At 40.1% G+C, this 118,190-nt stretch overlaps 3 protein-coding genes across 3 annotated transcripts; 2 read left to right on the plus strand and 1 right to left on the minus strand.

Annotated features, from left to right (window-relative positions):
- Positions 1–10,778: 10,778 nt before the first annotated feature.
- On the plus strand, positions 10,779–28,285 carry pdia3.L (protein disulfide isomerase family A member 3 L homeolog). Its single transcript, XM_018253164.2, has 13 exons — positions 10,779–11,092; positions 13,690–13,768; positions 17,741–17,858; positions 19,701–19,808; positions 21,318–21,447; positions 21,670–21,789; positions 22,123–22,248; positions 23,791–23,973; positions 25,945–26,053; positions 26,141–26,269; positions 26,379–26,458; positions 27,184–27,241; positions 27,789–28,285. Exons 1-13 carry the CDS (start codon positions 10,941–10,943, stop codon positions 27,897–27,899), a joined length of 1,503 nt encoding a protein of 500 aa, XP_018108653.1. The 5' UTR covers positions 10,779–10,940; the 3' UTR covers positions 27,900–28,285.
- Positions 28,286–28,560: 275 nt separating this feature from the next.
- On the minus strand, positions 28,561–81,114 carry ell3.L (elongation factor RNA polymerase II-like 3 L homeolog). Its single transcript, XM_018253162.2, has 12 exons — positions 80,908–81,114; positions 74,480–74,533; positions 63,175–63,302; positions 61,378–61,541; positions 50,341–50,600; positions 47,259–47,383; positions 44,491–44,611; positions 41,734–42,163; positions 38,986–39,043; positions 33,549–33,720; positions 32,128–32,172; positions 28,561–29,796 (listed from the first exon to the last, which is right to left on the minus strand). The coding sequence occupies exons 1-12, from the start codon at positions 81,043–81,045 to the stop codon at positions 29,689–29,691; spliced, it is 1,803 nt and encodes a 600-aa protein (XP_018108651.1). The 5' UTR covers positions 81,046–81,114; the 3' UTR covers positions 28,561–29,688.
- A 12,654-nt stretch (positions 81,115–93,768) lies between these two features.
- LOC108710304 (peptidyl-prolyl cis-trans isomerase FKBP8) lies at positions 93,769–112,142 on the plus strand. The gene is made up of 8 exons (XM_018251443.2): positions 93,769–94,445; positions 98,478–98,647; positions 99,468–99,556; positions 100,522–100,739; positions 103,328–103,500; positions 105,513–105,590; positions 110,550–110,696; positions 111,809–112,142. Exons 1-8 carry the CDS (start codon positions 94,049–94,051, stop codon positions 111,893–111,895), a joined length of 1,359 nt encoding a protein of 452 aa, XP_018106932.2. The 5' UTR covers positions 93,769–94,048; the 3' UTR covers positions 111,896–112,142.
- Positions 112,143–118,190: the final 6,048 nt, after the last annotated feature.

Below are 118,190 nucleotides of genomic sequence, written 5' to 3' on the forward strand. Positions count from 1 at the left end.
CATGGTGCCAAAAAGTTATACAGCACTTTCCAAAAATTTTATAACAATCCAGGAGCTTACCCATAAACTAACAAGGAGCAGAGAATTAATCGGTAAGATTGGGGGACCTGATCATTACAATTTACACACTAAAGGGATGGGGGGACAATTAAAACAGATTGTTGAAAATAATTAGAAATTATTTTTATGGTAAGTTGTCTTTTGTTAATTCAGGGTAAATTGAGGCTTCTTAAACCAGATAGGTCTTTGAAGAGCATTTAAATCTGTATTTAACCTCATAGGAAATGAAAGACCATTGAACAGGAAGGCATAGTAGATGTGTCTGGCATGATATCAAACAGGTTATGATAGATGGAAAATTGGAACACCTGTAGGGATTATAACTGACTGTGGGCAGATTTTTTACTGCCACCCTGCAGATGATCTTATCTGCTAACTGATCATTTAATGAATGATTGATCCATCAATGATTAATAGTAAGTGAGGAGACTTTCCTCATATCTTTGTCATGTTGGCTGCAAGGTCTAACATCTATTACCTGGTACCTTTGTTTACGAAACACAGAAAGAAATTGCCAGCGCTGCAGTGCTGACCAGCTGTTAGAAGCACCATTGTGCTACCACTCAGTCTAACCAACATTCTGGAGTTGACCAGCAGCTAGAAACTATAAAAAGTCATTATTTGTATACAAAAAGAAGGAGGAAGATTGCCAGCACATGGTTTGCTTTTAAAAATAATTATTATAATGCACTTTGGCCAAAATATGTAAGCTCACATGCCACTTCAAAGTCCCTTATTGTACGTGAGTCCTACACTATCTATTAGTCTGTAGTGCATTTAAAATCAAGTCCCCATCAACGTGACTTAATAGTAAGACCATGTTGCATTTACCCTTTTCTCACTAGAACTCCTGAGTTTTCTGTTTGCTGGGGGACTTGATTTTAAATGCGTTACAGGGGTCTGTTTACTAAAGTGAGTTAAAAATATTCGCACAATATATAGACAGAATTTTCGCCAAAAATTTTATTGCCAGTTTACTAACCTGCAGTAAATATAAATTTGTGAAATTGTTCGCCAGTTATCGCATTCGCTGAAAATAACGCTACGTACACATTAACAGGCAGTTTACTAAACAGCAAAATGTGCTAAAGACAAAATTAACACCAGAATATTCGCAAAATTTTACCGCCACCTATGTAGTGGCGTAAAAGTATTTTTTTCGCCAGAAAATTCTCAAGGGGCAGGAAATATCCCATAATACTGTCTTTGCTGACAGGAGAGAGATCTGTAGCTATTGCTGACAGGATGTTTTGGCTTCTGCTTCTATCTGTTGCAACAGCAGCAGTTTCAGTTCAGAGTCGTATTATTGGCAGCGGGCATCACAGTCCTAGGATTCGTCGGCCTCTACGCTTTGTTGGTTTCATTGTGAAATTAAACTGTGCATTTCTATGAAGCAAACAGATTGACTGGTATGATTTCTTGTTCATATGATTCTATTGGCAGAAGGGTTTATATGATGCAGACGTGTTTGATTGGTGTTACTCTGGTGATGTTGTTGGATGGTATAATCATCAGTCAATAAAGTTTGAGTTTTGAAGTTGCATTTCTGGTCATAAATGTCACAGTAAAAATTTCCATAATAACCGCCATAAAACAAGACTATTTTATAGCATAAATATTCTCAAAAACGTAATTTTTCGCCAGAAAATTCGCAACTCGCTAAAATTACCGCTAACATAAGCTGGTTAGTTAATGTAGTTACCGCAAGTGATCGCAATGACTTCTGAGCGCATCGCTGTTTAGTAAACTTAGTCGCTGCGAATATTCTGCCGTAAAAATATTCTCAGAGATAACATGCGGAAACTTAAACGCTCAACCAGGATTACTTCAGCGCACAGCCCAGTAGTATATGCAGCGGTGCTTCTTTCCTCATAGACATTACCGCAAGTCTACGACATAAATCCAAGTAGAATAGTGAGGAGAGCGACCCAGGGCAGAAGATCTGCAACAATGTGATTTATTAGCTGCTACAAACACACAACATGTTTCGGGCCTCAAACGCCCTTTATCAAGTGTACACTTGATAAAGGGCGTTTGAGGCCCGAAACATGTTGTGTGTTTGTAGCAGCTAATAAATCACATTGTTGCAGATCTTCTGCCCTGGGTCGCTCTCCTCACTATTCTACTTGGATTTATGCGGAAACTTAAAGTCAGATTTAGCGCACTTTAGTAAACGGACCCCTTAGAATGCTAATAGGCAGTGTAGGACTCATGTAGAATGAGGGGCCTTGACATGGCATGTGAGCTTACATGTTGTGGCCAAAGTGTGGTACTAACACCTCATTTTTTATAATTATTTTTAAAGGCAACCTGTGTGCTTGCAATCTTTCTTCTGTTCCTTTGCTTACTTTCACATATAACCCAACCCTGCCATGCGAAGAGAATGTTTGTATAATGATGACTATCGGACTGTACCGTCCACTGACTGATTTCATCATTTCATGACGACAATTTTTAATCGATTTTTCAAACTTATGTCGGTAAGTAAAGTTCGTTAGTTAGTAAATTTTACGACCCTCTACAACCGATCAAAGTAATAAGTAGACGATTTTATTGGGTCATCTTAAAATGAGTTAGGCACCCCCAAGTGATTGTATACTGTATACTTACCTGACAGCCCGGGCCCCTATCAGAAGAAAACTGCACTGGTCCGGGGGTTCTTCCAGCGAGCACCAAGGAGAGATCTCCTTCCTCTTTCTTCGTGCGGGGGCGCATGCACAGTAGAATGAAAAACCGAACTTTAACGAAGAAGTCGGCTATTTTGTTCTACTGTATATGCGTCTGCCCTGGGAAACTTGAAGAAAGAAGAAGGAAGGCGATCGCTACTTGGTGCTCACTGGTAGAACCCCCGGACCGGTGCAGTTTTTTTCTGATAGGGGCACTGACCCGGGGTGTGAGGTAAGTATAAACAATCAATTTGGGTGCCTAACATTGGCACCCTCAAGTAAATAAAGCTTTTCTTCTCCTTCAACTTAAATTGTAAATTATTTATTTACCATCACCCAGCAATAGTTTATTGAGTAGCACAGTTTTGTAGCCATGGGGGCTGCAAAAGGTAAACTTGTACTTTAGAGCAAGACTCAACAGTTGTTTAACAGCAATTCCTCCAACAGAAATTAGCTTTTATTAGGCTGCTTGGTTACTAGAGAGCCACGTGTTTACCTGTCTTGCTTTCAAATTGGTGGATGATAATTTAAATGATAGCATGGTGCACTCGCTGTATGAGCAGGTCACAGGTGATACATACCAAGAAACATGCAGGATTCCCTAGGGAAAGCATCACTTAGACGCACATTTGTCAAATTTTGAATTCATGTGAGTTTTTAAAAACTACCCTAACAACCCATAAATTCAAAATTCGACCAATCGAAATTGATTAAAAAGGTCTAATTTTTAAAACTCGGATGAATAAAATTGACCTGAAAACTGGAATCGATTTCAATAAAAATTAAAAAATTTGATCTGATTTTCGGAATGTCAGGAAGGCTGCAAACAACTCCAAATTGATCTCTGGACCTCTCCCGTTGACTTAAACAGCAATTCGGTAGGTTTTAGCTGGCGAACAGTCGAATTTGAGTTCTTAAAGGGCCAGAGTATGATAAATCTCAAAAACCAAATTAAAAATTTTTAACTTGAAAAAAACTTGAATCTAATTTGAATTTTCAATTTGACCATTGATAAATCTGTCCCTTAGTATCTATACTATGCAATACAATACGAGGACATAACTTCTTGTTTATTTCTGTATATATGCAATTCTACATAATCTATAGTTGCCATACTGCTTGTGTAGCAGAAGGTGCACTAGAGCAATAGCACCCTCTGTGATGTACATCTAATTCTGTATTAGGTATATTTTATGGCCCAAAAATGGATTATATAGTTGCTTTTAACATTTGTATGTAATCCTTGAGTTAAACAATGTTTCAACTGTTTTATTTACAAATCTATAATTTATATATTTAGTATCAGATAATGCACATATTCAAAGAGCCTGTTTACACATATTCCCACCTTCTAAATTGTATAAGTCTATTTATTTGTATAATTTGTATAATCAACTTACTTATGCTAGATGTAACAGAGGAACAACAAGCCCCCAATTACTATAAAGAACAGAAAGAATTCTTGATTTTCCCTCTTTTATTAAAAAAAATATATATATTTATTAGACACTAATATAAAACCTTTGGTTGTGAGTAGACTATATGCATGAAGCACTGCAGGAAAATAAATCAGATGTTGGTATGGACTCGGCATCTTGACAGAGATTAAGCAGAGGTTCATGTTTCAACAGGGGTTTACTATTTCTTTGAAAGGTTTGATATGCCATGTGCTGCCTTATTAAACAGTCAACATGCAGTCCCTGTGGGAGGAGAGAAAGACATTGCGTCCCACGCTCCTTTGTCATTTATAGTAGAGCATAATTATGTCCTTTAAATACATTATGCCTAAAACCCAGGCAGCACAAAGTGTGAGAAGTGAGCATATTCACCCTTCTATAAAACGAAACAAGACAAAATATTTAGTTTTCTTAGTGAATGAGTGGGAAAGATATATAATGGAACATAATTTGCAGTGTTAAGTAAAATAAACATTAAAAATAATGTATTTATTTTGTAATTAAAGGTTGCTCAGAATAAGTTCAATACGAGCAAAGAATCTTGCTGAATAAATATTTATATTCCCCCTTTTTATTTGTGAACCTTGTTGTAAAAGGTTCACAAAAAAAAGTATATATTTATCAAAGGATGTGCCAAATGTATATGTGGGTATCCTGGAAACAAGATGGTTAACTAGTTTCAAGTCATAGATCATTACTACCTGAAGTGAATTAACCATAATTTAGGGCTGAGAAGTGAGTGTTCTGTGGATTTGTGATTTTTAGATGGGGTAGCCATATACTTTAAAGGGGTGTTTCAGCTTCAGGTTAACTTTTAATATGTCATAGAATAGCAAATTCTTAGCAGCTTTTCAACTGGTCTTCACTTTTTTCTTTGAATAGTTATTTGCTTTCTTCTTCTGACTCTTTCCAGGTTTCAAAACGGGGGGGGGGGGGGGTCACTGGCCCCATCTAAAAAATAAATGCTCTGTAAGGCACATTTTATTGTTATTGATACTTTTTATCAATTATCTTTCTATTCAGGCCTCTCCTATTCATATTCCAGACTCTCAAATCAATGCATTGTTGCCAAGGGTATTTTGGACCCTAGCAACCAGATTGCTAAAATTGCAAACTTGAGAGCTGCTGAATACAAAGCTAAATAATTAAAAGAAAACACCACTCTCTACATCATATTAAAAGTTAGTATAAAGATGAACAACCCCTTTACGCCGTTTAGTGTGTTCAGATGTTTGTTTGCCAGTGTGTAGATATGACATTGTTACATGATTTAAAAAATGATTCTCAATACCAATGTTACTAATAGAGAATAAATAAAAATAGCTGCTGGTATTTTGTTTCAGAAAAGTTGGCAAACCTAGTAGGAAATATACAAGAAGGAAAGTCATTATAGCTTTTTAAGATTGTTCCACCTCTACCCTTACTCACTGTGCCATGTACTGTGTTTTCAATGATTTAATATATTCTAACAATACGGAATGACATAGGAGCATTTGGTTGGATCAAACCATTATGACAATGCTATTCTTGTAAGTGGAATGCAAAGTACCCACATTCACCTCGAACAAGAAGCTACTTTTGCAGCAAAGAAAGGGAACTTTGTTTAAGACAGGATCCCACTGGTGTATTATTACTTAGAGTGCAATAGTTCAATTATATAGAGGTTTACCACTTAATGGTATGGTGACTGGACCTCCACTTGTGGACTAGTGGACCTTTAAAACATTTGTAAATGACTAGGTTGTAGCTATGTCTACTTTCTATGTTTCCACATCAGTCCTGAGTATCTGGTTACACTAAAGTAGCATTCTAACCCTTTTAATGGCATTGCTTACAATGAAAAGCTTACCTACAGACCTGTATTCAAACACACTGGGATCATATACTGTAAGCTTTCAGTCTTTAGCTGAACCCGTGAGGTGTGGAGAAGAACTTTCATGCATGGAAACTCCCCTTTTTTTTGTGTAAAGTGAGCACTAAATGTTTTGGTAATTTTTTTTTTTTTTTTTTTTTTATTTGCAAAAGCTATTCAGCTATAATTGGCTTTAACCCTCCTATTAAATTAACAAACCTCTAGTAAGCAAAAGGGGTTTGTAAAAATAAAACAAAACTGTCAAAATGTACTGGTTTTTATACAGATCCATACTTAAGGGTTTCAGATGGGTCCTTTATATCTGTGCTGTTATAAAGTCCACACAGACAGATAAAACATTGAGTGTGACAGCAGAATTGAAGAAGAAATATATGTTGAACAGACAGGATGGCAGTATAGTTCATTGATGGAATACAAACACTCGGGCACAGTGATGTACTCTGATAGCCTGTCCGAATGTAGCAACAAATGTAGATGATTTGCAGTTTTTTTTGGTTATTCAAGAAGATAGCCTCCATCTCATCAAGGGGTGTTTTATAAGGGATGTTGTGCATTCAGGCCAATATCAAAGGGCATCACATGTTGTGGCAGCACATCTCTGCAGTCACCTTTCACTATGTGGTGGAATCATTGAAGTAAACCAAAAGCTTGTGGATTAGGTTTAGACCAAACCATAAAGGTATAATAAACAGTAGAAAGAGAAATCAATGGAAAAGCAGTGGCAGACAGCTGGAAAATTGAGGTGGTTAATATTGCTATGGGAATCTGATAAGTAGGCCTGAGAGACTAGGCCTGCAGTCATGGTTTTGCACATGGCCTCATGGGGTTTCAAAGCAAGTTGCTGGTGTGCATGTATGTGTGTGAGTTAGTCTTAATGCAGGTGTGTGCCCAATCTGGTGCAACAGATATATCACATTAAAGGGGGGAGCACCCCTTCGATCTGCATACAATATCTATCGGATCATTAAAGAGCATAACAGTTAACTTTTCATTTTTTCTATGTATTACTTTGTTTTCTTCTATATGTTTCTATGCTTATTCCTTACTGTGATCTCACTATAACCAGAATAATGATACATGACTCTGTTGTAATTTGCACTTTTATACTTTATTGAACTCGGAGAATTGTGTACCAGTTATACAGCTTTTCTTATTATCGCTGTCTGTGACATTCAATAAAGCATTTCTCTGGTTAAAAAAAATGCAGGTGTGTGCTAAGAAAGTCATACGTGGACTGATAACACTTGATATCCGACTGACTAGTCTGTGGGCCACATTGACCGATACCATCAGCCCAAATTATCGAAAAATCAGGAAGTGGAGACACAGATGACCCTGTCCAATGCTACGCAGTAGTGAGAGGAAAATGTATGCAGCAGTCGTTGACTGTGCTTATTGGGTTAGTGGATAGTGGAATTATCCATAACCCAATAAACACTCGTAGTTAAAGGTTGCATTGGATCAGTTCTATTTTGAAAATCAGCGCAGGAGAAGACTAGACCTTTATTGAATTGAGTGCTACAGTTGACCAATATTACGTTTTAAGATGCAGAATGACATTGTACAAGTGAAACTTCCAAACCACACATGCAGGTCTGGACAGGGATTCAAAATAGTAACAAACAACCCCCCACCAGCCTACTAAATAGTGACTGTCTATAGCATTTTACAGCAGACCTTCTGGCATTTACCAGAATCCACAGATTGCCAGTTTGGGTCTGTACATGTCAGTACATGTATGAACAACTAAGAGGGTTAGGTTGCCACTTTTTTTTTTCTTCATATTTTGACATAGGTGTATTATTTTTATTCCCTCACGAAAGTATTGCTATCCTGCAAAGCATTTACCAACCAGGTTCTGTCAAATGGCTGCTGTAAGATGCCAGTGACTATTTATTTAGCTTATGGGGGCCTCTGTCTTTTAAGGAGAAGGAAAGTTGTTAACGACTTGGGGGTGCCAAATGTTAAAAATTTATTTATTTACTGGAAACCCCGGGCCAGTGCTCCTTGCAGAAAACTGCACCGGCCCGGGGTTATTCCAGCAAGCGCCACAAAGTGATCCTCTTCTGTCTTCAAATTTCCCGGGCAGACACATGCACAGTAGAATGAAAAAGCCAAATTTTTAGTTAAAGTTCTGTTTTTCACTCTAATGTGCATGCGCACAGAAGAAGCTGCAAGAGAATCGATCTGTGGTGCTTGCTGGAATAACCCCGGGCCGGTGCACTTTTCTGCTGAGAGGAACACCGACCTGGGGTGCCTAACATTTAGCACCCCCAAGTGGTTAACGACTTTCCTTCTCCTTTAAAATGCTATGGTACTATTTCAGGCCTGGACTGGCAATCTATGGATTCTGGCATATGCCAGAGGGGCTACTGTAAGATGCCATACACCAGAGCTGCCCAACCGGCGGCCGCATGCCCTGTCTTTGTTAACTTCTGTGTTGCCCTGCAGTAGAAAAACAGGCCACAGATAGGGTTGCCACCTGGCCGGTATTTTACCGGCCTGGCCCGTAAAAATGATGGTTTATCCCCAGAGCCGGGCCAACCCAGCCAGGCGCCCTATGCTCTGGTGCGCATGTGCGTAGTATGCGCGAAACTGCGCTATGGCGCGCATGCGCAAAACTACCTGCGCGCAATTAAGAAAAAATATCCTGGCAGTCGGGGAGAGACAGGACCGGACAATGGGGTGGGCGACACAGCAGGTACGTGCCTGGCGCCCCCCCAGCTTTGCGCCCTAGGCACGTGCCTACTTTGCCTACCCCTAGTTCCGGCCCTGTTTATCCCAATGTTATTAATAGTGAAAAAAGATAAATATATAGGAAGGATGGTGTTTTTTTCACCACGAGCAGTATCCTCATCTTCTTTAGCTTCTAGAACCCTTGTGTTGGCTCCGGTGCAAAGAAAGTCTTGCGTTTCTTTGCTGAAATCCGCAGAGTGTGTTCACACTGGAGCTGACACAGGGTTTCCGGACAGGCCCAGATCTGCACAAAGGCCCGGGCCTAGGGCGGCACAAATTAAGGTGCAGCATGTCGGGTTGCCACCTTTTCTGTAAACATTCCAGCCTTGCTATATATATTTTTCCCCTACTAATAACATTGGGATTAACCATGATTTTTACCAGCCAAGCTAAAATACCGGCCAGGTGGCAACACTAGGGGGCAGATTTACTAAGGGTCGAATATCGAGGGTTAATTAACCCTCGATATTCGACTAGGAACTAAAATCGTTCGACTTCGAATATCGAAGTCGAACGATTTAGCGCTAATCGTACGATCGAAGGATTATTCGTTCGATCGAACGATTAAATCCTTCGAATCGAACGATTCGAAGGATTTTAATCCAACGATCGAAGGAATATCCTTCGATCAAAAAAACACAGGCAAGCCTATGGGGACCTTCCCCATAGGCTAACATTGAGTTCGGTAGCTTTTAGCTGCCGAACTAGGGGGTCGAAGTTTTTCTTAAAGAGACAGTACTTCGATTATCGAATGGTCGAATAGTCGAACGATTTTTAGTTCGAATCGTTCCATTCGTAGTCGAAGTCGTAGTCGAAGGTCGAACTAGCCCATTCGATGGTCGAAGTAGCCAAAAAAACACTTCGAATTTCGAAGTTTTTTTAATTCGAATCCTTCACTCGAGCTTTGTAAATCTGCCCCTAGGAGTATGCAGCCCATCCGCTTCTAAATTCTATCTAGTTTTTAAAATTGAGTGTGCAGGAGAATTCTATATTGAATTCTCCTGCACGCTAAATCCCAAGAATAGAAATTGGCGCATATGCAAGAGAGCAGGGAGGGAGGAGCAGAAGCGACAAAGTGCAAGTGTGCCCAGACGGCAAATCTGGACTTGGGGCGCCCATCTGGCAAATCCGGGTCTGGCTGTAGACGTTTAAAGGCTAAATTTGCAACCCTTTCTGGCCATAGCCTTAAAGAAGCGCATACTTGTTCTTCTATTATCTCAGAGATTCTCAGAAGAGTAAATTTATCAGCTGTTGTTGCTACTGGTCTCAAATTCTTTGCTTTGCCTCCTAGGCCATGGGGTGAGCCATTTGAAAATGTATTTGGGTGGATTAGTTTATTTTTTACATGCTGTGGGTGATTCCCAAGTTACAATCATGGTTATGGCCTGAGTCTGCCCAAGGGTTTCCTAGACTGTGTATTTAGTCATCTCTTTATACTGTGTATAGTGTGCTCACTCGCTGCTTGTAATGGAAGACGCTGCGCTGCGCCAGAGACATCAACTAACCGTGTCATCATCATGACATAGAAAAAAATCTATTTCCGCTTCACAACATGAAATCAGCTCTTAACTAAGCCCAGGTAGGTGGATCAGTATCGTCATTCACCGCTGCGCAGACATGGGCCGGAACTATATAATAACAATCCCTATTGTGTCACGTTATTCCCGCGTGTATATGGACTCCCCTACTTTCTAGGATCCCACTCTAGGCCCGCTGACAAGAAACACGTGAATGCGATTATCCCTTTGACTAGAATTTGATCTTGGCCTAGAGATTTCGAGGGAGTAAGAAGAAAAAAAAAAGTTCCTAGGCAACCGTAACCTGCAGTCACGTGATACGCGTGTCTGGATTTGATTGGTGCTTTGCTCGCCTGCCATTGGTTTCTCCCTCGGCGAGGTCTGGTTGTACCCGGCCGACCGCCTTCCAGTTGAGAAAGTCCCCTCCCTTTTGGTGACGTATGTTCCCAACAGCCAATAGTGGCCTGCCACACTGCGGCTCCGGGTCCGGCAGCAGCTACTTCCGGCTGTGGGATTTTTTTTTCCTCTCTCGGCTCGCCTCAGCTTCCCTCCTTGTCTTGGTCCTGCAGTGCTGCAAGAAAGCGCTGAGGTAGAGGCGAGTCCTTCTGCTCCGTGACAGTAACTCTCCACCATGAACCGGCAACTCCTCGGCGCCTTCTTACTCCTGGCTGTCACCGCCGGCACTCAGGCCGCAGGCTCAGATGTCTTGGATCTCACCGACGATAACTTTGAAAGCGTAGTAGCCCAGCACAGCGTCTTGCTTGTGGAGTTCTTCGCTCCCTGGTGGGTATGAGAGTCTGGCCCGTATCCTTAGAGTTGCCTTTCTTCCATCATCCCTCCCACATATGCGCTTAATCCCCAGTGCTTTGTGCATGGGACTGTCACAGCCTTTGCTAAATGACAAACTCCCCACTCCTGTCACTTTAGCAATGATCACTGTCTCTGCCATCACTTGGCCGACATTTACTAACATCTCAGAGTCCCTAGTATGGAAATGTCGTGACACATTTAGTGTGTGTGTGTGTGTATATGTGTGTGTATGTATATATATATATATATATCCTCCAAGGGACTCTGATTCATATAGATATATATATATATATATATATATATATATATATATAATATACATTTATTTGCCTTAGCATGTTTGCTAAAACTGGAGAGATTTCTGGAGATGTTGCCCATAGCAACCAATCAGATCTTTATTTTGTTTTCTAACTTATGCTGTTTTAAATTTAATTGCTGATTGATTGCCACGGGCAATATCTCCAGAAATCTCTCCAGATATTTATCTCCAATGTTAGTAAACATGCCTTATAGAGCCCACCTGTGTGCATGTAGCCATACTACTGGTGCCCATTGACTTCTCATTTAGAATAACCCACAAACACTGTACTAGTATTGACTGGACTCTTCAAGTCACGCTCATTCGTATGAGCTCCCACATTTGCTCAGGGCCCCCCATAACGGGGTTCCAGCTGTAGGCATACATTGCTGTAAGAATAGTCACCCCCAATTTCACCCCTAGTTTGTCTTCTAGAAAAATCTAGGAGCCACCAAGATACTTCTGAAAACCAGCCTCAATTTGGGGGGCACTCAACTTAACTAAAAAAAGCCTCTAGTACAGGGAACCTGTGAGCAACATTCAGAAATAAAAATAGTTGGTGAGCAACACAAGCATGAAAAATGTTCCTGGGGTGTCAAATAAGGGCTGTGATTGGCCATTTAGTAGTCCCTACGTAACTTGTCAACCTACATTGAATTCAAAAATAAGCGCTTGCTTTGAGCTCACTGGGAGCAACATCCAAGGGGTTGGAGAGAAACATGTTGTGCACAAACTACTGGTTGGGGATCACTGCTCTAGTAGTTACAGTTGAAACTAGGGATGCACCGAATCCAGGATTCGGCTGAATCCTTCTGCCCAGCTGAACCGAATCGTAATTTGCATATGCAAATTAGGGACAGGGAGGGAAATCGCGTGACTTTTTGTCAGAAAACAAGGAAGTAAAAAATGTTTTCTCCTTCCCATCCCTAATTTGCATATGCAAATTCGTGTTCGGTATTCGGCTGAATCTTTCGCAAAGGATTTGGTGCATCCCTAGTTGAAACAAAGCTCCTGCTGATATCTTGGCAACTCGTATACTGACTGAACCAAATATGCAATGAGAAGTCTCTGCCTGCGCTGCTGTGCAACCTTCTGCCATTTAGATCTTGTACTGCTGCTCCCAGGAGTGTAGATCATTGTAGCTGTATTCTGATGGCTTCCAATGTGCCTGTGTGTGTGTGTGCTACTCATGGGGCATTGTCTATTGCTGTGTGTAGCATCTACTCATGCCTAAATTATGGAGAGCTGCATTGGCTGGAAACCCACAAGTTAAGCAACTTATTTGATTTTGTGATATGTTGCCTTAAGTGGGTTAGGCACTGGCTGCCAAAACTGATCAACTATACTTATTTCCCTTTTAGTAAATTCATGCCAGTGTTAAATATTACCAGCACCACCATACCTTTGCTTTTTTTTTTTTTTTTAATGGCACTGAGAGGAAGGTGAGTGGGAATATGCTAATAAACAAATTCAGTGGAGAATACGATTTGTTTAAATCTGCTGATTTGCCTGTATATAATTAACCACAGAAAAGCATTCTCTATTGTAATGGCCTTCAAGGGCCTTGATAGTACATGAAACGGTGACATTTCTTCACTGTTGCTTATTCCTAGAGCTTGTATAGTTTTAACTATATCGCCTTTCCTTCAAATTTTATTTTGGTCTCACTGTGCATCTCTGTGCCGTTTTTACACTTCTTTTTTTTTTTTTTTTTTGGGACTTTTTTTTTAACTAAAGTCTGCAAAACAATTGTGATTTTGCTTTTCCCATTCTTACCCTGCACATTTCTACTTGGAAGTGATGGGTGTGTCCTTGTTGTGGTGTCTGCTTCTCATTTGCTGCCAGAGATCTTGTGGCCTCTTCTGACTGGCTGGTCTGGGCCTCGTCCCTTTTTTTTTTCTTACGCTGCCAAGTTCTGTTGAGTTCTCTTTTGTGGGTGTTGCACACTTAGGTGCTAAGCTAGAATTTCTCACATGTATTAAACTTGTATAGTATCTATCTATCTCTATAAGCTGAATGCTTGATTTGTGTTTTTGGGGATACATTCACCTTTTCATTATTGGGTGTTAAACCTGCACACAGGTATGAATGGTCCCATCTGAAATACATTTGCCACTGATCATGCCTTTATTATGTCATTATTTGTTGGAAAATGTTTACTGAATCAAAGTTTATTCTTCATCTAGGCATGTGCAGTGGTATAAACGTACCACTCGCCTAACATGGTGGCAAAATGCTAAAATAGTATACATTTTTACATTTTTTTTTATAGGTGTGGACATTGTAAGAAACTAGCTCCAGAATTTGAAACTGCGGCCACCAAGCTTAAAGGGACACTTTCCTTGGCTAAGGTGAGTTTCCCACTTACTACTTGCATTTCTGAAGTAGAAATTTTTTCAGTGGTTTACAGGTCTTTAACTCTTTCAGTTCTCAAGCATAGATCTCAATATGTTTGTGTGTATTCACACACACACACACACACGCACTCGCACTTAGTGCATTTTAAAAAAAGACGGGTCAACGTTTCGGTCTGTGCCTAAGACCATTCTCAAGACCATACATGCAACAGTAAAAATGTTCTGTGAATAAACAGCTAAAACCAATTACACTCACCCAACCCCATGCTCCCACATGACCCATATGATTAAAAAACCCTCCCCTCTCACGGGGGTTAAAAACCACATGAAGCATATCAATCAATGGACTATATTGTTACTTACGAAATCTTTACCTAAAGGCAATTAAGTAACTAAACTGTTCCAGTGTCAAACACTTATCAGAAAAAATATCAAATTATCAGGTAATGTATCCAAATATCGTATCTAAATCATAGCTTAAATAGTTACACTAGATAACAAATAACTTTCATGTCCAGATTACATCAGTGTTGTTCCAAGAAACATAGGAGGGAACAGTGCTCATTTAACCCTGCCAGTGCCAGAGTATTTCACTTCCAAATCCAGAACACTTCCCTCTGAAGTAAAATTTTTGATCTATCACCCCCTCTCCTGAGTGGGGGGATGTGATCAATGGCTATATACCGGAACGTGGGCAATCTATGGCCAGCTGCCAGAAAGTGGTTCGCCACCAGTTTATTTGTGTAGCCATCATGGAATGCCGTTCTAATGGCTGAACGATGTCCATCCATATGTAATGTCTGATCAGTTTTGCCACATGGGCATGTTATTAGATATATTATGTGGGTAGTTGTACAGGTTATGTGATGTTTAATCAAAAAGCATTTACCAGTTTGTGGATGCAAAAACTGTTGCCCAGTGTCATGAATCTGCAAGAAGTGCAGTTCGGACACCTAATGTGGGAATCCTTTCAAATTGGTCTCATGTGTATGGAGCCCTCACCACTTCTGTCCGTTATCTGTGCTGGTCAGTTTGGAGGGCAGCATTTGCGAGGTCTATGCAGATTTTTTGACAGCTGCTGCAGACCCAGTGATCTGAGAGAAACCTTAAACTTAAAAAAAAAATGGTAGCTTCTAAAATGCACTTTTTGCCAAGTGCGTTGAGTAAAGTTCCACTCTCATATCGTAGTACAGAAGTTGCTGGAGTCAAAATATGGTCTGGGACTTGGGCTGCTCGGTTCCCTCCAGAGTCCAGTGCAGTGGGATGGAGGGCTCCATATGCATTTATCTGAGAGTGCTGCATAGGTCATTTATCCTTTTTGAACCTTCCTCTTTATATAGAGCAAAGAATGGTGCTGTCAGTGTCAAGTGTTAATGAATAATTGCTCACTTTTTATCTTGCATTTTTCTTGTTGCCTTGTGCACTTTCCTCAACGATGGGAGGGGTTTATTTTCCATTGAACACTGAAAAAAATAGTTACATAGTTAGTTACATAGTTAAATTGGGTTGAAAAAAGACAAAGTCCATCAAGTTCAACCCCTCCAAATGAAAACCCAGCATCCATACACACACCCCTCCCTACTTTTAATTAAAATTCTATATACCCATACCTATATTAACTATAGAGTTTAGTATCACAATAGCCTTTAATATTATGTCTGTCCAAAAAATCATCCAAGCCATTCTTAAAGGCATTAACTGAATCAGCCATCACAACATCACCCGGCAGTGCATTCCACAACCTCACTGTCCTAACTGTGAAGAACCCTCTACGTTGCTTCAAATGAAAGTTCTTTTCTTCTAGTCTAAAGGGGTGGCCTCTGGTACGGTGATCCACTTTATGGGTAAAAAGGTCCCCTGCCATTTGTCTATAATGTCCTCTAATGTACTTGTAAAGTGTAATCATGTCCCCTCGCAAGCGCCTTTTTTCCAGAGAAAACAACCCCAACCTTGACAGTCTACCCTCATAATTTAAGTCTTCCGTCCCTCTAACCAATTTAGTTGCACGTCTCTGCACTCTCTCCAGCTCATTTATATCCCTCTTAAGGACTGGAGTCCAAAACTGAACTGCATACTCCAGATGAGGCCTTACCAGGGACCTATAAAGAGGCATAATTATGTTTTCATCCCTTGAGTTAATGCCCTTTTTTATGCAAGACAGAACTTTATTTGCTTTAGTAGCCACAGAATGACACTAAATAGGTTGGTGTTTTTATGTATACAGGTATGTAATCCGTTATCCGGAAACTCATTACCCAGAAAGCTCTGAATTACGGAATGGCAGTCTTCCCATAGACTACATTTTATCCAAATTTTTATTTCCTTTTTATCTGTAATAAAAGTATTTTGCAGTTGATCCCAGCTAAGATATCGTTAATCTTTATTGAAGCAAAACCAGCCTATTGGGTTTATTTCATGTCTTCATTATTTTTTGGACTTAAGGTATGAAGATCCAAATTACAGAAAGATCTGTTATCCGGAAAACCCCAGGTCCTGAGCATTCTGTATCACAGGTCCCATACCTGTAATCGCATTGGACACAATTCTTAGAAGGCCAATATTTGTGACTATAACTATTTATATATAAAATGGACATCTATTACAGGCATAGGATCTGTTATCTGGAAACCCATTGTCCAGAAAGCTCAGAATTATGTCAAGGCAATCTTCCATAGACTCTTTTAATAAAAAAATGTTTTTTAAAATTTTTACTGTAAGAGTACCTTTTGTACTTTACCCCAACAAAGCTGAAATGAGTCCTTACTGGAGACACCACAGACAAGTTGGGTATAAATGATTATGTTTACATTTTTTTTTTTTTTTTTTAATTTTGTAGACTTCTGGTATAGTGAGCCAAATTACAGAAAGACTCCTAATGCAAAAAGCCTTGGGTCCCGAGCTTTCTGTATAATACATCCCATACCTTTACTAATAAAGGTATGGGATGTATTACAGTAATGTGGATTGAGTTTCTGCCCAAGCAGGTTAAAATTGTCCATACATGTCAACTAAATCGATCTGGCCCAGTTGTTCAGCTCTTCGGGAATGACTGTACTATTTGCAAGGACTCTAACGTATTTACCATGTTGTTACATCAACTTCCTAGTGTGATCCTTTACCACCAGGATTTTTTCTCTTCCTGAACAGTATCTGAAATAGCTTTGTTCAGATATTGTGTGGGGAGGGACATCATTGTGTGCTGGCAATTGTGTTGTGCGAGTCCGAAGCCAATACCTGTACATCTTGCTGTCCCCTAAACTGGCGGGTTTAAGTGTTAATAGGGAAATTGTTAGTAAGATTGTTTGCAGACCAATATTTTTGTTGTGCCTTTAGCTCCCTTTGCATACATTGTAATTAGATTGCTCCCCCTCAGTACATTTGAAATAAATCCATTTCAGTATTCTATTTGAGTAGCATTTCATTATCCCACCAACTGCATAGCATATTTAAGGGAATTGGGGGTTACAATGTGCATGTTAATATGTGATTTCTTTTAGATCAATTATATAATACTAAGCATTTTTAGCAAGGAGGCATTAAGTGTTTTTAAATGGGGTTATCTCTTCATACACTCATACATAATTCATAATTTCAGCAAGATGCTTTGTTCAGATGTTGTTCTTTAAATAGCAGCAAAAGTATAGCAGCTAGTTTCTCTGCAAATGTGTGCTACTGGTTAATAGATTGAGCAGAAAACCCATTAAATACTGAACAAATTTAGCTCAAAAGTCTCTATAGGATATAAAGAATCATAATCTTTCTTAATTTCTCCTTGTATTTATAACATTTCTTAATTCCTCCTTGTGTTTAAAAAATTTAACTATTATGTGAAGAGCTGGGACTGACTTCTATAACATTCTTTGTTTTTTAATTCCTTCCCTGAAGTCTTGTCAATTGTTTAGTATTTAATTATAATGTGTGTCAGTTTTATTGCTGAAGAATCACTGGACCTTTATGCCTTGCCAGGTTGACTGCACAGCCAATTCCAACACTTGCAACAAATATGGAGTCAGTGGATACCCTACCCTAAAAATATTCCGAGATGGAGAGGAGTCTGGATCTTATGATGGGCCAAGAACTGCTGGTAAGCTGAATGAGGAACAATACTTCTCATAGTTGCTTTTGCTCTCAATTGTTTAAAAAGCCACCAATCCTTCTGACTGTTACAGAGTACTTTCATCTATTCTGTGACTGACTGCAGATTTTTTTTTTCTTGCGCATAAACGGTTATTCCTCTGGCTCCTTGCCACATCCCTTTATCTTGATAGTCCTCTTATCAAGGGCAAATAAAGTGCTGCCATATGCCCAAAGAGATGGAGTCAGCCAAGGTTGCCATGTTTAGGATATAAAGTTTCTCTTACGGCCTTGGGGGATACGGGAGCCATGGGGGGGTTAAGCTCCTCCCTCCAGGAGGCAGGACACTGATACCAAAAAAAAAGCTTGACTCCTCCTCCCTCTATATCCCCTCTTGCTTAACCCCCCCCCCCCACATCAGTTTTTTTCAGTGTCCTGCCAAGGAGGTAGGATGGCCTCTAGGAGGCCCTGCAAAAGTTTTATCGTTTTGATAAACTCTTTTGCTGAAGTGAGTTTTGGCAGAAAAGTCCTGCAATCAGTCGTTGGTTTAGACTGAAACAGGCACTGGTCTCCATTTCGTCCCTCCCTAAATATGGGATAATGGGACTTCTTTGGTAAGTCCCCGTGGTTCCTGTGTCCCCAAGGCCATAAGAGAAAAGGAGATTTTTAGTAGAATTTACCATTAAATCTCTTTCTCTCTAGGCACTTGGGGGACACAGGAACACCCTCCCTGATACGTACCCCTGTTTTTTGGTTTACATGGGAAACTGTTCCTCTGGTTCCTTTGTTCTTCTAGTTTGTGTATATATACATATAGTTCCTTGTTATTGGCTTGTTATCAAAACTGATGTGGGGGAGTTAAGCAAGAGGGGATATAGAGGGAGAAGGAGGAGTCCAGTTTTTTTTTTGGTATCGTGTCCTGCCTCCTGGAGGGAGGAGCTGAACCCCACGGTTCCTGTGTGCCCCAAGTGCCGAGAGAGATTTAACGGTAAATTCTACTAAAAATCTCCATTTTTTGCCGATAATTGTCTCGCTGCACCCAGTGCATTTTAACATGGCCACAAAACCCCAGAAAATACCTTGCCATTGAAGATACTGGGGCTCATTTTTAAACACTGGGCATTTTGGACCTGGGCAGTAATCCATGGCAACCAGTCAATTTTTTTACTTTCATTGTTTAACCTGCAGCTGGCTTAAAAAAGCTGATTGTTGCTATGGGTAACTGTCCATGTGCAAATTTGCCCTGTGTCCAATAATGTTTGCCTCTGCTAAAACTCTAAAAACACGTAATTGCTCAAAATGACCTTTGTACACAGGACTTTTGCAGTTTTAAATGTATTAACCAAGGCAATTCTCCGTATCCCTGCGGCAAAACGCAATTGTCATGTCCCTTAAGTGGCTTATATGGGTATTCTCTCTTAGTTGCCACCGTTCAGCTGGGACTGTTGATACGGTTTTGTCTTATCTTGGATCTCCTGTCTTGTTATATATGCCAACATCACAAAAAACTACTTTTAAAAATTTTGATGATCTGCAGAATGGCAAAGGAACAGATGCCAGCGTTAATGCCTTTGCAGACTGTGTCCTATATGGGTCTGTACCAGAGGTTGTATTTGATGTGTGCCAAATCTTGTTCTTTGATTTTCTTTTTTTAGGGTATGCAATAATCGTTTAAATGCCAGTGGCTATAAGAGTTAGTCACAAGAAAAAGCTCATTTGATTGGTGGAATAAGCTTTTCCGTTCTCTATTGTTTCGCTTTATGGTATATCTGCTGCTATACAGGATGACCTTTGGTGCTTTTGAAATGTATATTCTAAAATTATTGCCTCCCTTATTTATTTTTGTCCTTAGATGGAATCGTTAGTACTATGAAGAAACAAGCCGGACCAGCATCAGTAGATCTCCGTTCTCTAGAGGAATTTGAAAAATTCATTGCCGATAAAGATGCTTCTGTGGTCGGTAAGTAATCGATCTCCTGGGTAACATGTAAAGGAGGTACTTTGCCCTAGAGTTGTATGGCTGTTACTGTCTGATTTGGTTGTTTGATTTTACTGTCAAATGATGGAATTTCAGAATTTCTTTGTGTGAGCTCTTTTGGTGGCAGCTTAGACCAGTTACAATATGATGTGATTGTTTAGTTTTGTCGGAGACTGTAGATTTGGGCATATGGAAGGTCATTGGCCTACCTGGAGATGGCATGGTGGGGTCCCTGAACTGACTGAAATCACAAATAGGAGGGGTGCCACAAATAACTGCTGTAAATATACTTACCAAAGTATCGTAGTGGTTCAAAACACAGCCTCAGACCCTCAGCTTGGGAGGTGGGATAAACCTATAGCAATAGCCACTCAGAAAAAAAAACACGGCCTCAAAAATATAGTACAGGTATGGGATCCATTATCTGGAAAGCTCCGAATTACGGAATGGCTCCCGTTGACTCCATTTTATGCAAATAATCCAAATTTTTAAAAACTGTTTTCCTGTGTTATAATAAAACAGTACTTTGTACATGACCCAAACTAAGATATCAGTAATCCTTATTGGAAGCATAACCAGCCTATGTGGGTTTATTTCATGTTTGCATGATTTTCTAGTAGATAATGTATGAAGATCCAAATTATGGAAAGATCTGTTATCCAGAAAGCCCCAGGTCCCAAGCATTCTGGATAACGGTCCCATACCTGTATTTACTTATTTTTTTTGAACAATTCCCAGAGCACTAAGCTTTTAGTGCCGTTAAGGCATTTAGTCATGGTCTATGGGTATGTCTAAGTGTCTTAAAGGAAAACTATACCCCTGAACTATGTAGGTCTCTCTAAAAATATATTGAATAAAACTGCTCATATGTAAAACCCTGCTTCATGTAAATAAGCCATTTTCATAATATACTTTTTTTTTTTAGTAGTATGTGTCATTGGGTAATCATAAATAGACAATTGCCATTTAAAAATAAATAAATAAATAAATAATGGCCATCCCTGGGATCCTAGTATTCCCGGTGCACACAAACATACCAAACAAACCATACATGTTAGGTCACATGAGCGAATTAACAGACAGAGTTCTGTCTTTTACTTCAACACTTCTTCCTGTAATAGTTCTAGTATGTAGTAGTACAGTTGTAGTATTTCTGGTCAGGGGATCTCTGGCAGTACACAGACCATCACAAAATGGTGGTTCAAGGTAAGCGACATAAAAGGGCAATGTTTGCTTAAATATATATGCCAGTTTGGTAAGATTCTTTAATATGCCACTTGGTTTTATATAAACTCTGTTGCTTAAAAGAAAACTTGTAGGGCCTGTGGGACATGTTCACTTTTTAAATGTAAAAAAAATTGATGTTTTACTATATTTTTGAGGCCCCGAGTTCCTGCAACCCCCTAACAACTGTGTTGCTATCAGTGAACTGACTGCCATGTGCTGTCTGGTTAAACATTTTGAAGTAATGTACTATGTCTTCTGTTCTAGGATTTTTTCGGGACTTGTATAGTGGCCCTCACTCCGAGTTTCTTAAAGCTGCAAACACCCTTAGAGAGAACTATCGCTTTGCTCACACAGATGAGAACGAGCTTGTGGACAAATATGATTCAAACGGAGAGTAAGTGTGTACATTGGTTAATTCTTCTGAAACAATGATACATTCACACACATCATTAATGTCCTTCAACTACTGCATAATGAAGCATTTCCTAGAAATAATTCTGCTGCCGCTGATATGCTCATTACCTACCCTAATATATTTATGTACCAATGGCAGCTCTGGGAACAGCTTGTTGCTCTTTCTTCCTTTCATTTAAATAGGTTTGCTTTTCTTTTACAGGGGTGTTGTTCTGTTCCGTCCACCACACCTGGCAAACAAATTTGAAGATGGCTCTGTGACATTCCCTGCTGATGAGAAAATAACCAGTGGCAAAATTAAAAAGTTCATTCAAGATAACCTGTGAGTTCTGATTGCAATTTTTTCCGTTTTGCTCTGAAATCAGATATTGGATTCTTGCCTCCAAATCCTTAGTTGTAGGAACATCTAATCCTTCCATTAAGTGCAGGTAAATGGCTATTTAACATGTCATGAGCCAATGAAGGTTTGTTGAGTGCTGAAAGGTGAATGAGTTGATGGCATGTATTTGTTAAACAGCACAGACACCCTCCGTATAATGTCATCACATGCCGGTTAGCTTGTCAGAACTTTCATATTAAACAGCTAGTCAAATCGTGACATAAAACATATATAGACCTGGATTTAGTAGTCATGGCTTTATTATTCTTTCTACAGTTTCGGTCTCTGCCCTCATTTGACAGAAGACAACAAAGATTTGATTCAAGGAAAGGACTTGCTTGTGGCTTATTATGATGTTGACTATGAAAAGAACGCCAAGGGTACTAATTACTGGAGAAACAGGTAAATTGTTTTTGTTTTGTTTTTTTTAGGGCGAAAGCTAGGGCAGTTGCACACCTGGGAAGAATAAAATACATTTATAGTGCTTAACTTAAATCTGGTGTGGGCCATCACTCGGGTGAAGTACACAAATTCCTGGTCTTTTTAAAGGGGTTGTGCACCTTTTAACTTTATGTTATAGAATGCCCATTTATAAACAACTTTGCAATTGTTCTTCATTATTTTTATTTTTAATAGTTTTTTAATTATTTGCACTCTTCTGACACTTTCCAGCTTTCAAATAGGCGTCCCTGACCCCTTTCTAAAAAGCAAATGCTCTGTAAGGCTACAAATGTATTGTTATTGCTATGTTTTTATTACTCCTTTCTATTCAGGTCTCTCCTATTTACATTCCAGTCTCTTATTCAAATCAATGCATGGTTGCTAAGGTACTTTAGACAAAAGCAACCAGATTGCTTAAAATGCAAATTGAAGAGCTGCTCAATATAAAGCTAAATAACGCAAAAACCTTTAAATAATAAAAAAAATTAAAACCAATTGCTAATTCTCAGGATATCTCTCTCTACATCATACTAAAATTTCTCAAAGGTGAACACCTTTAAGGCCCTTGGTTACTGTAGTGGGGAATGCACAGTACTAGTCTGTTTAAAGGGGTTGTTCACCTTTGAATTCAATTTTAGTATAATGTGGAGAGTGACAGTTTGCATTTATTTGTGTTTTTTGAGTTATTTAGCTTTCATTCAGCAGCTCTTCAGTTTGCAATTTCAGGATTCTGATTGATAGGGTTCAAATTACCAAAGCAACCATGCATTGATTTAAATGAGAGACTGATATATGAACTGGAGAGGACCTAATTAGAAACATGAGTAATAATGTAGCAATAACGATAAATGTGTAGCTTTACAGAGCATTTTGTTTTTTTAGATGGGTCAGTGACCCCTATTTGAAAGCTGGAAAGAGTCAAAAGAAAAAGGCAAATCATTCAAAAACTATAAAAAGTAAATTAATGAAAACAATTTGGAAAGTTGCTTAGAATTTGCCGTTCTAAAACATACTAAAAGTTAACTTTAAGGCGAACCACCCCTTTAAAGTTTATATGAAGAAGACTAGCCACTATCTATTTGTATGCATAAACCCAGGAACACAACACTGGGAGGAAATGTTAGTCTCCATTCATTGTTTACAACCTGATGAAAGAGGCAACCACCACCCAATGACTTAATTTAATATTTGAACCTTCCACAACCTTTAAAATGCCAGCTGAGTGGTCTTTTACAGATTTAAACCCCACAATGCAGGTTCCCACATCCTTTGAGTTCCATAAATTGGGGTGAAGCCATGTTTGCTGTCTTGGAAAACTGGGAGATTTTGCATGGTGGTACTTACAAAAAATAAATTTTCCTTTAATCTGTATCCCTGTTATGAACTTTCGGCAGTGATCAAATGTTTGCTCACAAAAGAAGCACTACATGAATAACCGTGTGAATTGGGTTACATAACACTAAATAACTAACTAGTATCCCTCTTTTCTTTACCCCTAACCAGAGTAATGAAGGTTGCAAAGTCATTTGTTGATGCTGGCAAAAAGCTAAATTTTGCCGTTGCTAACCGCAAATCCTTTGGACATGAAGTGACAGAATTTGGTTTGGATGCCAGTACTGGGGAACTTCCTGTTGTTGGAATCAAAACTGCTAAAGGCGAGAAATATGCCATGCAAGAAGAATTCTCGTAAGTGTTAAAGACTTGAACTCCCCTACTATCTCCAAATATGTAGATGACATTAGACTATATTAGCAGATCTTCATAACGGCCCACATTACATATATTTATATGATTCAGTAAAATTGCAAATACCTTGGCTTAAACTTCAAAGAAGAACTAACCCCCACGTTAATCAAAAATCCCCATCCCCTTCCATCCATTGGGGCCCCTCACTGCTTTCTCCCTCCTTCGTAACTCAGTGGAAAGTGTCCCTGTCATGTACCTTGACATCATTATACAGAGTATCGCAGCTGAGCTCTTCGGCGCCATCTTCTGGTTCCTCGTGGAAGTGAGCGCCGGCACAGAACTTTTTCGTGTATGTGCAGTCGGGACCATTCGGGTGGGGATTTTTGATTAACAGGGGTTTTAGTTCTCCTTTAAGAGGGCAATTCACATTTTATCAGGACACAGACAGTGTTCAAAGAATTTTACAATGCGTCTTTTATTTTTCTTTATGGTCTTTGAATTGTTTCCTTTTTTTCCTCTGGTTTCTACCATCACACACCTTAGTAATTTGTTACACAAGGATATTAATGAGGGGTCTAAAGCCAAAGACAGGTTTAAATAAATCAATAACAAACAAGAGAAACTTGTGCTCACCACTAATTTTTAAAAACATTAAGTGAGGGTGCAATGAGGGTGTGACCACAAAATTCTCATAGACAAATACAAGAGTCCTCTACACTCAACCCATTATCAATATATTAAGGACATTGAGACATTTTGTGCATACAGCTATTAAAAAATGCCTTACCCTTTAAACAAAACAGGGATTGTTTGTCCATATATTGCAATATATTTAAGCTGGAAAACTACGTCCGAGTCATGACTTTGATGTGCAGAGGACTTCTTGTACTGTATTTGTCTAAATAATTATCTTGTTGCTTTTAATAGTAAGGTAAACTGCCCCTTTAAATTATATTTTTCTTTCAATCATTTGAGCCATGAACCCAGAATCAATGGCAGTGTCATAGCTTTCATAGTTTGAGAATAAAAGGCTATGTACTCTCTCTACCTAAGGTATTCTTTATGTACTCTCTCTACCTAAGGTATTCTTTTTGGCAACAAAACTTAGATCAGGCATGGCCAAAGTCAGGCCCGCGAGCCAATTACAGCCCCTTTTTAAATTCACACCGGCCCTCCATCATGAAATTAATAATAATGTGGCCCTCCAGCAAAGTGTGATCAGGAATCACGAAGCCGTAACAAGGTGTTAGCAATAGACACGTACTGGAACATAGAGACGCGCTGTTTTCACATACTTCTTTAGGGCTGAAGGTGTCAATAGATGTACTGACGTGCCGGTACAGTAAACTAAAGAAGTATGGCGTCACTATGTTCCAGTACTTGTGTATTGCTAACACCTTCAGCACACAGGCAGCAGTATAGACCAAGTAGCAGATCATTTCACTAATGTGCCCAAACATTACTGTTACAGCTACACGATTTCTTGTTTTAATGAGCATGGAGACTCCTTCTCCACCTCCTAAAGCCGTGTATGCTTCCATCTCCAGGAGTGAATGATCCTGATCACAAGCTCGTTACCTCGGAATTGATGTCCGGCTGAATGGTCGGCCCTCACACATTTTCACCTCACTAAATCTGGCCCTTGTTTCAAAAAATTTGGACACCCCTGACTTAGATGAACCTGGGAGAATTGTGTGTGTGTGTTTTTTTTTTTTTTTTAAATAGCCCTTCTGGCATCCTTCACAAATACAATGATTCAGTCCCAGACCAAGCTACTGATCCATGATACTAGGGTATCTTTACTTTTAATATGGAATTAAAATAAGTGTTGGTACTTGAGTATCAGAGCATGGTGCTGGTGATGGCAGTTCTGACCCCTTTAGTTTTAAACAGGAATACAATTGTATAGCTGGCATAGAGTGTGCAAAGATTATTTTTGTTTAATAACAAACCTGTACCCATCATTGGCAGCCGTGATGGCAAAGCTTTGGAAAGGTTCCTTCAGGATTATTTTGATGGAAAACTGAAGAGATACATGAAATCTGAATCCATCCCTGAAAGTAACGACGGCCCTGTTAAGGTAAGTTGTGTGTATGTGTGTAGTTCAGGGGGTGGCTGTAGGAGAGTAAGAAATTAATAGCAATGGATGCTGTTTCTAATCCACTAGGTGGTGGTGGCTGAAAACTTTGATGAACTTGTTAACGATGAAAGCAAAGATGTACTGATTGAGTTCTATGCTCCATGGTGTGGCCATTGTAAGACCTTGGAGCCTAAATACAAAGAACTTGGAGAGAAGGTAAATCACTTGGTTTAGCAGAGATCTGCTTTATATTGCAGTACCTAACCTTTTCTATAAGCTCTGTTGTTGGACTTAATATTTAACAAGCGTGTATCTTTTAAACTAGCTTGCTGATGATCCAAACATTGTGATTGCCAAGATGGACGCCACAGCAAATGACGTGCCTTCTCAATATGAAGTTCGAGGGTAAGTTGGGAGCTGTATATTCTGTTTATACAGAGAAAAGAACATTGTTCCTGGCGCGTCTGCATTTAAAAAAAAAAAAAAAAAATAGGTACCCACTGTTACTTTAATTAAGAGCATGAGCAAACTTAGGCTTGCTGAATTCTCACCAGTCTAAAATGTAGTTTTAGTTTATCTGGGGGCAGTGATTTCATCTCTTCATTACTATGATACTTTTGGCCAATAGTTTCATGGGTTATGCAGGGTTTTGATTGCTGCTACATATACATACATCACACTACTGCACATACATCACACTGTCACACTAATATCGCACATGCATCACACTATCACACTGACTATTTCAGTTCCAATTTGCTAATGCATTAATTTAATGTACCTGGTATAAAATCCTGATGCAAGCACGCCCACAGAAGGCTTTGGTTGTAAGATTCATTTAACAGCCTGTAGAATTGGACACTCTGCTCCACATGGCGGTGTCAAGAACCATAGTGCCTAGAATACTCCCTGGCCTGCTCTATAGGGGGCTCTAATGTCAGCAGTGCTGCATAGCAATAATCATGAACCAAGCATAATAAACCTGCTTAAACCTTAAAAGGGCTGCTAAATACTACACCTGGCTACTAGCAGGAATCAGTCAAAGCAGTCAATTCCATATGTGCTTATAGCCCTTCAGGTTGCTCATATAATTCTGATTTTGTTCAACTTTTTTCCCCCTCTCCTTCTAGGTTCCCCACACTTTACTTTGCTCCTGTAGGAAGTAAGCAAAAACCAAAGAGATATGAGGTAGGTATTTGTATGCCGTATACTCAACATAGCTTACACAAGACTCAAAAATAGATGAAATGTGCCTGTTGTGCTATGGGTCACAGCCACTGCTTTAGGCTTTCAGATGTACAAGCTTGAAATTACTCTGGAAATGTGTATTGTACAATGACTTTGCATGGGTGGGTGGCTAGAACTGACCAAAGAGTCTCTGAAGCTTCCCCGTTACTTTAGATTCTCACACCTGGCCTGACAAAACTTCTGTTGCAAATTCATGATATTAATAGTGTATAACTGCTTATGTCAAGAAAATGAAAATTGTTGTCCACTCTGTTGGGTGTATAGTTACTCTCTAACAAAGCTGACACATTTTCAGGGTTTTCCATCACATTGAAAATTAATAAGGGTTAATTGTAACTTCTGGTAGTATTTAAAAGACCCAAAGAAAGTTTTCACAAGAATGAGCAGTGCATGAACTACACAGGCCTATAACCAAGCGCCAGTAATCAGGCAGTTTGTTTGCACAGAAGCCTCATGTCTAATTCTGGGCTGTCGTTTCTTCCTAAAGGGCGGGCGAGAGGTGAGCGACTTCCTTAGCTACCTGAAGAAGGAGGCAACAAATCCTCCAGTCATCAAGGAAGATGAGAAACCCAAAAAGAAGAAGAAGGAAGAGTTGTAATTGCTAATGTTGAGATGCAGCATTTTAGATCAACCACACGGCGCTGCAGGGTGGGATTGTCATCTTGACATCACTGGTATTCAAGTGGGAACAAATGGTGTGGTGGACTCATTGTGCAACAAAATTCAAATCCCCCCCTTTTTTTTTTTTTTTTTTTGACAAGGACAATGTCACATGACTAGATCCTTTATTTTTATTTTTTTCTTAGATGCACTGTCAAACATCCAAGGACCTATTACAATTTGTGGCTTGTGAAGGGAGGGGGGGCACACCACTTTTCCATCTAGATTGGGAGATTATTGGGGGTCTTTGTTATTATTTTTTTTTTAATTTTATTTTTTGTACATTTGGAACAATCAATAAATGCCCCCTACCTTTAAACCCAACATGTTTATGTATTCTGTGCTGTAGGAATGCTTTGCCAGTAGCTACCCAATGCATGGCGCTAGTATGACCTTGCCTTACCCAGAGATCAAGTAACTGCAAGAAATGAATTTTATTGCACTTTTCTCTGCTTTATGTAACTCAGCCATTGGTGTGCTACTTAACGACAGGCGTTGTTTACTATTGGCAGACATGCGCTATAACATACCTCTGATATGCACAGACTTCACTCTTAAGTTTCCCCTTCACCAATATAAAAGTAGAACCGCTAGTAGAATTCTGTACAACCAACAGCTTTATTTTACAGTTTCATGTTTATCCAGGGTGGGTAACAAAACTGCTTCATGCAACAGGTCGTTCAATATTTGTCTCCTGCTTCTGTTTTAACGCAGTCACAATGTAAAATCCAAGTGATTTCTGCTTGGAAGTGAATATTTTAATTTCTTTTTATCTCTTAATCAGTAGTTGGAGGATTAGTCTTGCTGCTTCTAGTGATATTGTAGGCAGTGTGTATTATTATTATTATTATTATTATTATTATTATTATTATTATTATTATAAGGCCAGTTGGTAAAGTCATTTAGTTACAGGACAGTTTGCATACAGATACACAGTACAACATTTTATTTTCTTCCTATAAGGTTATACAATCATTCAATGGACTCCTGATTCAGAAGCTATACAACATAATTATCCAGATACTACAGTGCAGCGATTTCATTGGAGAATACCTGGAATACAGGCTTTTGATTCATCTAATTGGGAAAGGGGGGAATAGTCACATGACATTGGGAAGTGGTGGTTTGTGTGCAATAGTTTATTGATGAGAGACCGAGCAGCCAGGTCTTCTGGATTTCACATGCACCTTCTCACACCTAATATGATCCTCGTTATTCTAATGAGCCACAGAGTAACCAGCACAATGAAACCATATTTACTCTGGATTAGAAAGTTCTAATTGAATGGCAGAGCTGTTGGATAGGTGTGTGGGATGCAGTGGGATCAATCTGGCTCCTGAACCTGCTGTTATTTTGATACAATAGGAACCCCAATATTCTGCCAGACTGGATATTCCACTGCTTTGAAGAAAAATGCTGGGAAGTGCGGGTTTCCAGTATTCTTATTTGAAATCAAAATATTGACCTTAAGATTCTCCCCCCACCATCCTCTATTTTTTTAATAGCTGTACAAAAGACAGAGATAAGGCAGTATATGTCGGTTCTAAGGCAGAGCTGCAACATTTTTTTTCACTTTTACATTAGTTTGAATAGTGGCACATTATTCATTGCTGTCGCCAGTCAGTGGAGCCTCGTTTTCACCTTGGGCTTCTCATGACACTTCAGGATTGGTTGAGTTCCTTGCTATGCGGTACGATATTCCTTTCCGTTTCCATGCAGCGAGTGAGCTAGGTTGGGGGATTTTTTTCATATTCCAAGATCAGTTCCTTAATGTGTGATAACTTGTGATGTAAGTATTCACATTTGGCTTTTTCTTCTCGATATGCAGGGTAGGTCTGTTAAAAGAAAAGCCAATCACTGATCATGTTCTTTTTGTTAAAGCGATACCTACTATCCTGGGGGTGGCACCTTGTTCCCCCAAGATAAAGCAGCCTCAAAAATACAGCCCGACTCATTGAAAGCTATTATTTTCTATAGGAGTAATGCAAGGTGCTCCATTAATGTCTAGGACTGTATTTTTAGGCTGCTGTACTAACATCTGGCCTGAGAGGCACAATATCACTTTAAAGGAACAGTAACGTCAAAAAATAAAAGTGTTTTAAAGTAATGAAAATATAATGCAGTGTTGCCCTGCACTGGTAAAACTGGTGAGTTTGCATCAGAAACACTACTATTGTTTATATAAATAAGCTGCTGTGTAGCAATGGGGGCAGCCATTTAAAGGATAAAAGGCTCAAGTTACACAGCAGATAAGCTCTGTCTGTCTAATGGTGTTATCTGTTATCCACTATTTAACCTGTGCCATATAGCCGTCTTTCAATTTCCGCCATTGCTACACAGCAGCTTGTTTATATGAACTATAGTAGTGTTTCTGAAGCAAACACATCAGTTTTACCAGTGCAGGGCAACACTACATGATATTTTCATTACTTTAAAACAATTAAATTTTTTGGAGTTACTGTTCCTTTAAGATCATCATACAACTTGATTTGTCAATTGTGCTCTTTTCTGAGACCAGCTTACACATTACAATCCAAACCTGATCAGATCATACAAGTGTTGTCTAAAAAGACCAGATCTGATGGAAATTCTGTTTCTCTGCGTTCAGTGTGTCTTTTACCTTTTGTTTGCACTAGTTAGTTGTTTTAATTAACTCTTAAAAGCATCTGCTAAAAAAGAAGCCTCCCTAAAAGATGTATTAGGGCAGAGACACGCAGCAATTCGGGGAGATTAGTCGCCCGGCAACAAGTCTCCTTCTTCGGGGAGACTAATCTCCCCAAACTGCCTCCCTCCCGGCTAGAATGTAAATCGCCGGCGGGATGGCACTCCGAGTGCTTCGTTTTCCGAAGTCGTCCAAAGTTTCCTCATGAGGCGACTTCGGAAAACTAAGAGATCCGAGTGGGGAGATTAGTCGCCCCGAGGAAGAAGATTTGTCAACCGGGCGACTAATCTCCCCAAATTGCAGCGTCTCTGCCCTAAGATGTATGTATCTTACCCAGACCTCTGCATGAAGAGTGACAGGTTGTGCAGAGTGAGATACTGAAGACTAACTTGATTATTACTGAAATGATACAGAATATTTAATTGATTATATTTAGGGGCAGATTTATCAAGTGTCGAATAATAAATTCAAATTTCTGAGTGTCAAAAGTCACACATTCGAATTGTAATCCCTCTATTTGATTGTAAATTTGAGATTTTTCACATATCGACCATGGAAACCGTCCTAATTCAAATATTCGCCAAGTCAATGGCAGAGGTCCGTTGAGCCATTTGGAGATGTTAATAGCCTTTCTGACTTGAGGTTTTTTTTCGGGGAGAAAAACAACTTTTCGGGTCGGAACCATTTCAATGGAATATTATACATTCAATTTTTTTCTTAAATAACCTCCCAGTCGAATTGTGAGTATATTCAAATTAAAAAAAAAAAAAATTCACATGAATTTGAAATTTGACCTTTGATAAACGGGGAGGTTATTTATCAAAGTCCGATTTTTATCTCAACACTGATACAAACTCCAATCAAGTCCACTTTTTTTTACACTTATTGTTAAATTTTACCAAAAACGATTTTTGCGGGGGGGGTTTTTTTCCCGATTTTTCACCTGAAAACTCAGACTTCTTATGCTCTTTTGCCTGAAAACTTCAGGGGACTTCTCCCATTGACTTATATGCAACCTCGACAGGTCTGAGATACCAGATTTTCTAATTCAGACTTTTCCATCCCCGGGGTTTAATAAATTCTGAAAAATTTGTGATTTTTTTTAAAAGTCCAAAATCACATTTGTCAGGATTTTTGCATTCGGAGTTTAGTAAATAACCCCCAAAGTGTTTTATTTCAGTGAGAGGAAGCTTATATTACAGTATAATTTTCACCTGAGTGACCAATGCTTCCAATTTTGAGTTAGTGGATCACTTGTTGATTCCTTATTCCAGAGTGATGTGACCAGGCTTCCTACTGATTAGTGGCAAAACTCTATGATCTGCTCAGTGTTTGGGCCTATGATGATCTCATGACTTATTTGATGTGAGTATCTGCCCAGCAATCTGTATACAGTCTAAACTGCTGTATCATAGAAATAATATGCAAAAATATATACAGAATTGCAATGCCAGCCCTTCCTATGGAGACCCAGCTGCTTCTATTAACCATTTGGTGTACTTACCAATTTGAACTTCTTGTATTCTGCAAGTATTTTCTTTCCAGCCATCTGAAAGAGATGCAAAGTAGGAGCACTTTTATGCATCTACTGATCCTTTCCTTTATAAATGTGCAGGTATTACAGCGGCTTTCCTATTATGTGCCTTTGTCTGCTGATCAAAGTATAGGAAAGTAGACGCAGGAATGTTTACTTCTGTAGCGACTAAACTTACTATAAATGGGTAGTTCAGCTTAAGTTAACTTTTAGTATATACAGGTGTGGGGACCTGTTAACCACAATGCTCCAGACCTGGGTTTTTTTTTCAGATCAGGTATCTTTATAACTTGGATCTTCATATCTTAAGTCTACTAAAAAATATATTTTAAATATGAATTAAACCCAATAGGATTGTTTTGCTTTTGGTAAAGATGAATTCTATATTAGTCAAGTACAAGGTACTGTTTTAGTATTCCACATAAAAAGGAAATGTATATATAAAAAACAAAAAAGTCTGAGGGATGGCCTTCCAGTAATTCGGAGCTTTCTGGACAATTGGTTTCCAGATAACACAGCCGATACCTGTATTACAGAATATCATCTATTTAGAAATTTTTTAGATGGTCTTTTTTTATTTTTTAATTCTAGTTTTTGAATGATATGCCAAAAAACACTTTTGCTCTGTAAGGCTACCATTTTACTTTCTATTCTAGCCCTTGTCTATTTCTCTTCCAGTCACTGACTGGTTGCTAAAGTAAATTGGACCCTAGCAACCAGGTCGCTGCTCAAATTCCTAACTGGAGAGTTGCTGAGCTAAAAGCTTAATAAGTCCACGATTTGGTTTTATTGATGCAAGGGAAGTTGCTGATACTTGGCTGTTCTCTTCTTACAGTCCAGCTTCATAGATCACCAAGAAGTTACTCCTACCTACTGCAAGGACATGGCGTGTGTATATATGTTATAGACTGGCTAATCCTAAACTACTTTTCAACTGGCCTTCATTTTTTCTTTTATTTTTGTAGTTTTTGAGTTATTTGCCTTCTTCTTCGGACTCTTCCCAGCTTTCAAATGTTGGTCACTGACCCCAATTAAAAACAAATGCTCTTTAAGGCTTTTGAGTGTATTGTTATTGCTACTTTTTATTGCTCATCTTTCTATTCCGGCCTCTCCTATTCCAGTCTCTTATTCAAATCAATGTACGGTTGCTAGGATAATTTGGACCTTAGCAACCGGATTGCTGAAACCGCCAACTGAAGAACTGCTGAATAAATAACTAAATAACTCACAAAAATAAAACCAATTGCACATTTTCTCTGAATATCGCTCACATCATACTAAAAGTGTATTTAAAGGTGAACAACCCCTTTAATGGACAATTCAGAGCTGTCTGTGCCTGGCATTGACATTTTACCCAGGATCCTCAACCGTTTAAATGTCATTGAACCTACCTTGTGCTCTACTGTGCCTTCCTGAAGCTTCTTCATTTTGGATCCGAGCCGTACAAAGTGATCCAGCACTTTGCCGATCTTGGCATGGAGCTCGAGATACTCTGTATAATCTGTGGTGAAGTCCTTCTCATACACTTGCTTCTGATCTGCACATGTAATTGGTCTGTACTTCCTAGCCAGGTACAAGAAACCCCCCGTCAGATTCCCACACAATTGCACCTATTCGCTAGACACATTTACTACAGGCGCAGGATAGAGGGAAGGATATGGCACAGTGTTATGGGAGACTGCTCCATGCTGGAAGATTTAAAAGGGTGGTTCACCTTTAGGTTAACTTTAAGGGGCAGATTTATCAAGGGTCGAAATTTGAATTTTCAAATTTTTTTTATGGCCAAAACTGTCAAATTAGACGAGGGAATTCAAATTCAAGTTATATTTAAAAAAAAATTTGATTTCCAAGATTTATCATACTCTGGCCCTTTAAGAACTCAAATTCGACTATTTGCCACCTAAAACCTGCTGAATTGCAAAGTCAATGGGAGACATCCTGGGATCAATTTGGAGTTGTTTGCAGCCTTCCTGACATTCAAGTTTTTTTCAGAGAAAAAACTTGAATCGGGTTTTTAAAATTTGAATTTGATTTGAGTTTTCAGGTCGATCCTATTTACCCGTGTTTAACTCATTTGATTTTTTAAATAAATCTCGATTGGTCGAATTACGAGTTCATGGGAGTTTATAAAAACTCGCATTAATTCGAAATTCGACCTTTGATACATCTGCCCCCTTTAAGTATGTTCTAGAATGTCCTTTTCCTAGCAACTTTGCAATTATTAACTAATTATTTGCCTTCCTTTTGTGCCTCTTCCCAGCTGTCAGATGGAGGCAACTGTTTTGTTGTTATTACTTTTGTATTACTTATCTTCCTATTCAGTGCTTTGCCTATTTATATTCCAGTCTTCCATTTGAATGGCTGCCATGTTGTTATGGTAAATAAGACCCTAGCAACCAGACAGCTGCTGAAATATCACGCTGGAGAGCTGCTGGACAAAAAGCTTAATGACTCAAAAACCACAAATAATAAAAAAAATGAAAACCAGTTGCAACTTGGCTCAAAATATCGATATCTACATCATACTGAAAGTTAATTCAAAGGTGAAGCACCTGTTTAACAAACTTTACCGACAGACTCATTTTCATAATGAAAAACAATCTCCACGTAGGAAAACAGAAATCATTCAAGTATAATTGCTGCTGGTTTCAAGCAAAAGGGACATTTTCATGCTGCAGATTGAGTATATTGAGTAACTGGCTTTTTCCACAGAACCACTGGAAGCGGCTACATGGGAATGAATGAAACTGTTTATTATAGGATTTATTATAACATTTTAGCCACAAAGACAGTAGGTGGCACTGATCCCCTGTAGCCCTATCATTCTCTCCTGTGACATACTGTATCACTGTATCAGCAACTGATTGGTTTATATGTGACATTATTATTATTGTTTTATAAATGCACACATCATCCATACAAATACAGGACTTAAGGGCCTTGCTCATTAGAGCTTACAATCCCTTTTCTGGTTTTGATTTGAGGCAGTTTTATGTCTATGTAAAAAGTATTTATATTCTGCAGCTGCCCATATTGATTTTTTTAAATTTAGACATTAATGGGGTTATGTAATATAAGACACCAAGTTTGCCCCGGAGCAGAAACCCATAGCAACCGATCAGCAGGTAGAATTTACTGGTCACCTGTTTTAAAGAAAATATCTTATTGGTTGCTATTGGTAACTGCTACTAGGCAAACTTAGTGTCTTGTATTACATATGGTTTTAGACTACTGTCTGGTTGTGAGATAACATTTTACAGCAGGGGTTTTCTCCCACTTGCAGATGCTCAGTTGTGACAATATTTGTTTTCTATTGGAGGGTATTGGGAGGGTGCCGACCCTCTACATTGAGCACCAGGCTAGTGGCAGAAAGAGTGAGGGAATACTGATGATTCTCTACTACAAGATTAACTGGCCATAACAACCAGACAAGTTAAGGCACACTGCAAAGAAGAAAAACTAAGGCAGAAGTGAAAATGATAATAGAAACCTAGCCTACTCACTTTCAGGTTACTGTGATCACTGCCTATTTTGCATTTCCAGTATGCCCACTCCCTGGGATGAATTGCACCTGGGCATCCTGAATATGAGGGTGAGTTCACTTTATAGCAGTGATCCCCAACCAGTAGCTCGTGAGCAACATGTTGTTCTCCAACCCCTTGGATGTTGCTCTCAGTGGCCTCAAAGCAGGAGCTTATTTTTGAATTCCAGGCTTAGAGGCAAGTTTTGGTTGTATAAAAACCAGGTGCACTGCCAAACAGAGTCTCCTGTAGGCTACCAGTCCACATAGGGGCTACCAAATGGCCAATCACAGCCCTTATTTTGCACCACCCAGGCACATTTTTCATGCCTGCATTAATCTCCAACTCTTTTTTTTACATCTGAAGGTTGCTCACAGGTAAAAAAAAAGGTTGGGGACCCCTGCTTTATAGCATCCTCATTTTGATTCCCCACTGTTAGATCACTGATCCTATCAACCAGACAGCATTTTACATTCCAGGTTTGATAAAAAGAGATAATATTTCTTATGTTGTTTGAAAACTAAATGGTACAAATGTGTTCTCCTCAGGCAAGTGAACTTTGCCTTTTAAGGAACAGTTCAGTGTAAATATAAAAACTGGGTAAATAGATAGGCTGTGCAAAATAAAACATGTTTCTAATAGAGTTAGTTAGGCACAAATGTAATGTTTAAAGGCTAGAGTGACTGGATGTCTAACATAATAGCCAGAACACACGTTTTTTTACCGATTGATTACCAGACAGTAACCAATCAGTGACTTGAGGGGGGGGGGGCATATGGATCATAACTGCTGCTTTTGAATCTGAGCTGAATGCTAAGGATCAATTGCAAACTCACTGAACAGTTATGTCCCATGCGGCCACCCTTAAAGAAGAATTCAACCCTTGGCTGCGGTGAGCTCAGATGCCTGAATCTGCACCGAGGGGTAAGTAAAAAGTTAGGGGCATTTCCCCGGGGCTGGGGGGGTCTATGTGGGGTGGAGGATACAGGTTTTTTTTGCTAAAGGGTTGAATTCTACTTTAAAGTCACTGACTAACTCAAGAGTTAGAAAGCTGAAAAGCAGGAAGTAGTGTTCTGTTCTATGTAACACATCCAGTCACTCCAGCCTTTATACATTACATTTTTAACTAACTTTCTATATTAGAAACATTTTTTATTTTGCACAGCCTATCTATTTACCCAGTTTTTATTTTTACACTGAACTGTTCCTTTAACGGATGAGTTTAGTTCCCAAGCAGCCCCATCAGCTGAATTCCCTTGGTGGATGACAAAGGGGCTTTGCAAAAGGGCTTTTCCGATTGTATCCCAAATGTTGGGAAGTTACATGTTTTTGCACATCGCTCATCTGTTATCAGAGACTTGGGATTTCAGCTTGAAAACTGTGAGGACTACATCATGTGTTAATGTGTTAATGTGGTCCTATCCCAAAGGGTCTCCTCATGCCCCCCATTCTGAGTCAATAGTTTGCACAGGGGCTGAATAAATAGATAATCCAGATCTGACTCACCGTGTTGGTGGTCAGATCAGGTAAAGATCCAGTCACTTGGTCAGTTTGCCAAACAAAAATATTAAATATTTAATAACCCCAATAGGCTGGTTTTGCTTCCAATAAGGATTAATTATATCTTAGTTGGGATCAAGTACAAGCTACTGTTTTATTATTACTGAGAAAAGGGAAATCATTTTTAAAAATTTGGCTTATTTGATTAAAATGGAGTCTATGGGAGACAGCCTTTGCCGTAATTTGGATCTTTCTGGATAATGGGTTTCCGGATCCCAGATCCCATACCATGTATGGCCAGATATAATAAGCACAGATATTCCTCCAATCCTGAACCCCAATAAGTTACTTATAACAACACAATATCAACAGTGGAGCTGACATGCACACAGTAAATTGTAGAAACAGTATTCAGCACGACTGCTACATGTGTCAGACCATCTTGGACCTCTGAAAAGCAGCCACCTGGACTGGCAAATGCCAGAGGGGCTGCTGTAAGATTCCATAGACAGTCACAATTTATTTGGCTTGTGGGGGCTGTTTGGGCCTCTGTGTACTTGAAATGCCAATGACTATTTTGATTCCCAGTTCAGACCAGATAGCCAAATGTATTCATTCTGTAACTGTAATTTCTGGAATTGACTGTATGCCTACAATTTATTGTATATACTGTATGTGACTGATGCATGAATGTTTATTTTCAGCTGCTTGTACTCACACATCAATGTGGGCTGTACACACCATTTCCTCTCTCACTTGCTAATACGTTGTGCAGCAGAGCCCTGGTACTGAGGGAGTTAAGCTGCTGGGAGGGTGGATGTGCCAAGAGACTTATCTCCACATATAGACTGTATTTAACCTTGCAAATGACTTCTTGTCACCTGCTAAGGGGGTCTCTTAGCTAGCTAGAGAACACAACCGACAAGGGACATGTAAGATGCTGTTTGGAGAGATGCCTGCATAATGGTGCCTTCCTATCAGCAAAATGGGAGAAGCAAAGTACACATCAGTGCAAGCAAACTACACTTCATTTACCCTGACCTCACATGTCGGAGATTTATTATTATTATCTGTTATTGATATAGCACCAACACATTTCTGCAGCGGCTTTATGGGGGAGGAATTGGAATACCTACAGGAAGCCCACACATGGGGAGGACATACAAACTCCTTGCAGACAGTGCCCAAGTTGCAATCAAACTCAGTTCCCCAGTGCTGCAAGGCATTAGTGCAGTGTCGGACTGGGACACCAGGGGCCCACCAAAAAACCTTAGACCAGGTGCCCACTCTCAGTACTATTATTTTTCCTCTCCTCACTCAACCTCTATTCTCCTAGTCTCTTTCTTTTTCATACTATTATCTATTATTCCATCTATTTAGTCTCTTTGTTCTCATAGAAATAGGGAATGGCCATGAAATAGGCCAAATGTTTAGCAGCATATGGGCCCACTGACACCTTGGCCCACCGGGACTTTTCCAGGTATCCGGGTGGGCCAGTCCAACACTGCATTAGTGCTACCTTAGCATAGATTATTGGCAACCAATAGTATTAATCGTATGCAAGTAAGCAAGGAAAGGAGTAGCAATTGAAACCAGAGCTGTCCTTGGGCCCCTGGTTCACAGGGCATTTAGTTTGCCGCTGCCCTTAGACAGACAACAGCAGTGAACCATAATGTACCCATATTGGAATGACTCTATTCATGGTGAATGTCCCCAATACAAATTATATATTCCCTCTTATAGATTCCTATATTTACTTTTTTAAGACCTAATCTGAATGCCAACTCAGAGCAATTCTGATACTTACTTGCAATAATCCGGAATCTCGTCAGAGGGAGAAGCAGGTTCTGCTAGCGGGGGCTTTTCTGGAACAGAAAAAAAAAATGATTAGTGAAATATCAAATTAGGTATATTACGCTACATAATCAATAACGCTCAAACCATTGTCACAATTAAGATCAGAAGAGGCTTCCCATAAAAATATATAGGCACCAGGCCACAGGTCAAACAGCGACAAGTGGCATTAGTGGGCACATCATGCAAATCAGTTATTGGCTGACTTGCAGAAGGTGGAAGACTTCAAGCACAGGAGAGAGGCCACACCGACAGTGAATTCATGTCCTAACAAATCAGTGGTTCATGTGTGTATCTCTGGAACTTACGGCTAAGTATGCAGAGTATATAATTCGTCAGCTGTTCTTTTGCATGTGACTCAATAAAGTTTCTTCAACTTTGATCTGGCCTTCTGCTTTTTTGTGCTTCTGGAGTTAGCACAAGCTTTGGCTTCAGAACGGTTGCATTCGGACCATCTAGGAAGTCGCAGTTACTCATTTTCGAAGAACTGTGAAATTTTGGAAGAACTTGACCCCAAATCGCATGTGTGCCTCATAATTGCAAAGGAAACATTGGCCATAGAATTAACTGGGTGAACATGGGGTTTTATGACCATTTTTTTTAAAATGCAGTTGGTTGAATGAAATCTGGTGATACCTACTGAGCTGCAAAATGTGGTTGTTTCAAGTGGATTATTGCAATAGGCCATGTGCCAACTAGGGTGTGGTGCAGCCACGGACACCTTCCTGATATAGAAGGAAAGGAACCGACTGCACCAGGAACGCAGGCAAAAGGATTATATTTCAGAATTATACCCTGCTACTGGGAAACATGAGAGGCTGGGAAAGAAATGCATTCATTTGAAAACATATATTTTAGAAACAACATATTAAAAATAAAAAGCGATATAAACAAGTCATTATTTGGGGTGTAAAGGGGAACTGCCCTTTACACATATTAACTGAGACAGTATTGTAACATAACATAATATATGACTGTGTTATACTGAGTCATTTTCTGCATACTTCTGTATGTGTTGTGGAGTCACCCTACCATAATGTTTCGGGCAGTCTCTTGGACTTCCCATTGGTCAGTAGGTGCCACACTCTTGTTGGCCATCTTGCTTACCTAATAATTAGCTAGGGACCAATAAACTAAAGGTTGGAAGTCCCACGGAAGGCTGTGAAACTCCAAAAGTTTGAGGCAAGCAGCCAATGAAAGTGTTACAAGCACTGCAATATTTCTGTTTCTGCAATTAATGTGTTATACAAAACGCTGCTTAGAATGAAATCTTCATTATGAAATATTTTATATTTGGGTTTATTCCATATTAGGTACTCTAAGAAACATGGGCAGAGGTAGAAATACATATGAAGTGAACCAACACTTAGGGGGATATGATAACTATGTATAAATACGTATATAAGGGATCATATAATAATCTCTCTAATGCTTTATTTATCAGTATGTCCTTCCAGCTGACACAAGACCACCCATTCCGATTAGAATAAAAGAGGTTCTGCCTAAATATTCGGGATAAGGGTTTTTTTTTACAGTGAGAGCTGTAAAGATATGGAATTCTCTCCCTGAATCAGTTGTATAGGCTGATACATTAGATAGCTTTAAAAAGGGTTTGGATGGCTTTTTAGCAAGTGAGGGAATACAGGGTTATGGGAAATAGCTCATAGTACAAGTTGATCCAGGGACTGATACGATTAATATTTTTCCCCCCTCTGAGGCAAATTGGAAAGGCTTTAAATGGGGGGGGGGGGGTTTGCCTTCCTCTGGATCAGCTAGCAGTTAGGCAGGGTATATATACGCTAAAAATGTTGAACTTGATGGGTGTGTCTTTTTTCAACCTAACTTACTTTGTTGCTATGTAACACTTGGTACCCTGCAAAGGCCTGATGATCTGTTGGAACATGCTGAGGAGGAGATACCACTCCACCAGTGGCTGCATAATTGTCCTTTACCCAGGTAATAATGTGTTGTTGGACTGGACCAGGACTGTAGATCCAAAAAGTAATAATATCCATAGCCAACCAAACTCCTCAGTAGCTTGGTATCTTGCTATCCCAAGTACAATACTGTACTAGAAAAGATAAAGCTATACAGCTGAATATACAATATCATCGAAACTGGCACTTTGTCATACGATGATGACCCTATTGGAGAATGGGTGGGAACATTGTCCAGGGTGATACCACAACATATCCACTTGTTAATATGAGATGTGAGGATTGCAATGCATGTATTGAGTGGGGTGTTATTTTCTCTTTCTGCTCCCCACAATTAAATAAAACACTGCAGGTGGGGCTTGTGCAGAACAATTCAGCAATCTCCCCCCTTACAGTGGGGTTTGAAGGTACAGAGCTCAGTCCAGTGACACCGGTACAAGGGCTCCAAATATGGGCTCTAAAGGGTGCAATTTTACACACTTTATTACTTGGACCGGTAGCAGTGGGAAATCAGCCCTAAAGACCAGTTGCTTTAGAATTCCATGGTCAACATCATAATAGTTTTTTTACAGAATACACAGATATATTCAGACATTAAGCTCACTGCAAAACAAATTGTTTTACCAAAATAACATATAATATATATATATATATATATATATATATATATATACACACAAAAATTAGATGAGCCTTTAAATAATCAAAAGAGAATGTAAATGATGTCACAGACAGTACAAAACTCCAATAGGTGATGTCTGTACCTTCTGGAGAGCATAGGCATCGTTCCAGTTGAAGAGCTCCTTCTTCCCAGTCGTCGTCCTCCTCTTCTCCCTCACTGGAGTCCTGCTGCTTCTTTTCTTCTTTTTTCCACTCAGTTTGTTTGTGCCCTTGAGAACACTGGGATGTGCCCCCCCGAGGCTTGGCTTTTCCAGAGTTCTGGGCTTCACATGGAATTTTCTCCTTGTGATGTTCCCTGTGTTGACTCTTTGGCACTGATTGATGGTTACTCTGATTTTTGTGAGTGTGTAGAGAGTAAACACTATGATTTTCAGGCACTGGGCTAGTCTTATGTCTAGAGTTTGAGTTCAGAGCTGGGGGGGAATTTGAATCTCGTTGACGACTGTCAAAATGTGATGTCTTCATTTTTTTACAACTGCCATTATCTGTGCTTTCTGCAGCAGGTGGACGTTTCTAGAAGCACAGGCAAAATGCAGTGTTAAAATAATGGTATTCACTAGTATGAAGCCTACAAAATCATGTGTAACATTATAATAGAAAAGACGAATCAACTTCGCTCCACGATGAGCATGCAACATGGATCACCACCCATGTGTGTGTGTGTGTATAGACAATGATCAGCAGTTATAGCACAAAGACGCAAACATAACACAGAGCATATATATATAGTGAATAAAGTAGCCCCTTTTGTAAATTATAAGGATATTATAAGTAACCGAGGAGTTTCATGACTATGCAGGTCATGGAACTCCGAGGTCACTTCTAATATCCTCATATTTTGCAACAGGGGGTACTTTATTATAATACAAAAGTTTTAGTGAGTCATGTAAAAACATGTCACAGAAATGACATCGGAACTCACCGTTTATAACTGATGACATCAGAACTCACCGATTATAAGGATATAATTTACAAGATATTCATATATATATTCTTGCTTGGTAAAAAACCTTTTTTGTTACATTAAGCAAGTTGTCTGGACTTTTTTGTTCGATATATATATATATATATATATATATATATATATATATATATATATATATATATATATATATATATATATATATATATATACATATATATACGATTTAGTGATTCAGAGCAGTTGACACCCAAGCAATTTCCACCTCATACTAATGTGATTCAGGCCATTGGGTCACCAGTTGCACATTATAATTCTATCTGATAACATCAGCTTTTGATAGAAGCTTGCTAACTCAGTGCTGGATGCTTGCACTTGGGTGGAAAGGTGAGTCCCTGTGATACCATTACTGAGGTCACAAAAAGGCTGACAATGATTTCACCAAATTTCCCTGGTGAAACGTGACCATTTGGCTGCACTACTGGGAAGCACTGTAAGGTAAGAAGATATTTCCACAAGGGATTGAAGGAAAGTCTCTTGTCTTGGCCCAACCTCAATGGACAACCTAGATGGCTTTCTGGCAAAAACAAACTCTTCATGCTGATGACTGTATCCTTTCAGACACTGGCATTCTCCAAATTATGAGTTAGATGGATATTCTGAGATAATCTGCACTTGGTTATTATTTATATATAGCTTTTTAATTATTTGCCTTTGTTTCTGCTTTTCCCCAGGTGGAAATGTATGTTACCTGTTTTTTGGGGTCACTGACCCCTTCAACCGGAAGACTGGCCTTCAAACTCTCTCATGGTTTCTAGGGTAAGCCAAACCCTAACAAACAAGTAGCTACTAAAATGCTGAACACCAAACCTAACCATTTTTTTTCGGTGCTGCAACAAAAATAGTTGTCTGGATCCTGCATGAAAGGAACAGGGATTCAAGTTGGTGATGCTTCTTAGCATTGACTGCTGATAGCAGTAGAACACATTGTAATGAAATGACAGTGGTTTAGTGGGTAGCATTTCTGCCTTGCAGCGCTAGGGGCCTGAGTTCAATTCCTGCCAGGGCACTATCAAGAGGTTTGTATGTTCTGCATGAGGTTTATCTTGGTGCTCTGGTTTCCGTCCACACTCCAAAAACATAAAGGCAGGTCATTTAACCATAGTGTGTGAATGTGATAGAAATCATAGATCGTAAGCTCCACTAGGGCAGGAACTGATGTGAAATCTCTTCCCTGCAAAAATGTCTCAGCCCTATATAAATTTTAGGAATCAACGCAATAGATCAAACTGTTGGGGAAACCTGATTATCTAGAATAAATGTACTGCCTAACGGCAAATTGTCTGAGAATACCATTCTTTGTATCATACGTTAATTTCAAGGTTCCCAATCAAGGTTCAAGGTTAAACAATCACTAATATTACTACCCAATAATCTGACACTCATGTTGCAACGTCATATTGACCCAAATGTTACGCTACAGCAGAGTGGTCCCCTATCCTCCAGCGGAACCTCAAATAAACTGACTGCATAGTTGACTTTGCACAGTTTAATCTGGTGATTAGTGAGAACAAACAGGATGGCTTAAGGGTTGCTAAGCACCAGCAAAGTATCTCTAAGTAGGAGGGGAACCTGCACAAGGAATATGGAAACTTTACATACCAGTCAGTCAATGGGCTATTATTTGTGATCGGCATATGAGAATATGGGATAGTTTAACCTTTATTAGCACTTTAATGAAGATCAGTTACTGTATATGATTACTAACCTACATCACGGCTTATGTAATGACAGAATTTGCCTAGGATAGGGTGACCCATTAGTTATTGCTCAACAGCATTCATCAATTGCATACAAAGGGCTGACTGCTTTATGACCTACTTGTAGCTTGGTATGTCCTTTGCATAATGTTACTTACAGATTCAGAATGTTGGCCTCTGGCACTGGAATAAGAAGAAGGGGGGCCTTGCTGTGTTCTCTGAGGAGGAGCTGGCATTGCTGTTGGAATATTTCGTGATGCGGAAATGTTCAGATGCTTCCTGCAGCAGTGTGTAATTGCAAAAAGATTTTAATTCCTCGTATTAGCCATCATGTCTTGGCTGGCTTACTTTTATTCAACTAGAAAAGTACCTCAACACTGGACTATTATGGATTTATAGAACCGTTCCCTTACCTGGGCCTGATACATTGCATAGGACATTTATTACCCTTCAGCATCCTAAGCTAACATAATAGTCATCATATACATACATTATCCACCAATCAGATTGGCATTACCATTTGATCAAATGTTTCTTAAAAGCTGTAAGTTGGGTATTGTGGAGCCAGAGAGTGGAGGATACAAGGAGGAACATGGTTTGCATAGTGTGTGGCAAAAGCATGAAGAAAGTAGGTCTCCAGCAGTAGAATGTAGAAAGAGAATGGAGGGAGGAGGCCTGGAACAGCAGAGTGTAGTCATGGAATGGGAAAATGAGGCCTAGAACAGCTTAGGATGCAAGAAATAAAGATAAAAAAAGACTAAAGAAGCAAAGCAGTGAAGTTTTATTGAGAAAGGTCTGGAGCTAAAGGGTGTGGAATGAGCACTGAGGAACAAGTTCTGTAGTAGCAAAGGTAGAAGGAGAATAAAAGGTTATGTAGGAAGAATAGAGAAGGTCTAAAACAGCAAACCTGTAGTAAGTCACGGAGGAAAGAGCATTAAGAAAAAAGCAGCCATGTGTGGAAGGAGCATGGTCTGTTGACTGTGAAGATAGTAAGGAACTCTGGAAAAAGTAAAGGTACTTAAGGAAGTTAAACATGAAATTGGAGGAATGAACAAAGAGATGCAATGGAAAAGCACAAAGGAAAATATACTTGGGGGTACAGGGAAAAGTAAATTGTGCAGGAACAGCCCTCACTGACATTGGTCAGCATCCACTGTACCAGCGAGCAACTGCAATAAATTTCCTTTATAAGGCCTTTATTTAGGGTTTATGGGCATAAGAAAATGCTGTCCCCGTTATTGCAATTGCTGAGGGAACAAAAAGTCAGGAGAGCAAACATCAGCCATAGGCAGTGGATTGGGTGTTTGTAGATGTACCCTTGACCCATATGGGGAACATACCAAAACAAATACTGATTTCCAAACTTTATAAAGCACTGGGTCATACAACTTTGCATACAACTCTTACGGCTGAAGATGTTTAAAGTAAAATATGCAAATATGTTCCATTTCTAAAAAACATTCTTAAGACAACAAAGTCTTAGCACAATTTCTTTATCTCCCAAGTAACATTAGCAGTAAGAGCTCTAAGGGCTCTTACTGAATAGCGGTTGTAGCTGCGCTCCCCTGCGTTGCGTTCAGCTGCAGGAATAGACGCATTAAGTTTTTTCCAATGGGGCTGTACTCACAGAGGCGCGTGTAGGCACTGAACGCAGGAAAAATGCAGCACGCGCCTGTGTGAGTACAGCCCCATTGGAAAAAATGTAATGCGTCTATTCCTGCGCTCCCCTGCGGCTGAAAGCAGAAAAATGGAACGCAGCTAATACCGCTCGTCAGTAAGAGCCCTTACACAAGTGTTTTAATATGCCTTCATGAGCAGTGGCTTTTTTTTATGTGTTCCATAGTGTGTTATCAGAGCTCGTTATTTACTGTTTAGCTTGTAATCAGGTGAGACGCAACATGAATGGTTCTACCTGCATTCTGTCGTGCAGCCCTGTCAATACTACATAGAAAATAGCGTCAGTTAATACAATATAAAATAAGCCATCAGCTTATCCCAGAACACTGCCAAATGCAGTTCATACACTCTCTGTGTTTGAATTTACTTGTACAATGTGAAATTCTGCTTTTAATTAATATGAGATCAGTTACGTAGCAGCCACCTGCCCAGGGTTTCTATTAACATGTGTGTTTTACAGGGCATCACAAATATTTGGCCAGTTTGTCACATTCCATTATATAAAGAAGCCCTTAGTCAGGGCTGCAAGCTGTTTCCCCAGTCACTGTGTTCTATTAGTGAAATTCCTTCCGTTCTATAATGAGGAAACAGCTGTATAAATGAGATTAAACCACATTCTGAGTTGCTTCAATCCCATCAGTATTCAGTGAGACACAGGCTGGGGTTCATATATCTGTACAATCATAGCTAGCCAATAACATGCAATTCGTGCAGAACTGCAACACTCAGCATTTGTGATGAGGTATGCTGTGTTTCCCTTTACTGACACTGACCATTTTAAATATGCCCTGGCAAACAAGCTTCTACATATACCAAAATTGATCTTTTTATGAAAATAAATGATCTCATGAAATGTGTGCACCAGTTCTAGTATCCAATCAACAGATAGCATGAACTAGTCACCCTGTTTCAAAGCTATGGGTTGCTAAAGTGAACTTCACTAGTTGTATTACCTTCTCCTGTTATTTCCATGAAGGTACAAGTCACAGGCTTGGTTTATTCAGAATAACACTAGGTTTACAGTCCAATTCCTTGTTATACAACAGCTATTCAGACCACTTACTCACAGTTTTTTTTAAAGTCAATTAAATGTTACCTGAGGTCTTTACATTGCATAGGTCAATCCTGTGAAAGGTGCTACAGGACAGCCTGAAGGACAGCCTGAAGGTAATAAATAAAGGCCTGTGTTTCATGTCATAAACTGCCCATAAGGAATGAACTGCAATGACCACATTGAAGTGCATCTTACCTGGACAGAGTACTTTCTATGTGCTGCCTCTCCTCCGAGCTATATCCCACCCAGTCAGTCTTCACTTGGGTGTAGAACTCTTCTTTCAAGCTGTAGCTGCCATCTTTAGGATTTACCTTCCCCACCTAAAGTATGTACAAATACAAGCGTTACAGCAGATGCCTGAGATCTAATGGAAGTCAAAGCCACATCCTAGACTATTTGCAGTAGCAACCAACTAGTCACTCTCTATTGAGCCGGCTGTGAAAACTTGGTAAATCTAAAAGTGGTGAATGACAACCTGTTGTCCATCCATTGCTCAAGCTGATCCTAGGCCATTGCAATTTCACCGATGTAGGATCAGTAAGGGGAGGAGGCCCAGCCTGAGCCAGTTAAGAAATAGTTGGTTTAAAGGCTTATCTGCTTTTCTAGGCATTCCTGGATACCCCATCTGAAAGCCATTTACGGCAAGATTTGGAAGACTTCTTTATCATCCTAGGTAATTCTAGAATATGTTTTCATATATCTAAAACTCTGCTTTTAGTTGAATTGCAAATATAACCCTACTATATAACATGAGCTCATTTGTGTAATATAACACATAAACACTAGCTGAACTGCCAGAAATAAACATTTATATATGTTATTTTTACACAGACATATCTGATTCCACAGAATTAAAGGAAACCATGATACTCTGATGAACCATTTCCCAGCAACCCTTAGGCTCACAGTGTAATACAGCCCTCCCTCAGCTTGTTCTATTGTGAAATGATGGATTCTAGGACTTGAAGCCCTTCTACTTACTTTTTGTAAGTTTAGATAGTGTTTATGCACCTTTTTTACACAAGGCCAACCAAATGAACTCATGTTGGACAAGGGGCTATATTTTCTATTTAAGGGGAATTCTGACAATATGTTGCGACAAACTCAAAAAAGTCTCAACCTTAGAAGGATTACACTTAGCCATATGTATAAGGCTGTAGGGGTCATTTACAAACACAAGTGCATAGTTCAAAGTGCAAATTATGATGCAATTCACCATACTTTTTGACCGAGTGAGGTGTTTTTTCCAACAATTTCAGCGTAGTTTCAGTTACCAAGAGGAGTTGTGCCTGAAATAACTGTCTACGGCTAAAGCATCAAAAAGCAAAAACAGTTGCGTGTGAGCAGTTTGACAATAGACTCTATTCTGCATTATTTTTTAAGCACAAGTCTACTGCACCTATTGAGGCCTGGAATTTCCACCAGTTACCACTGTAGCAAACAATTTGGAACAAAAAGCAGGACAGACCCACTGGCACTGAGCACAAATATGATTATAACTGAGTTTGTAGTTATAAACCCTCGTTTAAGGGTATGGTACTGGTCTAACATAAATGGCCTACAGTGGGTGAGAAGCATGCGAAAGGCAAACTGTTGAACCCACTAGACAGAACTGACCCAGTCCTAGGACTAGCTATGCATCATGTAGGATTGGTTAGGTGCAATATCTGTAGGTGAGCCTTTAGGCTGAATTCTGTTAGCACTGTATTTATTATTTTGGGGAATAGTTGAAGTCCTGGCTCCCTCTTGTTTTCCATTTCCTGTAATTACAGGCAAGCAGCTGGTCACAGCACCAAGATGAGTCATGCAAATAAAATTAAATTAAAAAAAACTATGCAATATAAAGCACCAGCATTATGCCCTTCATCTGCTTCCTCCTCAAGGTAAAATTATGGTAAATAAACATTATAATCATTGAATACAGGAAGAGACTGAACTTCTATTGAATCTGGGATTTACAGACTGGCACATTCTCTAAAGCTTTTGGCTTCTTCATGTCTGTATTTGATGAATGTTTATTCTATTATGAATAACGCCTACCCGGTATCTATACAGTTTGCTCTCAAAGGAAGAGGCCAGTATCCTTACAAAAGCTATGTGTGGTAGATAATAAGATTTGCCTTTCACAGACACAATATAAAAGTTTTCTAAGGTCTTAAGTGGATCTATGGTGGGGAAGTTAGTGGGATTTTGATGGCACCAGGGGTATAACAATAGCCACAGCAATCCTAGCGCTCAGGAGAAATCTACCTTCCCCATGAGGCGCAGGACGGCCTAAAAAAGTGTTGTTGTGGGGCCCAGAACTTCAGGTTACTCACATTTAGGGGCAATTACTCATTTGATGTTTTGTCCCTTAAGCTTAGGGTGTTAATTACCAAACCTCAATTTTTTCTGGTCAAGTTTTTTGGGGCAAAAACTAAATTTTTTCAAGATTGATTATACCTGATTCTGCAAAAAGCCTGAATACAAATACCTGGCATCTCAAACCTGCCGAGGTAATGTCAATGGAAGATGTCCCTATCGCAATTTGAAGATATTGTGGTCTGCACTGGGTTTAGTCCGATAATGCAAAAAATTTGGGGATTTCGGGAGATAACCCAAAAAGATAACGTGATTCAGTATTAAAGTCTAAAAAATTTGTATACCGTACTTCGAGTTTTTTCTTGATTTTATCAGTTTTTTCCAAGCCTGACTTTTTAGATTTATTTTTTGGTCTGGGAGCTTCGGCTTTGTTTATTAAAAAAAATTTGATAAATTCGGACTTTAGTAAATAACCCCCCAATCTCCTCTGGCATGGGCAACATGTTTGAAATGCTGGAAAATATCATGTGAGGATGGCCACGTTAACTCTGGTTAAAGAGTGCCAGAGGTGCCCACATCTAGTCTCAAGTCCAGTCAATCTTCTCTGGCTATAAATAAAGCCACACATAGCAGCTGTCTTGCCTTGCAGCACTTGTGTAGAATTCAGTTTTTATAAACTGTGCAACATAAAACACTCAAAGTCCTTTTTGTCAGAACAATGTGCTATGGGTGTGCCTGGACTTTGGGATTTACACACTGGCACACTGGCAATACTTCTCAGCTCTCTACCTGGGAATTTTTTCCTTACAGTCGTTTGCACTTCTACTGTTTTTGTTCTATTGTTATTTTTATATTATAATGGTGTTCAAGTCCAATTTTCCGATGTGTTTCTGAGAGGCATGTGAGCATTGTGTTAACCTTTAAATAGCCTATTATCAGTGGCATTATTTGGGGGCTGCTAGATACACATACACACCAGATCCAGGGTAGCCAGAAGATCCTTTTGCTCCCTAAGGTTTTCACCCGCTTTTTCTAGCCTTGATATGATCTTCTGTTTCTTGTAAGGCTTCAGGGCTAGGAGATGAACGATCCATTCCTGAAGGGGCCTGTTCTCCACACTAACACGGTTACATTTCTTTGCTGCTGGCGTTAAAAAAACAGGTGGTCGCTGACTGCACTGTGATTCCTCCTTACTGGCTTCCATGTTGTTCTTAGTCGGGATCTTCACATATTTATCTAAAAAACAGCATACATGTTGCTGATTACATGTGACCACATATCCCCACTCCTCTGCTAACAAAAATACAGTATATGTAAAATAAAATAAAATACAAAAACCTGTATAAGCTTAATTTATATAAAAAATATTATTTTGTAAATATATATCCTACTTATAAAAACCTGAATTTTAACAAACTTAGTTGTGTAAGAAAACACGTTTAAACGCAATATATGTGTTTTTCCGTGCTTAGCATGCATTTAAAAAACACCGAAAAATGTAATTATTCTACAAACACATGCTGAGCTCAAAAAATGTATATTGTGTTTATATGCTTTTTTAAACACAACACATTGCATTTTTGTGAGTTCCATGCACAACTTTTATTCCATAGTCTTTTGAATGCGCATCAAGCTCTAAAAAAATGCATCAAGATGCATCAAAAATTGTGATCAAACTTGAATGCAATGAAACATAACTTTGGACACTCAGGAGTACAACCAGGATGAATATAATGGAATCAATTAGCTGACACATTTGGCTGCACTCAAACCTGTGTCTTAAATGCGTGTGTGTAAGAGCCCTAAACATAGAGTAATATGAGTACAGGGAATGGACAAAAACAGCTAAAGGGAAACAAGAAGAAGGATAACAATAGGTGTGAAGAATGTGGGAATAAAAGGAAAAAGGAGGATAGAGAAACCAAAAGCAGAACTAAGGTGGGAGCAAAAGGGAAACCGGCAAAGGAAAATAACAAAAACATAAAAGGAAAATGTTATTAAAATACTTTATTTATGTTTTTACTTTATCACTCCTGTCACTTCCAGATCTAATACTAATGTCTTTTCCCCTCTGTAAATAAAGATTATTAATAATAATGGTTTAATAAAGCCACCCACCGAGATGATATATCTGTAGGCGAGATTTTTCTGACGCTGATGAAAGTCTGTTGATTCTGTTCCCTGTCAGACTCTAAGGCAGTATATGGCAAATATTTAATATGTGCCCAGATTTGATCGGGCAGTTTAGCCAATTATGTCCACAATGCCTGGGCATGTATTTCAAGTCAAGGGACATGTTCCATAGACTATCCTGCAGTCCTTTCTGATCAGAGATGGTCTGTTAAAAGCTCAAAATGTTATTTGCTGATGCGCCGTTCCAGAAAGTTCATCACTGGTAGATGGGAAAGTGCTGAGGCTTCTCTATACATCCTGCAGTTTTGATTATTTGGAATGTAGGCCTGAACAACAGCAACTATAGAATGCAGCCAACGATGTGTGTGGCACATCATTCAGTATCTGTCCATTTGGCCAGAGGGTCGGTGGGTTGCATACTGTGGAGGATCAGCCAGAGCACAGCCAAATTTAGGATTCAGCTCCAGATCTTTCCACTGAGATCTAATAGAAATTGTGGAGCTGAATCCTAAAGGTGTCATGCACTGGCTGACCCACAACAGCTACTGGCTAACTGGACAGATTCTGTACAACTGTCTGCACACATGAATCTGAAGGAACTGCATCTGGGCTGTTGTTGCAAATACGCTTGTTGGACTCTGGAGACTACACAGGCATTGGCCTTGCTACAAATTTCTTGGCCCGAGGCAAAATCTTTTCAGGGCCTCCGAACTTTATACCTTGGAAAAGATGATCAGTTTGCAGAGTATGTGCAGATCAGCCAGTGCATGTCACAGCCCAACCCAGAGCCAATCTCTCTGTTATCCAACACTCACTTTTTTCTCTGCTTTCTTTACGGGAACTGCGCAGACTAGCTAAACCCGTTCTGGTTCCCTCCCCCAACTGATACACAACAGGCAGGTTAATAATACTTATACTCTGCTTCAAAGTTCCAATTCAATGGAAGCCTGGTTTATTTATTAATATTAGCTCGATGAATGTCAAAAAAAAAGCTCTAATATTACTTTCTCCCCCTTTTTAAAAAAGGTTTTAGGAAGGGCATACCACCAATCTCACCCACAATTATTTTAGGCTAAAAATAAAGTTTAATGGGGTTATAAGAATTGGCCCATGAGCAGTAACCCAGTTCTTTTAAAATGCCCAGACTGAATGTGGTTGCGACATGCCATGGTGGCAAGGTAATAAGTGGCGGTATTCAGGCCCGGATTTACAAACTTTAAGCCCCTAGGCCGGCTCCGCTCCCCTGCCGATGCCGTCCCCTTTGCTTCCCCTATCCAGCACTGTTACCTCTACTTCCGGTTTCCCCCTGTCCAGCGATGTCCCCTTGCCTTCCAGGGCCTTCCGCTTTCTGTGCGTGCGCATGCGCATAGCTTAACACTCGGGAACAGCACTGTGCCGTCCCCTTCGCTTCTCCCAGTCCAGCACTGTCGCCTCCACTTCCGCTTCCCCCTGTCCAGCGATGTCCCTCCCCTTCCAGGTGCCGTCCTCTTCCCTCTCAGTGTGTGCGTGTGCATGCGCACATCTTAACACTTGGGAACAGCACTGGAGACTGACGTGAGTCTCCAGTGCTAGTTACTTATGCGGCTGGGCCGCCCCTGAAATTGCGCCGCCCTAGGCCCGGGCCTATGTGGCCTTGCCACAAATCCGGGCCTGGCGGTATTGTCATTGATACAGCGCTACTGACACTGCAACATTTGGGGCGTTATTTACTAAAACTCAAATTTTTCAGATCAAGCTTTTTTTTGCCAAAAACTCAAATTTTTCGAGATTTACTATACCCCAATGCTGCAAAAAGCCAGAATCAGAAAATCCGCCATCTCAGACCTGTTGAGGTCCTATACAAGTCAATGGGAGAGGCACCTTTATCAGTTTGAAGTTATCGTGCTCTGTGGTGGGCAGGGCCGCCATCAGGGGGGGACAGGGTGGACAAGTGTCCCGGGCCCGGGCATCAAGGGGGGCCCAGCAGTGCTGCAGTTTTGAAAGAGCCGGGCCTCCCTTGTGAGTGCCGAAGATCTGCGGCCAGCCTGAACAGCTGAAAATGTGGAAGTGCCGAACAGCCGAAGTCCCAAAGCGGCAAAAAGACCCGAAGTCACGAGAACAGCCGAAATTGAAGTCCTGAAGTGGCGAAAAGAGCCGAAGTCACGAAAACAGGCAAAATTGAAGTCCTGAAGCGGCGAAAAGACCCAAAGTCCCGAAAGGAGGCAAAGTTGAAGTCCTGAAGCCATGAGTTCAATTCTACTGAACACCAATTTGTGGTTGTTTTTTTTTTTTTCAATCCCTTGGCCACCAATGTATTATTTTAATATTCTATAGGCCCCTGCCACCAATGTTTTTTTTAAAAAAAATATTTTTTGGGGCCCCAATTTTTTTTTTAACTTGTAAGGGGGGCCCTGGCGCCAAAGTTTTTTTTAAAAATATTTTTTTTGGGGCCCCAATTTTTTTTACTTGTAAGGAGGGCCCTGGCACCAATGTTTTTAAAAAAAATTTATTTTGGGGCCCCAATTTTTTTTTACTTGTAAGGGGGGCCCTGGCGCCAATGTTTTATTAAAAATTTTATTTTGGGGCCCCAATTTCTTTTACTTGTAAGGGGGGCCCTGGCACCAGTGCTTTTTTTAAAAAAAACTTTTACGGAGGGCCCTGGCGCCAATGTTTTTTTTTTTTTTAACCTTATAAGTGGGCCCTGACCATCAATAGCTTTTTATAACTTGCATGTCTGGGGGGGTTACTTTTTTAGCACTGATGTGTGTGGTGTCTTTTAACTGTGATGTGGAGTGGGCGGGGTCTGGGCTTGGTCACCAGGATGGGCGGGGCCCAGGGGGCCCTGAAAATGTTGTATGGGGCCCCGTGATTTCTAATGGCGGCCCTGGCGGTGGGTTTAGCCTGAAAGTCCACGCTTTTTGTGTTTTCAGGCAAAAACTTGAAAAAAAAAAAAGCTCGAAAACGGTGTACAATTCGGGTTTTCGCTCGATTTTATCGAGTGTTTTCATGATCCAATTAAATTGAGTTATTTTACTAATAAATAAGATAAAATCAGGCATGGGATTTTGGTCAAGCTTTCTTTATTAATATTATGTGATACATTAGGATTTTAGTAAATAACCCCCATGGTGTAACGTGCATCTGCACCAGTCAAATACTGATTGTTGGTCGGTACAACAAAATAAAACATTTTGTGGCTCTTGGATCTTTATGAAAGTATGGAGGAAGACATACTTACATAAATGACATTAAACAGTTTAAAGGGGAAATATACCTATGAACACTGCAGGTCTGTATAAAAACATTTTTTTAAAAATTATATGAAATAGCTCATATTTTACAATTGGCCCAACAAGGCCCTTCCCAGACGATGTAACATCTTTCACACAGGGAAATATGAAAATAACTACCCATGAAAAAAGGGGAAGACAGTCTAATTGGGCCTAATTACTTCTGGAGTCGGCTAGAGGCTTGTTAGAGAACTGTCACCAAGCAGCTGCGTTCTGCTAAACCCCCAAGTAGCGCAGGTAAAACGCCCCTGTGAGAGCGGCAACAGCAGCACGGAAGAGCCTAACAACAAGCTCTGTTTTCACTTGGCTGCAAATTGTACACGGAAAAGCACAGAATCCAAAGTGCCCGTGAAATGGAAAATATACCATATATCTCACTAGTGTTTACCTTGCATTTATTTTTCCTTTAACCGACAGTAGACATATGAGGGAGGACCTTACTGCATGCACGCAACATTTCTTCTCAGTATATTTGTATTTGTACCTGAGAGGGTGCAGCCATTGTTTTGTTCTGCATAGGCACGGTCTGTAACTTCAGCAGCACACACAGGCTGCTGCTTATACATGTATAAAAACAATGCCTACTACTGGACCAGTAGTATGGCAGTGCTCACTTATGAGTACAAATCAAGCCATGTACAGAGCAATTAAAAACAAACACCTAATAATTTACTGTCTTAAGTAGAAATCAACTCTGGGTTCAACCTCATGACTCCCATTTCACACCCCATATGTAGTGTTGCCACCCAGCCGGTATTTTACTGGCCTAGCCGGTAAAACACCTGCGAAGGCCGGGGCCGGTATTACAAATTACAATGTAGCTGCCGGTAAATTTGTAATACCCTTAAAAAGACCCCTCGGCCTGCCCCCAATCCCCTGTAAAAACGTAGCTTTTGTGGCCGTCTTGAAGTGTCGGTGCCGTGGCCACGCCCCTTTTACGACACAGCACCGCCCCTTTTGACGTCACACCCGCCCCTTTTTGTTCCCGCCCCCCACCAGGCCGGTAAAACAATTCTGAAAAGGTGGCAACCCTACCCATATGCATTGTTGTAGGGGAAAATATGTAATTAATGAGCCATGCCATTAACTTTGGGTCCGCTTACTTTTGATTGGCCAGCTCTTTCCTTCCTTCAACACCGTATCTATTGAAGCTAAGGAAATTCCCCTTTCATTTTTTAATGTTCCCTTGAGCAGTTATAGAAAGAACAATTATAAGAGGTGGATTACCTTTAAAGAAGTTTAAAAAAAGTTTAATTTGGGGTTTGTAATTATTTAGCTTTTTGTTCAGCAGCTCTGCAATTTGGAATTTTGGAAGCTATCTCTAGGGTTTTATTGGACCCTAGCAACCAGAAAATGGCTTCAATGACAAACTGGAAGATAAATAGGAGAGGTCTGAATAAAAAAACAAGTAGTAAAAGTAACAGTGAAATCATAGCCTCAAAAAGCAATAGTTGCTTTGGCTGTCGGGGTTAGTGACCACCATTTGAAAGCTGGAAAGAAGCAGAAGAGGGAATCAAATAATATAAAAACTATAAAAAATATAAAAAAATTAAAACGAAGACCAAGTTGATAAGAATTGGCCACTCTATAACATACTAAAAATTAACTTAATGATGAATTGACCTCTTTTAAGTGATTCAGGGTGGTAAGTACAGAATTGGGGGAACATTAATAATTGTGCCAATACATCTAGCATAACCTCAGAGGTTGGGGGTCAATGCTCTAGAGCAGTGGTCCCCAACCAGTGGCTCATGAGCAACAAGTTGCTCATTAACCCCTTGGATGTTGCTCCAAGTGGCCTCAAAGTAGTTGGTTATTTTTGAATTCCAGGTTTTTAAGCAAGTTTTGGTTGCATAAAAACCAGATGTACTGCCAAACAGAGACTCATTTAGGCTGCCTGTTCACATAGGAATTACCAATTGGTCAATACCAACCCTTATTTGGGGCAATGCTTATGTCAGACAACATAGCACACAGGAGTTGCAGCACATCATGGGTGCCCTATTCCTTGCTCATGCCTCTTTCTTGATACGGAGCCCTGTACCTACTTATTGCAGGTACCTAGATTCTTTTTGTTGGGCCAGACAGAAGCAAAATATCTTCCATCAGCATGCAATATACTTATATCTAGCATCTGGTGCTGGTAGAGGAGATATAAAATCTTTGGGCTTCAAGCAGTTAAATTTCAGGTCTGCGAGTGTCCAGCACGATGGTCCTTGGTACACAACGAGACAATGACGTAGGTGCCTTGACTGCATTTTGATAACAGTAAAGGTGGGAGGAAAAGATGTGTCACCGAGCTGCCAATGAACCAGTCCTTGCTGGGAAATCTTTTATATTAGCAGCTATGTCTGTCTATATCCATCACAGCCTGCAGCTAATCTTTGATAACAAAAAATGTGCGGCTTGAACTGTGATATGTGACAGCAAATCCTTCAGAGAAGGTGAGGACTGCACTTGTACTGTCATCTCCCTGACGCTGTCACCATGTGGCTTGCTAATAAATGAATCATCCGCTCAGGCGAGGGACAGAGATCCAGACATCGAAGTATAAAGATGAACGTCACACTCACTATTATCACTAAATAGCTAGCTATACTACAGGGAAATTAATTAGCACTTTTGCATCAGTGCTGGAACCCAATGCAGCTTATAAGCATTTCACTTTCACTGGTATATTGCAGTTGGACTAAATGTCTATGGGAAACTGCACTGCTGTGTATTTGCACCCCACCAGCACCCTACATAATAATACTGTATATTATATACAGTAGGCTGTGTAGCATATTCATTATCCTTCACAGCATATACATAGTACTTTACATAGACTGTTCTGCATTCACATCAGTGCCTGTCCCAGCTAAACTTACAATCTCACAGTGTGTGTTATGTAAATGTGCTACAGAAGGCATCATATAATATAAGGCACCCCCCACATGTGACGTCTACCCCAGAACTTGTGCTCTTCTTCAAAAGAAATTCAATGGCCCGGGGTACTTTTGAGCAGAACACACCATGACTATATTGCTCCAGGATGACAGTTATCCCCTGTGCAGATTCCAGGTGGGCATATGATCAATATACTATTCTGTATTGGGCATAAACCTGCCAAGGCAGCACAGGGGATACCTGGGAGCAGGGAAGAAAACGGTTGTGATGCATTCTCCAAATAGGGTTCCCACACTTTAGCAGACTTAAGGTATGGAGATCCAAAATACATGAAGGTCCCTTATCCAGAAAACCACATGTCCCAAACATTCTAGCTACTGAAAGTAATATCTGTCTGGTCCATTTCTCTTCTGTGTTGGTCCTGTAGAAACAATAAAGCAGAAGCCAAAACACCTGGAAGAGAACGGAGTTCTGCTACATTGTTTCAAGAGTCAAAACCGGAAGGGCGCATACAAAATAAAGAGATACCTAATTCTACCTTCAAGAGCAACTAAATTTACTATTTAGGAAAGTTGCTTAAAATTACACTTTCTATTAATTAAGGGGGTTGTTTACTAAAATCCAAATTTATCTCATATTTTATTAAAAAAAACACAACCAAATACCCATGCTCGATTTGACCTTATTTATCAATAAAATAACCCAAATTAATTGGATCACGGGAAAACTCGATAAAATCGAGCGAAAACTAGAATGGCTCTAATTTTTCTGCCATTCTCCGCGAATCACTTGATTTTTTTGTTTTTTTTCCCAAAAAAGTTTTTGGGCTAAACCATCCGAAGACCACGATAACTTCAATTTGGGAAGTTACCACTGACTTATACAGGACCTCGACAGGTCTGCGATGTATAATAAATAAAAAATTCGAGCTTTGCCCCAAAAATCCCGACCAGAAAAAATTGAGGTTTAATAAATAAACCCCTAAATTTTAGGAGGACTGTAAGGGCAGAGACACACGCTAAGATTCAGGGAGATTTAGTCGCCCGGCAACAAATTGCCTCTTCTTCGGGCAACTAATCCCTCCAAAAAGCCTTCCCACCGGCGACTAAATCTCCCTGAATCTTGGCATCTGTCTCTGCCCTAAAATGATGGTGTATGTAGATGTGCAGTCTATCCAGGCACCTCCACATAGTACAGGCATCCAGAATGAGGAATGGCAGTTACCCCACCCCCACCTGCAGATTTAGGACATACACATAGCTCTAATCCCCTTCATCTCTACTCACCACCCTTCTGTCCCTGCTGTATGGCAGACTAATGCTGGAAGCAATAAGAGTCCCAAGCTTTCAGATTCCTACATCTAATCAGGTTACAAGGTCAATATGCAAAATTCTAAGTGTCAGAGTATATATATACTGAAATGTCTGGCACAAGGTAAATAGGAATTCATGATCCCTATGATTCTATGCACACCTTTATTAACATTCATGGTTATTAAAAGTCAGGCAACTCCAAGCCACAAATTGCAGGCATCTTGGGGAGAAGCACTCTATAAACACTATATATCTCGGCTAGGGTTGCCACCTTTTCTTGAAAACAATACCGGCCTTCCTATACTTTTATGCATTTCCCCTATTAATAACATTGGGATCAAGCCTCATTTTTACCGGCCAGGCCGCTTAGGTGGCAACCCTAATCTCGGCTCCACCATAAGGGAGCAACACCAGCTTCCAGCATTCAACAGCTGACCTGTCACAAAACTGACTAGTAACCAATACTGCCTGCCATTAGCTATCTTGCAGCTGAGGGAGCAAAGTAATATGCTGAATAGGCCAGTAGTTTGGATATACAGTACCATAAACAGGATTGCTGGTTAAGCCTGAACACAACCCTGACCTGCCCCAACTTTGTCGGCAACCTACCAAAACGAATACAGTGAGAATTAATAGAATGAGGTCCTTGACCGGACGAGCTTACAATCACTTACCCAGAAAGATCCTATTTAAAAAAGAAACTTCTATATAATAATTAGACAGTAACTTGATGATATAACTGAACTTGGATAATGTTTTAAAAGCTGTAAGGCACAGTGTTATAATTTATGGAAATAACCCATAGCCAGTAAACCCTAGATGCCAAGCATTCCAGATAATAGATCCCTCATCTGTATATAACATAGTTGCTATAGTCTCAGCATTTCAGCACAGTGGTGGTTACAAAGGAATTTATCAGAGTTCCACAGCCAGTAGCTTGAACCTCAGAGATGGCAAAATACTGTGTGTGGTTTTAAAACAAATCTGATTAAGTAAGCTGACTTCTGTGCACATTTCCTCTCTTATATGCATATCAGATAAGGAGGGCTGCACAAAAATTTCCTCATATGTATGTACGTATTTATGTATGTATATATGTATATATGTATTTGTATAAGCACTGTGGACTATGTCGTCGCTATATAAATCAAGAATAATAATATGTAGAGCTACCTGTATAAACCGTGGTGTACATTTTTAAAACACAGAAAATTACAAACACTGCAACAACTAAATATAAATGTTCAGTGTTGCATAGATTATGTGCCAAGAGGAAGGAGGTCCCATAGAGCTTACAATCTAAGTGGGTATAATGTACAGACACACATAGGACACAAATAGAACTGTCACTATCACTCTGACATTCAAGAGGGTTTGGGGACTATCAAGACTGAGGAAATGCAGGTTTTAATGCAGGAAGAAATTAGGTAATGCAGGGTTTAATAACTAAATCCTGTGTGTACTCATAATACTCTAATGCCTACAGTGTAGCAGTTCAGCTGCATTCTATAGTGCAGTGGTTCACAAACTGTAAGGCTGGTTGGAGTAGAGTTTACCGGTCAGATTTGGAGATCTGGAGTAAAAACAGTTCTTGGAACTGTGGTTTAATAACTGATACACCAATGTTTGACTATATCTTTAAAGGAGAACTAAACTCTAAAAATGAATATGGCTAAAATTGCCATATTTTATATACTGAACTTATTGCACCAGCTTAAAGTTTCAGCAACTCAATATCAGCAATGATCCAGGATTTCAAACTTGTCACAGGGGTCACCATCTTGGAAAGTATCTGTGACACTCACATGCTCAGTGGGCTCTGAACAGCTGTTGAGAAGCTAAGCTAAGGGGTCGTCACAAATTATCAAGCAGAAAATGAGGTTGGCCTGTGATATAAGCTGATACTACGAGGCTGATTATTAAATTTTGATGCTACTTGCACTGGTTTCTTTGCTGCCATGTAGTAATTATCTGTATTAATTACTAATCAGTCTTATATTGTGACATTTCTATTCTATGTGTACTGTATATTGTGAGTGGGTCCCTAAGCTCAGTAAGTGACAGCAGCACAGGGCATGTGCAGTGAATCAGCAGAGAAGAAGCTGGGGAGCTACTGGGGTATCTTTGGAGACACAGATCTTTAGTGCTAAAGGGCTGTGGTTGCCTTGGGCTGGTACAGAACCCCAAAATATACAGTAATGTACAACATTTCTACCTACTTCTTTAGTTAAGCTTTACTTCTTCTATAACCTTTATTATGAACTACAAGGTGCCCTGACCAAAGGCTGGACCACCAACAGGGGCAAAAGTCCAACAATCACTGGCCTAGTAGATAAACAAATGAAGAAGCTGGTATCACCAAAGTTATCTACAACAAAGATTCCAACCTACTGAATAATTTTTGCTTACTTCGATGTGATGCTTCAGGTTTGATCTCAATGGCTGTCCTGCTCCAAGTTTCTTTCTCCACCTGAGACACGCGATCCCGAGTGAGCTGATAGGACTCATCTGTGGCACACACGGTGATCTTGTCTTGTATACTGCCAATGCAGCTGAGTTGCTTCTCCCCTGACCTAGAGTACAGAATACAGAGAAGATATTTTTTACAGTGGGAGCAAAGACACTTGACGCTACCTGGATATGTTGCAAAGTTAGGAGTGTTCTGCCTCTACCACACAGAGCTGTATTTAGTAGGGGGATACAAGAAAGGGCACCTGCCTTAGGTCATACACATATTAGGGCCCCAAAGAGAGGCAGAGATGAATAGCATGGTAACACTCAATAATTCAAGGATCAATTATGGCAAAGATTTATAACAGTTAGGTTAGCAGGTATAGTTGATCAAAATGCTACAAAATGCTATCTGTTGGTGGGTGCTTGCAACTGTACTTCAGCAAGAATTGATGGGCCATTGGTTGAACATTTTGTGCATAAATGGGCCCCCAAATTTACTGTTTTCCTCAGTTTTACCAACAGTAAGATTGTCCCCCTACTATGCACCAGCAGTCTATGTTCTGAAATCCTTCATCTGATTTATATCCAAGCTCACAGAGAGAATGCAACGCTCCTGCTTATTAAAGTGATGACTCACTAGTCTCTAGTCAATCAATCTGTCACTGGCTTGGAGCACTGTCACACTATTCAGTTTTGTCCAAATCTGCACCAGGGAAACAGTTCTGAAAGGGGAAAACATCTCACAGCAATTTAGTAGAGATTAAAAGCAGAGACTTTATCACTGACTTTCCCAGAACGACTTCATTTTATGGCAACAAAACTCCATAAAAGTGTTTTTGTGAACCTGTAACACACTAAGCTTCATTAATAAGGCAGTGTAAAGTGTATTTTTATCTGAATTACAGCATAATAGTGTTTGCATGCTGTACAACATGCATTGCAACTTGTGGATGATTTACGTGTGCATATTTACATTAGGGTCAATTTGTGTGCAACCTGCAATGTCAGTTTTTCTTAGCTAATGTATGTGCAAATGCATTGAATCATAAATTTGGCTTGGGCTTCAGTCAAAAGCAGGCCTTTTTCTACAGGATTTGTCCAAAAACTGTTAAAATCACATAACTTTTTAGAGGGGATTTTTTCCTATTTCCATATGCAAATTTGGGTTCAGTTCAGAGGATTTGGCTGAATCTGAAAAAATGGATTTGGTGCCTGCCTAGTGCAAATTACATTGTTGATGTGAGCTGACAATACTTAGCATTCTGCAAAAGAGAACACTAGACTAGTAGTATTACTAATCTGATTATGTAATTTGTCTGTGGGCATTGTTCATGTGAAACATTCTTGGTCCAATTTCACAAATGGTTTTTGCCTCCTGCAGATCCCTGAATTATACATGTATTCTTGTTCAATTGTAACATACATATATTGTATTAGAGGGCTTGCACACTCAGAAATCACAACTGAATTATACTGAAATGAAAAATGATTTTTCAAGTCTGAGCACACTACCAGCTTCCATCTGATGGTGCATATGCATACAAACTGAAAATCTGCATCTTTTGTATCATATGCATGCATGCCACATAAACTGAAGCTCTCCACATTTATTGATACTGCAGCTAGATGGCTGTTCTGTAACCCACCCAACAGCCTTTAGAGGGGGAGGGAGAATGATCACTGAACACTGAAATTTATCAAAGCAATTTAGGTTCCCATTTTTCCAAAGGAGAGAAGGTGAGAGCAGCTTACCATGTGGTGCCTTGCCGTATGCACTCAAAACTGGACTGAGGCTTATCCTTACTCTCCCTGGAGAGGTAGAAGGCAAAGATGCGAATTCTATCTTCACAGCCTGGACTAGGAGATGGGATCTTGATATACTGTTTATTATGGAAAATAAAAAAGTACAGAATGAATACAAGAAATTACTGAAGAAAAGGAGCATGATGGGAAAGTGTACAGTATGGCCACAGCTAGAGCAAGAGTGCTGAGAATTGAAACAGGAATGTTCCTTGCTTGAAGGAAGCGTAAGAAACCACTATTTACGAAAATGAACACAGAGTTGTGCAGCGTTTGATTGCAAACTGGCAGTATTCTTTCTTTAGACATTCTTATATTCTTTAGATATGTTGGTGCCACAGTGATTATTACAATGGTCGATTCTGCAGTTTTGAAGATGCCTATTAATCAAACTACAGTATGGTGCCATGTAAAAAAGGGCACGATTTGGAATAATTTAAAATAGCAATCTATTTACCATGATGATTAGAATTAAGCACCAATGTTGTTGCACCTAGAGTGCCTAAGCTATAGGATCAGCTTTTGTGAATGACTTTAAACACACACACACACGGGAATCCTATACTTAAAGGAACAGTAACACCAAAAAAGTGTTTGAAAGGAATGACCATATAATGTACTGTTGCCCTGCACTTGTATAACTGGTGTTTGCTATAGAAACACAATTATAGTATAAACAAGAAGCCATGGGGCAGCCATTCAAGCACACGATACACAGTACATAGCAGATAACATAGAAGAATCCCACTATCTACTACATAGTTTATTCAGCAACTTGGTTATATAAACTGTAGTAGAGTTTCTGAAGCAAACACACCAATTGTACTAGTGCATCACAACAGCACAGTTATTTTTATTACTTTAATACACTTTTCTTTTTTTTACTATCCCTTTAACACCTGCCTGAATGCCCTCTTAAGTCTACCATTCCTGGACCCTCATGCGTGTTATACACCAATCAGATATTATGCAAATGGAAGGAATAGGAAAAGAGCACCCACATTATGGCCACTCTAATACTCATACACCTTTGTTCCAGTATCAATTCAACTCTTTGGTTTCTCTTGCTGTGAACCTGGAATTCACAGCATGACATTTGTTCTTTGCAGCATATACAAAAAATGAAGCTATGGGACCCTGCAAGTGACTTTCAAGCATTGGACAATTCAGTGCTTCAACAATGATGCAACTCAAGTGCACCCTACTATACAGACTGTAAGGTCTATGAGTTAGCTTTATTTTTATTGCACCTAATTGTATATAACAGAAGGTGGCAGTTACTGCATTCATAACGGTGTCCCTATTTCTGGTACATTGCAGTTTGCTTGGAACATTCCTGTTTCATTGGACAAATTTAGGAGCAAGTAACTGTCTTCATATTATGACCTGAGGTTCTTTTTTTCTACTTAAAGGAAAACTATACCCCCCAAACAATGTAGGTCTCTATAAAAAGATATTGCATAAAACAGCTCATATGTAAAATCCTGCTTCATGTAAAAGAACCATTATCATAATAATATACTTTTCTAGTAGTATGTGCCATTGGGTAATCATAAATAGAAAATTGCCATTTTAAAAAATAAGGGCCGCCCCCTGGGATCATAGGATTCACTGTACTCACAACCATACCAACAAACCATACATGTTAGGTCACATGAGCCAATTAACAGACAGAGTTGTGTCTTTTGCTTCCACACTTCTTCCTGTTACAGTTAGAGTTGAAGTATTTCTGGTCAGGTGATCTCTGAGGCAGCACACAGACCATCACAAAATGGTGGCTCAAGGCAAGAGATGTAAAAGGGCAATATTTACTTAAATATATATTCCAGTTTGGTAAGATTCTTTAATATGCCACTTAATATGATATGAACTATCTGTTGCTTAAGTGTTCATTTTGGGGGTATAGTTTTCCTTTAAGCCCCTGGATGAGACACACAGTCACTTCCTTTCTGGCAGGTTGTACACAGCTGGTTCCCTGGGTATCAGAGGAAGGCATTATTTGTTGCATGCAGCTCTAACGTCTCACAGCATTATAAGTTATATCTTTAGACAATTTTTCTTCCAGTGATACGATCCCTATATGATAACTAAAGCAAATTAGAGAATCACTCTTACATACTGTATGGCTCACTAAAACTTACTACTTAGTGCTGAACAGTGTTTAAATTAATATTAAGCAAGACTTAAATATTTTAATGGCTGTTCCCTAACAAATAAAAGGAATCATCTGCCTGGTACTATATAGCTATAAATCTAGTCAGTACCAACAAAACATATTTTATGCTGTAAAGTACATTTTTATTATGAGGTATGAAGTTAAAAGGTTGCCCATGTAAGTACTGCACCTTAATTTCCCTTGACTTAAAAAGGCACAGGTCCTTATATACATAAATATTGAATTATGCAGGTATAGCAGGAGTACTAACCAATAAAAGAGAGGAAGTGGGCCAGTGGGTCTATAATCAGTAGGTTCTGACAGGTTCATTCTCTTTCACTGGTTGAGAAGGAAAATGTTGGTGCCTTCTGTGTGAAAAGGAGTGTTAAGAATTGCTCAGACTCTCCTCAGGAGGCTTATGCAGATGCTGCCCTGGATAACCCAACAATTAGGCAGTAAATCCATTGGGTCCCTCAATCAGTAAACAGAGGGCACCTGGGACGTCGCAATTAGAATGGTGAGAGCCTTTGGAGAAGCTCGGGAACAAAAGAAAATCTAGGCTTGAAAATTCATGTGTTGTTCAGAAAAGTCCTTAGCTATTGCACAGTGCCTATTACAGTGAATGGAGTTACAGGTTGCAGATTACAGGGGTGAAAAAAATGAAGTTAGCAAACCCAAGAGTTACTGAGGGAATCATAAACATTATGAGACTGGTAGGAGTCCTGACTGATGCACTATATATATATATATATATATATATATATATATATATATATATATATATATTTATACAGTACCACACAGAAGGTTACCATTTAAACTAAGGGATACTGGCCTGGAATATAATATTTGCTCTTAGAGAACTGGCTGAAGGATAGATTACAATAGTGATAGTAAATGGAAAATGTTCTAATTGGACCAGTGTTGTTAGTGGAATACTGCAGAATACTCTTGGCTTTTTAATTTATTCACAAATGTAAGTACCTGCCCTGCCTATATTTTTTTGACACTAAATTGGGCAAAACTATAAGTTCCGTGCAAGATGTTGTCACTCTACAGAGAGATTTCACTAAACTGGAGAACTGGGCAGCAAAACTGGCACAGTGTTGTTAAATACAAGGTCAGTGGCAACTAATGCAAATAAAATACTGTCTTGCATAAAAAAGGCATTATCTCGAGGAATGAAAATATAATTTTGCCTTTATATTAATAACTGGCAAGGCCTCACCTTGAGTATGCAGTGCTGATTTGGGCTACAAAAAAAGTGTGATATTAATGAGCTAGAGAGAGGGCAGAGACGTGTAACTAAACTGCTAAAATGTTTGGAAGAATTAAATGCTAAGGAAAGACTTTCAAGTCTGGGTTATTCTATTGATAAAAGGCTCTTGAAGGGAGACTTGATTATTTATAAGTACATAAGAGGACATTACAGACAGATAGCAGGGAAAAGAATAAGGAACCAGAGGCTACCCCTAAGGGCAGAGACACACGGGCAGATTCGGGGAGATTAGTCTCCGGGCGACAAATCCCGCTTCTAATCTACCCAAACTGCCTTCCCGCTCACAAGGAAACTTGGGCGACTTTGGAAAACGAAGCTTTCCGATTGCCATCTGCCCAGTGGCGATCCTAGAGGGGGGCGGGCCCTGGTGCGTGACGCACAGCCGGGCCCCACCCCCCTCCGTACGGCCGCATTTGCCGGCATGTTCAGCGGCGAACGGACTGCCGGGGGGGCCCTGAGGGGGTGCGGGCCCTGGCCCGCTCGCACCCCCTGCTCCCCCGGTAGTTCCGCCACTGCATCTGCCCGTGGGAAGGCAGTTCGGGGAGATTAGTCGCTCTTCCCTTACTTTAAGAAGCACAAATGGTTCTTCACAGTGAGGGGAGTGAGATTGCAGAATCCTCCCTGCCAAGTGATCCATTAATACATTTTAGAGGGGCATGGATGACTTCCCAGAAAATAAGTATGTGTGAATATATATAAATATATATATATATATATATATATATATATAAAAACTGGTGGTTATGAGCCGCACACCCTAAAACAAATCACTACCTGGGTGCTCAAACTTGGAGAGTAAATGCAGGATACAAAATGATGGCACTCACAGGATTTTCGACAAAAGGAAAACAAGGGTGTAGAAAAAGAAAAGGTTTATTTGGTTTATATACAGAAACTTTGGAAATGCTACTTGTTTATCTATCTAATATATATCTGTCTGTCTGCCTATTAATCTAGAGCTTGATTCACTTTGGTACTGCCAGTGGTAGCATCAAACTTGACACAGCTAAGAGAAGGTTAATCTCTCAGCTGCAGAACCACAATGGAGCTGCTGTGGATGCAAGCTGGGTGTTCAGGTCTTGACAGGTTCTAAGCTCCCACGTCTTACACCATTCTGAGCTTCCTTCCAAGTCGACAAGCTGTTACTTGCATTAGTGAAAGAGGAATACTTAGTGAGTCCTGGATTGCAAATCTACGTGCAGGCGTGTTGACATCCTCTCCCTCTACCAGTTCAACTAGATGCCAAATTGATGACTGACACAAAACGCAGCTCACTTTTGCTACACATGCTTGATACTGCACGTCCTGCTGAGCTACAGAAGCCCCAGATAGCCTGCTCCATATCCACATTTTGTAGATCCTGCCCGATGTGGAACAATTGTTTGTGCACCAGGTTAATCATGCTTTGTATTAAGTGGGCCTGATCTCAGTGGTCATTGCTTTGTTTAATCCAGGGACACCAAAGGACTTTATCTTGAGATTGGTTATGTAATACTGTGACGACTAGATTTCTAAATGTGCTGTGGTTATAAGGGTAAGGCCAGATGAGGAGATTCGGGGAGATTTTGTCGCCTGGCGATTTTATCGCCATGTCTTTTGCGCGACTATCTCCCCGAACTGCCTCCGCGTTTTTTCGCCATAGGCTACAGCGCAATATCGCCTGCGCTAATGCACACGCGGCGATGCGTTTTCAATAGTCGCCCAAAGTTGCCTGAGGCAATTTCAGGCGACTATTGAAAACGCATCGCCGCGTGTGCATTAGCGCAGTCGATTTTGCGCTGTAGCCTATGGCGAAAAAACGCTGAGGCAGTTCGGGGAGATAGTCGCGCAAAAGACGTGGCGATAAATTGCCAAGTGACAAAATCTACCCGAATCTAATCGTCTGGCCTTACCCTTACAGCTGTCTTGCAGTGCTGGGGTGCTAAGTTCAAATCGAGCTAGAACACCATTTTCAAGGATGTTTGCATGTTATACCTGTATCTGTGGGTGTTCCATTCCAAGACTCCAAACTCATACAGATACATTCATTAATATTGGCCCTAATGTGAATGTGATAAGGACCTTAGATTGTAAGATCCAGTGGGTCAGGGAGTGAAATAAATGATATATAATCTGTAAACTGCTATAATATAATATAAATATGTTGGCACTGTATAAAATAAGGATGGTAACATGTAGATAAATATATTAATACATAATATTTATAATTACATTGAAGAACATTGTCCCTTTAACCTGATTTATTTTTAGTGGACCTTTACTGAACAACACCTACAATGAATCTATTAACAAGGTTACACAAAGAGTAGTTCAGCCCTAGACCACATATTCCTGATAAGCTTTCCTCAAACAGACTAAACACCACCAATACGTCACATGCTGCTTGCTTTGCAACTGAACAAAGCTAGCCATGGGTTAGGCAACAGTCATATGGGGACACAGGGAGCAAATGCTACATGCAGCTTTGGGAGGGCCCATCACTACTCACTTACTGCAGCTGGCTGCTTTCCAAAGCACACGCGCAACAACTGCAATGCAACCTGCAAGCTCCCAGCTACAAGTACTGGCCTAATGCTTGAACTGTTCTATTTAACTGCAATCAATAATGTGTAAAGGTTTTACTCATGGCTTGGCAGTTCCCCTGCGTGGGACACTTGGGGGCAAATTTACTTAAGGTCGAATATCGAGGGTTAATTAACCCTCGATATTCTACTGTCGAAGTTAAATCCTTCGACTTCGAATATCGAAGTCGAAGGATTTAGCGCTATTCGTTTGATCGAATGATTAAATCCTTCGAATCGTTCGATTCTAAGGATTTTAATCCATCGATCGAACGATTTTTGTTCGACCAAAAAAAGCTAGCAAAGCCTATGGGGGACCTTCCTCATAGGCTAACATTGACTTCCGTAGCTTTTAGGTGGCGAACTAGGGGGACAGTACTTCGACTATCGAATGGTCGAATAGTCAGACGATTTTTAGTTCAAATCGTTTGATTCGAAGTCGAAGATCAAAGTTGAAGTAGCCCATTAGATGGTTGAAGTAGCCAAAAATACCATTCGAAATTCGAAGTTTTTTTCCTATATTCCTTCACTCGAGCTAAGTAAATGGGCCCCTTGGTCTTTCTTTACACTAGAAAATCTATTAACCCGATCTGGTAAAAAAAAAAAAAAAAGACATATCACAGAGATCAAATATCACGTATGGGTTGTTTTAGCAACTCACAATGGAAGACTGGCAGGTCCAGACTGGCAAAGGCAAATCAGATATTCTGCAAATTGTCAGAGATGCTGCTATAAGGTGTAATACACCTGTGCTTTATTTTAGGCTTGTTTGGCTCTGCCTTGACCTCAGGGCCTACCGTATTTTAAATCTCAGTCCACGTGTAGAGTCTAGGGGGTGGGGGTGGAGCTACAGCATTCCTGCATAAGGGTATGTTGCAATAAATTATTTATGTTGTTTAAATGATACACTAGAGGTATCTGCATACTGTATCTTAAAATTACAAGCTAATACAAACTGGAACAATCAAGAGCATACAACATACACAAATGGCTGTTTTGCATGTACATTCTACATTTTGCATAGCTTGGATGACCAAAAATATTTTTTGCCAGTATAAAGTGCCGATCTCTGGCTGTCAGGTCCATGGACACATTTCTTCACCAGTATGTTTTCAGCTAGAGGGGAAATGCTGGTACCATTGTGGTCAAAGAGCCAAAAATCTCCTCTTCATTGACCTGAATGACAGGCAGCACATGGGGGTCAACTATCATATTGGAGAAACATTACCTGTGCCATAGATCTATACTCTCAGACCATAAATGAAATCACCTTGAACCCTGGGGCACAACAATGCACAAATATTTTTCTCTGAGTAAAATATTTTTCTCTGAGAAGGCAGGCTTTACTATATGAACATCAAACTGTCAGAGAGGAAAATGCTGAAAATTTCCCTTTACATTTTCAAGTTAATTATTTGAGACTAAAGGATAGATTTCACCATCAGCAGTGAAGGGGTTTTTCGAACAAAGGGCAGCCAGGTTATGAAATTCCCTCCCAAAAGGTATCAATGTAAGGATGACCTGCAGGTGGCCTCCTAGGGGGTTGTTTACACTCCATTAAATAACTTAGAATGTTTAATGGGCTTGTAGTGTTTTGCTCTTCATAGTGCACAGCCTCACAGCCTCACAGAAATCACAACAGACACTTTTCTGAGAATGCAGCATGCCAATTTAGCACGTTAGCACCTGGTACTGAGTTCTTGGCTGCCAGCACTGCATTCAGCACTTTTCACAGAAAAGGAAATGGCTGATGCCAACTAGTTTATTGTCCTTGCTCTTAATCCACTAACGCAGTTATCACTTGCTGTACTAAGAACCAGTGACCAAATCCAGTTCCTTCCTTGAAAATAAAAAAAGATCAACAAATATCCCTTTATCCATGGGGCCTGTTTTGGCTGCTCTATTCCATACTATTAGAATGTGATTAAAAGTGCATCTTTATATTGTATGTGTGTCACTTTGTATATCACACTCTTGATTCTAAAAATGCACTGAATCCAGGATTTGGTCCGGAACATGGCCTTTTTTTTTTTAGCAGAATTCAGATTCAGCCGAATCCAAGTATTTGGCGGAACCGAATCCTTAAAATTATGTGACGTTTTGTCACACAAACAAGGAAACTGTGTTTCTTTTTGTTCTTCCTTGGCTTCATTTTCATATGCAAAGGCAAATATGGGTTTGGATTCGGTTCAGGGTTCGGAAGAATCTTTCATGAAAGTTTCGGTCAAATTCCAAAAAAGTGGATTTGATGCTTCCTTACTTGATTCAAAGCTCATATGCGGCCATCCTATCCAAACCCTGCACAGCCTAAAAGGGTGTACACCTTTAAGTTAAGTTTTAGTATGTTAAAGAATCACTAATTCAAAGCAACTTTTCAACTGGCCTTCTGCTAACTCTTTCCAGCTTTCAAATGGGGGTCACTCAATGACCCCATCTAAAAAAACGAATGCTCTGTAAGGCTACAAATGTATTGTTATCACTTTTTTTTATTACCCATCTTTCTATTCAGGCCTCTCCTATTCATATTCCAGTCTCTTATTCAAATCAATGCATGGTTGCTAGGGGAATTTGAACCCTAGCAATCAGATTACTGAACTCAAAAATCACAAATAATAAAAACCAATTGGAATTTGTCTCAGAATATCACTCCCTACATCATACTCAAATTTAATTTAAAGGTGAACACCCCCTTTAATGCAGCAGAATAGTAAAAGGGTGCAATACTGGTATGTGACAGAGGGGGAGGCAGAGAAGAAAGGGGAAAGTGGGGAAACAGCCCCCACCAGCCCACTAAATACTGGCTTTCTATGGGACCTTATAGCAGCCTCTCTGGCATTTGCCAGAACCCACAGATTGCCAGTCCGGGCCTGACTCTGGGTGTCTTATCTAGTAATGTACCTGAGCTTGTACACCCAGGGGCGCATTTAGTTAGCTCAAGTGAAGGAATAGGATAAAAAAAACTTTGAATTTCAAATGTTTTTTTTGGCTACATCGACCATTGAATTGGCTACTTCGACCTTCGACTACGACTTTGAATCGAATGATTCTAACTAAAAATCGTTTGAATATTCGACCATTCGATAATCGAAGTACTGTCTCTTTAAAAAAAACTTCGACCCCCTACTTCGCCACCTCAAACCTACCTAGGTGCAATGTTAGCCTATGGGGACCTTCCCATTTCCTAGCAATTTTTTGGTTGAAGAAAAATCGTTCGATCGATGGATTAAAATCCTTCGATCGAACTATTTGCGGTAAATCCTTCGACTTCGATATTTGAAGTCGAAGGATTTACATTCGGCAGTCGAATATCGAGGGTTAATTATCCCTCGATGTAAATCTGCCCCCCAGTGTCATTTTATAAATCCCTTGGTTTTGCAGCACTGAATTATATGGCCCATTCTCAAAACACTTTCTGTTCTTGAAGGTGTGGCATAGAATAGTGGGCATGATAAAAAAAAAAAAAAAATTTAGAATGTGGCCATGTTGTTTGGTATTAGCATTATTGCTGTCTGCAGCCACCATGCAAGAGTTTCCACAAGTTTTTCCTGCAGGCTCGCTAGAGGAACTGATCTTGGAACTGTTAGTGAATTCAACTGAAAAAGCTTGATAGGCACAAGAAATTAAGATATAATCCCTAAATGTCAACCCTTTTCACTTCTAATGCAAAACAGAAAAAACAATGCTATTTTCTTTTCATTTTCCACATAATTGTTGGCACAATCAACACTATAAAAACATAAGTGTACAGAAAGGGATGCACAAGGCACTGTATCGTGGTGCTGGGCAGAGTGGAAAGGAGCATCCAAGAAGAAAATAAATTGCATTTCATGGCACACCGTTCAAATAAAAGAAAGGGACTGGACTCTCTTATCTATTCAACTCTGTTTCCAGCTTCGCTGGACCTAAACCATCCAATCGCTGGACAGTGTGTTGTTGTCTCTGCTTTGTCCACTGCTTATCATGCTCTTTGACAGTCGAAAGGTCATTGTCTGTAATAACAGCCGGAAAACTCCAGCTGCACTGAATACTTAAGAGCGGTTTATTAGAGAAAGATATTTAAAAAGGGGTTGGGTTAAATTAGGTATACATTAACCAAGTCCAGAGAGCGACACTTCACTGCAGATGGAACCACTGGCCCGTGGAACACCTGATCTCTTGCACTTCCTCTAGGCTTTCTTCTAATCCTGATATGCACATTCTATTTCTTTGGTTCAGGGTGGTTTTAATAACATATTAAAAAGTCTATGAAGGTACCTCACTCCCCACGTATACACAAAGTCAGTTGTTACATTAAATATTGTTTTAATGATCTGAATAGGCAAAATAATCCTATTGAGTTTATTTATGTTTTGGTAGACTTAAGGTGATCCAAGATAAGGAAAAACCCATTATCCAAGAAAATGCAGTTGCCAAACATTCTGCATAACAGATTCCATACCTGTACACAAACTGCTTTTAAGGAACCTTATTTCGATTTCAAAGGCAACTTATGTCCCATGCACCCTATTGAAATTTAATTGCAGCTCTTTTCATACATTCATTGCAATGCTCTCACTTCTTATTCCTTCCCTCCCTCCCTAGACACATCATGCATGTGCCAGATCTTCCAGTCACCAAGTGGAGTGCCAGCCAATCCAGAAATCACTGACAAGTGGGAGACATCAGGGGCCAGAATTTAGGATTTGTGGCAGCCCTATACACTGATACAAACGTAAATGAGCAATATGCATCTATATTCATCTATGTTATACTCATATATACACTCCCCCTAAAGAATCCACAAAGTTGATACCACTGTTGCAGGGTTTCAATAGATTGGCTGTTATCCATATCCACTTATAAACAAACAAGTGATGGACATTAGCCGTCCCATTCAGCTGCAAAGTATGAGCCTTACTAAATTGTGTGCCCTGTGTGGTTCTCTTACACACAGTCCTGCTGGATGTCCCTGTACAACAGAATATGCAACATAGATGTGCTGACGTGTGATCTCTCCATATTCATATTCACTGCATTTATAAAGTAATTTACCCAAACTCAGGGCATGGCTCCAAAACACCTTCGAACAATTTTATCACAGTGCAGTAACTCGTATCAACCACAAAGTCAGCTTTGAGATCCATACTGCTGCTGGTAGAATGGTACAAGCAAATCTATGATTGGTTGCTATGAGTTTATATGTTGGGGTTAATTTACCAGGTGTTAGTAAATTAGACCCCTTTAGTTTTTGAATCATAAGAACTGCTTGCTGCTTTTACTTACCCCCTGGTTGCCTTGGAATGTGATCACAGGCTGTAATGAAGAGGCTCCAGAACCCTATATAGAAAAAAAAATACAAGTCAGTGACTTTGCCTAAAGAAAATTACTATTTACAACGGCTGCACACAACTGAAAAAGTTGCCCTTAACATTTAATATTTGTCATTAAATACTGTACATGCCACACCTTAAATACAAGTAGGCAGTACAGGAGATAAGTGATCCTTGTGTTGAAAATAGAAAAATAACTTATTTTAATCTATCCCAGACAAGGGTGGCATCAACAGAAGGCAGCTACTGATATCATATTGTACCCACACCATTAAGTTGGCCGTGTACTGACAGCATTGCACTGCACTTTTATATGACTTTCAGTACCTGTAAGCTGGGGCAAAATCTTTTTACCATGGACCCTGGTGAGGAGGGAAGAGTTATTCCTGACTTCCTGCTGTTCCAATTGTTCAGGCGGTTAGTTTAAACGAATGGAACAATGGAAATGTGGCCATATCGCGTATGGCCCTTCTTACAATATCCATCTGTTCATTCATTCATTCAGATACCAGGTATCAGCCAGTGTATGGCTGCCTTCAAATTATTGCCTGTGCTGTTTTACCTCTAGAAATAGAGATGGCATTTTCATCTTATTCCTTTAAGCAGGGGCTTCTGACTTGTATTTCAACACAGCCACGTATATACTTCTTCATTTGGCAATACAAGCACCAGTGAAACGAGACTCTCAGTCTATCCACAGAGCAATGCCGCAAACTGTCAGCCGCATGGTCTCTCTCTCTCTGATGGATGTTTTGTTAGACTGTATCTGTTCTTTATTTTAGCTTTGCATTTCTCGTAGGCTAATAATAGGCTCCATACTCCAAGAGCATTTAATTATATATGGACAGATAGTAGATGAAACTGTTTTGTGGGAGTTAACCCTACATTATTCTACTTCTCCTGTGATGCATTCATACAGTATATGCTTCTGTTCCAATCAGCTGCAAAAGACTCCCCAGGCTAAAATGACTTCAACTACCTTGGCTGATATTAAAGGGATACTGTCATGGGAAAAAATTTTTTTTTCAAAATGAATCAGTTAATAGTGCTGCTTCAGCAGAATTCTGCACTGAAATCCATTTCTCAAAAGAGCAAACAGATTTTTTTATATTTAATTTTTAAATCTGACATGGGGCTAGACATATTGTCAATTTCCCAGCTTCCCCAAGTCATGTGACTTGTGCTCTGATAAACTTCAATTACTCTTTACTGCTGTACTGCAAGTTGGAGTGATATCACCCCCCTCCCTTTTCCCCCCAGCACCCAAACAAAAGAACAATGAGAAGGTAACCACATAATAGCTCCCTAACACAAGATAACAGCTGCCTGTTAGATCTAAGAACAACACTTAATAGTAAAAACCCATGTCCCACTGAGACACATTCAGTTACATTGAGAAGGAAAAACAGCAGCCTGCCAGAAAGCATTTCTCTCCTAAAGTGCAGGCACAAGTCACATGACCAGGGGCAGCTGGGAAATTGAGAAAATGTCTAGCCCCATGTCAGATCAGAACTGAATATAAAAAAATATGTTTGCTCTTTTGAGAAATGGATTTTAGTGCAGAATTCTGCTGGAGTAGCACTATTAACTGATGTGTTTTGAAAAAAACATGTTTTCCGATGACAGGATCCCTTTAAATGCCATCTGCAACAGCTCCAATAGGCTCTGATTGGGCTACATATTAGCCACACAACTAACTATAGGAATTCCTTTGACTGCACAAAAAAAAACAGTTTCTCATTAGCAAACAATTAAAGATACTTGATTATAGGGTAGATACTTTGTCAGATAAGGAGAGTAAATCAATTAATGAGATCTACTTCCCTTGCCTCGTCCATGGAGAAACTTATTAAAATATAATTTTTTTTTTTTCAAATAACAGATTGCAACTGACATTTAGCAAAATAGTTAACAACAGTGATATAGGGATAAGTATCTCAAGGGCTTGAGATATAATAAGGAGTTAAAAGAGTTCTAAACCATAAAAAATGAATTGATGTACACTTACTCAGTGTGCCTCTCTGAGCAATTCACATTGGTTTTCTATTTTTAGAGGTTTCTGAGAGGTATTTATTTGCATTTTTAGCCTGGTATTGCCAGGTTTTTGGCTCAACTGAGATTCAGAAACCCTAGGGTTAACTGAATAAAGGAAGTGCATAGAGAGTGCATGCACAGTTAGGGTAAGTCCACACAGGGCGTTTTGGGGAGATTTGGTCGCCTGGCGACTAATCGCTTTGTTTTTGCCGCGATCGCTTTGTTTTTGCCCAAAAGCCTTCCCTGAATATGCGCTAGCTAAAATTAAAAAACCACCGGCGCTAATCACATGCGGCGGTTCGTTTTCCAAAGTCGCCCGAATTTGCCTCATGAGGAAGCTTCAGGTGACTTTGGAAAACGAATCGCCGCGTACGATTAGCGCTGGCGTTTTTCATTTTATTCAGGGAAGGCATTTGGTCACCACACAAACGAGGCGATTAGTCGTCAGGCGACCAAATCTCCCCAAAACGCCCTGTGTGACCTGACCCTTAGAATCTAAACCTCAAAGAGAGCAGTTGAACTCAAAGCCTATTAGTAGTTTAAAACTGCTAATTTCTCAAAAAAAACACTATAAAAAAATACAAAATTCCTCAAAGCTCAAAGGACCGCTCTGCATAAGTTTATATCAATTCTTTTTTATTGGTGTTTAGATCCCCTTTAAATAACTTTCTATATTCATTAGCATTGCCAGAGGAAGCCTATCAGTTGAGGAAACCAAAGCTAGAAGTCTATTTCCCAACTGCAACTGTCAAGGCAGGGCCAGTATGAAATCGAAAATATAGATGTAAGCAACTAACATTCATTCAATCTGTATACTACAGAAGTACTAAAGAAATGGACCTCACATGTTGTGGGCACACATAGCAAACATTTAAAAGATGGCCAGACATAACTGACATGAGAAATGTGTCTGTTCGGTTGGCAGTTTGATCACATAATTCTGCAATACCAATGGATTGGAGGTCGTTCGTCCAGAACACCCAGCATTCCGGAACCTCCCAAATGCTTGTATATGATCAGTAGAAGAAAAAATACCAACACTGGTCTGAGTGGCAATTTTATATCCAATCTCTATATACATTTTATCAACAAACACAAGCTAACCAATCAAAACAAAAAGCATATCTGCCCACTAATGGTTGTTTCTCTCTTCTGTCATGTCAGCACTATCACATGTTCAGGTCTTATAGTCTGTCTATGAGCCCAATCCAAGGGCACTCCAGTACCAATTTCATGCTGCTTCTGTATGCCTATGCAATTTTCTGTGCAGTAAATGATGTTTTATGTACTTTGTCATTGTGATTTCACAAATAACTAATCATGAGCATAAAGAGTTGTTCCTTTCTTGGGGTTCAGCACTGACTGTTGTGTTCAAAAGCTCTTCATACAGTAGGGAAATGAGGTGACACTGGTGTCCCCTGGATTAACCACAGTTTGGGTGACATTCAGAATGTGCAGACTGGGACACAACATGAGATGCAAGACACTTTGGGGAGCTGTTATGCACAAGGGAGCCCAAGCCCATAACTTAGAGGGACAGTACACCCATCTTTTTAACATGAGTGCAAAGGGAGCTTGTGACGAACATACTTTTTTCCCATTGTATTAATCACAATAATGCAACATTTATTTATATTTTTTGAGTGAAAAAAAAGAGCAAACAGGGAGACTGAAGCTACTCCATGTTTGATAGACAATTGGATTCCCAGTGCACTGATAACCCCACTGCATAACAGACTCCTGCTTCAAAACCTCACAAAATTTGAAGGGAGGGGGTTGTATCCTGTATATTCATTGCACTCATGTTGAACAAGGGGGTGTAATTCCCTTTAGGTACTAGGCTTGGGCTCCCTTGTGCATGACAGCTCTGTAACAGTGCTAACCGGGGACTTAAATATATGATGCAGTAAGGATAGCTCTTACAGTTCTTCAGTTGCTCCCAGCCCAATAAATCACAGGGGTGACAAAATGTTGTCAACCTGAACTCTCCATCCAACAAAGCAGAAAATATCCTTCCTGCTCTTTTGTAAATCAATTACCACTATATAACACTGTACATGAGCTAATAAAATACAATCTTTATTTTTTCAATAGGAGACAAGTTTTACTTCTCACCAGCTGGTGGACCAATAGTTTGGTAACAGTTTCAAATGAAAACACACTTTGTGGTTGTGTGCAGCTGTATTGTCCTGGTTTTGCAGCTGAGCTTAACCCCCAGAGAATACACTAAACTTAGCACAATACGTCATTTCTTGCCTTTCTTTAAAATACAGGAGCAAAGTCTGACTTTGTACCCAAAATACTGTTTTTGTTTAAATAGTTTAGAAGTGGCGCCCTGGTTCTTCACTAGGCTGGTATCGATCTTACAATGGCAGCAAGCAGCTGCCAACTCTGCCAGGTGGAGGAAGGAACCACATAAATGGGTCATATGTCATAAAAAAGAGGGGCCCAATATATTATTGTGTTAGAGACCAACAGTATAACATGCACTAAATAAAAGGCCTCCATGGCATTATCCTTTAATACTGAGAAACAGCGACAAGCCATTACATGAAAATTCATTGTGGGGCCCCTAAACTTGCTATAAACAATCTTTTGCATAGACATATGTTGAAACTGCCTGTCAGTCAGTGTACCCAGGGCCCCCCAGAGGTTGTAGGGTCTGCTTCCTCTATAGTTGTTGTGCCCCTGATGGGAAATATACATGCCTTAGAAATAGAATATACTTCTTTTTTCAAAGTAACATGAATCCATTGCACCAATGTGGGTTAAATTCCCTGTCAATAAAAACCAGGGTAAATACAGATTTTAGAAAAACATAAAATTCTAACTATTTCCCATTGTGATAGAGTCATGTATGACATTAAAATTACTTGTTGTGGGATTAAAGGGTTAAAATATACACTACAGGAAGAAAATAATTTGCTCAGAGTGTTAATCAAACATTAGCGAAGGGCAGTGCTTGCTGAATACCGGATAGCACTGGTCATTAACCCCTGCCATGCCACTGCCGACTACCCGATGGCCAAAACAAGGTTAGAAAAAGGGTCCCCCCCACTTAATATTTGCAGTATAATTTTTCAGATTTAATCCACCTTTGTTGGATGTGAGCAGATGTCAGGGTGCCTTGAGCAAACAGATGTTATTCAGGGTGCAAAGTACAAAGTGACTTACTGGGGACAAAACAGCCAACAGATGTTAGGGAAAGCTGAGAGATGTGTGAGCAAAGCACAAGGGACACAGTGGAGACATCAGTACACTAACGGTCACTAGCTAGAATGAAAGAGGGTAGATGGCGAGATATTACACTGAGCAGAGAGGACACAACAGAACATATGTTGAAAAGTGAGAGAATGAAAAGAAACTGGGCAGATACTGGGAAAGGGCAGAATAGAGACTGGGGAGAAGGCTGCAGAAGATTCAAGGTGTCAGCTGCACATATATTCTAAAAAAAAAGTGCAGAAAGGTGCAGTGCAAGGAACTACAACAGAGCTGCGCTGCTGCTGCTGCATAACTGGCACAGCGGGTGAGAATGCACGGTACAGAATGTGGCAATGAGCAAAAGCAACAGGTGTTACGGCAAAATCAGTAGGCACATTGTATAGACAAGAGCCAACATTACAGACTGCAGAACACTGGCACAATGTAAAGGTGAAGAGATGCACATAAAGTGAGCAGCACCGCAATTCTTCCTTTCTTTTCAATTTCTCTTCATTGAATTCTATAACAATAATCCAGCAATAAACATTTCATTGGATAAGTTGACATACTTTAGAATGAGTAATGAAATAAAGAATTATAAGCAAGACTAATAAATACTAGTAACAGCTAGTAGAGTTTGAAAATAAAAGAACATAACTAGCACCGCAATTCTACACACCGACCCGGGTGAACTGCATAAAAACCCACAGAAGGGAACATACACAGAGCAGATACTGTGACCCTCCTCGATGGACTACAACTCCCATCATCCCCCACAAACATTCCACCTGTTACATGTAGAAGCACTTGTACTGGTGACATTTTAGGGAATAAATGTCATGTTGGGCAAGGGTGATACACACACTATGAATGGGAATGTAAAAGAGCAGCTATGGGCACATATGTTGAGGGAAAGTCTTGAATTAAAGGGAGAAAGCAAGGCAGGAGGTTGGGCACAAGCAAACATATGTTAGGGCAATGGTATCATCTATAAGGGGAGGGAGGGCAGCCAAGCGCTGGGGAGAGGAAGTTCTCAGAAGAGAATGAGGGGCAATGTCATTTCGCTGTGGGTGAATAAAATGGGGGCGCGGATCATGGGGTGTTCATGTGGGCAGTGGGCTTAGGTGAGGTGCCCGGGTGCTTTACCTGTCTCCTCTGGAAGTCTCGTAGGCAGCGCAGAGCAGAGTCTGTCAGTTTGAGGTGGAACAGGCTGAGACGGGGGCTTCTCCGGGGTTCGGTCTTGTAAGGAAGACTCCCGAGAAGCTCATCTCCCGGCCGAGACATTGCTGTCACTGACAGACTCTCACCTAGCAGCCCAGGGAAACGGAGAGCAGGCACGGGAGGGGGCGTGGCGCTGAAGAGGAGGGCGGGGCTACTGACTCGTCGTCTGGAGGGGCAGGGGAGAGTGTGGAGTGAGGTGGGCGAGGGTGAGGAGGAGAGAGGGGAGAGGCGCAGTAGAAATAGAAAGGCCCACGCTTATCTGAGGGAATATATGTCCATTTGTTCTATAAATACCGCTATGTGGTAGGTGCTTTGTCTTGACATGTCGTGAACTGCAACCTATGGATCTCCAGCTCTTGCCAAAGTACTGCAGCCCTCAGAAACAAGGGCAAGTCCTCTGCTGCACCCACAGATTTATTTAGCCACCGGCGAAATGTCGCCAATGCCCATTAAAGTCTATGGGCGTCAATAACCTTTTGATGCGCTGCAAAATTTTGGACACACAACGTCATATAAGTCTATAGGCGTCATTTCCGCGGCAAAACAATGCCATGAATGCCATATAAATTATATCCTTATAATACACAAAAGCCATGAATATCCTGTAAATTATATCCTTATAAACGGTGAGTTCTGATGTCATCAGTTATAAACAGTGAGTACTGATGTCATTTCTGTCACATGACTCACTGAAACTTGTGTATTATAATAAATAAAGTACCCCCAGTTGCAAAATATGAGGATATTAGAAGTTACCTCGGAGTTCCATGACCTGTATAAAAGCACTCGGCCTTCGGCCTCGTGTATTTATATGGTCATGAAACTCCTCGATAACTTATAATATCCTTATACTTTGCAATAGGGGGTACTTTATTCACTATATATACACACACACAGTGCTCAGTGATGTCTTCAGTTATAATCAGTGCTTAGTGATGTCATTTCCCTCAAATGGGTCACTAAAACATGTATATTATAGTAAATGATGGACCCTATAGTGCCAGACCAAACAACCTGACCAGCCACCTCGACCCTCCCCTCTGCTTGGAGTGGGTGAGTTGGAGGTGGGGGGCAAGGGCCTGGTCTAGGCGTAGGCAGAGAGAAGAGTATGTTCTTAGCACCCCCCCCATTGCACCTCAGGCATGTGTCTCTTCTGCCTATCCCGAGTTCCATCCCTAGTACCTATGATTGCCACATGGCTAGTTAAAATAATTCTTCATCCCAGTGTTATTAATAGGAAAGAAACATAAATATATGGGAAGGTATTTTTTTCCAGAAAAGGTGGCAGCATTACTAGTACAAGTTGTAAAATAGGAAGGTATTTGCCTCTGTTTTTAAATGTTCATGGGACTCCTAGGTGACATATACATTTCCTTATATTTTACAACTGGGGAGGTACATTGTTCACTATCACAGCTCTCCAATCTGCATGTGTTATGCAGTGGCGTAACTACTGGGGGAGCAGGGGGTTCGATTGGGCCAGGGCCCGCACTCCCTCAGGGCCCGCGGCAGCTAGTGTGCCACTGACTTCTTCAGTAATTCCGGGCGTACGGAGGGGGCGGGGGGCCCGGCTGCACGTCCCGCGACAGGGCCCGCTCCCCTCTAGTTACGCTACTGGTGTTATGTGTTAGTCAACCACTACTCCAAAACCAAAAATGTGAGTTCCTCCAAAAAAAGTGTTCAGGCAGCAAGTAAAAAAAATATAAAAGTTTATTAAAACATATTAGGACATGACCTGACGCGTTTCGTGCCTGTTGGGGCACTTACTCATAGGCTGCTACTCCAAGCAACTTCACAGTCAATCTGTACTCAAGCTATTGTGTATAAGATGCTTTCACTGCCCACAACATATGTGCTAAATTGTCACCAAGAATAGCAAAAGTCAGCCAATGATGTATCACCTACAATTCCAAGTTTAAGGCCATTGTTAGGAAGGAAACACATTGCCTAGCAATGCACTTTTAACCATGCACTCATCACATTATTCAAATATATTTACATATAACCCCACTTGTGGTTGTTAGTGTTTCATACATGTCAACAAACATACACATATACAAACACACAACATTAAAACTTAAAACATTCATATTCATATTGTACTTCCATACAAATACATATACTCACTGCCATACAGATGCAAACACGAGCATACGCATTATTACACATCCCCAGGTCCAGACTAGGATTTAAATAGGCCCTGATATTTCAAGGACACAGGCTTAAACAGCTCCCACCAGCTCAATAAATAGTGACTGGCAATGACATTTTACAGTGGCCCCTCTGGCATTTGCCAGAAACCATATATTGACAGTCTGGGCCTGCACAACACCACAACAGACACACAAAAGGAAGGCATTCAATATATACAGTAAGTACTGACACAGCCCCCTCTAGTGCAGCACACAGGCAGTGCTCTCTTAATGAGAGAATGCATGACAGAGAATGTTGACAGGCTTGGAGATTTCAGATTAAACTACTTTCCATTCCTTCTTTTCCAAGCCTGCTTGACTCATTCCTCTGTCACTGTCTCCACACTACCAGGTCCTTCTCCCTACAAGCTTATGGGTGATGTTCCATCAAGTATGCAGATATCTCATGGACAAAGTTCCTTCTAATTTAGAAGCATCTCTGCCATAAAATGGATATCCAAAAATGTAATAACACAATGGGACTTACACACACACCTGGCACCTTTTCCGTAGTGCAGTAACCCACGGATACGATTCCACAAGTTTCAATAACTACTGTCAAGAGAAAAAAGGAAAGCAAGTAGTTACAGTAGGATGGTAACTATAGAGGAAGCAGACCCTGCAGCTGCAGAGGGGCCCATTAGTATAGAGGGCCCAGTGAGGCCCTGATTAAAGAGCAGTTTCTATAGAACTTCGTAGAATAGATCAACTTCTGAATGCTTTTGTGCCCTAAATTGAATCTGCTGGGGAGCTTAGTAACATCTAGTTATGCCACTGCCACACAGGCAGATTTGTCCAGTGATAATAAGCAGGCCTGTGACAATGACGTCTATCTGAACTTGCTGGTATCCTCAAGCAGGAGCATCACAATTAATAACTGACCTGACAACCGGAAGTGATTTGCAGCAGCAAGGTTTTCCTCCAGTTTTGGGAGTGCAGGAGAGTGCCCAAACTTAGGGGTCACTTTTAATGATGTTATCACCCCAAGGTGATACCACCTCCAGTGTAGCACTAGAATGGAAACTGTAACTTCATTGCATTTATTATAACAAAGGAAAAAGCATGGTGTACATAAAGGGGACCTGTTACCTTAAAGTGGACCTGTCACACCAATTCTATTTTATCACATTAGTCAAGCCAAATAAACTTTAATTACACTATATAAATTATTTGAATATTGTTTCCTTCGGTCTGGAAATTCATAATTATATCAAGCAGGCAGGAGCCATTTTGTGGATATTGTTATTAAGTCAAGCCTAGCATCATCTCAAAATCTTGTTTGTGCACCAGAATGGGGGACCTGATGTCCATCCTCATGCACTTGCTACACAATTAAATGGTAAAGAGAGAGGGGGGCTGTGGGGACAGCAGTGAGATCTAGGAAGTGCTGAATGGAAAGTGAAAGTAATTGCCTAAAGCTGGCCACAGACGCAAAGATCCGATCGTACGACTCAACGTACGATCGGACTTCCTCCTTTCCCTACCTGCCACTAACCATTCTGATCAAATAAAGTAGAAAAGAACAGATCAGACGATGTTCTGCCCCTGACAGCAATCGTACAAAAGTTATGTCCGACAAAAGCTAGTGACAGTCTCCCTCTGAAAATCATACGATCTGCAATACATGCAGAGATATTACCCGCAGTCGACCGAAATCTTTTAACCTGTCCGATCAATCAAACGACCGATCTCCGCCGGACAAAACATGACGGGACTCTCCACACACGTCATCATCATACCAAAACCAAAATCTTTAAAATCTTATGTGTGAGAATGGGGGACATGATGCCCCTGCCCATGCACTGGCTACACTATTAGATGGTGAGGAAAGGGGGGGAATAAAAAATAAGTAAACAAATGCATTTGTCTCGGGAAACTCACCAGCTCTATGTTCCATTGACTTAAATACTATATGCCAGCAGGTCTGCACTGGCACAAAACACTACCAGGAGCAGAGCTGTGAAGATCAGCAACTCACCCTAGAGGCCAGGGGCTCAACCCCAGTTCTGTTTGCTTGTGATCAGTTACAAGGACATTGGTGTGTGTATGTGTTTGTCTATCTGTCCATCCCCCACAGGATGTTCTGAAATCTATGCAATCTTTATGAATTAAACATATTACCTAACATGCCTTATGCATATTACATAAGTGGACGGCTGGTGAGCTATTACTTTTTTTTTTCAGATGTGTTTACTTTGTAATCTGACCGCACTCCCCTTGAAACTGTCCTTTTCTTTAATTCAGGATTATGGGTGATTTACGGAGGAGTTGGGTTGAATTTCAAAAACACAAAGCACATTTAGTAATTTCCCCTTTTCTGGGAAATGCTAAAGTAGAAGGGGTTGGATTGTTGAGCTTCTGACAGCTCATGCTTAGTATGGAACATACTGGCGCTCATATCATTTCAACCAAAGTTTCAAGCTTTATTCCTCAGCCAAGGAAGGTACATGAAACGTACACCCCTATTAGTGTGTAACCCAGAAGTCCAACATAATCAGCCATCAGTAGGCTGACAATTTGACTTTACATGTTGTTTACTGTTAACAATCTTATAATGGAAATTTAAATGTTCCATGTAGGTTTAAAATACCCATGCTGCATGTCACCCCCACCCCCACCGAGCATATGTTTCTTATATCTACTGTACCACCCTTTCTGCAAAGAGTTTCACAAGGATGTCACTTATTAATACAGGTTGGGTCACTCTTTTATTGAGAACCGCCTATTAGCAGAAGATTACTGCTCGGGAACAGGCTAACAAATAGCACTTACAGTGTTTGAACGAGTGTGCTGTAACATTCACTTACGTATATACTTATACTTACCACACCTTGGTGGAGAAGAAAATACATCTGAGTGACCTTTTCCGGCCTGAATGGTGGCCATGACATGACATGAATACCTTGTTTCATCTAACATATTTCTGGGTTTGACAGAAGACCAGGAAACATTCTATTATTTAAAGTTTTACCCCAATGATGATGATGTAACTAAAAGGCAATTTAAGGCCCAACAAAAGCACACAACTGCCATGGGTCTAAATATACGCCCTCCCCTCTGTGGTTGCTTTATTTTGGGAGCCAGCACATTTACTTACCTCCCTAAACACTTGCGCTTGCACAGTCAAGTGCCAGGGCAGTGCTTGACTTATACACTTTAAAGGGGTGCTTCACCTTCAATTTAACTTTTAGTACTTTATAGAACAACCAGTTATAAGCAACTTTGCAATTGGTTTTCATTATTTATTTTTTAATTATTTGCCTTGTTCTTCTGACACTGCCCAGCTTTCAAATGGGGGTCACTGATCCCATCTAAACACAATTGCTCTTTAATGCTACAAATTCATTGTTATTGCTACTTTTTATCACTCATTCAGAGGTATTCAGGACCTCTCCTATTCATATTCCAGTCTCTTATTCAAATAAATGCATGGTTGCTAGGGTAATTTGGATCCTACCAACCAAATTGCAAACTGGAGAGCTGATGAATAAAAAGCTAAATAGCACAAAAACTACATATAAAAGATGAAATACAATTGGAAATTGTCTCAGAACAACACTCTCTATATCATACATTAACTCAAAAGTGAACAAACCCTTTAACTAGGCCAAGAGAAATAGATGGGACTGAGCACAGGAACTTGACAGATGGGGTTCAACAAGGGATTATAAATACTTTAAGGTGGCCATACACGGGTCGATAAAAGCTGCTGACAGACCGAGTCGGCAACTTATTGGCCCGTGTATGGGGCCCCCCGACGGGCTTCCCCGATCGAGATCTGGCCGAAAGTCGGCCAGATCTCGATCGGATGGGACAAAAAATCCGGTCGGATCGCGGCCGCATCTGTTCGTTGATGCGTTGAATAGGGATGTCGCGGACTGTTCGCCGGCGAACTTGTTCGCGCGAACATCGACCGTTCGCGTCCGCCGAATGTTTGCGAACGTAACGCAACGTTCGCCAATTTGGGTTCGCCTTAGCTGGCGCTTTTTTTTGCCATTTCTCCCCCAGACCAGCAGATACATGGCAGCCAATCAGGAAGCTCTCCCTCCTGGACCACCCCCACACCCCCTGGACCACTCCCCTTCCATATATAAACTGAAGCCCTGCAGCGTTTTTTCATTCTGCCTGTGTGTGCTTGGAAGAGCTAGTGTAGGGAGAGAGCTGTTAGTGATTTGAGGGACAGTTGATAGTAACTTTGCTGGCTAGTAATCTACTTGATACTGCTCTGTATTGTAGGGACAGAACTCTGCAGGGATTTGAGGGACAGTGAGTTTAGGTTAGGTAGCTTTGCTGGCTAGTAATCTACCTTCTACTGCAGTGATCTGTATGTAGCTGCTGTGGGCAGCTGTCTGTCCTGCTGCTGATCTCTCATCTGCATCTGTTCTTCAAACCACTGCCACCTAGCTGTGTGAGCTTTTTCACATTCTGTCTAAATATCAATAATAATACCGTCTCCAGAAACACCACCTGAGTGACGTAGTGTGATTTCTGCCCTTTACAGCACAAAACGCAGCGCTGTGTCAACAATGGATTTTTTAGAAACATATTTGCCCTTGATCCCCCTCTGGCATGCCACTGTCCAGGTCGTTGCACCCTTTTAACAACTTTTATATCATTTTTCTGGCCAGAAATGTCTTTTCTAGCTTTTAAAATTCGCCTTCCCATTGAAGTCTATGGGGTTCGCAACGTTCGCGAACCGTTCGCATTTTTGTCCGGACGTTCGCGAACATGTTCGCGAACATTTTTCCCGACGTTCGCTACATCCCTAGCGTTGAACAGAAATATGATAAAAAATGGTTTTTGCACAGAATAACATGTCCACGTGCTTTACTGAACATGTATACAAAAGGCCTGCTTTAACAGCACATTCCTCCTTTATCAATGTTAATCAATGTCCACCAAAGAGACAAAAGAGGCAACACAATTTACCACTGACTGATGGCAACTGCTAAAAACATATGGACATACTGACCTTGACTGTCTATACCTCCTTTTCACCCCTTTTTTTCTGTGCTTTCATGTGTTAATATTGTTATACATTACAGCGCCAAAACCAGATACATACCATAAGTTCCATTATTTCAGATATTAAACCTGCTACTGTAAGTGGTCTGAACAAAATATTAAGCACACACTGGGTTGGTGTCCTGAGAATACATCTTCAGAAGCAGCAGAAGTAAAAGACCATGTTTTAGAGTTCCTGTTTGTCATATTTACAAGTGTTGGCTGTGATTACAAGGCATTTAAAGGATTTAAAGTAACTAGTATAATTTATAGTCCTCTTAAATCATAATGGAAAAAGCCGTGTCAGGCAAGGATTGCAATGCTGTGCATTTAGATTTTACAGTAGATTCTTGCAGTGTTTTACTGATTTTCAGAAGTCTGCCACGAGTCTATGCACAGCTTACTCCAGTGGTTATTCTTTATACAAAATCATGCTTGATTGCAATTGTTATTATTAAGCATTTACCCGAGCAAAGGGTAAATGTAATTATGGTGCAAGTTAGACAGCGACATCTGGTGGTAGAATTTATTAAAACAAAACTGATTTTCAGATTCCTGACTTCAGTGTGCAAATATTTGCAGGCACATAGTACACCCTATGTTCAACATGAATACATTGAATTGGGCTGGTATAGAACATACTGTTTGCCTTTAGTTTTAATCATAAAACTATGGTTCATGATCTAAACTGGACAAACAGAAAAACTGAAGTGACTCCATGTTTGGCTCTTGTGAGGTAGATAGTAAGATTACCATTGTACAGATAAGCCAGTGCATAGTGTACTTTTGTTTATCTGTGCACTGGGAATCTAATTTCCTACCTGTCAAGGACCAAACATGGAGTAGCTTCAATTTCCCTGTTTGGACTGTTTAGCTTGAGAAATAAAAAAAACATAGATTTTTTTGTGATTAAGCTACTTGACAAAAAATTCACCAAACTCATATTCACAGAACTCATATTGAAAAGGTGGGATACTGCTGTTCTGTTTTTTGTATTTGATTTCCAGGATCAACGTCAAAGCAACTGAAGTTATAAATGATAAGGTGGCACAGTGGTCTGCATTGCTACCACACGATGCTGCAGTCTTAATTTAGCCAAAAACAGCAACATTTGTTCATTTGGTTGCGTTTCCAAACAAGCAGATATTTACCCATAAATCAGACTGAATTGATAAATACAGACACAGTGGGAGAGAACATTGAAGGCTTTTTAAACCTCTGTAATAGAGCTCTCCGCACAGCCAGATATCAGTCAAGCAGGCAATCGGTTTGGCCCCATTCACAGTCCAATAAGTTCTGTAGACTTCCTGGAGAGTTGGTAGTTACAGTGGGATTGTGCATGACCAACTTTAGGCTAATGCTAGACCAGGCTGTTTCTTGGCCTAAGTATAAGCACAGGTCAAGCCCCTGGAGCCATTGCATAGACCCAGAGAGCAGATTTTGCTGTCAAAACGCATATTATGTATTTGCTATGGTTTTAAGTTGTTTGTTTATGTATTGCTATTGAAAGCAGTATTTGTCTGTCCCTGCCTATTCTCTGGCCTGGTGGTTCTGACTGTTGATACAATCTAAGACAAGTAGCTGATTAACAGACCTGTCTTTGCTGGGAATACAACATTGTAGCAACAGTCACAGCCAGCAGGGCAGATAATAGACAGGGACAGACTAACACTGCTTTCAATATCAATACATATACAAATAATACATTTGTAATGAATGCATATAGGAAAGTTGCTTAGAATTGTGTTTTCCTTTATTAGGCAAAAAATATTTTTGGGGTTGACTTATCCTTTTAAGATTTATGTAAGCCACCTTTCTAACATATTGGCTTAAAACCAGAATGTGGTAAGAAATTCCTCTGTCGGTGTACTTCTCTTGACCCACCCTTGTTTGCATCTGCTTCTTCACTACTATTCAAACTGAGCAATCTTTGAGAAGAATGCCAGGGCTAGGCATCTAAATGTAAAGACATTGAGGCCAGATTATTCCAGTGTACTATTGAGTACACACACATAACTTATTCCCTGCATTATTTTCAAACATTGATCAGTTTGAATAGAGGAGAAGCAGCAGATGCAAACAAGGATGGGTCAAGAGAAGCACACTGACAGTTTGCTTGTCTCAAGCATGTTGGAGGACAGAAATTTTGACTAAATAAACATTTGTTTCTTTAAGTCCCTTGAGTACAACATTTTCTGATGGACAATCACACACACGCACACATTTTTTTCCCTTCATTCCTATTTTAGGATAAAAAAAAAGATAAAAATGCCAATGCATCTCCTGTGTAGGCTTTTTCTTTTCTATAATCTCATGAATTTACATCTTAAGCTATAGCTCTTGAAGCTTCTTAAAGTTCTAAACATTTTCATTCTTTCATGTTTTTAGTATTTTGAATGTTTATTATAACATCTTGGCAGAATTGTCTTTTGCCCCAAAATCCTTTTTTTACATTTCACTTGTTTATTTGTTTTGATGTCCTCCTAAGCTTTGCTCACTGCTTAGCCTTCATTTGATCCTCTTTACATCATTGCTGTAGGGAAGTTGAGGACAGCAGCAGAGGTCTAGAGAGTTTACACAACCTGTAATCATACATTTTTACAAATACAGGCGAGTCAATAAAAGATATTAAGATGGACGTGTGCTCAATCACAGTGCAACATGAACAGGTAACCCATTTATCTTGGGGTAATTTTTGAAAGCACACAGCTTGAATATGAACAGTCCAGGAATAATCTAAACTTTGTTTACCTGCTTATTTGCCTTTATCAGTATATATGAGTAATTCTGTGTTGATAATTCTTTCAAGGTAATTTGAAATACTATGCATAGGTGCCAATGTGGCAGCGGCCCCAGTGGCCAAATAATTATCAACTATCAGAGCTTTCTTATTGGATTTTGTTAAGCAATACCCTCAGAAGAACACAAAACAATTGCTAACAATTAGCCACAATTACCTGCACTAAGCCTAATGAAAGTATATTTTGATACCCATCGCTCTAAGCAGAACTCAGAATCTCACAAAAGACCATTCCTTCCAAGGGGAAGAGAGGAGCGTTGAGCACCAGTAAAGATTTTTTTTATGATTAGGTCAATAATATTTTGGATTCCTACCCTATGAAGGTAGAAATGACTGTTTTGTGGACACATTTAAGACATTCATTTAAGTAAATATTTTTTGACCACTCACAGTGTTCAGAATTATTGTTCCAGGTCAAATCTGGCTGTCACGTTAGGGTCATGAAGGGATTTATTTCTCCTCCGAGTGTTTCAAGCTAATGCCTTAGTGGGAGTTTTGCTTTTATTCTGCTTGATCGATATAAATAGATTTATATTGGCTAATATTTTACCATGTATAAATAAGCACACTAATTTCCACAGTGTTATACCATATGCTGACAATAATTATATTGGTTAATGTCTCACTACCATACACCTCTCTTAATTACCAGGCAAAAAGTATGATCAGCAAAAACCCTTTCATTCAGTGCATGTATGAAAGGGATGTATACTGTCCCTTTAACCAATAGGACCTCATAAACCACATTGGTCATCCTCACATAATGACTTAAGCTCCCCATAGACGCAATGATTCTTCTTGCCGAACAACTGATTTTAGCGAAGTCCGACCAATCCTTCGAAATTATCGTGCGGTTAGTGGGTTTCAAACCATCTTACGATTTTTCAGCCGACATCTGTCAGGAAATTGATCGGCCAGGTTAAAAAAATCTTTGTCGGTCCCAGTGCAATCAATCTGTTTGCAGGGCCAAGCAGGCAGCTCCCCTTTGTTTTCCTGGCAAATTGGTCTTTTTAGTTGATGGTCAATTCGTACGATCGTCCCAAGAAAATCGTGGTCCCACGATAAGGATCGGATCTTATAAAAATCTCAACATCTATGGCCAGCTTTACTACCTCTTGCTTTTAGACAGTAATCTCTAGTAAGATGAGCCCTCCCTCTATTGTCTCCTAACGGCATGCAATTGTAACTAATCTATTCTGGCTAGGGGCACACCGAATCCAGGATTCAGTTGAGGATTCTCCAAGATTCTGCCTTTTTCAGCAGGATTTGGATTCGAACAAGTGGCTGGCCGAACTGAATCAGAATCAAAAAAATCACATGACTTGTCATCACACAAACAAGGAAGTCAAAAAATGTTAGTAAATCTCTTGTAAAATATGCTACCTGGAGCATTTTGTTACTCAAAATATTCTTCCTGCAGCTGGCTGAGCATAGCATATCACTGATTGGCTGCTTTGGGTTACATCCAAGGTGAAACTTTGCCCATATCTAGTAAATGAGTATGATAAATTTGTGAAACCATATTAATATATTAGATAAATGCAATAATGGACTGATATACAGGCCTGTGCATCTGTGAGGGTATCACAAAATGTATTGGTTTAAAATAGTATGCAATGTATAAGGATATTTTAAAATTGCTTTTAATTTTTTGATCACTTTTGTATAACATCCATTTTTATAACATTTACATATGTATAAAAATGAATGCGTTCAACTGCCCTGCTTTTCATGTGAGCAAACCTAGTTTCAAAGCTCTTAACAACCTGATATATTAGTTAATTCAGTTCTGTATAGCAGCAATTTCAGTCCCTGATGTTTAGAGCCTGTGACTTGGTTTACTGAGCTCCTATTGAAAAAACAACAGGAAGGGTGGAAATATAAATTAAAATTGAAAACAATGTAAAAATAATACTTTAAAAGCAATTTAGATTTTTTTTTGTTGTTTACTGTTTGGAAACAATATGTTTTGTGCAGGTGAACTATGCCTTTAAGATGTACTCAATATCCACCTGCTTAATCCCAAAGCCACGCATTCTCTTAAGGAAGTAAGGGATAGAACAGATTACCGCTCCTTCCCCCATAAGTATAAGTACAGACAGTTTATCTTGGCAGTTCCACTAATAACCAGTCGATCAAATTTAAGATTAGAATTTTTTGTAAAATGTATGCCCTATATTTCATCCCTGCAAAGACTTACAAACAAGTAAAGATTTTCACAGAATTCCAGTGTAATTGCTGCCACATGGGTTGTTGACAGGGGGGTCAAAATTAACACAATTGTGTTTTTGCAAATTAGCAGCAGGTTCCATTTTCAGATTGGGTTTTTGGCATGTAGCATTAAAATGTGATAAATTTGTTATTCTTCTGGCATAAATCTGGTGCATTTATGCACTATTCATCAGAGCAGACTAGGGATGCACCAAATCTCAGATTAGGTTTGGGATTTGCCCAGGATTTGTCTTTTTTCCGCAGAATCCAAGTGCCTGTCCAAATCCTTAAAATCACATGACTTTTTGTCAAACAAAGAAAGTGAGAACTATATTGTTGCCTGTGTAGTGCACAGTTCTCTGGATCTCTTCAACTCTTCTAAGAGTTGGGCTTTGGTTCGGGATGCAGTTGAATTGTTCTTGAAAGATTTGGGATCTAGCCAATTCCCAAAATAGTGGATTTAGTGCATCTCTAGAGCAGACTGAGAGGGTAGTGCTGAATGCAACTATATGAAAGTCATCCAGAAGTAAAAGTACATTGAAAAACTTGTTCATTGGAGCTCTAAGGGGGCAGTGCATTAAATCTCAGAACAGTTGGGATATGAGCTTGGTGTGTGCACTAAGCAAAGAGACTTAAGACTTAAACAAATGGAAACAGGGAGAGAGGCTTATGATAATCATACAGTTAATAGCAGTAATTGAATTACAGACATTTAGAAGGCATACTGTCTGTGCAATGCAGTTGCTTAGAAGCGCTTAATTTTTCTATTTTTTTCCTTTTTTCATTTTGTGAAGGCTATCATTCTGGCAGATGTCTTGTTGGTAAAATTGAAAAAGTAAAAGTGCCCTGTTTCTAACAAATGTCAGTGGAAGTGGGACTAGTGGAAATGGTAATGACAGGACTACAACATGAAGATTTACAGCCTGGGCATTGCCCAGATACCAAAGAAAATGAAAACACGGAAAGTACGCCATCTGACCAACAACTGAAGGGTAACCTTGGGAATATTCCCACAGTGCTGGTGGAAGCAGAGCCAGACCCACAACCCCAGGGCAGCAGAGAGCTTGAGAGACAGCTACAACGGACACCTAGTTTTGGCAAAAGTGTCACATTTCGCCTACCCCCCATTACAATTGAGGACAATGTGCCCCAAGAGGAAGAGGTGCTGTTCTATCAGGCAGTCGAAGACGTACTAGGATATAAAATCTTCAATTTCAAACAGCTCTTTTTTTCTGAAGCGTGGACAGACATAACAGGTGTGTAGAAAGTATAAAAGAAGTTGGTTTTATATTGAATTTCTTTTATTGCAAATTGTTTGTCATATTTAATCTGGCCAAAGCATTGGTTAAATGGTATTTAAATGGTAAAATGGCATTTAGCAATTTTTCACTCAAAGTATTGTTTTGCTAATTAATCATTCTCTACCAGCAGGAAGAGCATTTTTTCAGTAGCCCTGCTTACTATGCAATATACTATAAACCAGAACTCAGAGAGATTGAGATTTGTAAAAGAGAGGATTTGGGGTTGGCTACTTATATTTAAAAGACAAGTTCACACACACATATATATATATATATATATATATATATATATATATATATATATATATATATATATATATATATATATATATATAGAGAGAGAGAGAGAGAGAGAGAGAGAGAGAATTTTAATATGTTATAGATGAACCTGCTGTAAAAAATTGGAGGTCTTTATTTTATAAGGTGTTTTTTTCATTATCAGCCTTAAAATGATGCTTCTTTTCAGCCTACAAAAACTGGTAACTGTGAGGCTTCAGTCTTCCAAACTGCTTCTTAGTTGCCATAGTAATTAAGCCCTAGCAACCAAATAACTATTTCAGTTCCAGGTCTGGGAGCTGCAGAACAGAAATAATGGGGAAAAAAGACACAAAAAGTAATAGCAAATTGTCTTAGAATGTCACAACATAACATGGGTCATTTATGACCACAAGCGCAGCCATGGGCCCTTGACTGTACTTGTGCATGTACTTGTGTCAGCGTGTTCTCCTTGCACTTCCATATACAGTAGTTGCACTCCAGCCTTTTTCCTGCCTCCTGTTCTAAATCAAGAACAGATGCACCTATTGATGCAGCAGGAACCCTAGCGCTACCTTGGAACAAGGTGGTAGCCACAGGCTTCCCACAGTGCCTGGTGTTATAGGTACTGCACAGATGTGGCAAAATGATTGGGTGCACACTCTCATGCTGAAAAACTGAAATGCCAACACGTCCGTGAAAGAAATCACCTTAATTGCGTTGGCGTTAAAGGCCTCCAACCAAATGAATACAATGTTATTCTAAGCAACTTCCATTAAACAGTAGTTTTAATATTATTTCTGAAATGCAGTTGAATGTACTATCTGTTCCTTTCTGCTCTAATGGTTTTGATTCTTTGTAGCAGAAGCTAGCTCTTGCATGCTCCTTCATGGGTCTGTCTGTCAGCTGGCTTCTGTTATACACTTTCAGCCAACAGTGCAGAGAATAGAAAAGGGCAGACAACTGCTTCTTACAAGGGCAATTACATTTAAAAAAACCTCTAAAACCACTTTCAATGTTTAAAGGAGAAGGAATGCTACCAAAGCAGTTTAATGCCAATAGATTAGCCACAATGCAAGCTATAACACTATATTTATTCTGCAGAATGCTCTACCATACCTGAGTAAACAGCTATAGAAGCTCTCTCTGTTTGTTTATGATAGCAGCTGCCATATTAGCTTGGTCTGACATCACGTCCTGCCTGAGTCTATCCCTGCTCACTCACAGCTCTGGGCTCAGATTACAGCAGGGAGGAGAGGAGGGAGAGGAAAAAGGGAGCAAACTGAGCACGCTCAAGCCCAAGCCCTGGAGGTTTAAGCTGAAAACATGAAGTCTGATACAAAAGCCCATGAGGACTCAGCAGCATTACATTGAGGGTTTACTGGTATATTTATATAGACCTTTCTGATAAAGCTTACTTAGTTTTAGCCTTTCCTTCCCCTTTAATGAATATATAGTGAAAAGGCGCTGACCACATGGGATACGCAATATGTTGGCGCTATATAAATACATGTTAATAATAATAATGCTGAGGAATAGGGTGTTAGAACTCAAATATTCAACTTCATTTATTATATTTAGAAATAAAAGCTTCCTCTGATGTTGCTGTGATCAGCTCTAACAGATTTTAGGGTTTTCTTTATAGAGCTACCTCTCCTGCCTCAACTGATCCAAATTTGCACACGTGTCCTGCAAACATGCACTGTTGAGGATTAAAGACAGGGTTAAAAACCACAGCGTGTGACGATATCCACAACACAATGAGTAGATGAGTCATTCTGTCAGATTGCTGTGCTGCCCATTGATCCACATGAGCTCTTTTTATGGATAGCTTGAAATTTGTAGGGGGAGGCGGGGGTGGGAGCTTTGCAGGGGAATGGACTGCTGGCCTCAGTAATTAATAACCCAGATTAAACAACATCTTTGTAATCACCTCTCACTATTGCATTAATGGTGGATTATAGAAAACCCATGGCTGCCCGCAGTGCCAATAAAGCAACTTATAGTGCATAGCAACTAGGCAACTAAACCACTTTGCATGATATCATATTGTTGCTTTTGTCGGTTATTCGTAACTTACAAATAAAGTCATATCATAGAGAACAGATGTGGAAACTCTATATCTACACTCAGTATCTTCACTGTATCTATTGTCTGATCTGAAGACGACAAGCCAAAGAAACACTTTCTGTTTGGCACAGTTGATATGACCAGTATTTGTTTTAACTCATCTGTAAATACAAAGAGCAGGACTGTGATATATGTTTGCTATTGCTGTGTTAGCAGCCTATGCCTGAGAAAAATCAATCAGAAATGGAAAGACAACCAATACTAGGGTGAGCATAATTTACTAACAGAGGCAATAAAATGGTGCATTGCAACAACAAACATGCTGTGACATGGATATATTTATAGACATTATTTTGTAGGGTGAAAAATAAATAAATGGTGGGCACAATGTGCAAAGGGAGCCTTGGACCTAACATCCCCCTAGGCTTTCCCTACTCAGGATTGCCTCCACTTCCTACCTCCAAACCTACTCACAGTTTAGGGTGCTTGCCTCTTTACATTGTACTCCCCGTGGTCCTATCCTAATATCGTCCAAACCTCCATCACAAATGTAAAGTGTATGCACTGATACAGGTTGGACTTGAACTTTTTCGTTTTTCTCCAACTTTAGCCTTTTGTGTTTCCCAGGAATTCTGCAAAGGTGGAGCTCCAAGACACATGTTGTTGGAACACAAGAGAGAGCATTAAAAACACTACATGTGTTTGCTGCTCTATACTAAAGGAATTGTGGGGATCTCAGGGTTGCTCTTAAGATTCCTATTTACATGGTATACCCTCAAGGCTCAAGCTCACCCACTTAGTTTTTACAACACAACCAGGGAAGCATGCTTATCAGATCCCCAACTACACACTAGTTCCTGTGGACCCTCAATACTGAATCTCACTTGACACCTGTATTTGCCTGTTTCAATGAATAACAGTACATTGTTAATTAATTGTTATGAAACATTGGCAAGGATTACACATGATTCTTTCTAATTAGATTTACATCCTTGAGTGTAAGGGAACAGTAGTGTATGCATGTTTTGTCTGGTGTTAGCCAAGAAAGGCCTGAAAGGGAGTTGAAAGTTTATATACCTACAAGGCTAGAAAAATATATAGTTGGGTTCTTCCATCTCTGGACTTGTACCTTCCCCCATACTTTCTCATGGTGACAGCTAGAAGCAATGGCTAACCAACGGTGCTCTTCCAAGTAAGAGCAAAAGGATGTTGCTTAGTGTTGGAGTTGTGGTTCTGTAACAGATGAATAGTCATTAGTCATCACTACCGAAGCTAATTCCAGTGAGGTCACTGAGGCAAAGGTGAAAGAAGAGTCTCCACAATGCAATGAGATTGATGTTTCTGTGTTGTACAAGATAATTGTGGGCTGTAGACTACAAACAAAGATATGGATTCTACTTTTAAGTTAAATGCTACTGTAATTATACATATATTATGGTAAAAAAATATAGGGAGTAATGTATTTAATGTTGTAGACTTTGCACCAGATCCAGCACCCAATCAAAACTGTAACATTTACTAGTCATCTGTTTAAAAGTAAACATCTGATTGGTTGCTAAGGGTTACTAGACCTGGTCACTGCTTAGACCAATAAATGACAGAAAACCCACATAGAATTTACATTGCCTTGTCTCTTTTGAAACAGATTGTTTCTATTTCCAGATGACAAACTACTAAAAAAGAAAATCTTGAAGGCAGGTCGTGGAAGGGCCACAATTCCTCTGCCTGGGCAAGAGGTCACTATTCACCTCATGGGAATTTTGGAGGATGGAAGTCTGGTGGAAATAGATCCAAAGTTGTCATTTGTTCTCGATGAAGGGGATGTCATACAGGTGACTGATAACTACTACAGTACAAACAGATGCTTCCTTCAGGCCAATGAACATACAATATAACATGTCATACCAAAACTATGTATAAATGATTTTGCAACTCAGGAGCTAGACATTTGTGAGAGATAAATTCCCATAGTTTAGGCATTTTACATACTCTGTAGCCAGTTGCAGATTACTGTTTGGGTTGTTGCTGGGACCCATAGTTCAGAGAGGTCTAATGTCCAGTTTTTCCTTGAGGACAGGGTAGATCAATTCTGAATTATAGGCAAAGCAAAGGCTGGGCCAGGGTGGGATAAGTGTGGGGCAGGGGACCATATTGAAAGTGCAGCCCAGAGCTTATCCACTCAGTCTGCATCAATTGTGCTCACTATGACATTTTCACATATGTCTGTTAGCTCTCTTTAAACCTCCCAATCACTGACATCTCGGGCAGTAATTAGTAGTCTGCACAGCAAGTGCTGTATGAGCCCAATAGGGCTGTTTGCTGTATAGCCAATGTAGCCAATAAGAAGACCATTTATTTATGTTTAAAGAAGCATTTATCCCCCCCAAAATATTTAATTACTACTCATGGAAAACCTTGAACTTGAGACAGAGAAGCTGATGGTGAGCTGACTAGGTGAGTTTACTAAGAAACACCTGTGTACCACCTGCCCTGAATTGACTGTTGTTCAACAACAGACCTCCCCAAGAGATATCACAGCCAGGGCACATGCTATATTATATATGTCACAAGGAATGCAGAACAGAATTAAAAAAGTAAATTTTTAGAGCTACTGAGCTAATTCTCTCTCTCTCTTTTTTGCAATAAATGCAGGCCCTAGAACTTGGTGTTCGTACTATGCAGCTTGGAGAAGTGGCATTTCTACTGACAAATAGCCTTTATGCCTTTGGTCTTCTGGGGAGGTATTTATATTATGCAATTTTAACTTCCCTATGTAGACATAAAGAGAGGGCTCTGTCCGAGTGTAAACAAACTGCTTGAAATAATGACTGCTATTGCCTTAGTTACACTTCACCCATGTCCAGAATCTGAAGAACCGCTTAACGGTGGGGTGGAGTAGGATTAGTCATATTTGTAAGTTCTCAAACACTGAACCATAGTGATCAGCTGTAAAAACTAAGGTGAAAATGGAACCTTTGTTTTTATTTGCTTTACTATTGATCTACAATCCAAGTTAGTAAGCAAAAGATACTGTCCGAGTGTAAGGCAGTATATGGAAGGGAATTACTGAAAAAGGGCAGGATGAGGAGGTCCCAGATTCTCACTGCTATAGACACAGATGGTACAGTAAGCAGTATGCATAGGTGCTCTACTCAATGCATAAGGTACCCCTAACTTAATCCTTTATCAGGCATAGGTTCACTTTTGACATGTTATAATGTTTTGCAGCAGAAGTGTAGTTAATACAGTAGTTGACAGCATTTCTTGAGATTTCGATAAACAAACTGTAATTTGGTTTCCCAGCATTTGACACACTTCCAGACTTAGGTTGATACTGACCATAATGAACATTTTGAAATCAAAACATTGTGAACATCTGCTGATGCCACATTTTAAACAAATCAGTGTAAGATACATAGCTGTTAATATTTGGGAATGGGCCTAATATGGTAATCTTGTAGTTTTACTTTTCTTTGTTGATCAGTTCATGGGCAGGGTTTATATTTTAGTTAACCACACAAGTTGCAGATATTTAGGAATACTGTTCTCCTAATGAAAATGATTGGAACAAGATTGCAGACTAATCCTGTGAATTCACAATGCAGCTACTAGCATTCTACTAGAGGGTTTTAGATAAAAGAAATAAATTAGCATTAGCGAAGAAAACCCATAGAATGTACTAAGTAGTATCCTATTTCTTTTGCAGAGACCCAGACATCCCATCAGATGCCTCTTTATTATATAAAGTGACTTTGCTCTGCGTCCGGGACAAACCAAGCTTGGGAGTTCTAACAACTGCAGATCGTATAAGCCTTGCCAACCAGAAAAGGGAATGTGGTAACTTCCACTTTGAGCGTGAAGAGTATAGAAGTGCCATGCATTCCTACAGCCAGGCTCTGAGCATCCTCACTCCAACCAATGCAGGTAAGCTATCATGTTATATACCAGTCTCTACTAGCAAAGCATTATATTTAACTGAATCTTATATTCAGGCCTATGGTGTATGGCTTTGACTAAGGAACTATAGACTTGAAGTCAAGAAATGGTGTTAGTGAACTATTAAGGATGATGCACTTTGATTTATTCCATATTAAATGATTGAGATATTTTGGTCAAATCAAAAGTGAATAATCATTTTAATATATTTGACCCAATTTTCTGGGTGCAACCAGGGGAGTTGTCATTGCAATCAACCTGCACGTGTATTTTTTTTTGTTTTTAACATGTAAATAGTTTACTAGTGTGCCTCTTCAATTTAAAGTAGATTGAAATGAAGCATCAATGAGTGAGTGTAAACTTGTTAGGCATCCCCAGTCATTTTAGTTAGTGATGTGAGGGTTGGTCCAAAATTCACAGGATCTGCTGTCTGCTGTATTTATATGCAGGATAGGGAAACCCATTACCTAGAAAGTTTGGGCTTCCGTTAGACTCCGTTTTGTCCAAATAATCGATATTTTTAAAAAGGATTTCCCTTTTCTGTGTAATAATAAAACAGTACCCTGTACTTGATCCAAACTAAGATATACGTATTCCTTATTGGAGGCAAAACCAGCCTATTTGGGTTTATTTAATGTTTAAATGATTTTCTAGTAGCCTTAAGGTATGAAGATCCAAATTACAGAAAGATCTATTATCAGGAAAACCCCAGCTCCCAAGCATTCTGGATAACAGAACTCATACCTGTACTCATGCCTGCTTGCCTCAGCAGGTATTTAAATAATTACAGATCACTAAGTTGGAGTGGGTCTGGATTGTGAAAGGGTAGGTTAGGATCAGATGCGGGTTGGCTTTTTGTTGATGCACACATCACTAATTCTAGTTGCTTTCGTCCTACTTTGGGCCGGCATTCCTATTCATAAAATGCATCAGTCCATGGTACTATTTCTGTGAGTGCCACAACGCCTTATTGTTCTGGTGTCACAGGCATCCCCTGCATGAGTATATGCTAATTACATAAATTCTTCACAAATGTCTTTATTGCACATGCACCCAGCTTCGATAGGCTCAAGAGATGCTTGGGACACTTAAAGGAATTCAAAATTGTTAAATATAGATACAATGGAATGAAAAAAACACTATTTGCCAAAGACATGTATTAAACATACACTATAATTTTGTGTTCTTTCAAATACATTGAACAGAGAGCCACAGATAACAGTTATAGCTGCAGCTGTGTCTATAAGTTGGTGCCCCCAACACCCTTAACGTTGAGGAAGAAGATCTGTTGGCAAGCTTAAACTGATATTTATCACTCATAGCTCCAAATATACTTCAGCCCCCTCAACAGCTGCTAAGTCTTCTGCCTCTGGTGTCATGTCCAATTGGCAACATGTAGCCCTCTGAAGTTGTCCTCATTATGGGGGAATCCTGGCAGGTCGGGGTTCAACCCAAACAAACCATCTTTCTGACAGTACAGTAGGTTGATCAGCCCTGTACATGGTACATTGGGAAAAAAAGAGTATACAGGTATGGGACCATTTATCCAGAATACTCGGGACCTGGTGTTTTCCGAATAAGGGATCTTTCCATAATTTGGATCTTCATACCTCAAGTCTACTAGAAAATCATGTAAAAAAAGAAATAAACCCAATAAACTGGTTTTGGTTTCAGTAAGAATTTATTATATCTTAGTTTGGATCGAGTACAAGGTACTGTTATTACAGAGAACTGAAATAATTCAAAAACATTTAAATTATTTGATTAAAATAAATTCTCATAATTCAGAGATTTCTGGATAACAGGTTTACTGGTAACGGGATCCCATATCTGTATTTGATTTTAAGAAACAAATCATAATTTAATTTACCATAACTTTCACTTTGCCAGTTTCTTTAATTTTTATTTTTAATACTTTGATGCTTTGTTTTAGTACATGTCCCAATATAGCTGATTGCAGTATTGCACACAAACCCTAAAATAGCCTAGTCTTCATCCCAGTGGAAACCCATTAAATTGTAAGGACCTGTGAAGGCAAAAGAACTGCTGGTTTTGGAGGAATTGTTTGTTTCAGAGACAGAATGAACCCAAAAATAGAATTTTGCAGAAGGAAGGAAATGGAATTCTGAGCAAATATAATACATTTATTACATACTTTTTGGTGCTTTCAGTTGTTGGGGGGGAGATAGGCAATTATATTTCACAAAGCCTTAAATACTGATAAAGCAATTCTAAAGCAACTTGGCATTTCAGACTCCAGACATAACTAACTAATATTTACATCACAGCAGTGTCTGATCAAGGCTGCCACCTCTAGCCACGAGCAACCAAATAAAATGACGGCTGAAACTAAATTTTCCATCTCTGTCCTGTTTTAATAAAATCAAATGGTATGCCTGCTCTAGCAGAACTGCAGGCTCGGGCTATCAGGAGTTATTTACGAGCACTGTTTTATTGTATGCTAATATTACAAGATGGGTATTTTATCATGTTGTCATGGTTCCCTTCTGCGGGAATCTCTTACCGGTATGTACTCAGCATCTGCGTAATGACTTGCCATTATCTGTATTACTCAGACCCATTGAGCTCAGAGGAAGAAGAGGAGATTCGTGAGCATCGAATCAAATGTCTCAATAACCTGGCAGCCACCCAACTAAAGCTTCATCACTTTGATGACGTGCTTAACTCCTGCAATGCTGTGCTAGAGATGGACCAAGCCAATGCAAAAGCACTTTATAGGAAAGGCAAGGTAATGTCTAAATATTGTAGTAAGTACGTAACCCATTCATTGCCCTTTACTGCTGTGGTAGGACTACAACTCCCAGAATGCACTGAAACTTAAACTTTGCAGTTGCATTTAGGGTACTAGTGTGTGTTTTAATGCATTTAGACATATGGTTAATTTCTACTGCACGGTAACATGTGTTGATCTCATTTCACCCTGTGGAGCTGTACCCCCAGGGTGGGGTACATCAGAATGTAAGTAAAAATGCCCATGAGTGCATATACTTAAAGGAACATAACAACCTGAAGAAGGATCTTTGATCCTAAACATGTTGTGCATTTTCTAATAAAAAAGATCACTGGCTGATTGATATGGTTCTCCAGAGTACAGTAACACACACACACACAAATCATTCAAAAAAAGTTATATAAAGGAATAAATATATATTATATTATAACCCTGCGCTAGTATAGACTGGTGTGTTAGCTTCAGAATCACTACTATCTTTTATATATATAAATAAGTCATGAGGCAGCCATTCTAGCTGGAAAAAGGAGAAAGGGCTCAGATACACAGCAGAGTTCTTGCATCTTATTTTAACATTGTACATATTACAATATATATTTATTTGCCATTTTAAGGATCTAGTAAATGGAGCTGAATCTGCAATGTTGTAATAAAAAAAAAACCTGGAGTTTTGTTATTATGTCTGCCATTGTCTGGAATTAACCTGAGATTGACTTTTGTGTTTAGCATTACCATTACCTTGATTATCTTTGTCAAGGTGATTAATTTGGTATCACCGTGAACATGATATATACAATATTTTAAATTACAGTATGTCTTCTTTTTATTTTAAGTTATGTAGAAATTAAAGTATAGTTTATTGGCTGCACAGGTTCTTTTTTTATTACATTTCCTGTGGATTTCAATAGACCATCTCTGTTTTGCGGTCATAGGGGATGATGTTCTTTTAAAAAAAAATCCATGGGAAGAAATATGGGGTTTAACACCAATGTATGATTGAAAATACTATTATTGTCTATTTAAAGGAGAAGGAAAGTGATTTTTACTTGGGGGTGGCAAAAGTTAGGCACCCCAAATTATTGACTTACCTGACTTATTCCTATCAAGAGGAAACTGCACCGTTCCGGGGGTTATTCCAGCAAGCACCACGGATCGATGGTCTTCCTGCTTCTTCTTTCTCCAAATTTCCCGTGGGCAGACGAATGCACAGTAGAACGAAATAGCCGACTTTTTCATTAAAGTTCTGCTTTTCGCTCTACTGTGCATGTGCAACTGTGAGAAGAAAGAAGAAGCAGGAAGATGATCGCTCCATGGTGCTCGATAGAAGAACCCATTCTCCTATTCTGATGATAGGAGCACCGGCCTGGGGTGTCAGGTAAGTAAATGTGATCACTTAGGGGTTTCTAACTTTTGGCACCCCCAAGTACAAAAGGACTTTCCTTCTCCTTTAAGGTAAATATGCATCAAAGAAATGGTACTTAGATATGAGTTAAATTAGCCACAATGGACAATTTCCAAACTAAATGAAAAGATAGATAAAAAAGATGGGACTGATGAAACACTGCATATATACACACAATGGTTAAAGAATTTTCAGTACTCATTCAAATTGCTGATGACTCATTCAGTTTACTGATTCAAACTGTCAAATAGAGTAAATGAACAGCAACCACAAGATTCGCTGGTCTAGTGTGATGAAGATTTTACTGCATGGCAACAAGGAACTGATTTACTCAGTGCTCTCTGATAGATAGTGCAGTAATGTGCAAATGGTGGTCCTCCACTATGGTTACACTTCAGGCATCCCACCAATAGCACAGCTGAGAGGTGCTGAGAGATGCAGTTCATAATCTCAAATTCCATATGTCGGAAATATGGGCCCAAATATGTTCCTGAACTGGGGCTCCCCTGTGTGCAGCCCCAGGACTGCTATATCTGCATTTCATTATAGATCATGGAAAGGCTTTGGTGAGCTAATCCTCATGCTATGCTTTTATTTTGCTGTTCAGGTGCTCTCAGATAGAGGGCAATATGAAGAGGCCATGCCAATCCTGAAACAAGCACTTAAATTGGAACCAACCACCAAGGTAAGTGCCAAGAGCAGAGCTCACAGTGGAAATAAACAGCTGGTTCAGAGGTTGATAAATTGCTCCATATAGTTGAAACAGGGATCAGTTCAAAAAGATGAGCCTGGCCAAAGCAAGAAGGTTGGGCCTTGATAAAAAAAAATATCCTATCTGTGCCACCCTGGCTACTATTTGGTATCTTCACTTAGTGTCTCTCCAACTGCTTGTGGGACATCCAATCTGGGAGGAGCGAGAAGTTATGGGAGGTGTATTAGTGGTTTATTAGTGGTTGTGGCTATGGTTAAATGGGCTGCTATGTAAGGCCTACAAATGTGATTTCTGAAGAACTACAAGGGGTGACATGATTGGTTGAACTCTGGTCTCAGTGAGACAAAGTTACAAGAGAAGTGGCGTAATAAGAAGTTACTGGGATCCATACCAAAATATTTTTATCATGCACATAACTCTGTTATGCAAATATTTTGAAATTGCACATATTTTAGGGCTGAAATGGGCTCCCAGCTGTTGCATGGTCTACTCCCCCCTACAGCTATGACCCTGAGCTAAAGACACCAAGCTTTACCAATCACCTTGCACTGTCTGCATTACTGGAGCTAAACTATAGGGCTTATTTTTGAGCTCTGATGCAGTGTGAAAAGCAGGCTAGGGCTGGAATTTAAAACTGGCACTAATACCTATAGGCCCAAACAGCCCCCCAACAGCCAACTAAATGGTGACAGTCTATGGCATCTTACAACAGCTCCTCTGACATAGTATGTATGCAATCACACAAGTTCAGAGCAATTGCTGTTGCCAGACACATTTGTTTGAAGCAGTATCGGCTGATGCACCTCAGGCGGTAGAGGAAGATCCAGTGTTGCCCTGTGTCCGTAGGCACATTGTGTGTGATTTACAAGAAATGGAAGAACAGAGCACCTTTATGAAGAAGTGCAAGGAGTGCTTTTTGAAGTACATTTAATGAATGGCACTGGGATGAGCTCTTATAACTCAAGTACAAGTTATACTAATCAGAATTGTTTTAGCCACAAAGGTACACTTATCTGTATGTGCTGGAGTGGGAAAATACCATGTATCACTGTTTTTTTAGTGATAATGATTTTTACAGTTAGAAAAAAACAACAATCGGTTCATATTTATTAATCATTTTCCTCATTTTCTGGCATACAAAAGATGCAGAGAAAAATTTACCAATAAGCACAAATGCTGGCTGATAAAAGCTTTTAACTTCGGAAGCTTATCGGCTCATGCATAAGACCCTCCCTATAGCCTGTCAGACCAATATCGTCTTATTATTGGAGTGGGTCTCCTTAGGCCACAGTATGATCCAGTTGGTGATCCAGGAGCCAATGATGAGATCAAACTGATTTGGCCCAACACCTGGCCCTCACTAAACAAGTGGATCTTTAGGAGTGTGGTGTCACAATTTTTCTTCCGTTTTCCGTTTAAATCCAATCAGTGATAAGAATTTGATCAGACTTGCAGGATCTTAGTCTCTACTAAAACTGTTTAATAAATGAGCAAAACTGTTAACAAAAGAATGTCATTAAAAGGTTAATAAATGTGATCAAATTATAAATGTGGGGAAAATGACACCCCCAATTATACTAGATATTTTCAGCATACGGTGAAACCTCAATCTTACATCCCCTGATTTTAAGTTTTCCCTTATTTTACATTGTTTTTTTACCTATATATTATACATAATACATTTCCCTGATTTTACATGTTCCTGGATTTTACACCATTTTTGTCTGGTCCACTGAAAAACACTACTGTATACATCTTGCACCCTTCTGGGTTTTACTAAATTGCACCAGGCAGTGGTAGTTCAAATACATATAAAAGGCTATAAGTTGGGCATCTCTTGTTTTGTTATTTATCTCTCCCTATATATACTTTAATCTAAAGTGGGTGCCCTGCTATTTCTGTCATACCATCAAAAAATTGCATCAGCCAGTTGATAACAGGCAGGGCCGGCCTTAGGCCTATTGGACCAATTGGGCCCAATAGGGCCCCGCACCTCTGGGGGGCCCCGCACCACAGATAATATTTCCCTCAGCACATGATGCTGCCTGGCCTGCCCCCAACTTTGAGAGTCCAGCCCATCCCCAAATCCATAGGTCTAGCCCGCCCCCAACTCTCATAGGCCCAGCTTTCCTCCAACCTTGATAGGTCTTGCCTGCCCCCAATCCAATCAAGCCTGCTCCCAAGCTGAATCGGCCGAGCCTGCCCCAAACTAATTGGCCCACTCCACTCTCCTATTTCCTCCCTCTCTCTCTTACCCTGTGTGCCCCTATTATGTGCCCCTATTTCATCCCTCTCACTCTCTTACCTTGTCTGCCCCTTTCCTTTCTATTTTGTGCCTGTATGCCCTTATTTTCCTAAATACTTGGTGTGTCAGTAGCCAGCAACACTTTGTCTAGGGGCCCCGCCAACATGGTCCCAATTGGGCCCCACATTTGATAGGACCAGCCCTGATAACAGGCAACAGCCACCCTATAACTGGGTATATGTGAAGATTCTGGTTCTAATCTTCACATATACCCAAACTGAACATCTCTGGAGAATCTGTGGGAGTGAGGTGGGAAACCTGGCAGGGGCAGCTGTGTGTGTGGCAATCATTATTTAGTCTTTCCTTTGATCGGAGGTCTGTTCTGTTTCTCACTGGGTTAAAGAAATCCTTTCATATTTCTCACCATTTCCCTAAGCCTGTGGTTCCAGCCATGCAGATGGAAAGAATATCAAATTCTGGACAGGACAAGCATTCACTTGGCTGCATTTGCTTCCATGACTCTGGAAATATAAAATGAGTGAACTACAGGAACTGTCATTGCAATTACACTGAGATATTGCTTAGATACTTGTGCTCAGAGACAGCTTCTCTCTGATGAACAGCCATTTCTGCTTTGTGGAAAATAACAGCTGACCCAAAACCCCCAGAAATGCACAAAACATCACTTTTTCTTTTTTTCAAATCAAATATACTGGAGATTATTAAATGTACTACATACTTTAAGATATATGGATACTTTAGGACAGGAGATTCAGTTGTGTAATATAGAAACATAGGGGCAAATTCACTAACCCTCCGAAAATTTGCCAGCGACGGCTTCGCTCACAGCACAACACTTCGCCAGGACAACGCTAATTCACTAAAATTCAAAGTTGCGTCCAGGGAGCCAAACGGTGGCGAAGTTGCGCTAGCGTTACTGCACCAAGTGAAGCAAAGTTGTGCTAGCGGCTAATTTGCATACAGAGGGAGGTTAAAGTTGAATGGACGTATATGTTGCAGCAAATACATTACACTACACAAGCCCGGGAAACCTTAATAAAATAAAATAAAGTTGTTATATTGCCCTACGCATGAGCCCACCGTATAGTTTTTGTGCCATATGTTAGGAAATGTAGGGGGGAAGCCGGTTACCCCAAAAAAAATTTAAGCTCTTTTTCAGCCTATCACCCTGAAAAAAGGAAAACACACCAGCGTTTTTTGGGACCAACTATTTTTTAAGGAACTCCTATCTACTCTATTGCACTTCGCCTGCTCTGAGGTGGCGAAGGCAAGTCTGACGCAAGAGGTAACGTTTAGTAAAATCCGCATCTTAGTGAATTTGCGTAGTTAAGTCCATTCGCTAGAGCGCAAATTCGCCAGGCGTTAGGGAGCGAAGTACCGCTAGAGTCTATCTCCTTTGCTAGTGAAATTACATCAGTGACTGTTAGTAAATCGGCAAAGTACTGAAATGATGTCACGCTGGTGAATAGTCACTTCGCCCTTTAGTAAATTTGCCCCATAGGGTCTGATTAACAAAGCACTGATAATGATTATAAGAATTCTATGTTTTCAGGCTTAACGTTTTTTTTTTCTGCAAAGGACCAAATTGTTCTTATGTGGAAAAAGAAAATACAATTATTAATCTCCCCGACAATTTGCATCAGGGACTAACATTTTGGAGGGGTGTTAGAGCCCCACAAAGGGAAGAAAATTGTGTCAATTTGTTAGATATTTTCCTGCCACTAAAACTGCTCACAATTCTGAAATATTGCTCAGATGGAATTTTTAGTACAGCACATCTGACCCCTCTTGTTGTTAGCTGTTTCTGCCATTTTTAGTTTACAGTTGCTAAAATGACACCCCTGCTGTATGAAATACCCATTGCTTTACTCAGTAACGGAGGAAAAACAATCTAAAAAGTCTAAATGCGGCCATACAAGGGCCGATAAAAGCTCCCGACAGGCCAAGTCTGGAGCTTATAGGCCAGTGTATAAGGCTTCCCTAACTGATATCTGGCCAAAATCGTCCAGATGTCGATTGGACACAAGTGGATTATTAAACACAAGTGGTATATATATTAACTAAGTGCAGATTTGCCTCATTAAAGTCATTGCTTTTAGGGTTCAAACTGCCATAGACCAATCAAACCTTGTTAAATAAAGCCACGGGATAATGGGCTTTTTATGACTTACCATGTAACCCAGATATTACTCTCATGAGATAGAGACTGGTCTGTGTAGATTGTTGGATATGTTCATCAAAGATACAGTCTCAGAACGTATCTTTTTCCCCTCTGCTCTGTAATCCTTCTTGTTAGAATGGCACGGTATAGCTATGGGACCTGTTATCCAGAATGCTCTGGGCCTGGGTTTTCCAATAACAGATCTTTCCATAATTTGAATCTGCAAACAATAAATAAACCAAATGGGCTGATTTTGCTTGCAATAAGGATTAATTACTGTATATCTTAGTTTGGATCAAGTACAAGGTACTGTTTTATTATTACTGAGAAAAACGAAATCTTTTTTAAAAATTTGGATTATTTGGATAAAATAGAGTCTAAGGGAGATGGCCTTTCCATAATTCGGAGATTTCTGGATTCCGGATAACGGATCCCATATCTGTATTTAATTTGATACAGTATGTGCCTTAGTTAGCGAGGTGTCTTAACAGGTCTTCGTTTGCAGGCTATCCATGCTGAACTTTCTAAACTGGTGAGGAGACAACGAGGGCAGCCTGAAGTCAACAAATCCCCAGTAAGAGCTAAATCCAAAGCTCATCTAAAGCTCAGGGAGGATTTAAATCCGCTTATTCGTCACAGCACAAAGAATAATGTAAGTTTGTCACTATGCCTCCTCTATATTCTTCCCTTTTAGTGCTCCCTTATAACTGTACCATCAAACATGATATATTTGTATCCTTTAGTAAATACCATAGTAACACAAATACTTCTCTGTCTGGGCTATTGATTTTGCTTACAGATACACACAAACACTCTCACTTCCAAAAACAGTTCTTCTGATGTGAATTATTCTAAATAAAAGCTTAGTGAAATATTATGGACTAGAAGACCATTTGTTGAATGGCCTTTTACTCCTTTACTGATTTTCAGATTGCTGTTATATTCATGTATGTAATGTAACAAGAGGGGCATAATCGTCTCTAGTTCTAGTAATCCACAGCAACCAATCAGGAGGCAGCAGTTATGGTGGCCATTCACTATTAGATCCGCTCATTTGGCCACTAATGGCTGGGTGATATTGGGTGAATCCGAACGTTCGGCCATGGATTGCAGAAAAAAAATCAAACTGATATAGATCGGGAAGACCTGTTTGGAGCCCCCACACATGGGCAGATAAGCTTCCGAATCGGTCTAAAGGACCGATATCGGCAGCTTTAATCAGCCCATGTATTGCCACCTTTACTTGTGTAGTGTTTGAAAGCAAATACATGTTGGTTGCTATTGGTTACAAGACCTGGAACCGGACGTTACACCTTTTATAACATGGCGGCCTTATTTATCAAAATCCAAATTTAATTAAAAAAAAAGTCCACCAAACTAGAAAAAAGCACTATTAAAAAAGCACAATGTAATCGGATTGGGACAAACTCGATAAAATCGAGTGAAAGTCCGAAACGTACATTTTAGTTTTTGGGATTTTTTTGGACTTTTTTCTGAAAAATCTGAATTTTTTCGGATATTTTCCCGAAAAGGCAGAAATAATTGGATTTACGGGCTTAATCCAGCACAGACCACAGAAACGTCCAGATAGGATAGGGACCTCTCCAATTGACTTATATACAACCTTGGCAGGTCTGAGATGGATGATTTTAGGATTTCATAGTAAAAAAAACTTGAATTTTCAAGTTTTTTGCATTCGGGTTTTAATAAATAGCCCCTCAAATGTGTTTAATATCTGACTTTCCACTTTTCTTGTGTTTTTAGGTTTCCTATCAATTGATGATAATTGGTGCCCTGGTTGCTGCTGTACTCAGTTTTGTGACAGCATTAACCCTTATACAGGGAAGCTGAAGAAAAGTACTGGATACCCTTGTTATTATCTTTCTATCTATAAAGTGTGAGCTATCCAGCGATGAAGGAGGCGAGAATAATAACGACAATATAAAACAAGACACACTGGGTTATAGCCATCAGAGCCTTCAAAATCCTACAGGAATTACTCTTCCTAAAAGTAATGGATAGTCCTTTTTATTAGGGATGCACTGAATCCACTATTTTGGATTCGGCTGAACCCCTGAATCCTTCGCGAAATACCGAACCAAATCCTAATTTGCATATGCTAATTAGGGACGGGAAGGGGAAAACATTTTTTACTTCCTTGTTTTGTGACAAAAAGTCACGCAATTTCTCTCCCCACCTCTAATTTATTAGGATTCGGTTCGGCCGGGTAGAATGAATTGGTCCCAATCCGAATCCTGCTGAAAAAGGCCGGATCCCAAACCGATTCCTGGATTCAGTGCATCTCCACTTTTTATACAGTATATCAGCAAGGGAGCTCATTGTAGAGCTTATACCTGGCTATTGCAGATCAAATTTTGTGTGGTGTCCAGACCAAAGAAGTGGATTGAAAGCCATATGGCTACCCTTGAATCACGTGCATCTCACAATCTTGCAGATTTGTAAAAACTTAATAGCTTTCAGTGTATTACAAAACTTATAAATTAGGGTTCAACAGATGTCCCTAATGCACTGGCACACTACATCTTATCTTGCTTACTGTGCTATTATTTCTTAATAGAATATGTATATAGCTATAATATGTTTATCAGGTTTAAATAATCGGTACATATAGATAACTCCAGGGTGACCTGTGCACTGTATTAAGTGTGTATAAAGGTTTGCATCAGGCATTAGAAGGTAGGACTACATCCAACGTTTGCTTCATTAGCTGGTAACAAAGCTCAAGTCAGGAAATGTACAAAGTCAAAATCTATTTCCAGTGTCGTTTGTAAATAACATTTCGATGGAAACATTCTGTAAGTGTTTTTTAGGTTAACTGTGTCTATCTGTCACCAAAATACTTGGGACTAAAACTAATTTTTTTTACGAAGATCTGATTGCTGCAGCCACTGAAGAAGCTAAATATTCACCATGCCATGATTCACCTGAGGAATGTTGCTAGGCTACCGAGAGACCTTGTGGCACGTATATAAATATGGAGCTATGAGCAGTGGCGTAACTAGATGATACTGGGCCCCACAGCAAATTAATTCTAGGACCCCCAACATATTCAGAGGTTGACCTGTTTTACCAATCTTTGTTAAAACTGCTCATTAATTAGGGTCTCATGGCCCCCCTGTACCTCCTGCCCCCCCTTCAGTCGCAGGGTCTGCTTCCTCTGTAGTTAAGCCCCTACCAATGAGGGATCAATTATAATGTGCAAAAACTTAATAAAAGCAAATCTCCTAGTAGACTGTATGTATCTCTGTACCTACTATGCTAGAGATATGAACAACCATTCACTATTACTAGCATCAATTTTCTTCCTCCTTAAAAAAACCCAAAAAACATTTCTTGATTGGCTAAAGTTTACCTGAGGCATTAGCTGTAAGAATTTATCAAACACAGCAAGAAACTTTTCTTTTTAACTTTTCAGTGTAATCAACTGATGAAACCCAATAGTTAAATATAAAAAATGCTTTAGGGTCAGGCCACATGAGCAGATTCGGGGAGATTAGTCGCCCCCCCCCCTGCCCCCCGCCGGCTAAAATGAAAATTGCCTGGGGGAAGGCACATGTGGCACTTCGTTTTCCGAAGTCGCCCGAAGTTGCCTCACGAGGAAACAAAGTGATGCGTGTGCCAGGCGATTTTCATTTTAGCAAGCGGAGGGCAGGGGGAAGGCAGTTCGTGGAGATTGTCGCCCAGAAGAATAGGAGATTTGTCGATTGGGCCACTAATCTCCCCGAATCTGCTCGTGTGGCCAGACCCTTAGTATATTGGGTGAGAAAACATGTTTGAGGAAAGCTGGTAAAAATCTACTTGAAAAATGGCAATTTTATTTAAATTTGCATGGGAAACCTCAACCTGAGATTATGGTGGTTCTATGTGTGTAACTTTTGCTCATTATGCTGTTATTTCTGAACTTCAGCTGTATACCTTTAATGACTTTGGGTCATGGCACTTTACTGTTTGTCATAACCCCCCTATAATTTATAATAGTGGATTATAACACTACAGGAGGTAGTTGGGAAGACAAAAAAAATTTGTCAATAACATCTGCATAAGCTGTGAAATGTCTGTGTGTGTCCATAGCAACATCTCAAATTATTCTACCTGACTAATACACAGTATAATGTAAAAAAAATAATAAATTAGGCCCTTAAAAGGAAAATCGAATTACTTGCATGCTACATATACATTCAATGGGATTGTAATAAAAAATATCCAGGAAACAAAATTATCAATAAGAATTAAATAAAGGAGGATAGGCTGAGAAAGATGGGTTAACAGTAATGGTTTCAATGCAACTTTTCAGCTGTTTAATAGGAGAATGCTATTTTAGTTGTTGTATGTAAAACTGCTTTGAATATAAATGTAAAAATCTTAAAAATAAAACAATTTAAAGGTATCACATCTCATCTTAGGGGGTCTGTTTTTTTGCAATGATAATTAACTTAGAAGGCCACTGTACCTTTATAGAATGTTAGGTAAAGCAAAACCGACATGTTCCTATAAAAATAATATCTAGGAGCTGCTTCACGCCAAATATTTTCAACTAAAAACCGCCCGCAAACCTTCGTTAAGCCGAACCTCCGACACTGCTAAATGATCTTCTGTGTTGTTTCAGTGACGGAGGCGGCGTGATCCTTCCATAGGCTGATTACAAATGAAAACAGTACTGCAGCCTATGGAAGGATCCCTCCGCCCCAGCCCAGTGTCACTGAAGCAATGGGGAAGATCTGTTAGCTGTGTCAGAGCTAGGGTTGCCACCTGTCCGGTTTTGACCCGGACAGCCCGGTTTTTAAAGGGCTGCCCGGGTCAGAACTGCCTGCCTGGTTTTCCAAATTAGGAAAACCGGACAGGATTTCCTAGGATTGATGTGGCGATACCCGCTCCTGACGTCATGGCACACCCCACGCATCACCGACCTGCCCCCATTATCACACAACCCCGCCCCCAACACGTCACGACCCTCCCCCCTGCCCCGAGTTCCACTGCACAGAAGGTGGCAACCCTAGTCAGAGGGTCGGGTTAACGAAGGTTTGCGGGGCTGGGTCGGCTTTGTGGGGGCTTTTAGCAGCAGCTCCTAGATATGGACATGTTCCTATGATTTTTATTGGAACATATCGGTATTGCTTTAATACAGGGGGGATATACATTTTGTCTATTTCTCTGTAGGGGTTCTTAGAAAATGCAAGGAGCTGTCATGCAGAGTTCTGTTTTTGTGCACATATGGCTAGACACAAACCCACTGGCTTGTTGCAAGGAGATTATAACACTATAGGAAACATCTTTAAGGTGATAAGTAAGGTAGTGGTCACTATGCTTCTGTAGTGTTGGACTGAAGGGTCCGAGACCCACCAGATCTTCTGACACAAGGGCCCCAACCCCCCCCCTCTAAGCCCCCTTGCCACAGCTGCAACCCCCCCTCTCCAGACAGAACCACCCTCCCCCTGCTGGCAGCAGAAGTGTGTGGGAAGGGTGCGGATCTGGGTCGCCTGCCCACCGGAATTTTACCCGGTGTCCCGCTGGCCCAGTCCAACCCTGGTGGCCAGGTGTATGTTCTGCAGCTTTGTTTAGCTGCAGTGACAGGCACATCTGCCACTTTTTTTCTGAAGGCAGGCAGAGTAGAGAAATGGGCAGGGTGGGCAGGATAAAGGGGTAGATCATATGCAAGTAATCTAGCAACAGGAAAGAGAGAGGGGTTGTGGTACATTGCCGGTAAATTTGGTAGCAGCTAGTTTCTGCCCTTGGAAAGGACCTTTGTTACATCACAATTATGTGATCCTACCATGTGACTGCTCTTTCGAGGATTAGCTATTATTGAGCAGTAAATTCAAATATGAGAAAAGTGGTAATGGATTCCTGGCTAGTGGCAGGCTGCAAACTCTTCATAGGATGTGCGACTTAATCCTCAGGGATGCCAACTTGTATTGTAGGTTAGGTACAAATTGCAACCTCTACCTTAGGCTTTGGGATAGTTCACTGTGCCTCTGAAGTGCATCTGGTGGGGGGTCACTGCCAGGCCCGGACTGGCAATCTGAGGGTTCTGGCAAATGCCAGAGGGGCTGCTGTACGGCTCCATAAAAGTTACCATATAGTGGGCTGGTAGGAGGCTGTTTGGGCTGGTAGGAGGCAGTTTGGGTGTGTACTTGGAACGACAGGGCCTATTTTGACTCCCAGTCCAGGCCTGGTCACTGCCTCTGGATGTTCTTGGAGTGGGATCACTTTGCCTCTGGATGTTTGTGGGGTGGGGTCACTGTGCCTCTGGATATTTGTGGAGTGGGGGGGTCACTGTGCCTCTGGATGTTTGTGGGGTGGGTCACTGTGCCTCTGGATATTTGTGGAGCGGGGGGGTCACTGTGCCTCTGGATGTTTGTGGGGTGGGGGGTCAGTGTGCCTCTGGATACTCGTGGAGTTTGGGGAGGTCACAGTGAATATTCATGGGGATCATTGTGCCCCTGAATGTTCACGGAGTTCGGGAGGTCACTGTGCTGCTCTGGATGTTTGGGGGGGCCACTGTGCCTCTGGTTGTTTGTGGGTTGGAAGTGTCACTTTGGCCCTGAATGAACATAGGGTGGGGGGGGGCACTGTGTAATGTGTAATTCCAGCCATCTTGTAGCTGGTGATTTACTGGCTTACACAGCTTCAGGCTGAGTGCAGATACATGAAGCAGAGTGGAGAATGACTGGAAAATGCCAGCTTTCGCAATTTCAGGTTCTAGAAACCTAGAGCAAATCTGCCTGATTTGGCCAAAATCACTCCCAAACCAAAGCAAAGTCAAGCTGGTATGTCCTTACCCCGCAAGGCTGTAGGCCAATGTCAGACCTGGTGTACGGTCCTCTTCTCTCCACCTGCATTTTGTGGGCAAGCGAAGAGAAGCAGATCCCCTCCCATCTGCATCGCTGCACTGACAGGCTCAGTATGGTACAGAATGCTGTTACATAGAATGTGTTTAAGGGTAACTCCCCAAGATATAGGAGGAGCTGACAGCTCTGAAGGTGGCAATTGCAACCCTATTGACCAATATTTATTGAAAAAGCTAATTTATCAAGGCCTCACTGGCACGTCAGACGTTTGGAAAAGAAAATACCGGCACTCAGGACTCCATGCAAGTGGGCCAAGCCCTGTGTGTTTAATGGCATTAAACACGCAGGGCTTGGCCCGCTTGCATGGAGTCCTGAGTGCCGGTCTTTTCTTTTCTAAGAGTGTTAATCAAAGGCTGCCGATCCCTTTTAACTGAGCACCGGACCAACTGTGTTTCAAGAGTCTAGGGTGTGCTGGTGGGTCTTTGGAAATTGGACCTCTGACGTTTGGGCATCCCTCCAGTCACATGGTCTTTTTAGTCCACTGCTATAACTACGTTATTTTGGCCTTGCGTTTCTGATCATCACTACAGCGAAGGGGGATTATTCACCTACGTTTAATACTGAGTATTGTGCTTGCAGCAGCGTTCTGTAAGACTGCACGCCGCACATTTCAAGTCATTAAGTAACTTTTCTTCACACAACTTGAAAAAACCCCCATCACCTCGAAATTCGACCCTTGATAAATCTGCCCCTAGGGGTAACGGTTGTCTTCAAACCCCCTTCGCTGCAAGGCTAGGGGGGTCCCTTTACTCCTTTCCCCTCCAGCCATAAGGCTTACAAGGGGTCGGGACAACAAGTGGACCTCCAAAGAGATCCCATCACGGGTTCAAGGGTAGAAGAGTTGCCTACTACACATTACTACACCTACGGAACGCATTTTAGGACATGTTCTTATAACCATTCACACCACAGTTTTCAGGTCTAATTTTCAAAATTAGCCAAATTTGGCTACAAAACCAGCCCAAAAACACTTCAAAAGTAGCCCATAAATAGCACAATATGTGCTGTGAGTCTCAAAAAATAAATGAATATATGTGAAAATTTGCAAACTTTTCCACGAAGTAAAACGAGACAGATTCGCCCATTTCCAGGGATGTAACTACAGAGGGGGCCCAGGAGGTATAGGGGTCCCATGAGGCCCTAAAACATATACAATTTCAATAAATATTGGTAAAACAGCTCAACTTCTAGACATTTTGGTGGCCAGCAGATTTTTACGCCATAATTGTCTGAAATTGAAGAAAGTCACTGGAAAATATATGAACGCTAAAGAGGGA

Source organism: Xenopus laevis, chromosome 3L (assembly GCF_017654675.1).
Source record: "Xenopus laevis strain J_2021 chromosome 3L, Xenopus_laevis_v10.1, whole genome shotgun sequence".
Classification (NCBI taxonomy): Eukaryota; Metazoa; Chordata; class Amphibia; order Anura; family Pipidae; genus Xenopus; species Xenopus laevis.

Coding starts and splice junctions, on each gene's coding strand:
- pdia3.L (XM_018253164.2), top strand. CDS start 10,941: ATGAACCGGCAACTCCTCGGCGCCTTCTTACTCCTGGCTGTCACCGCC. Junction 11,093..13,689: donor GTGGAGTTCTTCGCTCCCTG/GTGGGTATGAGA, acceptor TTTTTTTTATAG/GTGTGGACATTGTAAGAAAC. Junction 21,448..21,669: donor AAATATGATTCAAACGGAGA/GTAAGTGTGTAC, acceptor TTTCTTTTACAG/GGGTGTTGTTCTGTTCCGTC.
- ell3.L (XM_018253162.2), bottom strand. CDS start 81,045: ATGTCTCGGCCGGGAGATGAGCTTCTCGGGAGTCTTCCTTACAAGACC. Junction 47,384..50,340: donor TTCTGGCTACCCTGGATCTG/GTGTGTATGTGT, acceptor TACATACTTTAG/GTGGGGAAGGTAAATCCTAA. Junction 42,164..44,490: donor GAGGCCAACATTCTGAATCT/GTAAGTAACATT, acceptor CTGTGCTTCTAG/AAACGTCCACCTGCTGCAGA.
- LOC108710304 (XM_018251443.2), top strand. CDS start 94,049: ATGTCAGTGGAAGTGGGACTAGTGGAAATGGTAATGACAGGACTACAA. Junction 94,446..98,477: donor AGCGTGGACAGACATAACAG/GTGTGTAGAAAG, acceptor TTCTATTTCCAG/ATGACAAACTACTAAAAAAG. Junction 103,501..105,512: donor CACTTTATAGGAAAGGCAAG/GTAATGTCTAAA, acceptor TTTGCTGTTCAG/GTGCTCTCAGATAGAGGGCA.